The following is a 144,179-nucleotide window of genomic DNA, read 5'->3' as shown; positions in this document are numbered from 1 at the left end:
CTGTAAAATCTGATGTTTGTCCCAAAAATGTCCCACTTTGGCCATTTGAAAAGGTGGCAACCCTAGTTGATAGCAGAAGCTTTAGAATTTCAGTGGCATCTCATGCCTGTTCTATGTAATCAGCCAAAAATTGCATTTTGGACGATGAGACCAAGGATAGGGTGAATATCATGAAACTGTAACGATTTGTGCATGATCTATTTATATGTCATCCAGAATTTTTTCTATCACTTAGCTATGCGTCTTTTCATTGTTGAAGTTCCCAACTTGTTAATCTTTTGCTTCCTATTTATTTAGGTTACAATGTGACAACCATATGACTTATGCACAATCAAACCAGTGCAGTAGATTTTAATCTACTTTTTTGTAACAATGTAAATGTTTTTATAGACATATGCATCATGGCATGTGGTAGTTCAAGTGTTGTGATGCATTTTCCCTTGCCTTTTCTGTTATATATGCAAACATTTCATTAAGAAATAGCCACAGACACGTGTGTGTGTGTGTGTGTGTGTGTGTGTGTGTGTGTGTGTGTGTGTGTGTGTGTGTGTGTGCACTCACATATATATGTGTGTGTGTGTGTGTGTGTGTGTACACACACACACACACACACACACACACACATACGGGTGTGCCTAAAATGACTGAAACAGCATAAGATCAAAAGTAAAAGACTGACAGAAAAAGACTGAGAAAAATTGAACTTATACTAGTGAGCGGTTTAGGCCCTTTCCCCACTGTTGTGCGACCTTGGAGTTGGCTAGCCCCCCTTCAAAAGCATTGAAAAATGTGTTGTCAGATTTTTCACTGGTTTTGTATGTGCTTAGATTTTGTCACATTTTCAATTTTTGTGCAGAGGGGCAATGCTCCCTTCACTCTCACACTCCCTGCTAATTATATATACCAACTCTGAGGTCGCACAGCAGTGGAGAAAGGACATAAACACCTCCCTAGTATAAGTTCAGTTTTGTCAGTATTTTTGAATTTCAGTATTTTTCTGTCAGTCTTTTTACTGTTGATGTAACGTTTTTCAGTCATTTTAGGTACACCCCCCCACACATATCTCTCTCTCTCTCTCTTTATATATATATATATATATATATATATATATATATATATGTATATATATATATATATATATATATATATATATATATATATATATATATATATATATAGATATACTTTAACCCTTATTGACATCACTGTATGCATGGTGTAGGGATGCAGTCATAGACTTTAATGGACACATCCTTGTGAATACATGGTCATGACTCACTTAAAGTCTACAGCTACCCCCCCCCCCCCCCCCACAGTAGCCCTGTTTTGTTGTCACCAAGAGATATGATCGCCTAATGCCAGTGAAGGAAAAAAAACTATGAGCTCACAAATAATTTTATTAGGAAATGTCCAAGATACATTTTGAATGGTGGAAGGAGAAATGTGTTATGGTTCTGCAAGTGCCACATGCCATCATGCAAAATTTAAGTGACAAAACTGTACACAGTCACTTTACTTGGGAGCATATTTTGTTGTGAAATGCTTTGCTTTTATTTCCATGAGACACAGGTAAGATTAGAAGGCCTTACCCTTCCTGCAGTAGTGATCATTGTATCTGTCTCTCTTGGTGGCAGACAACTCTGTCTGTCTCTCTGTCTTTGTCTTTCTGTTTTCACCTGATTTTGAAGAAGTCTGTTTTTGAAGAGATTTGTACTGTTGTTACTGTCTGTTGACTCCCTGTTGCTATGCAGGGTGCAGGTGCTAGACTAAAATAATTCCTTAACCACTCTCTAATTAGCTAGCTTTCCTTTTCTCAGCTTTACCGTTTCCATCATTCAAGAAACTGATTCTGTCTATCTATCTGTTTATCTAGCTATCTACTTATCTCATATTCCATTGCTTCTTCAGAAGAATTATTTCTAGGATGTTTCAAGGGTTTTGGAAAGAATTCAGGAACATTGTCAGTAATGTCATCATGTTCCTCTAATTTCCCTGCATTATACTGATCTCTGTTCTGGTTCTCTGTACCATGCCACCATCTTCCTTAACTGGCTAAGAAAACGTTAAAGTCATGGACTTTATTTTATGAATACTTTAGTGTTTTTCTCCAGCAGTATACTTGATATTGTACACAGTTCCACTACATTTGTAGATTTACTGCAGTAGCAACCATCTATTTATGGATTTTTCCTAGCCATTTTTACTAAAGTTTTTCATACACACACATACACACACACACACACACACACACACACACACCAATGTTTGCAGACAGACAGATACTTGAGAAGAAGCTAGAAATGAGGAAAGAGTACAACTTGGCATTCCTAGACTTGGAGAAGGCATATGACAATGTCCAATGAAAGCTGATTTGGTAAGTTCTTGCAGTGGTTCTAAGCCCCGGAAACATTGATAGAATAAGTTGTGTACAAGGACCCACCTGTTGTCAGGTCCAAGACAGAATGCTCTGTCTCACTGAGAAACTTCTCAAAATAATATCTAAAATATTACCGCTGGGATAGCTTGCAGAATTACATCACTTGTCATCTGACTTCTAGTTCTCATTCAAACCCCCATTGCTAAAGCTGGCAGTATTTAGCATCTACCTGTAAAATACTCATACAAGGGCTTTTGCGGAAGTCAAAAAAAAATTGCATTATCTCATTCTTGCAAAGTAGAAATTAGTTCACCCCGAAGACAATACAGAAAGCTTCATAGTACAGACTTTGCGTCTCTAGCTGCATTGAAGCATCTTTATGGCTTATGACCTAGCCTATAAAATAATTTAATTTCAGATATTTTTCTAAAGTTTTGCTGGACTGAGGTTAATCCTCCAGTTTCTTCTGTTAAACAGATACATTTAAACTGTTACAATAGTGCATATACATTTCTGTTCTCTTCCAATAGGACACACTGTGGATACATTTTAAGCACAAGCACTTTACAAATAGCTTTTCAATGCAAACACCTGTACAGAGCAGTTTGATATACACATGCCATACAGTTCTAATACATTTGTAACAGAAGCATTTCATATAAATTAGTTGTATAGTCACAAAAGTCATATAATTATTTACAAAATTCCAGCTAGCTGTGTTGACAGTACCTCCTTTTGTCACAGAATGTATAATGTTCTTAAATATCTTAGGTTATTATATACTCATCCCAGATCAGACCTAGCACCTATTGCATTCCTGAACTTAAATGCTGCTAAACCTCTCTTTCTGACTAGGAGGGTAAGGCTTTTGATAATTTGGGAAAAAAGTGATTTTTTTTTCAGCATCGCTTGTTTTTTAGAATTCTCAGCTATCAAACTCATACAGTTATGGTTCAGCTCGCATGTTTTGAGAAAATAAGGAATGTTTCTGGCATCTGTTTCTTTTCTCTGGAATACACTTCCTTGTGTAAATGTTTGCTTCTGTATCTCAAGTGGCCAATCTATCTGGGAAACTTGCTTACGATTTTGCATTTTGCTTTTGCCACTGAAACTGTTTTAAGGAGGTTTGCTTGGATGCTTTCTCAAAACCTTCCAGAATAGGTTAATAATGAAGTTTTGAATTCTCCATTACACAGAGAGTTGATTTTTGGACCATCTGCTTCAGAGTTCCTAATAGAATGTGTTGAGAAAGGTATGGTGATTTGTTGTTTCTCTTAGTTTTTCAGCCATCCTTCTCCAAGTTGGTAAAGGGATTTAGTGCTCCCTCTATTACCTTTTTTAAGGTAAAATAAACAGCCCCAGCAAGCTGCTTGTAAGCAAATGTTTAAAAAGCTAAAGCAGGGAGTTTTCAAGTAGCAGAGGGACCCACCACCACACAGAACTAAAGACAGTCTAATAAGTCTGTATGACTGTTTACAAGACTCCTCCAAACTTGGCAAACCCTAAATCCATATAGGTTACTTTTCTCAGAGGGACTATCTTGCTCTTTTTTGAGGGATTCCCCCTCACTCACCTGACTTAACTCTTATTTTCCCTCCTAAGAAAATATGATCTTTCAGGGGGGTGTTAGAAATCCTCCTTACTCCCCTTTTAGGAGAAGGACTTTATTCAGTTTTACTTCTTATACCATGTTCTAAATTTTATTCCTTAATTTCCTTTTCAGTTTTTTTCTCCACCTTAGATTTTCAAAAGATGCATTTCATCACATTCCTTGATCCACATGTCAGAAATTTTTAATGGTTTTCTGAGTCTGTATGACATTATCATTTACTCTGCATTACCCTTTGGTCTATCTGCTGTTGTAAGGGCATATAAAAATTGCGTAGCTCCTTTGATAGCCTACTACAGACTGCATGGTGTTCAATTTTTTTTTATTGCTATTTAGATGACTAACTTTTTTTGTACAGTGTTTTTCATACTGTCAGCAATCCCTCAATGGGGGTAAGGAATTTCCTACACAGATGAGGATTACATAAGAATTTATGGATGTCCTGTCTGAGTAATTCTCTCGGGTTTATTTTCTTGGGGGTGTCTCTTTAGACACCTCATTTCCAAGAACTTTTCTTTCACAGGATAAAGTATTAGCCAGATTCAATAAAGCCCACATTGTCAGTTTACACCCTGTGCATGGCATGCTGTGCCACACACAAAGTAGCACACTGTTTTAGACTGTGGCATGCTAATTACAGCATAAGCAGCTGAATTGTATACTAATCAACCAATCCAAGATGGAGGAGCTATTCAACAAGCTATAAAGCAACTGTGTAGTGCTGGTTTTCTCTGGAAATTCCAAAGCCTATTGTAATACAGCTACTGAAAGAAGTCTACACAGAAACAATGTTAGGGGCTGCTGTTGCTTTAATTCATGTATATGTGCAACAGGGTGAAGTCTATACTGCTGCTGCTGCTAACAAACAAAGGCCAAGAAGGAGTAGGGTTTTCAGACCTCATTTAATTTATCACAATCTACATGACATGGAAATTGTAGAGGGCTACAGGGTGGCTAGAGGCACACTACAGGAACTCTGCAATCTCTGTCATCCTCAACTCCGAGCAAGGGCAAACCGAGGGGAACCCATCACAGTGGAGTCAAAGGTATGTGTAGCACTTAAAATATTAGCTACAGGTATCTTTCAGAGACCAACAGGGGATATGCTGGGGGTATCACGGGTATCAGCATCCAGGATCCTCCATCAGTTTCTGAATGCTATGCTCCAACATGTCAATGACTGCATATATTTTCCTCATACTCCTGAGAACTGATCCAGAAATATGCAGGAGTTCTACCCTGTAGCACACTACCTTGAAGCACTGGGTGTCACAGATTGCACACATATAGAAATTAAGACACCACCCGGGGAACAGGGAAGGGTCTACATAAATAGAAAGGGCTTCCACTCTATTAACTGCCAATTCGTGTGTAATGCCAAGGGAATCATCTTGAACATGTGTGCTGGCAACCCTGGCAGTTACTATTGGCACACCTCACAAGTGTATCAGATGTTCACTAGGGGGAATATCCCACAGGGTCATTTACTGGGGATGCAGGTTATGCACTGGAACAATGGCTGATGACACCTATCAGAAATGCATACACACCCACTGAAGAATGCCATAATAAGGCACATGCTGAAACCAGAAATATCATAGCGCATGTGTTTGGGCTGCTGAAGTTGTGGTTCCATGCCTAGATACATTTGGGGGAGCCCTGCAGTACAATCCACAGACATGTACTTAAATATTCACAGTATGTGCCTTGTTACACAACATCATCCTGATAAAACAGCTTCAGCAGGACCAACAAGGGGAAGGAGCATACATCCCACCTCCATTGCCAAGGTCACCACAGCCACATGCAGATGCAGAGTCAGAGAGGGAACGAGCAGCTGCTGTGGGTGTTGGCAGATGTAGGCATGCTCAATATGCCCTAATATTGGCTAAGAGACAATGCATTGCACACTCACTCACCACCTAAGGACCTAAAACCTTCCTCCTATGCATATACATATAGTAACATTGGTGCCAGGCAACTCTCACAACCTTTACCTACCCAAGTATTGGCTGTGTACTGTTTGCATCAGACAGAGTCAGCCCTGAATTAAAACAGCAGCTGGATTTACAAGATAAGTATTGAACCTGTCATGTATTGTGTAATAATGTGAATGAGTGGCATATCCTTGCATTTTGTTATTTGGTACTGTAACCAAGTAAAAGGTGGGAGATTTATACAGAAATTACTTTAACATGTGACACCAGAGACTTATTTGACTTATATGTGTCCATTATTAAGTAGCAGGCCTCGGGCATCAAAGATTCACGCAGTCATACCTCTCAAAAGTAGTGATGGTCACTGCATGTCCTCAGTATAGCACAATACGTTTGTAATGGAGACTTATTAAAGAGAGAAGTTAGAAAGTAATGATACACATTGCATTTTCAGATTTCACAACCCTCACAAGATGATTCACAGTAAAGTTGGAATATTTTAATGCTATCAAATATCTAAGTTTCTAAGACCAATTTCAGTCAAAGGTACAATTACCAGTTCAACATCAGAAATGCAGGTATACTAAGGACTAAGTCAGCTATGTACCCTGAGCATCAGACACAAAGCTTATGTATTCCTGAATCCAAAAGATACAAAACAGGGATATAGCACAGTTATCATCACTTGCACAGGATGTTGTGTGGGGGGCAGGATGTTTAGGCTGACACAAAAGTACGGTGAGTGTGTGTGTGTATGTGTGAGTAAGAAAGAGAAATGGACAGACATTTGGATAAACCACCAAATGACCAGTAAGATAAAATGAGTTTTAAACTGCATGGCTAAACCATGTAACTGTTGTGTGTCTGAAGGGGTCATCCAGGTGAAATTGGTGTGTGAGTGTTTGCATGAACATGGATGGCCACGGTGCTGCAGTGGTTAGTGTTGTTGCCTCACAGCAAGAGGTTCTCTGGTTCGATCCTTGGCTAGGGTGCCTTCTGTGTGGAGTCTGCATGTCCTCTCTGTGATCACATGGGTTTCCTCTGGGTTTTCCGGTTTCCTCCCACATCCCAAAGACATGCTATAGGTGGATTGGACACTCTAAATTGGCCTTAGGTGTGAGTGCGTGTATATGTGTGCCTTCTGTGGAAGGTTGGGTGCCAGGCTGGCAACTAGACACTGTAAAACTCTACTGCCAATCATAAGTGGATAGGTGATCCGCTGTGGCGACCCCTAACTGGGAAAAGCCGAAAGAAGAAGAAGTGTCTGCATGAACACAGCCAATATCTGTGCTAGCTCTACATCTTGGTATGTTGGACAGGTGTGAGCCATGCATGGTAGATGTGGCAGTTCATTGTAGTTGACTGTGACCATGATAACTGTCTCTGCCAGGAGTTGCACTGGCATGTCCATGCCCACGGTCATATGCACTGCTGCTACCTGAATGTGACTGATGTCTGCTGGATGAACTCCCTTCACAAGGATGCACAGGATCATGATCCCATGGTCTGACTATGTCTGGGTGTGGACAGCTCAACCACTGATGGAGCAGTTGAAGTATTGCCACTATGGGAACGTGATCAGCTATGGCCACATTGGCTAACAGCAGATGATGTGGCTGATCTATGCCCATGAGGATGCCATTCCCCTCCCAGCAGATGTTCCATCACAGACACTGCTTGTTCCATAACAGACACCCCTCATTCCAACATGTCATTCATCAGATCCATGAATCAACAACACAGTGGAGGGAGTCATGCATGTCAGCCTGTGCCACATCTATAACCCTAAGCATTTCTCTGTAGTTCTCTTGTTCGATTCTCAGCTAGTGTGCGGGGAGTGCCTTCTGTGTGGAGTCTGCATGTCCTCCCCATGGATCAAGTGGCATTCTGAAAGACATGCATGAATGGGCGTGCCTTCATTGAAGGTTGAGTGTCGAGCTGGCAACTCAGCAATGTGAAAATCTACTGCCAATCATTAGCAGACCGGAGTTCTGCTGTGGGGACCCCTAACCGGGAAAAACTGAAAGACAACAACAACAACCTATGGGAACATGCCAGTGCCTCCATGATGGCCCTAAACATACATTGAGTGGCACGGGAAGAGACACCTGGATCAGGTGGTGGATGGACAGTAGGACTCATTTGAGCACCCCTAACAACTCTCCTGTGTGGCACCTTGCCCACATTTTGGCTACAGCCAGAGGCAACAGGTACTAAAGCCGCAGTAACCACATTTCCCAGATAATTGCCTTGCCTTCCACCTGTCCAATATCTGAGGGGTCAATGGAATGGGTAGATGTAGATCTACTGGCTGTGTCCGATGGAATTGCAGGGATGGCTGTATGTAAACCTCAGTGTCAGACTCAACCTCTGCACCTCCCGACTGTGCCTGTGTTTGGCCACCACCATCATCAGAGTCTGCTGATGCACTGACATCAGGTGGTAGAAGTCCCACACTTCCACTGTCAGGATCACCTGTGATAACACAAAAACAAACACAGGAACAATTAATACCTAAATAACTATACTCCAATCTTTGCTAACAAAACAACAGTGATGCCACCATTAGACAGTACAGCAATACAACCAACAGTCTTGACATTAACATCACACACTAAAATATTTCTTTGAGTTGTTTATCAGTAATGACATAAAAAATGATTGGCTTACCATCTGCAGATGAGGGTATACTCTGCAAGCCAGATGGCCCTGAAAGAAGTTAAGCAAAAGGTAAGGACAACATAATCACAATTAATAGTAACACAGGGGATAATACTTTTACCCCTTTATATGTCAATTAACTATACTTTCAACAAGAATTTGGATGACAAATCCAACCTAAGCTAATCAATCAGAATCTGTTAACTGCAGCAGTTTTCAATCACCCACCCAAAAAACACATTTTTGTGAAACAGAAGTAACATATTGATTAAATTGTTTTACTATACAGCAGTATTCAACAACTGAGATATAAAAGCCTACCTGGAAGGTCTCCTGAGACATACTTGCTGTCCCTGAAGAAGTCACATGAATGTTGAGGACATGCTGTTCTGTACTTTCCTGGGAGCTGTCTGGATTCCTGACAGTGGAAAGGAACTCTTCATTTGGTGTTAGTGGTGGATCTATAGTGGGTCCCCCTCAGTCAGTACCCATCCGATCATGGCCCACTGCAGCTGCTCTCCTCCATGCAGATGTGATCATGTCAGTAGTCCTATGGCCCACCTGCTCATATGTCCTGCCGTGGCCACCTGCAGCATTAACTTGGTAGACAATTTGCCACCAAATTTGCATTCTGAGTTACACATCTCCCCATCCCCTTTCAAGCAGGAAGGCACCATGTCGCCTATAACTGTCGATGATAATCAGCATCAGTGAAGGGTGATCTTTGAGGATTGAGACCCCTGGATGGCATAGTCCTAGGTGTCCTAAAAGACAACAGAAGGATAATACACGTAAGTATCACATAACTACAAAATAACTGTTTCCAGGTAAAACAGAAAAGGTAACACCTCAGTATTAACCACTGGAAAAACATAAAACAGTCTAAAGATTTGAAATATGACCAACAGGCTGAATGCAAAAAAAAAAAAAAAAAAAACAGGGACATACATATCTTTGTTTGTGGCATAACAGAAATGCAGTTTTATCCCCCCATCCCCAAAAAAAGAAGAGGCAAATGACACATTTTGCGAACAAACCATCTTTAAAATGCTAAAAGTGCTATCAAGTGAACTGTCCCTGAAACATGTCTACAGATTTATCACAGAACATTCCATTTTAAGGTATTTCCAATCATGTATACATGTGAAATGTCTTGACAAGCATGCCTATGGCATCAGTACACTTCTAACTAATTCATACAGATAAAATCATAAAGGCCTTTGCTTCATATTGTTCTTAGTCACATTCCAGCATATTCAGTATGTTGCTGAATAAAGCAAGCATACCTTCTCACTTTCAGTAATTCTCTCTACAGATATAGCCTCTGTTCTGTGTTCTCCAAATAAACAAGTCTGCTCACCTTCAGTTTTCCTAGCTACACAGCTGCCTTTTTATATGGTGTAGAATCAGAGCTGTTAGCACTGTGAAGTTGCAAATTAGGTATAAACTGATTAGAATTGCTGAATCACAAATACTTGGGTCTGTGTATCTAATGTAAACATAGTGCAGAACTCCCTGAGTGTTTGTTTTTAATGGATTGCAACTGTGAATGATTACTGGGAGAAGGAAAACACAACAGCTTTACAGGCTGCCCTACATCCAGTGGGTGTGGCAGGTTAGACTTACAAAGTGTTAGATTTAAGGTTGGAAATGTAAGTAAGCAGCACACAGTTCACATGTTCTGTTTATTAACATCCAACCACCCTTTAATTTGTCGGCAACTGCATATGGCATTATTTCCATTTAATATCCTCACATATTTTAAGGCCATTGACATGAAATGGCTTACAGACTGCATGTCACAGATTACTGGCCAAATAAGAGAAGAATGGCCAACAAACACAGAGAGGTAAGACAAAGCTGTATATTTGAAAACAACAATCATAACTGGTTGTGGGATCACTTAATGCACTACATCCAAAAATAATAAATGTATAAATAACAGCTGTATGGTTTCATATTACTGTACATCATGTTGCAGTTGGTTATATGCAGAATGATTTCAGTTCCTTGCTGCAAAGCTGTTTTTGTGGCAAAGAGGGATAAGGCACCCTTCCGATGTTCTGATGGTTCATTGGAGTGAGAGTTCAAATCTAGATCTATGTATAAATGTCTCATGTGAATCAACATTTTCTAGTGTGCATGTCATAGATTGATTTTCCTCATTTCAACCATGTGTCCCCTTTTTCTTTTCTTCTTTTTTTTGGGGGGGGCAGTGTCTGTGCAATGTGGCCCCTAGTGCAATCACTGGAAATAGAGGAAATATCAGGTTTGACTTTGCTTGTCTTGCTTGCATGAAGAGCGGCAGTATGTAAACTGGACAACTAGACCACCCAGGAAGCAGACACAACACCTGTAGACAGAACCCAGACAGCCAATAATTGAAACCGGATACATTCCATTAAGTCTGTTGGGCACAGCACAAACCTGCTAAGAGGCAGTTAACACAGAGACCTTAAGAATGATTAGTAAATTATGGAATGTCATGTAACTAGATCTGTGGCAGCAGGTGTAAATGTAGGGCTGGAATACAGGTCATCCTGGGTTTTAGTACTGGGTGTGCAAGCTTTTCTCTTACTTTAGTGACAGTGCAGTTTATAGCACTCAACTGAAAAATAGACAAGTCTTATTTTAAAATTCTTGTGACAACAAGTGTAAGTGTAGGAGTGCCATGCACATGGTCCTGGGTTCTAATACAGGATATTCCATACACTTTTACTGTTGTTCCACTTCCAATTATATTCTCCTTATACCACTTTAGTGTAACTGATATGAATTATATGTATGAGGAACACCATTATTGTGTTTTCACATGTATGACTGTGGGTATACTGTGTAAAGTAAAGTAAAAGTAAAGTAAAATTTTATTGTCATTCAGACCATGCAACCACAAAGTCCACAGCTGAACGAAATTACGTTCCTTCAAGTTCATGGATACACAACACAGAACCATTGCCACAAGCATGTAAATGCATAAACAATACACACACACACACACACACACACACACACACACACACACACACACACACACACACACACACACACACACAAAACACAGAGTCCCAGCCAACTGAAGCTTCATGTCTATATCAGCAAATCCCAGTCCAGTTCCACCAATCCAACAAAAACAAACATCAAAAGTCCAGGTCAGCACACATCCAGCAGACAATCAGGTCTCCACCATCTGCCATCATCCGGGTCAATGATCACAGTCTCTGTCATCCTCCATGGTCTCAACCCACCATCCACTCTGACACCAACCTCATCTCTGCATCAGCAATGGGCCACTTTCCACCTTCACAATCAAATTGGATCCAGCACAACACCCTCCGACACCATCTGACACTTGGTCTGCACCATCTGCTCCACCCAGTGCACCTCTCCACTTGCAGGCCCAAACATCCATGACCAGACCAACCACTCCAAGCTATCCAAGCTAATCCCAAATGGTCCACTGATCCAACCAATCCACTGCCACCGACACCACTGACACCACGGCTGTTCCGCTATCTGGACTTGCATGAGCTTCACAATTGCCTAAGACACATACACAACTACCTCTCTATCCAATAACCTTGTCAGGTCACATACATACATTTGTAACAGCTCATACTGTCACCTGTATTTATGTATGATTCCTGACTATGTCTGAACAGCCCTTCTTCTGTGGCAAAGATGGAAAATTAATGCTGTGGAAGAAAATGTTCTGTCCCTTATGCCTAGGTTTGAATACCACAGCATAAAAATCTATTTTCTCAGTGTAGAATGGTAAAAAAGCAATGTGTCAGGTCATTACATTTATGCCTCCAGTGCACCTCTGCAAACCTAACTCACCCAATAGTTACCTTCCAATTTCCAATATTTATTTCCAGGCTACATCAGTAGCCACCCCTCAAACTAAGGTCAAGTGTCATGTTAACCTTCCAATTGCAATTATTTCATTCCTCACTGCTTGGGACTGCTGTTCTCCACTTAACATTGTGCAAACATGTTGCTTGGGTTTGCGTACTACCAGTAAATGTGATAACTATAATTAATGAGAAAGCATCAGTCTCCATTGCTCTATTTCTGCTGATAGACATGGCTGGTGTTAGTGGGTTTATGCCACAGAGATGGGGTGTCCAGGAGTCGAGGATATTTATTGGACACCTGGTAAAGCACCACACCCAACAGCTTCTGTAGGGGGACTATTCTGGCTCCCAGTACAAGTATGAGGTGTGAAATATTTTGACCCAGGATGTATCCGGTGCTACTGGTATCCCATGCACTGGAGTGCAATGTAGGCATCATTTTAATAACCTACACAGGAGAAAAAGGGATACTGTCAACCACTGGTTGGAGGAATTTGAGACTGTGAACATCCCACAGCTGTGTTAGTATGAAATTAAGGCAGTACTTGTAAGACTTAGAAAGTTTAATATAGGCAAGAGTGGTATGCATAATACTCTTCTGTTCTTTTCTGTTCTTTCTTCAGCTCGCAGGGAGTGTGAGTTCAATGCACAGACCCATGTTGCTCAATTGGAGAGACTGAGGGAAGCAAGTGGTATGTATGCAGCAGAAGAGAAGTGTTATTGTAGCATTTAAAGTTAAAGATAGCTTTTTTGTTATTTTATAGAGTTGTATCAAATTGAGCATGCATATCCCAACTGTAAAAACAAGTATGCATGCATTAGGCTGTAGCACAAACCAATTGTAAGAGTCCAGTATTAGACTGTAGTTGTTGTGGGTTCAAATACCACAATTCACAACTATACACTATTTCTTTTAATAATATTTACATTAAATTAAAAAGTCCATACCAGTGGCACAAATGTCCTGCTGTAAACTGTAATCTGTATAATTGGAACATGCATATATGCAATATATGCTCATTTCAAGGATTATTTTCTGCAATCTGTAGTATAGTGTGTACCTGTTAGGACATATTCTTAAATGTAATACTTCAGATAAAATAGTTGTATAATTCTATTAATGCATTGTATGTCACATATGATGGTGCTAATTTTATCTATTTTTCTTTCACCCCAACCCTTGCCTCTCTTTTTTATTTTCTATTATGCGTTGTCAAATATCTCCATGTCATCCATGTGTACCACTTCGCTAAATGCTCCACAGTACAGTGAGGTAGACCAGTCCCAGTGGATCAGCCTGTCCCTTCTCCAGCGATTCCAGCACAGATGCTCAGCACATCTGGGACCTAACCTGGCAGCACTGCCTCTGCTGCCCCTGCACTATCTGCACCCTGTGGTAGTCTTGCCCTGGAAGCTGGTGCAGTGGTACCATCCAGGAGCAGTGATGGAGGTGGTGATTTCATCACCCGCAGTTAGTTGCCAAGGATGGTTTGTAGGATCATGCGCTGCACCACTGGTGCACACCTACACCAGATGGAGAGGCTGCTGTCCCTCATATTCTGGAGGAGGAGGAGGAGACATCAAGCACTGCAGCCACCAGTGGAGTAAGGTGACAATGATGACAGTCCAGTGGGTGAGGACTCGATTCTCACTGTCTCCAAGCTTGACAGGTATGAGCCTGTGTTGTCCCATCCCTCACTCCAATCAGGGTATCCTCCAACCTTTTGTGTCCATCATCCTCCCTGTCTCTTGTGTTGTTTGTCTTGTATGTTTGCAATTGCTTCCTCACCTAACCAACTTATCTGACCCAGACATACTTCCATTCCCCAACATCTCTCTCTTACTGAAATAAAAAAAAAAAAAAGAATGGGCACCCGTATCACAAAAACAAAAGCAGTTGTCCCATACATAGCTCTCCATTTCACACATGTGTCTTCTTGACACACTTGATTTGGTCCAATTGGATATACAACATGATCGTGTTGTGGTCACCCCTCTTTGTGGAGGTGGCAGTCCAAATTCACTTAATATTCTGCACATATTTTCAGGTTACACTGTTAAAAAATGGATAGCTATAGTTCTTTCCTACCTCCCTCCTACACATTCCTTTACAGCATTAACCTTGTTCCTCCCCCATGCTTACTCTCCATTTCACCACTTTCCTATCTACCCCATTTTAACACCTTTAATCTGGTCAAAAAATAGAATCACAGACAACACACATAAGTAGCAAAAAAGCAATGGATCCTTTCACTTTTTTGGGCTCTATGTTTGTATAGAGGCGCGCATTGCATGCCAATGTACAGTGATAGTGAGTGGTGTCAAAATGCTGCAGTTACCTCCAAGCAATGCTGCCTAACCCCTCTGCGCTATGCTGACACACAACAGCACATGTACTATAAATACTTAATGCCTTGTTTATTTAAAAGTCTTTAACTCGTTCACTCCAGTGGAGCTTAGGAAGTTTGCATTGCAACTTCCAATGGGCGGAGCCTAAGCCTTTTGACAGAATCAAATTATGTCCTCACTTTAGTGGTTATGAAAGAAGTATAAATAGCAAACTCTTCAGCGCAAACTATTTTTATACTGGTAGTATTTTTTAGGTTCTAGGTCTTACACCAAATTTTATAAGTCACAGTAAACACAGTAGCTATTACATTTTTAGTATTTTGTAAGCAACTTACAACATCTCAGCAACCAATCAAGTTACATGCATACTGTCAGCAGCATTTTATTCATCTAGCTGAGAGCTTTCATATGAGGCTGAGTTCTGTCTGTGTTATTTGGTAGTTGAGATATTTAGAAAAATGTAAAAAATATATCTATATAAATTAATATCATAAAAACAACAGTTAATATCTATTTAGTTAACTAGACAGAGGTCAACTATTAATACAGTTGAGTTTGCCATTGTATAAGCTTTAAGATGAAATCTTTTAAAACCTTGTACATAACGTGGTTTTGAAATTGTTGATGCAAATATGAACAAGCAATATTTGATGCCTAAAGGTGACAGTAGCAGCTAACTGCAGATGCACCTGGAGGCATCACCTGGATGTAATGAGTTCAAAGTATTAGATACACCTGGATTTGAACCCAGTATCGTCTGAGCTCAAAATGAGATGTGTCAATACATTTACACCTGCTGCCACAAAGTCAGTTAAGCAGCAGGTGTGTTTCATAGACTTATTACTAAGTCTCATACTTTAGCAGTGCAGCTCGCCATTCTGCACCATTTAGCTATATGCAAACATGGATACTATTGGAAATATGTATCTCACATGTGCAAACACTTTGCCAACCTTTGCGCAAACCCACTGCTTGCTGCACTATGGAAAAGTAAATATTATTGTGTATTGCTGCTGCGTACTGTCCATTTCCTGTCTATGACATGAAATTACACGTAGAAACATAACAAACTGAAGGCTCTAACAATATGTCACATATTTACAACACAGCCATGTGTTGCCCCCCCGACCCCCACCCCACCCCCGGCACTACAACCCTGGTGTATCAGTACTTTTTCCACACACCTAACTACAGAAATTAATATCAACTATTGTGTGATATGCAATGCACATCAATCTGATAACATGCTGAACTAAAACTATTGACCCATAAACATAAAAAGCCTTATATACAAGGCAGGGGAATGAATCAGCATGACTCAACCAATTATGGTTTTGTCAAGGGTAGATCTTACTTTTAAAACTAGTAGACTTCTTTGATACTGACCACAAATACTGGATGAGGAATAACAGGACATATCACCTATGATGAGTTATCCTAGGCCTTTGACACTATCCCCATTTCAGGTATCATAGAGAAAATCTCTCATCGGGCAATTAAACCATACATTAATAGATGGATAGCAAAGTGGCTCACTGACAGAACACACACTGTCAAAGTTGGGGACTGCATATCCACCACTAGACCACTTACCATTGAAATACCACAAGGATCTGTGCTGGGCCCTCAACTGTTTAGAAACTATTTCTCTGAAGCTCAGGCAAAGGTAGTTGGCCTGTGGTTTACCAAGTTTGCAGATGACTGTCAACTGGATGCAGTCATACAGAGTCCCCCAGTGATGTTAACATATTACAGAAGGGGCTGACACAGACAAATTATTGGTGCCAAACTCATGGACTGAACCTTAAACCAAAAAATACCTCATTTTTCCTTTGGCAGTGAAGTATCCCTGCTAATTATGATATACATATCAGCCCTCTATGCTCCTCAAACACGGTGTTGCAAGACTTGGGAACACATGTTGCTAGCAATCTACACTTCAGTCACTATGCATCCATAGTGGTGAGACACATTCTACATTGAACACATCATAAATAAGGCCATCACATCCAAGATCAGGGAGGTCATAGCTGTGCTGTACTCTACCATTATCAGATTACTAATTGAGTACAATGCTCCCTTCTATCTGTACCTCACAGGACACATTCAGAAACTGGAGAAAACATAGAGGCTTGTGACCAGGAGAATCCAGGGCCTGCAAAACATGATATACTTGGAAAGACTGAAAGTCGTGTCACTGTGCTCAGTATCATGCAGACTGCTGAGAGATGACCTATGCCTGGCATACAGAGCAGTCTCAGACCATGCTCTACTGGAAATGCCAGACATCTGCAAATCAAATGGGACAAGGATAAAATGCTTAGGGATCTCCAGCTGCTGCATGCATCTGGTGAGGTACATGCAAAAGAATGCATTATACTCTGTTAGTGTTCTGATGAGGTTTGAGTACAGTGCTATCATACAGTCCTAAGATCTGAATATGATGGCGTGACTTAAGATGTTCACAACACAGGCTTTCAGTACCAATGTGGGCACTTGGTGGTCAAAGTTCAGAGTGCTATCTAAGCTATCTATGTATGGCTTTGTCACTAATCATTTGTCTGTGTTAGCTCCTGCTGTAGTATGTTATCATCATTGGTGGACTCAGTGATCGCATCCAATATGCAAGAATCAGCAAACTTGGTAAGCCAAAGGCCATATACTTTAGCCTGAACTGTTGAGAAATAGATTCCAAACAGTAAAGGGCCAAGCATAGATCCCAGGGATTTGCCAGTGGTGACAGCTCTACTGGTACAGGTTGAATCATCAACTTTCACAGTATGTGTTCTGTTGGTGAGCCAATTGGTTACCTGTCTAGTGATGTTAATCACCAGCTGGGTGAGTTTCTTAATGATACCCGAGTGGGGGATTGTGTTAAACTCTAGGCCAGATCAAGATAGGCAATATGCACTGTCTTACCTTCATCCATGCCTATCACACAGAATCAATGGACTGTGACAACATCAAAAATTGGCTATGGCAAGACTCAGCACATACACCTTGTTGATACGGTTGAATAAACACTTCAACATATCCTCCACATGGGCTATGTTCCTGTAGAAGGGTTTACATCAACATGCATCCATCTGAGTTGGTGGAGACAGCACCTGATGCATGCATGCATAGACATATCCTGACTCTCCTCAACTGTGAGGTAGACCAACATGTCATCATGGACATTTTCTAAATGGACACTAGTAATATCTTGGCTGTGTGCAACAGACCTGTGTGAGTTGTTAATGCTATATCATGTCTGTTACATCTGAGAGATGTTCTCAAATAGGTCATTGAGGGCATGCATGATGACAACACTATCATCCAGTGGAACCTGACCAGGCCAAGGTATTTGACACAAATACATAATGAAGTATTCAATCAACATTATCAGATGTGGCTATAAACAGCTATATCACCAAGTGAGTGTACCAGTGTATCACATTCATGGAATCTCACTATGTTGAAATGTGTGAAGTGACTTATATCTCAGGTCCAGTGATCAGGTCCATACATTGGGGCTGTCTGCTAGGCCCTTTCTTGCATATTATTTAAGTGATGGACATCACAGGTGACATACACAGCCTGTGTCCAAACAGCTGCCAGAAGAACTAAGGATTGTTCATAGGTTCATAGGTAGGTACTAGGCTATTGGCCCTAGGGCCTATATAAGCCTAGCCAAAAAGGTACCCTGGCTTTCACCACCCAAGAAAATTATTTTCCTGTGCCCCTGTCGAGCAGAGCCACAGAGGTGATCCCCAGGGTGAATTTCCCATTTCCCATCCAGTCATCAAGATTTTTCTTGAAGAGTGATAATGAGGAGGTTTGTTTGATATAGATAGGTAGTCTGTTCCAGAGTATGGGAAGTCCATGGGACAGGAATCTATCCCTCTAACATGTTCTGTTTATTGTGGTGACAAGGTTTAGGTCCCTAGAGCATGTAGCTCAGAGGGATTGGGATTTCTTTATGTGGAGCATGTCCAACAGCTCTGGGTTTAACATAGCTTTGTATGTTAGGCAGAGATCGCCTCTGAGTAGGCAATATGTGATGGAGTAAAGCTGGAGTTTTTTGAGATGGTCTGCGTAGGTCATCTGTTTGAGGCTGGTAATCCTCTTTGTGAGGTATTTCTACAGCCTTTCCAGTTGTTGTAGATGTCATGTGAGGTACATACCAAAAGGGGTGTTGTACTCTATAATGGGTCTAATGAGTGACGAGTAGTGGGGAACAATGACCTCTTTTTTCCTGGATGAGAAACCTGTTGTGATGAGGTGTGCCATGTAGAAGGATTTCCTGATTAGTGTGGCAATGTGATTATCAAAGGAGAGACTACTGTCCACCTGTGTCCCAAGGTCTCTTATCACACTTTCAGTGTTAAGTAGACTACCACCTATGTGGTAGCTCATAGGTACAGAGTTTTTACCAAAGGGGATGACAATGCATTTTTTGGCATTGAGCTTGAGGCCATGGCTTTGACACCGGGCATCTGTCTCAGTGAGGCCCTTTTGTAGGATGTCCACATCGTTAGGAGTTTTGATTATGGCTCCTAGTTTGCAGTCATTTGCTTACTTTGTTAGCCAAAGACCTTCTGTGTTAGCCTGTACTTCAGAAAAGTAGATACTAAACAGCAGAGGACCCAGGACTGAATCCTGTGGTACTCCACCTTTCACTGATCGGAAGTCAGATTTGGAGTCTGCTACTTTCACAGTGTGGGTTCTGTCAGTGAGCCAATTGGCAACCCATCTTGTGACATAGGGATTTATACCTAGTTTAGTGAGTTTATCTATAATTACAGAGTGGGGGATGGTGGCAAAAGCCTTGGCAAGATCTAGATAGGCTGTGTGAACCACCTTACCCACATCTACAGCTTTGGTGACTGCTTCAAAGAAGTATTTCAGGTTTAGGAGACATGATCTGCCTTTTACAAACCCGAACTGGGTGGGGTCTAGAGTTTGGAGATTACCAGTGTCATTGTTTATAAGTTCCATGATGATACATTCCATGGCCTTGCACACCAGGCTCATTAGGCTAATGGGGCAGTAGTTCCCGGGGTCCGTGGTGGCTCCCCTTTGTGGAGTGGGATAACCGTCGCTGTGCACCATTCAGCAGGCACAAAGCCTGAGGTGAGGCTATGACTGAGAAAGCAAAAAAAAAGGGGTCAGCACAAGAATAGGAGGAAATAGGCTACATTTATTAGTATAATTAAAATAAAGAACAAATAGGCATACCGGTTTCGGCAAAACAAAATGCCTTCATCAGTGCATTGGAATACTTCAGCTCTACACACATTTATATATTTAATTAATTAATTAACCTGTTGCATTCCAATTGGACCATCCCAAAAATTCAATTATGTTCATTTAAACCAGGCTTAAACAAAGCTCCAAGCTTGGCAATCCATCCTGATTCCTTCCTGTTTAAAATGGAGTGCCAGCCTGCTTTGTTGACTCTATCTCCCTGGATTTTGTCTATAATTGTAAAATTAAATTTGGCAGTGGAATGGGTTAGTGTATGTTTGTACAATGCATTATGAATACATTTGGTCCTAATATCACTGAGATGTTCACTTATTCTGTGTTTTACAGGTAGTGATGTTTACCCTACGTCGAACACAGACCAAAAACAAGTGGCCAAGTAGATAACCCAGTCACTGCCACAATTAGCAAAATACCTAATGTCAAAAATCTGTGAGGTGTTGCTGCTTGTGAATTCAGTAGTTTTATTTATATAAATAGAAAAACTGCAGCGGCCTCAGGGATAGCTCCCCACTAACTTGTCCCCAAACAAGGTAATCTGTTCAGCAGGTATAGGATGTGGATGTTTGTAATGAGTAAAATATGAATTTATCGTATGGCCTCGTCTATAGGAAAAAAGGCATCTTGAGGGTAGTATTTCGGCTAAATGTTTATTGGTTAATAGAATGTCCCAATGGTTCTGAATGATGTTCCTAAATTGGGAGGTGTTACTGCCAAATGTGGTAACCAATGGGATATCATGTACATTAGCCGTGCCCTTTCCCTTGTCCCTATGATTATAGGTTAACAATGTGTTCCTGCCCTGTTCTGTGGCAAAGGAGCTGGCCTTATCGATATATTGTTGTTGATAACCCCTATTCAAGAATCTATGAGTGAGGTCCTGTTGGCTGTTGCTATAGGCTTCCTCCGAAGAACATATACATTTGTTATGCAGAAATTGAGACTTGGGGATGTTCTGGATGATGTGTCGAGGGTGGTGGCTCGAAGCATGTAATAAACTGTTAAATTGGGGGAATTTCCTATACACTTGAGTATGAAGTGTATGATCAGACTGACGGGTAATGAGTACATCCAAAAAAGTGATTTGCTTATAATCATGGTTGAGTGTAAAATGTATCCCCCATTTGTTCTCATTAAGGTATTCAACAAATTCCATCAAATAACTGACATCCCCCCTCCACACCATCCAGCAATCATCCAGATATATTCTCCAGATGTCCATATTGTCCAGAAATAAATTATGACTGGCATCATAGATCAAATGTGCCTCAAAGTAGCCCATAAAGAGGTCCACATAAATGGGAGCAAAGGATGCTCCCATAGCAGTGCCTCTTAGCTGCCAAAAGTAGGTCCCATGAAAATAGAAAACATTTTTCGTGAGGACATTTTCCACTAGACAGACTAGGAAAGTATTGAAGCCCGGTTTATATATTTGTGCTTGATCTAACCAATATTGGATTGCCTCCAGTCCATCCCAATGTGGAATATTAGTATAAAGGGCTGTGACATCTAATCTACATAGGATCCAACCTGATTCCAATTGTGTATCTTGGTTGATGTTCGAAAATTGTGTTGTGTCTTTGATTCTGGATCTGACCAGTGGAAGAAGAGGTTTGAGATATTCTGTAAAAAAAGCAGATAAGGGTCCCGTCAAGGATCCCTGACCCAAAACAATGGGTCTGCCAGGTGGTTTGGTAGCATGTTTATGTATTTTTGGAAGTAGGTATAGATATTGTGACTTCGGCTCCTGCACTGTCAATTCCTTTTTTGTTTCTCAAATCAATAATCCCTTCCTCCACCGCCAAGTCCAGAAAAGCATCTATTTCTTTTTTGAACCTGAAAGTAGGGTCTAGAGGCATTTTCATATAAAACATGTTGTTAGACAACTGTGTCAAGGCTTCAGTTTCATACATTTCCCAGTCCATGATAACAACTGCACCTCCTTTATCAGCCGGTAATATGACCAGTTCGTGCTTCCTGCTAAGTTTCTGTAGGACCTCATGTTCTAGTTTGGTTAAATTATGTTTAATACCAGCATGTGGATTCATATTGAAATGTAATTCTTTCAAAATGCATTCTCTGAACACAGAAACATGTCTGTCCATAGGTGGAATGAAAGTGGATTTCTTATTTATTTTTATTTATTTGCTGTTGGTTAACCAGGATAGTCCATTGGGCCAAGTGAACCCTTTTTCAATGGAGTCCTGGGGAGAAAAGCTCTATCAAAGATTACATGTTACAGAGATTTACAATTAAATATCATACAAGACATAAGAAGGTACAGAGGTTATAATCAGTAAAGTTAAACAACAAAATATAAAAAATAGCAAAATAGAAACAAAATTATATCATAAGAAAACCATTTTTTAGAAGGATAAGGAAGTGAGTAGATAGATGCAGAAGGCTTTCAGGATGATAAGTATTATTAAGAAATTGATTACTAGCTGTAATAGAGAAAGTGAGAGGTGGAAGACTGTAGACAGTGGAGAATGGTTATGTGGGGTGGGAGCAGGAGCATTCCGATGTGGATGTTAGGTAGGAGTGGAGTGATTTTTTAAAGGTAGGAAGGCTAGTGATGGTACGAATGGAGGAAGGGAGGGAGTTCCATAGGCGTGCTAGGGAAAAGGACAGGAGGTTTTGTCCTGGGGGGTGAAGGGGTCTGTAGACTTCTATTAGGTTTTGATTAGTAGATCTGAGAAGTCTTTGGGTGTGGTGAATTTTAAAGGTAGTGGACAGGGAGGGACAGAGGGATGGTTGAAAAATGAGTTTGTGTGCATATATGAGCTGAGTATAGGAGAGGTAGTTGGGAAGTTCAAGCCAATTTAGTTTGTGGAGTGGTGCACAGTGATGTGTTGAAGATTAATTGCTAGTGGCGAATTTGGCTATTTTATTGTAACAGGTAGATAGTTTTGTTTTGAGAGATGATTGTAGATTAGTTAAAAAAGGGGCACCATATAGAAGGGAGGGTAAGAGAAATGTGGTAGAGAGAGTGAGTTTGGTAGCTGATGAGAGGAATCGCTTGTGTCGGTAGAGCAGGCCGAGTTTTTAGTGTTTTTTTTAATGTTTAGTAGTAGATGGGACTCGAATTTAAGCTTATCATCGATTTGAACTCCTAGTAGTTTGGTTTCAGATACCAGTTCAAGTGGAGTATTATTTTGACTGGTGATGGAGAATAGTTGTCGATCCAGTGTGTTGGTTTTAGTGGGGTTAAATATCATTAGTTTTGATTTAGCTGCATTAAGTGCAAGATGGTTATCTTTCATCCACTGTTCTGTGGTGGAGAAGGCATCTTGAGTCAGCTTTAGGAGAGTTGGAATGGAAGAGGAAGCACAGATGATTGCTGAATCATCTGCGTATTGGATGATGTTAGCATGTGGGATAGAGTGATAGTAATCATTTATGAAGATATTAAAGAGGAGGGGTACTAATATGGAACCTTGTGGGACACCTGTGGGGGTGTTTAGGAAAGAGGAGATGGCTTTTTTCCACTTGACAGCTTGTTGCTCGTTTGAGAGATAGCTGGTGAACCAATTGAGAGTTGAAGGTGATAGGCTTAGCTTTGAGAGTTTAGTGAGTAGTAGGTTATGGGAGATAGTGTCAAACACCTTGGAGAGATCAAGTAGGATGGTAGATACAGTGAGACCAGAACCTCTAGCTTTATTCAGTTTCAAGGAATTGAAACAAAATTCAGTGGATCTTTGAGATTGATCCGAGTCTGAAAAAAAATATTTTAAGATTAAGATTTCTACAAAATGCATCAATGTCATCCACATAATTAAGTTCAGCAACAGAAAAGGAAAGGATAAAATTCAGTCCTTTATTTAATAATTTTATTTCTGTCTCAGACAAAGGATGGGAGGAAATGTTGTGTACATTGTTGACATCTATTGTTTCAAAGTTCTCTTCAGTAAGTGTTGTATGCTTGTTACTTCTGCTATGTTTCCTACCCCCTGATGTTTTTTGGTCCTAAAGGGTCCATACTGGGCCTTCTTTTCACTACTGGGGACTCCTCCAAGGAGATAGGGTCAAAATCTGTTGCTGAAAACGAATCCTCACCAGATGTTCCCTCCTCATTGGGTCCTCTGTGTTTAAGTATGGACCTAGGTCTCTTTCTCCTATTAGTCCCCTTATTGGCCATTCCCTGAAATCTTACACTTTTGTTAAGACCAAATGGTCTGCCTCGGTCATAATCAAGTGTATCTCTGTGAAATTTCTGAGTCTTCCTCCTTACCAATTGTCCCTCTAATTGGGAAAGTTCTTTGGCCAAAGCCTGTAAATATGTGTTGAAAAAGGGTTCACCCTCACAAGCCTTTACTTCTTCACAGATTTTAGTTATTTCATCTATGTTTGAATCAATAGTTCTCTCATAATATGTGATCAAAGTATCCACAAAAAGCATGGGTGCTGTGTGTCGGGCCACGGCCCAATCCTGTGTTAATTCCTCATCTATTTGTCCTACCAAAGGTTGTAAATGGATGCGTAGGCCCCTATGTGTAATATCCTTTAATTTATATGCTTTGAATAGTTTTAAATGCCATATATTGGACCTAAGTGTTTTCATCCCTTTGGTTAGTATCTGAAATTTTCTACTACATAGATTTTCCGGGTCATCCTTCTCCAACCTATCATTCCCTAAATCCAATGGTTTTGGTCCAAAAGCAGATAGATTTTCATTGTCTGCTGAAAGACCTTCCAACAATGTAGATAAATCCATCCTAATAGAATAATACTGAAAATCCCCAAGGGACAGTAGAAAATATAAAATTATCAAAATGCTGATAGAGCTATGTCCAATTGCTATCAAACACACTCCATTAAATCCTGCCCTGCAATCCAAATCCTCATAAGTTCAGTAAAATATGTAAAGAAAAGGCCCAGAATGTAGTGAAGCAGAGAAAATGTATGTCAAGGTATATAACTATCTTATATACATCCTATATCCAATACCATTGCTGTACAACCAACAGTATACCTTAATATTGAAGTAAGAGTAACAATGGAATATGATACACTTCAAGTAAGCTATAGCTCCGGTTAATACCATGTAGGGCCAAAAGACTGGTCGACCTTCATCTTAGCCAGCTCTAGAAGATGTTTACTGAAATTGTATATATATATATATATATATATATATATATATATATATATATATATATGCCTTGTGGCTTGAACCTAGACCAAAACCCTAACTGAGTCAGAAGTAGACCTCCGTCTCCCCACAAATCCAGTTAGTTAATGGTACTGATATCCTGACACAGCAATCTGTATAAACTTCCTGAAGCACATAGTACAAAATCCAATAGTGTATCAATCAATTCCGCTTATACCTGAAAATTTTCATACTTAAATAAAGATGTCAAGCAATGGAATTTGAAATGGATGTTCCCCACAAAGGCATACGAGGAGAAGATATCACAATTTAAACAATCTGCTGCAATAGGTCCCTGACCTCAAAATTATTTAAATAGATTGTTTTATCACTTATATGTTAAATACTTATGCCATGAAAAAGAAATAAGCTCATCTAAATATTGTAGTTGAAATCACAATATAAACAACATATGTCCCCACATTTTAGCAAGAACAAATGACCCAAAAAATGAACTGTGTATACAATATCTAATCAGGCTTTTACAGTATCCTCAAATGCATGACATACTATAAAGCCTGCATATGCTTATGTGGAATAATAGTTGTCGGAGCCACCTTTTATAACAATCATACCATATTATGATTGATCATTGATGAAAAGTTCAATAGAGACGCTAATCCCTGGTGTATTAAGCAAACATCCCAAATTATCAAGATGTTATGATAAAAAATATTCAGAAGATGGACCCAGTTATTGATATAGAGAAAAAGATAAATACATCACATATGCATAGTTGGAAATAAAGTCTGTCCATCCTTTCGTATACAGAATCTGTTTGCTGCTAAAGTCTGCAATAAAATCCTTAGTTGCGAATACGCCAGTCCTGCCCTGTACTTTAATATGTTTGAAAAAAGCTTGGCCGTGAATATATAACAGTACCTTGTATTGGGCCTGCTGCAGTTGAATGTCCAAATGTGAAAAACACACAAACGACACCCAGATTGATGTAAAAACTCAAGCTACTTTGTATTAGTAGGCCACAAGTCCAAAAATAGTGTATGGCAAAAAACCCGCCATTTACGTGTTCACTGCACACCCTTGCAAATATAACAGTACCTGATATTGAACTCCATGACAGTGACCATGCAAAAATAAATCCACAAGCTTATAAATCAGTCATATAGGTATAAATCCATAAGTTCCTTGATCTAAATATGTCAGAAAAGTGTTACGTTATACTCAGGGCCAAAAGTTATCTGTCCATTGATTCCACTCCAAAAAAAAAGAACCAAATAAGAGTAAACAAGAAATATCCAGGACCTGGTAGGGTGTGTAAGAGCTTGATGTAACTACAAAATTGTCATGATGCCAATATTAGTGCCTGCCTCCTACGAGAAGTCCCCAGCGCGAAAAGAAGCCAGATATGAATGTCCCAAAACCACGCACGTAGGACAAGGTGCACGGACCAAACCAAAATATCAAGAAAGCAAAAAAAGGGGCCAGCACCAGAATAGGAGGAAATAGGCTACATTTATTAGTATAATTAAAATAAAGAACAAATAGGCATACCGGTTTCGGCAAAACAAAATGCCTTTATCAGTGCATTGGAATACATCAGCTCTACACACATTTATATATTTAATTAATTAACCTGTTGCATTCCAATTGGTCCATCCCAAAAATTCAGTTATGTTCATTTAAATCAGGCTTAAACAAAGCTCCAAGTTTGACAATCCATCCTGATTAATTCCTGTTTAAAATGGAGTGCCAGCCTGCTTTGTTGGCTCTATGTCACTGGATTTTGTCTATAACTGTAAAATTAAATTTGGCAGTGGAATGGGTTAGTGTATGTTTGTACAATGCATTATGAATATATTTGGTCCTAATATCACTGGGATGTTCACTTATTCTGTGTCTTACAGGTCATGATGATTGCCCTACAAAGAACACAGAGCAAAAACAAGTGGCCAGGTAGATAACCCAGTCACTGCCACAATTAGCAAAATACCTAATGTCAAAAATCTGTGAGGTGTTGCTGCTTGTGAATTCAGTAGTTTTATTTATATAAATAGAAAAACTGCAGTGGCCACAGGGCTAGCTCCCCACTAACTTGTCCCCAAACAAGGTAGTCTGTTCAGCAGGTATAGGATGTGGATGTTTGTAATGAGTAAAATATGAATTTATCGTATGGCCTCATCGATAGGAAAAAAAGCATCTTGAGGGTACTATTTCGGCTAAATGTTTATTGGTTAATAGAATGTCCCAACGGCTCTGAATGATGTTCCTAAATTGGGAGTTGTTACTGCCAAATGTGGTAACCAATGGGATATCATGTACATTAGCCATGCCCTTTCCCTTGTCCCTATGATTATAGGTTAACAATGTGTCCCTGCCCTGTTCTGTGGCAAAGGAGCTGGCCTTATCGATATATTGTTGCTGATAACCCCTATTCAAGAATCTATGAGTGAGGTCCTGTTGGCTGTTGCTATAGGCTTCCTCCGAAGAACATATACATTTGTTATGCAGAAATTGAGACTTGGGGATGTTCTGGATGATGTGTCGAGGGTGGTGGCTCGAAGCATGTAATAAACTGTTAAATTGGGGGAATTTCCTATACACTTGAGTATGAAGTGTATGATCAGACTGACGGGTAATGAGTACATCCAAAAAAGTGATTTGCTTATAATCATGGTTGAGTGTAAAATGTATCCCCCATTTGTTCTCATTAAGGTATTCAACAAATTCCATCAAATAACTGACATCCCCCCTCCACACCATCCAGCAATCATCCAGATATAGTCTCCAGATGTCCATATTGTCCAGAAATAAATTATGACTGGCATCATAGATCAAATGTGCCTCAAAGTAGCCCATAAAGAGGTGCACATAAATGGGAGTAAAGGATGCTCCCATAGCAGTGCCTCTTAGCTGCCAAAAGTAGGTCCCATGAAAATAGAAAACATTTTTCGTGAGGGTGTTTTCCACTAGACAGACTAGGAAAGTATTGAAGCCCGGTTTATATATTTGTGCTTGATCTAACCAATATTGGATTGCCTCCAGTCCAGCCCAATGTGGAATATTAGTATAAAGGGCTGTGACATCTAAACTACATAGGATCCAACCTGATTCCAATTGTGTATCTTGGTTGATGTTCAAAAATTGTGTTGTGTCTTTGATTCTGGATCTGACCAGTGGAAGAAGAGGTTTGAGATATTCTGTAAAAAAAGCAGATAAGGGTCCCGTCAAGGATCCCTGACCCAAAACAATGGGTCTGCCAGGTGGTTTGGTAGCATGTTTATGTATTTTTGGAAGTAGGTATAGTATTGTGACTTCGGCTCCTGCACTGTCAATTCCTTTTTTGTTTCTCAAATCAATAATCCCTTCCTCGACTGCCAAGTCCAGAAAAGCATCTATTTCTTTTTTGAACCTGAAAGTAGGGTCCAGAGGCATTTTCATATAAAACATGTTGCTAGACAACTGTGTCAAGGCTTCAGTTTCATACATTTCCCAGTCCATGATAACAACTGCACCTCCTTTATCAGCCGGTAATATGACCAGTTCGTGCTTCCTGCTAAGTTTCTGTAGGACCTCACGTTCTAGTTTGGTTAAATTATGTTTAATACCAGCATGTGGATTCACATTGAAATGTAATTCTTTCAAAATGCATTCTCTGAACACAGAAACATGTCTGTCCATAGGTGGAATGAAAGTGGATTTCTTATTTATTTTTATTTATTTGCTATTGGTTAACCAGGATAGTCCATTGGGCCAAGTGAGCCCTTTTTCAATGGAGTCCTGGGGAGAAAAGCTCCATCAAAGATTACATGTTACAGAGATTTACAATTACATATCATACAAGACATAACAGGGTACAGAGGTTATAATTAGTAAAGTTAAACAACAAAATATAAAAAATAGCAAAATAGAAACAAAATTATATCATAAGAAAACCATTTTTTTTATTTAGAAGGATAAGGAAGTGAGTAGATAGATGCAGAAGGCTTTCAGGATGATAAGTATTATTAAGAAATTGATTACTAGCTGTAATAGAGAAAGTGAGAGGTGGAAGAATGTAGAGAGTGGAGAATGATTATGTGGGGTGGGAGCAGGAGCATTCCCATGTGGATGTTAGGTAGGAGTGGAGTGATTTTTTAAAGGTAGGGAGGCTAGTGATGGTACGAATGGAGGAAGGGAGGGAGTTCCATAGGTGTGCTAGGGAAAAGGAGAGGAGGTTATGTCCTGGGGGGCGAAGGGGTCTGTAGACTTCTATTAGGTTTTGATTAGTAGATCTGAGAAGTCTTTGGGTGTGGTGAATTTTAAAGGTAGTGGACAGGGAGGGACAGAGGGATGGTTGAAAAATGAGTTTGTGTGCATATGTGAGCTGAGTATAGGAGAGGTAGTTGGGAAGTTCAAGCCAATTTAGTTTGTGGAGTGGTGCACAGTGATGTGTTGAAGATTTATTGCTAGTGGCGAATTTGGCTATTTTATTGTAACAGGTAGATAGTTTTGTTTTGAGAGATGATTGTAGATTAGTTAAAAGAGGGGCACCATATAGAAGGGAGGGTAAGAGAAATGTGGTAGACAGAGTGAGTTTGGTAGCTGATGAGAGGAATCGCTTGTGTCGCTAGAGCAGGCCTAGTTTTTGGTGTTTTTTTTAATTTTTAGTAGTAGATGGGACTCGAATTTAAGCTTATCATCGATTTGAACTCCTAGTAGTTTGGTTTCAGATACCAGTTCAAGTGGAGTATTATTTTGACTGGTGATGGAGAAAAGTTGTCGATCCAATGTGTTGGTTTTGGAGGGGGTAAATATCAATAGTTTTGATTTAGCTGCATTAAGTGCAAGATGATTATCTTTTATCCACTGTTCTGTGGTGGAGAAGGCATCTTGAGTCAGCTTTAGGAGAGTTGGAATGGAAGAGGAAGCACAGATGATTGTTGAATCATCTGCGTATTGGATGATGTTAGCATGTGGGATAGAGTGATAGTAATCATTTATGAAGATATTAAAGAGGAGGGGTCCTAATATGGAACCTTGTGGGACACCTGTGGGGGTGTTTAGGAAAGAGGAGATGGCTTTTTTCCAATTGACAGCTTGTTGCCTGTTTGAGAGATAGCTGGTGAACCAATTGAGAGTTGAAGGTGATAGGTTTAGCTTTGAGAGTTTAGTGAGTAGTAGGTTATGGGAGACAGTGTCAAACGCCTTGGAGAGATCAAGTAGGATGGTAGATACAGTGAGACCAGAACCTCTAGCTTTATTCACAGTTTCAAGGAATTGAAACGAAATTCAGTGGATCTTTGAGATTGATCCGAGTCTGAAAAAAATATTTTAAGATTAAGATTTCCACAAAATGCATCAATGTCATCCACACAATTATGTTCAGCAACAGAAAAGGAAAGGACAAAATTCAATCCTTTATTTATTAATTTTATTTCTGTCTCAGACAAAGGATGGGAGGAAATGTTGTGTACATTGTTGACATCTATTGTGTCAAAGTTCTCTTCAGTAAGTGTTGTATGCTTGTTACTTCTGCAATGTTTCCTACCCCCCCCCCTGATGTTTTTTTATCCTAAAGGGTCCATACTGGGCCTTCTTTTCACTACTGGGGACTACCCCAAGGAGATAGGGTCAAAATCTGTTGCTGAAAACGAATCCTCACCAGATGTTCCCTCCTCATTGGGTCCTCTGTGTTTAAGTATGGACCTAGGTCTCTTTCTCCAATTAGTCCCCTTATTGGCCATTCTCTGAAATCTTACACTTTTGTTAAGACCAAATGGTCTGCCTCGGTCATAATCAAGTGTATCTCTGTGAAATTTCTGAGTCTTCCTCTTTACTAATTGTCCCTCTAATTGGGAAAGTTCTTTGGCCAAAGCCTGTAAATATGTGTTGAAAAAGGGGTCACCCTCACAAGCCTTTACTTCTTCACAGATTTTAGTTACTTCATCTATGTTTGAATCAATAGTTCTCTCATAATATGTGATCAAAGTATCCATAAAAAGCATGGATGCTGTGTGTTGGGCCACTGCCCAATCCTGTGTTAATTCCTCATCTATTTGTCCTACCAAAGGTTGTAAATGGACGCGTAGGCCCCTATGTGTAATATCCTTTAATTTATATGCTTTGAATAGTTTTAAATGCCATATATTGGACCTAAGTGTTTTCATCCCTTTGGTTAGTATCTGAAATTGTCTACTACATAGATTTTCCGGGTCATCCTTCTCCAACCTATCATTCCCTAAATCCAATGGTTTTGGTCCAAAAGCAAATAGATTTTCACTGTCTGCTGAAAGACCTTCCAACAATGTAGATAAATCCATCCTAACAGAATAATACTGAAAATCCCCAGGGGACAGTAGAAAATATAAAATTATCAAAATGCTGATAGAGCTATGTCCAATTGCTATCAAACACACTCCATTGAATCCTGCCCTGCAATCCAAATCCTCATAAGTCCAGTAAAATATGTAAAGAAATGGCCCAGAATATAGTGAAGCAGAGAAAATGTATGTCAAGGTATATAACTATCTTATATACACCCTATATCCAATACCATTGCTGTACAACCAACAGTATACCTTAATATTGAAGTAAGAGTAACAATGGAATATGATACACTTCATGTAAGCTATAGCTCCGGTTAATACCATGTAGGGCCAAAAGACTGGTCGACCTTCGTCTCAGCCAGCTCTATAAGATGTTGCCCATACTAAAATTGTATATATATATATATATATATATATGCCTCGTGGCTTGAACCTAGACCAAAGCCCTAACTGAGTCAGAAGTAGACCTCCGTCTCCCCACAGATCCAGTTAGTTAATGGTACTGATATCGTGACACAGCAATCTGTATAAGAAACTTCCTGAAGCACATAGTACAAAATCCAATAGTGTATCAATCTATTCCGCTTATACCTGAAAATTTTCATACATAAATAAAGATGTCAAGCAATGGAATTTGAAATGGATGTTCCCCACAAAGGCATACGAGGAGTACATATCAAAATTTAAACAATCTGCTGCAATAAATCCCTGACCTCAAAATTATTTAAATAGATTGTTTTATCACTTATATGTTAAACACTTATGCCATGAAAAAGAAATAAGCTCATCTAAATACTGTAGTTGAAATCACAATATAAACAACATGTGTCCCCACATATTAGCAAGAACAAATAACCCAAAAAATGAACTGTGTATACAATATCTAATCGGGTTTTTATATTATCCTCAAATGCATGACATACTATAAAGCCTGCATATGCTTATGTGGAATAATAGTTGTCGGAGCCACCTTTTATAACAATCATACCATATTATGATTGATCATTGATGAAAAGTTCAATAGAGACACTAATCCCTGGTGTATTAAGCAAACATCCCAAATTATCAAGATGTTATGATAAAAAATATTCAGAAGATGGACCCAGTTATTGATATAGAGAAAAAGATAACTACATCACATATGCATAGTTGGAAATAACAAAGTCTGTCCATCCTTTCGTATACAGAATCTGTTTGCTGCTAAAGTCTAAGTCCGGACTGGAATAAAATCCTTAGTTGCGAATACGCCAGTCCTGCCCTAAACTTTAATATGTTCGAAAAAAGCTTGGCCATGACTATATAACAGTACCTTGTATTGGGCCTGCTGCAGTTGAATGTCCAAATGTGAAAAACACACAAACAACACCCAGATTGATGTAAAAACTCAAACCACTTTGTATTAGTAGGCCACAAGTCCAAAAATAGTGTATGGCAAAAAACACGCCCTCTACGTGTTCACTGCACACCCTTGCAAATATAATAGTACCTGATATGGAACTCCATGACAGTGACCATGCAAAAATAAATCCACAAGCTTATAAATCAGTCATATAGGTATAAATCCATAAGTTCCTTGATCTAAATATGCCAGAAAAGTGTTATGTTATACTCAGGGAAAAAAGTTATCTGTCCATTGATTCCACTCCAAAAAAAACGAACCAAGTAAGAGTAAACGACAAATATCCAGGACCTGGTAGGGTGTGTAAGAGCTTGATGTAACTACAAAATTGTCATTATGCCAATATTAGTGCCTGCCTCCTATGAGAAGTCCCCAGCGTGAAAAGAAGCCAGATATGAATGTCCCAAAACCACGCACGTAGGACAAGGTGCATGGACCAAACCAAAATATCAAGAAAGCAAAAAAAGGGGCCAGCACCAGAATAGGAGGAACTAGGCTACATTTATTAGTATAATTAAAATAAAGAACAAATAGGCATACCGGTTTCGGCAAAACAAAATGCCTTCATCAGTCCATTGGAATACATCAGCTCTACACACATTTATATATTTAATTAATTAACCTGTTGCATTCCAATTGTTCCTTCCTAAAAATTCAATTATGTTCATTTAAATCAGGCTTAAACAAAGCTCCAAGCTTGACAATCCATCCTGATTAATTCCTGTTTAAAATGGAGTGCCAGCCTGCTTTGTTGGCTCTATGTCAGTGGAATGGGTTAGTGTATGATTGTACAATGCATTATGAATACGTTTGGTCCTAATATCACTGAGATGTTCACTTATTCTGTGTTTTACAGGTCGTGATGTTTGCCCTACGTAGAACGCAAAGCAAAAACAAGTGGCCAGGTAGATAACCCAGTCACTGCCACAATTAGCAAAATACCTAATGTCAAAAATCTGTGAGGTGTTGCTGCTTGTGAATTCAGCAGTTTTCTTTATATAAATACAAAAACTGCAGTGTCCACAGGGATAGCTCCCCACTAACTTATCCCCAAACAAGGTATTCTGTTTTGCAGGTATAGGATGTGGATGTTTGTAATGCCACTTGTTTTTGCTCTGCATTCTATGTAGGGCAAACATCACGACCTGTAAGACACAGAATAAGTGAACATCTCAGTGATATTAGGACCAAACATATTCATAATGCATCGTACAAACATACACTAACCCATTCCACTGCCAAATTTAATTTTACAATATAAACAAAATCCAGGGACATAGAGCCAACAAATCAGGCTGGCACTCCATTTTAAACAGGAAGGAATCAGGATGGATTGTCAAGCTTGGAGCTTTGTTTAAGCCTGGTTTAAATGAACTAATTGAATTTTTGGAATGGACCAATTGGAATGCAACTGGTTAATTAATTAATTAATTATATAAATGTGTGTAGAGCTGATGTATTCCAATGCACTGATGAAAGAATTTTGCTTTGCTGAAACCGGTATGCCTATTTGTTCTTTATTTTAATGATACTAATAAATGTAGCCTATTTCCTCGTATTCTGGTGCTGGCCCCTTTTTTTTCTTTCTTGATATTTTTGGTTTGGTCCATGCACCTTGTCCTACGTGCGTGTTTTTTGGGACATTCCTATGAGGCTATGACTGAACATGGTGCTTAGGTGGGGTTCCAGTTTATTCTGTAGTTCGTGTAGAATGCAGCCTGGGATGTTGTCAGGTCCCATGGATGCTGTGTTCGTGGCTTTGGAGAGTGCGGTTTTTACCTGTGCAGCCATGATTACAGGACGTTTGCATTCTTCCGGTATAAAGATGGCCCCTTTAGGGGGTGAGAGGGAGGTAAAGTTAGCACTGAACCTATCTGCCAGGATGTTGGCAATATCAGTTGTTTCTGTATATTTAGTGCTATTGTGCTGTTACTCAGAGCAGATCTGAGTGTTGCTATTGAGATTCTTGACATAGCTATAGAATGCTTTGTGGTTGTCTTTAGAATCAGTGACGATTTTTTTTTCATAACTAGTTTTGGAGGATTTTATGAGGGATATTAGCTTCTTACTGAGGCTGACCAGGGAGTTCCTCCAATCATAGGAGTTTACTCTTTTTTGCAACAGTTTATTTCTTTTGTTGTAGAGTTTGTTTATGGCAGGGGACCACCGGATTGGCTTCCTTTTTTGGAGGATAGCATCTTGGTTCTGTTAGGGATAGCATGATCCATGCACTTGCGTAAGTGCTTATAAAGTGCATTTGTGTAGTATTCAGCAGTTGTACCTCTATTGTCTGTCTGCATGGGTGTCGTGAAGTTTGCCACTTCTGTCTTAAGAAGTGTGAAGTTGGCTTTGGAGAATTTTTTTACAGTGGTTTCCCTAATGAGAGGTGGGGCCAGGATGTGGATGTCTAGGGTGATTAGCTTGTGGTCGGATCTGACCAATGAGGAGTTGATCTCTGGTGTGGAAAATCGGTCGCCCATGTTGGTAATGACCAGGTCTAGGATATTGCTGCCCCTGGTGGGGGTGTGGATAAGTTGATTCAAGGTGTTGGAATTTATGAATTCCAGAAAATGTTGATCAAAAGGGTTAGTACATGAGTAGTTTTCCCAGTTAATGGTGGGGTAGTTGAAATCACCCATTATTAGGGTGTTGGATTATACCCTATTATTTTCCAGTGTATCAAGAAATGAGGAGTGGGAATCCTGGGGCATGGTGGGGGATCTGTAGCAAGTTACAATTTGGATTGTGGTCTTGCCCAAAGTTAGTTGCACTTGGATAATCTCGGATGCATTATGCTGAGCAACTAGCCCGGAGGTATGGATATCCTTAATGAATATGGACACACCTCTGCCTTTAGTGTTTCAGTCCAGGTTAGGTGCTCAAAAGGTGTGGTATGAATTATAGCCTGGTAATGCAGGGGTACTGTCTGGATCTTTGAACCAGGTCTCTGTCACTGCACAGATGTTGATGTTCTCCATTTTAAGGAGTGCCTTGAGTGAATGCATTTTGAGATTTAGACTTCTAGCATTGAGCAGAATTACTCTCAGATTTTGCTTGCTTGTACCTGTTACAGTGGTGAATTTGCATTTGAATCTTGCCTAAAAAAGGCACTATAGGGGTGGCAAGAGCCTTAGCCAGTATCCGGAATCCCAAGGGGGACAGGTGCAGGCCATCTCTGGCAAAGCATCATGGTCTGTCGATCATGTCATCCCAGGAAGAAAGATACTGGATTATCTTTGAATGACACCAGAAGCTTAGCCAGTTATTGAAGTCAATCATTTTGTCCTTGTACTGTGGTATCATTCTGGGTGATGGCAGGATGCTACTCAGGGCTAGGGTCATACCTGCCTGGGCTACAAGATCGGAGAGCTCCTCCATGTCTCTTTTCATGTAGTCCAGGGAGGTACGTCTCAGGTCATTCACACCAACATGGACAATGACAAAGTTATCTTTGTACTTGTTGTGGAGTGACCTGAGTGCGTGCATTATGTGGTGGATCCTGGCACCCAACAGGCAGCTGACAGTAACTTTCTTCTTGTTTAGCCTGATGAGTGGAACATCAGTGTGCCTGACTATAGAGTCACCTATGAGTAGAGCGTTGGGCAATCATTGACTCCAACTATGATATTAGTATAATACAGACAGTGTCAACATATATCAAAGACTGCTGCCATAGACATGACAACACCTGCAGTGACAAGAAAACAATGCACTCTTCTTCATGTACCTCCCTACACATCTTCCAGTGAAGTGTATCTGAAGTGCACCATCTTTGTCACATTGAGCTGTCACATACCTTATTGACCATACCTAGGTATTTTGTTTGTGGCATAAACATGACTGTCTGATGGTGTGGAACACCCATCAAGTTGTTTCGTCAGATGTATGTGTGCTACCTGTTCTGGTGATGCACACACTACATACACAGGTGTTTGACAATATTAATGGCATGGATATCATTCATGACCATGTGGATTGTGCGCTCTCTCTCTCTCTCCATATATATATGGTGGTATTATTCTGATATTATCCATGATTGTGGTTGGTTCTTTTAATGTTGTCCATGAGCCTTTACCTGTGTCCCACTTGCTGGAGACCTCTGCTGAGATTATACTCATACTCAGGCAAATCAGTTTGCACAGCTTCACAATAGGCAACCTACCTCAGTTGTATGTCAGATCCCTGATAGATGTCCTCTGCTTTATTCATGTAACTATACTTATCTTACACAGACATCCTCCCCATTGTTATGTCACCTTGTGTGACAGTCACATAATACACATTTTCACTATGCAGTCCCTACTGTATCATATAGATATGTGATTGGTGTTGCTGCTACAACCATCTTCCATTGACATGCCCTCACCTGCTATACATTAGGTTGTTTCCCCTGTCCTCTTTCTCTGTGTTCATTCCTACAATTCATCTGTGTGTTCCATATACACACTTCCACTGAGTGTTTATTTTACATGGCAGTCCATGTACCATTACAGATAATTTACACAGCTTCAGTACAGAATGACAGGAATGGGATATCACAATACTCTGCACTGTAGATACACTGTCCTGTACTGTGTTTGGACTATATACTTAGCATTCATACCTCAACTGTCCAGATTTTCAGAGAATGTCCAGATGTGTTCCTTATCAAATTTGTGGCTTTCTGCCATATCACCGGGATGATCTCAGGACTGATGTTACTCAATATTACATACATTTGAGTTTCATACTTCAAATCCTTCAGAACATGTGGCTTAACACAAACCCCTGGTTATTCAAGCACATTTCTGTAGGGAAAATATGTCAAATACGTCCCTATTTCTGGGTCATTGTCTCCCCATTATGCTGGCCTTTGTCCAGATGTGTTGCACTAAGAGACTGAGCGCTATCTGTGAAGCCCTTGTGATCATTGTGGCATTCCATGCAAAACCGCAGACCATTAGTGTTCTGATTTAAACAGGTGTGCTATTCATGTTCGCTCATGTTCGCTTACATGGTTTCCTGGCTGGCAACACTGTTGCCAGCATTGAAACCTTGCTTAAATGAAGTATGCTGCATGAATATGCATTGTGCATTGGTGCTCGCCTCACACCACCTTACATCCCCTCGCACACATGTAAACTCAGTGTAGGCTTTGTGCAAAGCCTACACAGAGTCTACTGAATCCCAGACTATATATTTTCTAGATCTATTCTTGAGCAAGGGAATTCCTCAAGATTCTGGGTCTCATGGCATCTATAACTCTCATGTTACCTGTTGCAAGATTCCACCTAACAAAAAGTCTTTGGTACCGAGAGTCATTGCATAGTTCTTTTTGTTAAAAAAAAGCATCCCCATGCAGTCTGTAACTCTGTTAACTTTTTAGGTGAATTTGTCTGACACAGCTCTGAACTGTCAATGATCTGTTTACTGTAGTCAAAAGCACAGGGTTTGAATCCTTCCACCTCTGTTTGCCTAGTGTGTGACTTTGAGCAAATTACTTAAGACAGTGTTATTGTGCACCCTTGAAAATGAGCACTCTATCCAGTGTTTTTACCAGGTTAATATTTAAATAAAAGAAGATAATATTTCAAAGTTGTCTCTTTTTTGACCTTTGCCTCCTCCCCATTATTTTTGGCTTTGTGTAGAATTCCTGAGCAAAAAGCAAAAAAAGTTTAGATATATGTTGGTCTGTTTCTTGTAAAATATGTGGCTCTCTAGAAAATTGTAGTGGATTTCAATCAATAAATAATGACAGATGCGAGTTTCATACTTTGCATCCTTCAGGAAATGCTTGCTAACACAAAGTTTGTTATTCAAGCACCTTTCTATGTATATGAGAGAAATATTTTGGGTCTTGTCATGGATTCTTGAGCTAAAAAGTTGTGTAGACCTGGTGGTTATGGTGGTTTGCACTGTAAGGTTTTCACATCAGCAACAAACTGAAATATACTTGTCAGTCATTATGTGCAAGTTCATTCATTTAATTGTAAGCAATCATCTGAGTATATGCAATCATACAATAGTCATACAAAGAGTTACAAGTGATGTTCACATCTGTGTGTGTGTGTGTGTGTGTGTGTGTGTGTGTGTGTGTGTGTGTGTGTGTGTGTGTGTGTGTGTGTACATACTTGGTTCCTGCATTACAGAGTACTTATAGTATAAAGAAAGGAATTGGTTGTAGTAACACATGAGCCATGTTCATTGGGTGCAATTAATGTTTCCTTGTTTTGTTGACTGTTGCAGCATGCTTGGTATTTGGCTGTGAATAAACTGGACAGCATGAAGTCTATAAGTTTAATGTTAATATTTGGACTATGAATGCATTTTTAATTCAGCTTTTTTTTTTGCACGAATGATCATGTGAAATGTACTGTGATTAGCTGCAGTAGTTTGTCTGGCATTTATTACAGATGGGTAAGGCACCAAGCTGTTAATGAGCTGCTTCCTGCAGTGCAGATTTTGAATATATTGGCTTTAATTTATGTATTGTGTGACTCTAACCAAGTCACTTCACCAGACAGTGCACCTGTACCCAGTGGGCTGTCCCAAGCTGTTAGCAAATGCATTCCAGGTTTGTCTTTTGAATTCCTAAGCCATTCACATAAACAGTGGTTTCACTATGTATCACAACATGTCTCTGGTAGCTTAATGAGTTGCCAGATGGGTTTTCAATAAATGTGAGTTTCAAGGGAGGAAAAGTTTACTGTTGCTCATGCAAAGGCTATTTTCAGTGTGAGAGTATTTTGTTTTTGTTCGGCAAACACATCAGTGTCTTTGCAGTAAAACTTACGTTTTAAATTAAATCTAAGTCTCTGTGATCATTGTAAAAGTAAAGAAGATAATGCACTAGTTTAAACAATGTTTTATGATAAACGGAGAGAGACAGCCAAGAAATGGGATATTGGTATGACTGGGGTGACTGCTCCATTACCATCTCTAGGGTCCCATTTGACCATGGTCAAGCTCTGTTGGCAGGACTGGTCAGAAGCCATAACAGGCTAGTATTTCTATTTGTTCTACATTGTGACAGGAGGTGTTGTACATTTTGATAAATAAAGAAGAGCAATCAAAATGGCACTCCTGCGCGAAAGGCAAATGCACGGCTCAAAAAAGCAATATAAAGTCCCAGTAAAGAAAGAGCCAGCATACTGTGTACAGAATCACTTTAATTAAAACAAAATCATCAGACCGGTTAAGGACGGAATAATGTCACAGCCTTCCTCAGTGCAAAAAGAAAAAAATGAAATTTAATTAAACAATAAATACATTCATCTCAAGGATGATTGGTCCATCTTAGAATTGTTTATTCAAACCAAGAGGGAACAACCCTCCCAGTTTCACAATCCACTTTTTCTCTTTATTATTTAAGATGGAGTGCCATCCAATTTTATTGGATTTATTGCCCTTTACAATGTCAATAATCAGAAATGAAAACCTGGCAGTAGGATGTATCAAATGGTGTTTGTAAAGTGCATTGGAAGGTTTTTTATTTTTTATATTACTAATGTGTTCCGAAATTCTTATTCTGAATGGGCGGGAAGTCTGACCAATGTAGAAGGAACCACAGGTACATGTAGCTTGATATACTAACCAATCAGTACTACAATTGGTAAAAAAATTGATTTCATAAACTGAAGAACTGTTATGACTGGAGAACTGTTTGGATTTTACCACCTTGTCACAGTGGATACAATGTCCACATGGATGACAGCCAACTAATGGATCCCCCATAATGGTAGTTTGTATGTATTGAAAAGTTGATAGATGGACCCATGTTTGTAATGATTAAAGCAGGAAGCAAGGTTTTTACCTTTCCGGTATGAAAATTGACATCTTTCAGGTATAATTTGAGATAGCTTATCATCGTATTGTAAAATGTTCCAATGTCTCTTGACACTTTCAATAAAATTCACTGTGTTCCTGGCATATGTTGTAACCAGCCTTATGGGTTGCATTGTTGTAACATTATGATCCTTGTACCTCAAGAATTCTTCCCTATTGGTTGAATTAACCAAATTACTTGCCTGCAACACATAACTCATACCATAACCCCTGGCTTTGAATCTGCTGATAAGATCCTTCCTATGATTCTAAAATGAAGAATCATCTGAACAAATTCGTTTGGTTCTAATAAATTGTGATTTGGGGATGTTACGGGCTATATGTGGAGGATGAAAACTGGACGCGTGGAGGATGGTATTATATTGGGGATATTTTCTAAATACTTCAGTGCCCAGCATGTGATCTGATAATCTGTTTATAGTCACATCCAAAAATGTAATACTACTAAGATCATAATGAATGGTAAATTGCAATCCCCAAGGGTTCTTATTTAGGTAGGATATGAATTCATGTAGCATATCAACCTCTCCTGTCCATACCATCCAGCAATCGTCTAGAAAGCGTCTCCAAATATCAATGTATTCTAAGTAAATATTATTCCCATGATCATAAATAAGCTGTGTTTCAACAAAAGCCATAAACAAATCAGCATAAATGGGGGCAAAAGAACATGTCCTGCTAGCTGTACCAAAAAAAGAATTGAAGTCAGAGTCATATAGATTGGCCACCTCCAGCCAATATGTAAGTGCCTCCAAACCGGATTCATGTGGAATGTTAGTATATAAAGCGCACACATCAAGTGTGCACATCAACCAATCCGGTTCTAATTGACTGTCTGAAATGATTTGCAGGAAGTTGGTAGTGTCCTGTAATCGAGACCGAACTAGATGGAGGAGGGGCTTTAGATGTTTAGTCAGGTAAAGAGATAATGGTTCTGTAATGTAACCTTTACCTGAAACAATTGGTCTACCGGGTGGATGTATGGGATTTCTGTGAATTTTTGGCAAAAAATAGATATATTGGTTGGCCGGGTCCTGAATCATCAGTTGATGCATAATATCATTGGTTATAATTGCTTCATCCCTGGCCTGAACCAAAAATTCATCAATTGATTTTTTGAAACGATGAATAGGATTGATAGGCATCTCAAAATAATATCTACCATCAGATAACTGCCTTTTAGCTTCCTGATCATAATCTTTCCAATTTAACACAACCACAGATCCACCTTTGTCAGCTGAAATGATGACAATATTCTTGTTATTTTGTAGTTCCAGAATAGCTTGTTTTTCCACAAGAGTTACATTATTTGATTTATACTGTATCTCTGACCTAGAGAAATGCAGATCTTTGAGAACGCTATTCTGGAACTGATGTACCAAAGGGTGCATAGGTGGAGTAAAAGATGATTTATGATATACAAACTTATCCATACCATCATTATCATCATTGCCAAAAAACAGTCTTAAGTTTAATGTTCTACAAAAAGACAATAAATCCTGAGCAAACATTTCTTCAGACACCATGAATCCCGGAATAAAAGTCAAGCCTTTATTAAGCACAGATAAATGGGCTGGAGATAGTACAAAATCAGATAAATTTAAAACATTCTTATTATGATCTTCCACTAATTCTGTATGGCCATTTTCAACAAACTCTGAATATTGTCTATGCCTCCTGTGTTTACGTCCCCCCCGCTGGTACCTGGGCCTAAAGGGACAGATAATGTTGTCCTTTTTGGTGATGGTGAACTTGGTACTGATTGAAATTTTTTATCTGTACAAGAAGAAATGTCCTCAGTCGAGGACCCGGTGTCATGACCAGATTTTCTCAATATAGAGTGTGGTCTCTCTCTCTTTGAAGTCTTGGACAATGAAGGTGTGAATCTCACATGCTTGGAATTATTTGAAAAAGGATTACACTGCTGGTAATCACCCTGATCCCTCTTAAATTTCTTAATTTTTCTGCTTTTAAGTTGTTGTTCCAGATTATTTAGATCTGTGGCTACTTTGTTAAGGTGTTTGTTAAAATAGGGTTCACCTTCAAAGGGTTTCATATCATTCACCGTTCTGGTCACCACATCAATTTCTTTATCAATAACTCGATCATAGTATTTAGAAAGAGTTTCCACAAAGGACATACTGGCTTGCTGCTGTATTTGGGACCACTGATCACTAAGCTCCGAATCCACTGTCCCCACATGAGGTTGTATACGTACTCTCAGGCCCTGAGGGGTTATGCCTTTGGCAATATATACCTTAAACAATTTGGAATGCCAAATATTGGCTCTGAGAGTATGAAGCTGTTTAGACAAACCTTCAAAAGCTAAAATACAAGCAGATTCAGAATTGGGTGCATCGTCGATAATATTATTAATTTGAGAGGAAGATCCAAGCCCAAATGCCCGAAGATCTTCCCTATCAGCTGATAACCCTGTTATCAAACTTGAAAGATCCATGTCTAGATCTATGTTTGTTCAAATATGTATCAGTTAGGTAAATCCCAAGATTAATAACTGACAATGATAGCCACAACAACTATGCCAGCAAGAAAAAATAAAAATATTATATTTTGTTTAATGATAGTAGGAGGAACAATAACAGCCCAAAATATATATAAAAAGGAGAATGAACATATCATTCAAAACCAAGCCAATTGTTCATAGGTTCATAGGTTCATAGGTTCATACTAGGCTATCTGCCCAAGGGCATTTATAAGCCTAGCCCATAGTTTTGTGGCTTACGCCACCCCTTTAGTTTGGAGAAACTATGCCCATTATTTTGCTGTGCCTCTGTCGAGCAGTGACACTGAGGTAACCCCTGGGGTGTATCTGCGATCTCCCATCCATTGGTCAAGATTCCTCTTGAACAAGGCCAGCGAGGTGCTCTGCCTCACATAAACCGGGATTTTGTTCCACAGCATAGGGAGTCTTTGGGTGATGAATCTATCCCTCCAGCACGTCCTATTAATAACCGTGTCGAGGTTTAAGTCTCCCGCCCTTGTGGCTCTGAGGGATCTAGATTTTTTCAGATGAAGCATGTTCATCAAATCTGGGTTTGACATGGCCTTGTATGTCAGGCATAGGTCACCTCTGAGCAAGCGGTAAGCAACTGAATATAACTGGAGTTCTTTCAGTCGGGCAGCATAAGACAGATTTTTGAGACCCTTTATCCTTTTGGTGAGGAACTTTTGTGGCCTCTCCAGCTGCTGCAAGTGTCGGGTCAGATACATTCCGAATGGGGCATTGTACTCGATCATTGGTCTGATGAGTGATGAGTATAGGGAGACTATGACTTCCCTTGATCTAGATGTGAATCCCTTCATGATAAGGTGGGCAATGTAGAAGGTCTTCCTAACTACTTTAGCAATATGAGTGTCGAATGAAAGGCTACTGTCAACCTGGGTTCCCAGGTCCCTAATAACTTCTTCTGTGTTCAGGGATTGCCACCTATATGGTAGCTAGGGGTAACCTTATTTTTCCCGAAGGGTATGACTATGCATTTCTTGGCATTTAACTTTAGGCCATGGCTCTGGCACCAGTTATCCGTTTCTGTGAGACCCTTCTGAAGGATATCTGTGTCGGATGTGTTTTCAACTACGGCCCAGTTTGCAGTCATCTGCAAACTTTGTCAGCCATAACCCTCCTGTGTTTGCTTGTACTTCAGAAAAGTAGATGCCAAACAAGAGTGGGCCCAGGACTGAGCCCTGTGGGACACCACTTGTGACAGGCTTTGAGTCTGACATGGCGCCAGCAACTCTGACCCTGTGGGTTCTGTCACTCAGCCAGTTTGCAACCCATCTTGTAATGTATGGGTTTACATTTAAGTTGATGAGTTTTTCAATGATACCCGAGTGAGGTATTGTATCAAAAGCCTTCGCCAGGTCTAGGTAGGCTGTATGGACTGCCTTTTCCTCGTCAATGGCCTTGGTGACTGTTTCGAAAAAGTCAACCAAGTTTAGAAGGCATGATCTGCCTTTGACAAAGCCAAACTGGGTTGGATCCAAAGTCTGCAAGTTCCCTATGTCTTTATTTATGAGATCCATTATGATCCTCTCCATGGCTTTGCAGATAAGGCTTGTCAAGCTAATGGGACAGTAATTTCCAGGGTCGGTGGAGGCACCGCCTTTGTGGAGTGGGACCACAGTCGCTGTGCGCCACTCCCTGGGTACGTATCCGGAGGTGAGACTAAGATTAAACAGCTGTCCTAACTGTGGGTTTAATTCCTCGTTGAGTTCATGGAGCACACAGCCGGAGACACCATCAGGTCCCATGTTCTTTGCCTTGGAGAGAGCAATTCTCACCTGGGCGTTAGAGATGTTTGGGGGGCTACAATCATTTGGTATAGATATCTCTCCTTTAGGGGGGGAGGGGGGGAGAAGTTTACACTGAACCTTTCAGCCAGTATGTTGGCAATGTCTGTAGGATCAGTAATCTTCACATCATTTTGAACTAATTCTGAGCATATCTGGGAGTTTCCTCCTAGGTTTCTGACATAGCTAAAGAATGCCTTATGGTTGTCTTTAGAGTCCTTAGCTATTTTTGTTCTCAAAATTAGCTTTGGATGATTTTGTGAGAGCTCTTAGCTTTTTACTTATAGTGATCAACGGTGTCTTACCTTTTAAGGATTTTGTTCTATCTTGTAGTAGCTTTCTCCTTTTGTTGTAGAGTTTGTTTATGGCTGGGGTCCACCAGACTGGACGCTTGCCTTTGGTACAGAGTGTCTTTGTTTTGCTTGGGATTGCCTGATCTATGCAGCCCTGCAGGTGCTGGTAGAAGACATTTGTAAGTGATTCAGCGGTTTGAGTAATGTTAACCGCCGGCTCAGGGGCCTTAAAGGAGACCACACTAGTCTTTAGAAGTGTGAAGTCGGCTTTCGAGAAGTTCTTTACTGTGGTCTTTTTCATTTCGGGTGGGGGCGGGATGAGGACCTCCAGCAAGATTAGTTTGTGATCAGATCTCACCAGTGAGGGGTATACTTCCGGCGTTGAACATTGTGCTCCCATGTTCGTGATGATGAGATCAAGTATGTTTTCTCCTCTTGTGGGGATGGTGACTAGTTGTTCCATGGCATTTGAGTTTATGAATTCCAGGAACTTTTGGGCTAGAGTTGTAGTACTGATTGATTAGTATATCAAGCTACATGTACCTGTGGTTCCTTCTACATTGGTCAGACTTCCCAACCATTCAGAATAAGAATTTCGGAACACATTAGTAATATAAAAAATAAAAAACCTTCCAATGCACTTTACAAACACCATTTGATACATCCTACTGCCAGGTTTTCATTTCTGATTATTGACATTGTAAAGGGCAATAAATCCAATGAAATTGGATGGCACTCCATCTTAAATAATAAAGAGAAAAAGTGGATTGTGAAACTGGGTGGGTTGTTCCCTCCTGGTTTGAATGAACAATTCTAAGATGGACCAATCAGCCTTGAGATGAATGTATTTATTGTTTAATTCAATTTCATTTTTTTCTTTTTGCACTGAGGAAGGCTGTGACATTATTCCGGCCGAAACCGGTCTGATGATTTTGTTTTAATTAAAGTGATTCTGTACACAGTATGCTGGCTCTTTCTTTACTGGGACTAAATAAAGAAGAAATCACACCGCTACTCCACAGCTGTTCCAAGTATGAAGTATTTTATTAAAAATATTAAAAGTGCTTTTAAAGCATTCCCAAGTGCTTGGTTAACCACCAAACAGTCCCACTTCTTCTCAGTAAGCACGTTATTGCGTTTAAGCACAAATGTTCATCTTGCAATAAGGCTACTAAAAACAGCTGTTGCCATAAAAATCTTTAAATGTGTATAAAACACGCCTTAATACTTGCAACAAAAGCAAATTATTGTTCAGATAAAGTGCAGGGTTCAATAAATGGAGCCAAATGAGCTTACAATTTCTGTCGATGCTCCAAGTTCGCTCACAATACGAAATGTTTAAAAAGACGCTAGCGTTCCCTTGTTCTGTTAAACACTAGACTGAAACTTTACAGATGTTAGCCAGACTGCATTTCAAACATATAGTAAGAAACAATTCTCAAGCACAAAGTACTCAGCAGCAAATGGTTTAACAAGTTCTCCTTCAGTAAATGGTTTAACAAGTTCTCCTTCAGTTCGATTATAGGTATAACATCCCAAATAAACATATGATAAGCGCTTTCGGAAAATCCTTCATCAGATCATACTGAACAGGGACACCATTGCTTGTATTTATACCAAAGCTTTATCCAATAAAATTCAAAGTAACAGACAACACCTTCTTTTCTTTTCTTCATCCAGTTAGCTTCATAGTTCAGTGACACACCTACCCCTCATCCAATGGTAGGTCTCATTGCCTTAAGCATTGGTTTAAGTGGAATAATTGCATTCAAGTCAGGAGCTCGATCAGCTCGTAAATTAACTATCCATTCAGTTTCACAAACTTCCGTTTAATTAACAATATCTCCTCTTTTAATGTTGCCAGATATCTTCTCAATTACTTTAAAAGCAAAACTATGGCTAGGAAATTTTGATATGTGTATCGCCAAAGCGTTATGAATGTCTCCTCTTCTGATGTCTCCTAGATGTTTTAGTATTCTCTTCCTAAAATTTGGTTGGTTTTTCCAACATAAAAGGAAGGACATTCTGTGCAGGTAGCCAAATAAACAACATTTTTAGTGGCACATGTAGCCTTGCAGTTGAAGATGAAATCTCTATTCATTCCCGGACATCTAAAGGTGTTATTGCTATCAATATGCCCACAGGCAGAGCAATTGCCACATTGAAAAGTTCCTTTCCTTCCTGTTAGAGTAGGCATTTGGAAGCCATCTTTCGTACACAGGAGACGTTTAATGTTTTTCTTGTTTTTATAACTAAATTGCGGTTTGTCTCCTACTATGGAACGCAATCTAGAGTCCTGGATAAGAATGGGCCAAAATTTGCTAATAATCTCTCTGACTTGTCTATTGTCTGTACTATAAGTAACACACAACCCTGTCTAGGGTGAATTTTGTTTCTTTTTCTCAAATGCTGCTTGGTTTCATCTCTTTCTCATACTAGATTCACATGTGTTCATTTCAACATCTCTCCTTGAGTATCCTCATACTCGTAAACAGTCCTGTAGGTTAGTCACCTCTTGCTGAATTACAGATTCCTGCATGCATCTCTTATTAATTCTCATAACTTCATTCTTCATAACATTATTTGTAACATGTCTTGGGTGCATACTACTTTTATGAAGGTAATGATTCCTCCAAGTAGGTTTTCTATATAATGTTGTTTCTATTGTTCCCCCTTGATTCAATTTTACATTCAAATCTAAAAAATTCACTGAGCCACATGATATTTGGCCAGTGAACTTCAGAAATGATGATGTCCCATTCAAGCATTGTTGAAATAACAGAAAGTGGGCTTCATTCCCTTTCCATAAAATAAAGAGGTCGTCTACAAAACGGCCATAAAATTTCACATTCTGTAACCAAGGAATAAACTTACTTAGAATATACTTACATTCCCACTCTGAGAGGACAATGTTTGCGTAACTGTTGGCACATGGTGTGCCCGTCCCAACTCTCCATCGTTGCCAATAAATAGAATTTCCATAGTGAAGCAGATTTGTATTCAATATAATTTCCAAAAGGGAACATATTAAATTCACATCCATACTATCCCTTCTTTCTTTTACAATAATCTTCCTCACTGCCTCCACTCCAATATAATTGGGTATTGATGTCCATGGTAGCCAGTAACGGATAGTCTCTCTCTGTTAGAACGTCTATGGAATGTGTTAACTTTTCCAAAAAGTTATCTGTATCTCTAAGGACACTGGGAATTTTCAATAAAACTTCTTTGAGATTTTTCTCTATGAAAAGTGACATAGATTCTGTCAGCCACCCTTGCCCTGATACTATGGGGCATAAAGGTGGATTTAAAGAATCTTTATGTACCTTAGGTAGTCCACTTATAGAGGGAACAGTTGGATGATCTACCTTTAAAAAATGATACTGTTCATTTGTTATACTACCTTCTATAAGCATTGAGTATAATATATCCTGGGTCTTATTAATCATCCTCTCTAGGCTTAGAACGTCAATTTCCTGATATGTCACTAGATCCTTTAACATATCCCTCATTTTCATTCTATACCATTCAGATGAAAGGACTACAATAGCTCCTCCTTTATCTGCTGGTTTTATCACAATCTCATCATTATGTTGTAGATCTATTAGAGCTTGTCTTTCCTGAGATGTTAAGTTGTGGTAATGATGAACATCCTTGCTCATTCTTAATTGCTCTACTGCATCTATACACATGCGAGAAAATAATTCCACGCTGGAAGGTTTGTAGGTACAAAAGTGCTAGGTTTTCTGAGTTTCAAAGTCTTTTGTTCTTTATTCCCAAAAATACTTTTTAAAGTTACGTTCCGTGTAAAATATCTTATATCTAAAGCAAATTCACTCAAATCAGACTTTATAGAGGGAATGAAAGTTAGACCTCTCTCTAATAGACTTATTTCATTCTTCTTCAAAGAATATGTTGAGAGATTAATAACTAATGAACTCTTATTTAGTTCATTGTTTTCTTCCGTTTTCTGCCCTGACTCATTGCCCGCGGGTTCCTGTAAAAGGTCTGCTTCAGGAAAACTGGCAGATGCTGATTCAATGGTATATGATTCACCCCTTTCTTAGGAAGGGTGCCTATAGCCATAGATTTGTTAGTTACCTCCAACGGAATGCCTATTTCAATGTGCTCATCTCCTTGTTCTAATGGAGTGTCAATACAAGTATTTGACCCTTCTAAAATTGTTGCAGTAGTCCCTTCTATGGGATCTAATTGTATAGGTATAGCTCGTAAATCTTCTTGAGGTATACATTCATTAGTGCTTATTAGCTGTCATCCCCTATTATTTCCTCCTAAGGCATTCTTTTTGTCATTTCTCTTCGGGAGATGTGAATCATTCCGTCTTTCCTCTCTGGGCCATTCAAAAATCCGTCCGTGCCTGAAATCCATGATATCTCTGGATAATTTTTTGATTTTTTGTTCTTTTATTCTTGTCTCATATATATTCAAGTTGAATTGCAAAGTCTCTAATTTCGCCAACTGAGAGTCAGTTAGATCTAACTTCTCTAACTCAGCCTGTTTCTCTTGGATCAAACTCGTGATCCTATGCTCTTCAGGTTTGGTAGCCTTATTGCAAGATGAACATTTGTGCTTAAACGCAATAACGTGCTTACTGTGAAGAGGTGGGACTGTTTGGTGGTTAACCAAGCACTTGGGAATGCTTTAAAACTACTTTTAATATTTTTAATAAAATACTTCATACTTGGAGCAGCTGTGGAGTAGCGGTGTGATTTCTTCTTTATTTGAATATTTTTGCTCACTGCTACCTTGTCAGCGAGCAGTACATCTTAATAGTACTATGTGTTGCACATTTTGGGGATGGAAATGTGAAAACTATGCCTCCTGAATTAAGATTGTTTAGTTTGTTGAAATCTATGCCATTCCAGATCAATACAAAATGGTTTGCTGTAATTTCCACTTGCTGTTAAATTACAAGAGTGTTTCCCATTTACTCAGCTTGTTTACTGGGCAATAAATAATACAAATAAATAAATATAGCACATTGGATCGAAGAAGAGGGAAAACTTGCCTGGACAGAAAGTTTACTCTTCTCCATCATTGAATGGCAACACTGTAGCCCCACCTCTACATCTCATGCCCATTTTATTCATGGGCCAACTGCTCGTGGTGTCACTAGTACCATTAGTGTCATTGGTAGCAGCTTCTCTTGGCATCACTAGTAGCACTAGTATCACTGGTAGCAGCTGCTTTTGGTATCACTAATATCATTAGTATCACTGGTAGCAGCTGCTCTTGGTATCACTAGTAACATTAGTATCACTGGTAGCAGTTGCTCTTGGTATCACTAGTACCATTAGTATCACTAGTAGCAGTTGGTCTTGGTGTCACTAGTACCATTAGTATCACTGGTAGTAGCTGCTCTTGGTATCACTAGTATCATTAGTATCACTGGTAGTAGCTGCTCTTAGTATCACTAGTATCATTAGTATCACTGGTAGCAGATGCTCTTGGTATCACTAGTATCATTAGTATCACTGGTAGCAAATGCTCTTGGTATCACTAGTATCATTAGTATCACTGGTAGAAGATGCTCTTGATATCACTAGTACCATTAGTCTCACTGGTAGTAGCTGCTCTTGGTATCACTAGTAACATTAGTATCACTGGTAGCAGTTGCTCTTGGCATCACTAGTACCATTAGTATCACTAGTAGCAGTTGGTCTTGGTGTCACTAGTACCATTAGTATCACTGGTAGCAACTGCTTTTGGTATCACTAGTATCATTAGTATCACTGGTAGCAGATGCTCTTGGTATCACTAGTATCATTAGTATCACTGGTAGAAAATGCTCTTGATATCACTAGTATCATTAGTATCACTGGTAGAAGATGCTCTTGGTATCATTAGTATCATTAGTATCACTGGTAGCAGCTGCTCCTGTTATCACTAGTATCATTAGTATCACTGGTAGCAGTTGCTCTTTTTATCACTAGTACCACTAGTATCACTAGTAGCAGTTGCTCTTGGTGTCACTAGTACCATTAGTATCACTAGTAGTAGCTGCTCTTGGTATCACTAGTATCATTAGTATCACTGGTAGCAGATGCTCGTGGTATCATTAGTATCATTAGTATCACTGGTAGCAGATGCTCTTGGTATCACTAGTATCATTAGTATCACTGGTAGCAGATGCTCTTGATATCACTAGTATCATTAGTATCACTGGTAGAAGATGCTCTTGGTATCACTAGTATCATTAGTATCACTGGTAGCAGATGCTCTTGATATCACTAGTATCATTAGTATCACTGGTAGAAGATGCTCTTGGTATCATTAGTATCACTGGTAGCAGCTGCTCCTGGTATCACTAGTATCATTAGTATCACTTGTAGCAGATGCTCTTGTATCACTAGTATCATTAGTATCACAGGTAGTAGTCATGTATCACTGTGTGCAGCTCATAACTCTCTACTCTCCCATATGTGTCAGAAAATAGCAACCTTTAAGCTAAAATATCACAGTGCCATAAATTTCTGACTGCTTTAAGTTATGACCCCAAAGGTTCCTAACTAAAAAGATCACAGGCTTAAAAGGCGAGCTACCAGAAAAGTCTGTAAGCACTTCCCCTTTATTCAGTGTCATATGGACTCCTTAGGAACAATCTGTGCCTTGCTTTTTGGGTAATTAATGCCACTTTGGTGTGTTTCTGAATCACTTTGTTGTGTCTCTGAGTAGTGCTTTTTCACAACCCACACACTTTGCTGCACTTAATGACTATGAATACCATGCACGGTCTCAAAACTTACTTTCCAGGGAAGACATCTGTATAAATGACTTGGGGCAGATCTTAGACCTCAAAGTAAGAAGTGTTACATTTTTTATCCAGTTGTTATGAGTGAGATTCGAACTGTTTCTGAAATGTTCCAGGAGTTTCTAAATCTCTGCCTTATTGGAACTGTCATTAGCAATGTCTTTGGCAGGAGTAAAGCAAAGAAATGTGAACTTTTTTATAGTCATCTGTTTTGTCTGATGCTTGATTAAACTTAGGATGATCTCCAGTTTAATGTTTTGCTTGCTTGCCCCTTGTCTTAATAATAAACAATGGCAAGGCAAGCTAGCTGGTGTCAGAGTAAATATATTTATTAGCCTGATGAGATAGTACACCAGAATACTCACCTGCTGTGCAGAGAAACGTGAGCTGTAACCAAAGCTTGCATCATATTTTAATGTGTAGAGCCCAGAGAGACCCTTGAGCTGACTGGGGAGTGATTTATAGGAAATGGTTTGACTTACTGCTGATTTATAACACTCTCTAAATGGCAATGATTTATAGTGTGTTAGGGATCTGTTGAGAATGGGACGAAAATATCAGGGAATGTTTTTTATCACACTGAATATTGCCTTATCTTGCTGAAAGTTTTTAGAAATTTGGAGACAGTATATTGGAATCTCTGAAAAAGCTACAACCATCTTATGCTGTCAGGAAATGCTTGAGAACTGCATTACATGTGTTTTCTTGGGAATATGTGAAAAATAATAGAAAGGCCCTACATAACAGAACAAAAGTTATTTAGGCACATTTCTGTGGTTGTTCTGTGATGACATTGCATCTGAGGAAGGTGAAATGAATATACTAGGCTACAGATTTTTTTTTTGGTGGCTGCCTCTGCATTTGTGTATTTGTTTGCTTGCTGCCTTTGCAATGTTGGGTGGGCAGTGTCCATTTAGAAAGAGAACAAGAGTTCAAACTTTCTCAGTACATATGCAATGGGACCCAAGCTGCCAGATAAAATGAAACACAATATAGGAAAAAATTAAAATGATGCATATATAATATATAATGAAAAATGATATTTTGCTGTGCATCATGCTTATATCATGTATACTAAATAATGCAATATATAATGTAAACTATGAATGACCTTTTGTGGCATACCATACTTATAATGTGCATATTAAAGGCATACAATTTTGTCAGCTTATAAATACATATAATGTAGCCTGCTTTTATAATACAGTGATATGCAGGCAATTAATAGAAGTTGTGTCAATGCATATATGTTGTATTGAACATGATGAAGACTCTAAAAGGTATATTGTAGTAAACCATGTTCATGTGATGTAAAATATGCAAGCTAACAACAGTTTAATCATTTCAAGTAAATATCAGCATAAAATATAGAAAACCTAGACAAGATAAAAAGGTGCATCAAGGAAACCTGTTATACTCATGGGACATGGAGAGGTCTTTAAATGTCTGCTTTACAAACAAATGTAAATCTTACCTGAAAGTGTAGTCCTCTTAAGAGTAATATAAAGGTTATCTTGGATTTTGGCAAAGATATGTTTGGAGATATTATCATCAAGTTTGGAACTAAATTTGGCAATTGTGAGTAAGGTTTGGTTCAAGGGTCTGAGTTCCCGATTTAGTTTACATCAGAGTACTAAAATTTCTATGTCTCAGGAAGGATCTGTAAGAGTAAATAATTTGTGATCATTATCAAAATAAGATGAACCCTGGACTGTACAATGGCCCATATGAACTTTTACACTGCCATACTGTGGAGTATTGATGGTTTGCAAATGCTGCCATTTTTGAATATGTTGTAGCTATTTTAGAGAGGATATGCTTGTTCAAATTTCCCATTGCATTTTGTATTAAGACCAGAACAAACATGACAAATTATATACAACATTTGTATTCAGCAGAGGTTGCAGCAGAGAAAGGAACCACTGCAGGTACTAGAAGGTTATTTGTTGCCATAGATGCAGTCCATTATATCAATAGCACATTCATCAGGTATAACTTCTTCTTTCAGCTTTTCCCGGTTAGGGGTCACCACAGCAGATCACCTGTCTGCTCACGATTGGCAGTAGAGTTTTACAGTGTCGAGTTGCCAGCCCAGCACCCAACATTCCACAGAAGGCACACACATGCACATAGAAATGCCTAGGGCCAATTTAGATTTCCAATCCACCTAAAGCGTGTCTTTGGGATGTGGGAGGAAACAGGAGCACCCGGAGGAAACTCATGCGACCACAGGGAGGACATGCAGACTCTGCACAGAAGGCACCCCAGCTGAGGATTGAACCAGAGAACCTCTTGCTGTGAGGCAGCAACACTAACTGCTGCACCACCATGGCCACCCACATTCATCAGGTAGAACAACTCATTGAATTTGGTCCCTTTCTCCAAAGTGGTGTGATTCTTGAATTGGTATATTTAAGGAAACTGATACAAGAGAAAAAAAAAACACATGGAGAAAATGATACAACCATCCACCAGAAAATACTTGGAATTGTAACACTTTGAAGGCAGCAATTTTGAAAAGTTGTGTTCCCTGATACAATTGTTCTCAATATAAGGGACCTTCACCATTGTCAGAAAGCATTATTATTAGGGGCTACTGTGCTGGAAAGACTCTTAAAAGACATGCTTCATTAGATCACTATTATATTTCAGTATATCTACACATTAATATATTAAAAGGGGTCACCTAAAGTGGAGAATATATCATGCAAAATGCATAAAATTGCAGTCAGAAGATTGTGAATAGGTAATTGTCCAAAATTAATGCTTGAAATAGTGGTTCAGCCATCTGTATCTCCATTGTAGAGGGCTATACCCCCCTCCTGACACCACCTGATGCTTACTATAATCACCTTCTCGCTCACTATTTATAAGAGAAAAGGTACACTTAGTTTTTACAAGAGAACAAAAGTATCTATGTATTTAATTTGTTCATCAAATTTGAAGAAAAATACAATTGTTCAATAGACAGTATTCAAATATGTCTGTTTTGAGAACTTGTTTCAAAAGCAGAAATAATTCTCTACTTAAAATCATACTTGCCAATTAAAATTTTAACCCAGAACTACTACTTTTCAGATGAAAGAAAAGTGAAGGAGGGTAGAGAAACAAGTGAATTTTGTGAGTGCTTAGAGATGTTTTTTATTGTTCCATGCTGGTAATCACAAGAGCTTCATCACCTCTGCATTGTCTGATGTTTTTTAATTTTTAACAATTTCTTTGAATCTCCTGAATCTATAAGACACATGTTTTGCAGTCTATACTATTTAAAACCTCATTGATAATGAGACATATGCCCAAAGTTAAGAGTTTATTTATCAGATTGTCAAAAGCCTCATATTTCATACCTGGCGTTAGTGACAACTGATAATAAAACTTAATAGGATATCACTCAAAATCTTGTTTCGTAATATAACAATTTGGTGACTTAATGATAAAGTATTTTACTCAAGATAATGAAAATAGGAACCTGATACACAACTTTTTTCCTGAAAGTTCAGTCAATCATGCTCCACACCAAGCAGTAAAGTAACATTTTGCACAAAAGTAACTGCTTGGGTATAAAATCTACCCTACTTTTTACAACATTGCACATACATTACATTTCTTTGAATGTTTGTCAAAATACTGTAAACCAACAAACAAGTTACAGATTTTCAGTTATGAGACAATGCAGGCTTCTGTCAATACTGCTTTTTTTAAGAAATACTTTCTCAAAACTGGGTGAACTGTTGAATTAAATCTACTTATCATAAACAATGAAGTGCACCCTAAACTAGTAAAACAGTCTAACACCAAGAAAGTATTTTTCTTTACACATGAAATGATGAAATGAGAAGTTAATAGCTACATTATAATAAATAGTTCAGCTGCTCCACTTCTAATGAACTTGAAAAAACAATAAATCCAACAAATGCATTGTAAAGGTAGAACAACATAGTATATATTTTTTCTCTCTTTAGAAGTCCCACAGTGACAAACTTAACTTTTTTCCTTCACAGCTGACCAACAAAATGAAAAGAGATATATAAAGTCACTGAAGTCAATCAAAGATGAATTCCAAGTCACACCTCCAGACAAAGGAGGGAGCAAATGCCATGTAAGGTGCACAATGAACTGTCAGTGAAAGGAATGTTTCTATCTATCCCTTTTCCCTCACATTTACCTCATCCCTAACTTAACATTTTAAAAGTTTATTTGTTGGCAGGCTGGCATTTGTTTCAGAGTGTATTTATCTTGAATGCTGTCACATTCAGTACATAACTAAATCGAAGCAAGCCAGAAATCCGGAGGAATTTTCCATGTTGATAGATCTACAGAGATTGCACTGGAATCCTGCAAACTCCTGAAATCTGACAAATTCCCAGGTTTATGCTCATCACTAAAGAATATGGAACTGACACAGAAAAATGCATCTCTTGATGCTGCCACACATTTTTCTTTTGCTGTGCTAACTGTGACGAAAGGAGATACTGCTAGCACAGATAGCTGGAATTTTGTAAATAATTGTATGTCATTTGTGACTATCAAACTGATTTATACAAGATGCTTGTGTTACAAATGTATTAGAAATGTATGTCATGTGTATATGAAACTGATTTGTACGGACATTTGTGTTGAAAAGGTATTTGGAAAATGTTTGTGTTTGAACTGTATCCGCAGTGTGCCATACTGGGGAGAACAGAAATGCACATGCACTATTGTAAATGTTTAAATGTATATGTCTTAACAGAGGAAACTGGAAATCAGGACGTTAACTTTAGTCCAGCAAACTTTAAAATATATGTGAAATTAAATCACTTTATAGCCTAGGCTATAAAGATGGTATCTCATTATTTTCAGTGCAGCCAGAGACACAAAGTCTGTACTAGGAAGCTTTCTGTATTGTCTTTGGAGTGAACTAATTACTGCTTTGGAACTGTGGAGGCATGAAATGGTTTTATGACTTCCAGCACCTGCCACAGATCTGTGCAAAAGCCCTTGTGTGTGTGTTTTTCCAGGTAAGTGCTATCTATGTCCTGCCAGCTTCCAGCAATGGGGGTTTGCATGGGAACTAGATACCAGAAAACCAGAAGTGATGTAATTCTGCAAGCTATCCCAGAGGTAATATTTTTGATATTATTTTGAGAAGTCTCTTAGTGAGACAGAGCATTCTGTATTCTGTCTTGGGCCTAACAACAAGAAGGACCATTCATCACATAATCTGCCTTGCTCTATTAAGCAATTAGAGAATAGTGATTCTCTTAGATTCGGTCAGGAATATAGTGAAGTCTAGTTCAGATAGTGTTTTTTTTTTTATTTGTCTGAGCTTCTCCTTCACTGTTATTTTAAATATTTCCTGTGGTTTGAACTCTGATGTCACTGTGAATATATACTTAATATTTCTTTTATTATTTATTATTAAATATATTTAAACCTTTCATTGTGGGTGATCTTTGCAGAGATGTTTAAGTTTTGAGAGTACTTGCATATTTATTTGGTGACTCTGTGTGGGCCATTCCTAATAACCTTGCTCTTGGTCAGACTACCATTTGTATTAATATAAATTTCACAGAGTATATTGGGTACCCTTGTAAGGGCCTTAAAATAACTCATGAGGGGTTCAGGTGGCAGTGATAACTACCTTACAGTCCGGACAAAAGGGGAAAGAGCTAGTAAATTGGTGCCAGCCTTTCCCAGGTGTTTATGTGTGTGTGTCTGCAAATCAAATCTCAAAGAGCATGTGTGTCAGCTACTTGGGCAGGGACATGAAGCACTGGTTGGACAGAGAGAGTGTTGGAGGACTTGGCTTGGGGTCCTGGCTAAGGACTCAACTCTATAGCTGTGCCAGTGGGGAGTCTTATTGGGGCTCTGGAGAAAGAGAGAAGAACCAGCAATGGACTGACTGTACTCCCTGTGTGGTATTAAGGGAAATTGTGATTGATTGTACTTGATGCAGACAGCTGCATCTGGAGATACTGTGTGTGTGTGTGTGTGTGTGTGTGTGTGTGTGTGTGTGTGTGTGTGTGTGTGTGTGTGTGTGTGTGTGTGTGTACCTGTTATCCTCCCAGTGAACCTCCCCCACTGGTGCTAGTGGTGAGGATTGAGGCTCCTTGATTAGTGGCCCAGAGTTGGAGGGTTGTCACATATTGGTTGGCAGTGGTAGGATATCCACATCACAAATTGGTTGGCAGTGGTGGGATCACCACATTACATACTGGTGAACAGTGGTGTGGATATTGAACTTCTGTAACCTGTAAGCAGTGGTCACTAAAGAAGGTGTTTGTACTCTCAAGCAGCCACACGGTAGACATTGAGAGTTTCATATTACAATAGTTTTATTTAATTTTTGTTAGCTTAGTCAGGGAGAGCAGGCAAGGATGTCAGTGGAGGATTATGGCAAACTGACAAGGAGCCAGTTGGCTGAGATGTGCCAAGCCAGAGGACTGGTGTATGCCAACCTGACTAAAGGGGAAATCATTGGAGCCTTAATCACAGCTACATCACAGACCAGCAACCAGGAAGACAGCCAGACTGGACCTGGGAATGTACAGCTCTCAGAAAAGGAACAGTTCACCTTTTCCTCAGATGACTTAAAAATCCATCTGGTGTTAAAGAGACTTGAACCGGAGGACAAATGTTTGGAACTAGAATCAGCAGAGAGACTGCAGCATTTGGAGGCTGAAGAAAAGGAGAAACAGATGGAACTAGAATCAGCAGAGCAAATGTGGCATTTAGAGGCTGAAGAAAAGGAGAGCCTGAGATGTCTGGAGACCAGAGAAAATGAGAAGCAGAGGCAACATGAAAAGTAAATTCTGACTCTTTGCCAGGATCATGGGGGTAATGGGGAAGGGAGTAACCAAACCCCAGATGCAATAAAAGTCAGTAAATTTCTTCCACAATTTACAGAGGGAGATAATTTTGATAGTTTTATTTATATGTTTGAAAGGGTATGTAAACAATATAATGTTGACCAAGGGTAACAGGTCACCCATTTTAAAGGGCTGGCAGACCTTTTGTTGAGGGAAGAAGCCCTTAGCAATTTGCCTGAGGACATGAGAGTCTGTTTGGCAGATAGGGAATGCAATACCACGGATGAGCCAGAGAAAAGTGGATCTCCACTAAGCAAGCAGGGCATCACTGCACAAGAAAGGGATACCCAGTGCTGAACTCGGATATAAGGAAACCCATGGTGGGCAGCCTAAAGCACCCCAACAGAGTCCATCAGTAAAAGGGAAAGCCACTAGTTCAGGTACAAGGCCAGGATTAAGGATTAAATATTTGAAATATAACCAGTGGGGCCATGTATCATATAGATGTCCACTGAGGCAAGGTGGGAACAAAAAGTAGAGGAGCCAGCAAGTGGGAATAACAGAATAACAGTGGTAAGTTGTGTGGAGACAACAAGGGTACCAAACTACCATGAGAGGTTATGTCCTATCTTAGCAGATGGGAAACAGGCCATTGCTAAGAGAGACACAGCCTCTGACCTAACCATTGTGAATCCTGCAATGACTAAAGAGAAGAGCTACTTGCTTGGGCAGTCTACTTCAGTCAGAGCTTTAGGTGGGACCCCATTCCAAATACCACTGGCCAAGGTTCACCTTGAGTGGGAGGGTGGAAAAGGAAGCAAGCAAGTAGGTGTGTTTGAGAGTATCCCTACAGATGCCCTGATATGGAATGATTTTGATAATGCAGTACCTTGTATGCATGCAGAGTCATGCAGTCAGGCTTGGAGACAGGCATGTGGGTCTGGTAGAAATATGTGCAGCTATGATCTCTGCTTATGCTTTGGAAATTTACAGGGAAGCATTCAATTTCTGCTAATGTCAGGGAAAATAATAATAGATGTTTCACTTCTACTAATGTCATGAGATTTAAACAAAGAGTTATTGATTTTCTGCTTATGCTATGAGAAAATACACAGTTGCAGAAGCTATTGATAATGAAGACAAAGGCTGTTTGAAAATATGAACTGCAATCAGCATTTACTTGTACCTAAGCTAGAAAAGTACCTTGAAATGTAACATATGTATTAGAGCTGCACAATTGAAGAATAGAAAGCTTGTAGTGGGCTAAAAATACAGTCCCCAAGGTCAGGTTGTTTTTCTCAAATGTTTTTCATAAATCCAGTCATGTCAGCAGGAAATCCAAGTAACATTTTCTATGTAACACATAGTGAGTTTCAAATATGAATATGTCAGCAGGAAATCTAGGTAACTTTTTCTATAGAACAATACAGAAATCTGTGTCTAACTACGTCAACCATAGAAAAGTAACATTTCATAGAACTGTATAAAAGATGCATACTGCCTACTAGTAATTGGGCAAAATCCTGTATTTGCATGTTTTTGTCTCCTTGCTGCAAGTAATAAAAGGTGCCATACCTGAACCTTACGTGAATTGATCTTTGAAGTTTTTTCCTTTGACAGATTGGCCCTTCGGACCGGAACCCTCACTTCGCCTCGGATCAGACGGGCCAGGTGGTTGAAACTGTATGGGGAAGAAACCAAATTGGTTCTTCTTATTTGAAAAGCCCTTCAACTGAATTGTTGTGCAAAAGAGGCCAGCCACTTTCTGATCTGCGACTGAAGGACGGGTCTCCAAATTGGTGATCAATCACGTGGGCTCAGGTAAGGTGAATCTACTTTTTTCTGTTTTAAATCAGGGACTAGATTTGTATTGTTTTTGTTAAGACTGTATTTTACAAGTCAGGGACAGAAAAGATTACTGTCTTGTCACAGATCAGGAGAAACAGAATAGGTAGGCAGTCATTCTGAAGAGACTATAACAAAATCCGTGGTACCACGTTAAAAATAAGAGAAGTTACATAACGATCAAAAAGGGTAGGACAAAATGGGTAATAATTGCACAAAAAGACCCCAAAATCCGCCGTTAACCGAAGACGTAAAATACATGCAGTCGCAGCGCGCCGACAATATTAAATACTATTCGAAATGGGTTAATAACTATGAATTTGACGGTAAATTAGAAAAATCCTCGCTTATCAAACTTATCAAACAGCTCAAAACTGATTCCAAAGGTCGGGTAAAAAGGCAATGCAAATTAGAAATTCCTCAGGCACACAGGTGGATTGAGGAAGTAAACTGTAGGGAACAAAAGAACAACAATTCAAAAACAATGTATTTAGATAAGGAGGACAATAACTTAGTAATAGCATCAGCCCCTCCGCCTCCCTTACAAGAATATGAAGTAAGTGAACAGGTTAGTCCACCCCCACGATATCCTGTTGTCACTGAAAATAGAGACATTGCAAAAGAAAAAACATTTATTAGAGATCCCATCGGGACCAGGTCTCGAACACGGGCAGGTAACTCAAATCAAGGCATCGAGTTATATAAAATGATTAAGAGTTCACGATCTATGAGTGAAGAAGAAATATGCCCACTCATAGAGGTACCTAATCCTCAGGCAGGACAAGATGGTCAGGACCCAACTATTTTAGTGTATAGACCCTGGACTCCGGAAGATATCCGGAAAGCCACTGAGGGAATTCCCCATGCAAAAGTTAATTTTAGAAAGTTTTCAGAAGATTTACAAGGAATGAGGCTAAGCTATAATTTAAATGGAGAAGTGGTAGAAAATGTAGTTAGACAAATTATGGGGCCAGATTGGCACATGATTAGTGGCAACTGGAATCCCCATGACGCTGCACACAGACCCCTCCCACATAGCAGCGCAGAACTAGACAACAGAGTAAAAGGTCTTGCAGACCGCATCACTGAGAAATGGAAGCCTAGGGCAGACTGGACTTGCATTAATCAATGCATCCAACAAGAAAGTGAAACGGTTGACCGATATTATGCCAGATTATTGGAATGTTTTAATAACTACTGTGGAATGCAGGTTCCTGAAGATCAAACACAAGATTCCCCATATGAACAGCAGTTAAAGAATGCATTTTTAAAAGGCAGTATTGCACCCATAAGCAGTTTTATTACAAAACACATGACAGATCATCGTACAAGCAGGTTACAGTCATTACTTGAATATGCTAGGCATGCCGAAAGGCATTTCAATAGCAAAAAGAAAAAGAAAGCCCAAGTATTTTCTGTAGAAGATGGAGCAGAAGTTTATGTAGTACAGACTGGGAAAAAGGGCAAGAAAAATGCGCAGGGAAACAAACCATCTGATCAGCGATCTGAGGACTTTGAAGGGCTTAAGAAAAGGGGAGAATGTTTCAAATGCGGTAAAAAGGGACACTTGGCAAGGGATTGCAAGAAAAACAAGAAGGCAACCATGGAAGACAAGGAGGGTGAGGGCTGACTATATGGTAGTCAGGAATCACTAGAAGGGGATAGCGGAGAAAGGACAAATGAAAATGTGATAGAGGGAGTAGAGGATGTGACAGAAGAGATAGAGAAAGTGAAAGTGCAGGAAGTTACTGACAGTGAAAAAAATTAAATATTAGACCTAGCTTTATTGAGCTCGGAGCTCTATTTAGCGAACACAAAACCAGAAATTACACTCTTGGTAGAAGGGAGGGAGGTTAAATTCTTGTGTGACTCAGGGGCATCACGAACTCTGATACATCCCTCCAAACTGCCAGAAAACTCAGAGTCACCTGATTACATACTAGTAAAAGCAGCTAATGGACAGCTGTACCGGGAGCCCCTCTCCCGTAACATTTCAATAACTGATTCTGTTACAGGATTGACTCAGAAAAGCAAAATTGTTGTTTCTGCAAAATGCCCAGTAAACCTCTTGGGCAGAGACCTTATGCAGCTATTTGGTATACCAGTAGTCCCAACCATGCAGGGTATGGAAGCACAGTGACAAATTGATACCTCTGCAGTGCAATTGGAGGGTGAAATGTTTTATTGGTACAGCCAGGACTTGGTTCGGACTGGTCCAGGGACTGTGACCGAAGAATTAATGAATGTAGCCATCAGCAAGTTCCCCTCCCTTGACATTGATAAGCAACACCTGTTGCACTGTACCCTGTATTATTGTAACACACCAGGACCTGATAAGGAATATAAGCAAGAGTTGTTTAAAGATCATGTAAACAGATTGATATTACGTAATCTGTACTGGGACAGAGAAGGGAACAGTGTAGCCAGCTGTTCATTGCCCCAGGAATTCTTTGCACTCTATGAATCTAATCGATTACCACATGTTAGCTTAACTAAGGACAAAAACATAGAATGGGCAGACCTAGGAGAAAAAGTCACGGGATGGGAAAAACAGACAGAACTAGAACTGTCAGAACAGGGAATACAAATACAGAAGCTGAATTGGATAACTCAGACCCACACAGCCGTACACTTGCAGTTTAGCAAGGACAGCTGATTAGCACTCCTATTAAAGGAGGAAGAGAATGCCTTACAGAATATACCAGAAACTCTCTGGTCAACAGGAAAGTCAGATGTAGGACTTATTCGTACTGCGGGACCAGTTACTATCATGCCAAAGTCAGCATTTAGACCACAGAAAAGACAGTATCCCTTAAGAAAAGATGCAGAGGCAGGAATTAAACCTTTTATAGCAGCTTTACTTAAGGAAGGGGTACTGGTAGAATCTCCCGATTCACCATGTAACACACCCTTATTTCCTGTTATAAAAGCAAATGGAGAATGGCGTATGGTCCAGAATTTACAAGCTGTAAATGATGCAGTAATACCAAGGGCACCTATGGTGCCAGACCCACACACCCTGTTGAATGATTTAAAACCTCAACAGAAGTATTTTTCTGTGGTAGACATTAGCAATGCGTTCTTTTTGATACCGATATACCCTGACAGCCAGTATTGGTTTGCATTCACATTTCAGGGGAAGAGGTATACATATATGTGACTACCACAGGGATATTGTGAAAGTCCAACAATATTCTCACAAGAAATGGCAAGCAACTTGTCGGGATTTACCCCACCAAGAGGCAGTCAGATTTTACTTTATGTTTATGACATCCTGCTGGCGGACCCCACCCAGCAAGATTGCAAAGAAGATACCATAGCGCTATTATGATTTTTAGCCGCTGAAGGACATAAGGTAAACAAAAATTAACTGTAGCTTTGGAAAAAACAAGTGAAATACCTAGGATATGTAATATCCAAAGAGCGTAGAACATTAGATGAGGACAGAAAAGTAGCAATTTTGCAAGCACCAAAACCCACTACCAAGAAGGAAATGCTGTCCTTCCTGGGTACAACTAATTTTTGCCGGAGCTGGATTCCAAACTATGTCTGGGAATCTGCACCTCTGACCTGATATATAAAAAGCCTATGGCAGCACAGGATTTGTTACAATGGACACCGGAGGCAGAATCTGCTTTCTGCAAACTGAAACAATTAATAGCGTCCTCATTAGTTCTGGGATTACCAAACTACCATAAACGTTTTTTTCCAAACTGTAGATTGTAAGCAAGATTATATGACATCAGTATTAACACAACAGCATGGGGACAAGCAACACCCCAATGCTTATTATTCATCACAACTAGACCCAGTGGCACAGTCTTTACCTCACTGTGTACAAGCAGTAGTTGCAGCTGCAATGGCAGTACAGGCTTTGGCTTCAGTAGTTTTATTCCACCCCCTCACTTTGAGAGTGCCTCATGCAGTCATGATTATTTTACTGCAAGAGAAGGTAGCATATCTTTTCCCTGCTAGGCATCTTTCCTGTATGACTATATTGTTGAGCCAACCTCACATGACAATTGAACGATGCACGACTTTGAACCCTTCTACCTTGCTCCCAATCCCTGCAGACGGCACACCACACCACTGCCTGCAGGTGATTGAGCAAAAGACACTACCTAGAAAAGATCTCACGGATGTCCCCTTGGATGATGCCGAGGTGACATACTAAGTGGATGGTTCGTGCAAAAGGGGTCCTGCAGGACAGAACCTAGTAGGTTATGCAGTAGTTTCTGACACCGAGATTATAGAAGCAAAACCTTTACCACACAACTTATCTGCGCAGGCAGCAGAATTGATTGCCTTGACACGGGCATGTACCTTAGCAAAGGGTAAAAGTGTAAACATTTTTACTGACAGCCAGTACGCTTTTTCTACTGTACATGTTTTTGCGCAACAGTGGAAAAACCGAGGAATGATAACATCTACTGGCAAACCTATCAGTCATGCACAGTTTATTTTAGTTCTTTTAGAATCGATTCAGTTACCTCAGAAAGTAGCTATTTGTAAATGCACAGCTCATACCAAGCAACAAGATAGGATTTCAAAAGGTAATGCGAGAGCTGATACAGCTGCAAAACAAGCAGCTTCAGAAGTATTTCTTTTAAATGAGGAACTACAACCCTCTGAGATTTTAGACTTAGAAATGTTAAAGACAATGCAGACACTCACTACGCAAGCTGAAAAACAAAGATGGGTAAAATGAGGAGCAATGCTCGAAAAGGGGCTGTACATCTCTAAAGAAGGGAAACCGATACTACCATCTAATTTGTTTAGATATGCAGCTTTGTTGAGCCATGGGCAATGCCATGTCTCAACAGGGGGATGGTACAGCTGGTGAACCGAGTGTTCACAACATATGGATTTACAAACTACTCTGAAAAATTTTGTTTGATGTGCCAAATTTGTAACAAACATCATGCACAAGGGGCATTAAAGCCCAAGCAAGGGAGTTTCCCTACACCACCATATCCGTTTCATACTATCTGTATGGATTTCATAGAATTGAACAAATGTGAAAATAAGAAGTATTGTCTTGTCATTGTAGATATGTTATCCAGATGGGTGGAAGCCTTTCCAACCAAAAATCCAGACGCAGCCACAGTAGCGAAAGTTCTTCTCAAAGAAATCATCCCTAGATTCGGCATTCTGGAAAGGATCTACAGTGACAATGGTACACACTTTGTAAACCAAACCATACAACAGTTAAGTAAGCATTTTAGTATTTCTTTAAAAAATCATTGTGCATACCATCCGCAATCTGCAGGGCTAGTTGAGAGGCATAATGGAATATTAAAGAATAAATTAAGAAAAGTAATAGCAGAAACAGAAAAGAATTGGGTGTACTGTCTGCCCCTGGCACTATTGAGCATGAGAACTGTTCTGACTGCAAAAGGATTGACTCTTTTTGAAAAACTATTTGGAAGGGCTTATTATATACCCCAGTGGAAACCTCTCATGCCCGCAGACCAGGAAGCTGACTGTACACTAGCTGAATATATGAGAAATTTGTTGAATTCTAAACATCTGTTGCAGTCAAATTCTGTTTCAGATAAAGAACAAATCGAAACATCGGAAGTGGCAGTGATCCCTGGGGACTGGATTTGGGTGAAAACCATTAAGAAAAGAAATTGGATGTCACCAAGGTGGGAAGGTCCATACCAGGTGCTTCTTTCAACACCCACTGCAGTCAAAATCGCAGAGCAAGCTTCGTAGATCCACCTGACGCACTGCAAACTAGTTAAGAACTTTGAACTGGACAAAAATCTTACCTCTCCATCAGGGCCCTCAGCACAAAGTCTGGCTACAAACGGGGGGTCAGATCAATAGGACTGATCCGTCTCAACCCCAGTGAAGAAACCATCGGTGCTGGAGGTCCTATTAGGGCAGAGAGTAAGATCACATGTCAAAAGCAAAAATGATAGAATCCAGAGAAATACAAATAAAACTACTCAAAAGAGTTGGAGAAAATAGGAATGCAGAACAACCATTTCCTCAGAAGTATTGCATAATCATCCTGTTAACTGCACTAGTTACAATAATCTTTTTTTTGTGACCATTCCTTTTCCCAGCTACACAAACTGAACTGAATAAACGTGAAGAGTTGCGCGTAAAGTGGCACCAAAACTTCAATACTTACCAGGCAATTAAATATGTGTATGCTGAGACCTTCAATGTTTCGAATTGCTAGATTTGCACGGCTTTGCCAACAGCATACGGGGGGGGGGGGTTATTGTTAACTTCAGTCCCCCTAGGAGTCAACGAGACCTGGGAAAACTTGATTCATGATACATCAACTATTACATCACAAGATAAAATAGCATTGCACATGTCTGTTCAACAAAAGGGAACTGTGTGTTTTTACAAAAATGATACAGTTCAGGTAGGTTGGAACAATTGCAATGTGACTGTTCCTTATAGATGCTACACTAAAGCTAATAACACAGGTTCTTATTGTAATACAAACTAGGATTCATTTTTTGAATTGATGCACAAAACACTTGAGGAAGTAAAACATGATTCTGTCTCTACAAACAACTGTCTAAAATTGACAGAAAAATGTTTCACGCAGGACAAATGTATATTCATAATAAAGTTACTACTAAAGTAGAAGACTGTTATTTTGTATGTGGTAGAAAAGCAAACAAGTGGTTACCTGAGAATTGGTCCGGCAGTTGTTTTTTGGACTACCTGGTTCCGGCCATACGACACACAGCAGTCTTACCTCGAGGAAAAATTCGAAATGTTCAAGAAACCATCAAGAAGCCTGTCAATCCAGTGGGGCAAATTGATGCATGCTGGAAAAATCATCATGCTGTGGGTGATAGACTGACACACATGGACTTGAGTGATACCGTTATATCGCGGGCATGCATATTACCAGCATATGGAGCAGTAAAATCGATCTGGGAGCTGAGAAAACTGTCTAAACTTCTCGAAGTAATGAGCAATGCAACCTTTTCCACTCTAGAATTGGTGACTGATGAACTGAATGCCATAAGAACTGTAGTGCTTCAAAACCACATGGCTCTCGACTTCACCTTAGCGGTGAGAGGAGGTACTTGCACTTTAATCCAGGAGGAGTGCTGTTTGTATATTCCTGACCACAAACACGAGATAGACAATCACCTTGAGGTAATTCAGCAAGTGTCAGCTATGACTAAACCAGGACCAAATCCATTGACGGACTTTTTCCAGAGATTGTTTGGGGGGTGGGGCAGTATCCTAATGCACATCCTGATTGCCATCTGTGTAGGAATGGTCCTACTGGGGGTATGTGTTTTCTGCTGCATCCCCTGCATGAAAAGACTGATTAAAGACTTTATAGACATGTCAGTTTCAGAAACCTTATATCAAGGTGCTGAACTTGAAGAACTGTTGAAAAATTGAAAATACTTTCATAAGTTTAAACTGAATGACTCTCTTAACTGCAAATCCTGAGTAGGAAGAGGTTAGGGGAAGAAAAATTGTTTATTCTTATTTTGAAAGTAGAATAAAAGTATTAAAAAGGGGGAAATGTTAGAAAAATATGTATTAGTAATATGCTTAGTGCATTCAAGGTTTAAAAAGGGTTAAGACATTTATTCTATTTCACATTGCATAAATCTGCACGAACTGCAGAAGCATTCCAATCCTGTTATGTCATGAAATATGCATAGCTATGATCTCTGCTTATGCTTTGGAAATTTACAGGGAAGCATTCAATTTCTGCTAATGTCAGGGAAAATAATAATAATAGATGTTTCACTTCTACTAATGTCATGAGATTTAAACAAAGAGTTATTGATTTTCTGCTTATGCTATGAGAAAATACACAGCTGCAGAAGCTAATGATAATGAAGACAAAGGCTGTTTGAATATATGAACTGCAATCAACATTTACTTGTACCTAAGCTATAAAAGTACCTTGAAATGTAACATATGTATTAGTGCTGCACAATTGAAGAATAGAAAGCTTGTAGTGGGCTAAAAATACAGCCCCCAAGGTCAGGTTGTTTTTCTCAAATGTTTTTCATAAATCCAGTCATGTCAGCAGGAAATCCAAGTAACATTTTCTATGTAACACATAGTGAGTTTCAAATCTGAACATGTCAGCAGGAAATCTAGGTAACATTTTCTATAGAACAATACAGAAAGTTGTGTCTAACTACGTCAACCATAGAAAAGTAACATTTCATAGAACTGAATAAAAGAAGCATACTGCCTACTAGTAATTGGGCAAAATCCTGTATTTGCATGTTTTTGTCTCCTTGCTGCAAGTAATAAAGGGTGCCATTCCTGAACCTTACATGAATTGGTCTTTGAAGTTTTTTCCTTTGACAATTATGCAGAACTCTTATTGGCCTGGGATTGCAAGGGATGTAACAGGGTACTGCAGGACCTGTGAGCATTGCCAAAAAGTAGGCAAGTCAGGAGACCAGGTCAAAGCTCCTTTGGTGCCTTTGCCTGTGACTGAGGAGCCATTTCAGAGGGTAGCTATGGATATTGTGGGTCCTCTGAGTATCGCAAGGTCCACAGGGATGAAGTATATCCTAGTGGTAGTAGATTATGCTACCAGATACTCTGAAGTGGTGGCGCTGTCCTCCACTGAAGCAGAAAAGGTGGCAAATGCTTTTCTAGAGATTTTCAGCAGGGTAGGGTTCCCAAAAGAAATACTGACTGACAGAGGTGCCAATTTCATGTCAGACCTGCTGGCTTGTCTGTGGAAGCACTATGGGCTGAAGTACCTAAAGACTACCCCCTACCACCTCCAGACTATTGGTCTGGTGGAGAGGTTAAACTGTACACTGAAGACCATGTTTTGGGCATTTGGAGATCAGTTTAAGAGGGAGTGAGACAAATATTTGCCCCATCTGTTTTTGCTTACAGAGAAGTACTCCAGGAATCCACAGGATTCTTATCTTTTGAGTTGCTATATGGGCATAGGGTGAGGGGACCTCAAATTTGATAGATGATAAGTGGGCATATGAGTGTGAAACCCACAAGGAGTCTCTTGTGGCATATGTTCTAAACCTCAGGACAAGGCTCAGGGAACTCATGGGCTTGGCCCAAGAGAATCTGGCAGAAGACCAACCGCAGACAAAGGTCTGATATGACAGGAATGCTCAAGCCAGAGAGTATGCTGTGGGGCAGCATGTTATGGTTCCCATCCCTGTCAGACACAATAAACTGTAGGCAGCTTGGGAGGGTCAGTGATGTTAACTACATGGTAGAACTGTTGGGCAGGAGGCAGGGGCATAAACTGTACCATGTGGACACCATGAAACCTTACCATGATAGGGAGGCTCTGGTGCTAAGTATTTGCAGTAAAAGGTAGTAGGAGTTTGAGGGGGATCTATGGCTACAGCAAGCCAGCTAGCAAAATCCTAAATTACTATGGTGGAGCCTAGGGTTGCAGGCATATGATATGACAGTGCAGCACTATATTGGGGTCAGCAATACCAAGGCAGCTGGGATCTCAAGATAAGGTATGGGATAATATATTCCCAGATAAGCTCATTCCTCTAAAGCAGTGTTTCTCAAGGAGCAGTTGAAAAACTAGCTTGAGTCTTCCAAGGGGGGAGAGGTGTGATGAAAGTAGGTACTGCCAGCACAGCTAGCTGGAATTTTATAAAACATTATTTGTCATTTCTGAAGATCAACATTATTTATACAAGATTCTTGTGTTACAAATGTATTAGAACTGTATGTCATGTGTATATCAAACTGATTTTTACAAACATTTGTGTTGAAAAGGTATTTGTAAAGTGCTTTTGTCTGAAATGTATCCACAATGTGCCCTACTGGAGAGAACAGAAATGTACATGCACTATTGTTACTGTTTAAGTGTATATGTTTTAACAGAGGAAACTGGAACTCAGGAGATTAACCTCAGTCCAGGAAACATCAAAATATAAATGAAATTAAATCACGTTATAGGCTAGGCCATAAAGATGCTATCTTCCAGGTTTCAATGCAGCCAGAGACACAAAGTCTGTACTAGGAAGCTTTCTGTATTGTCTTTGGGGTGAACTAATTACTACTCTGAAAGTATGGAGGTATGCAATTGTTTTATGACTTCCAGCGCCTGCCACACATCTGAGCAAAAGCCCTTGTGTGTGTATTTTTACAGGTAGGTGCTGAGTCCTACCAGCTTCCAGCAATGGGGGGTTGTATGAGAACTAGAAGTCAGATGACAAGAAGTGATGTCATTCTGCAAGCTATCCCAGAGGTAATATTTTAGATATTATTCTGAGAAGTCTCTTAGTGAGACACAGCATTCTATATTCTGTCTTGGGCCTGACAACAAGAAGGACCATTCACCACATCATCTGCCTTGCTCTATTAAGTAAGTACGGAGTAGCGATTCTCTTAAATTCAGTCAGGAATATAATGAATCTTAGTTTAGATATTGTTTTTCTTTATTTGCCTGAGCCTCTCCTTCAAATGTTATTTTAAATATTTCTTGTGATTTGAACTCTGATGTCATTGTGAATATGTACTTAGTATTTTCTTGTTATTTTATTATTTATTATTAGATGGATTTAAACCTTTCATTATGGTTCATCTTTGTAGAGATATTTAAGTTTTGAGAGTACTTGCATATTTATTTGGTGACCCTGTGTGGGCCACTCCTAATATCCTTTCTCTTGGTCAAGCTACCATTTCTCTTAATATTAATTTCACTCAATATATTGGGTACCCTTGTAAGGGCCTTAAAGTAGCTCACTAAGGGTTCTGGTGACAGTGATGACTACCTTATAGTCGGGGCAAAAGTATTCTGTGGGGAAGCTGGTAAACCTGTTTTAGTCTTTCCCAGGTGTGTGTGTGTGTGTGTGTGTGTGTGTGTGTGTGTGTGTGTGTGTGTGTGTGTGTGTGTGTGTGGGCAAATCAGTTCTCAAAGAGTGTGTGTGTCAGCTACTTGGGCAGGAACATGAGGCACTGGTTGGAGAGAGAGAGAGAGAGAGTTGGAGGACTTGGCTTGGAACCCTGGCTAAGGACTCAACTCTATAGCTGTGCCAGTGGGGAGTCTTATTGGGAATCTGGAGAAAGAGAGAGGAACTAGCCCCAGACTTACTGTGTTCCCTGTGTGCTCTTAAGGGAAATTGTGCTTGATTGTGCTTGATGCAGAGATCTGCATCTGGAGATACTGAGTGTGTGTACCTGTTATCTTTCCAGTGAACCTCCCCCATTGGTGCCAGTGGTGAGGATTGAGGCTCCCTGATTATTGGCCCAGAGGAAGAGAGTTGTCACACCAACCATCAGCTGATAATATAAACTGAATTGTTCTTTAATGTGCTATTTTATGTGTCCACTCTCCAATTTCTGCTCTCCTTGTCCAGCTTAACCTTACTAGATCTAAGGATCCACCAACAAACACTGATGGAACTGATGGGTTAGAAAAAGTAGAGCAGAGATAATACCAATGCCATCCTACAGAAGTGATGCGTTTTCATTAAATGCCCTGCCCACAGTATTCTGAGTCTATTTAGTAGGCTGGGTATGACAATAAGGAGTGGCCCTGAGGACAGGACTGCCTCAAGCCCTGGGGCAACCACATCTCCTCAGCCATCCCATGTGCTTATCCTGGTGATTTTTCCAAACCAGGATTTGGACAATGACCCTCCCCTAGAATAGGCACACCCCTCCTCCCTGCTGACTGTGTCAGAATCCCAAACAACTAATCAGTCTTTGGTTGCCTGGACCATAGCCAGGGCTTTATACCTCTGTACCAACCGGCTGCTGACATTGCACATTTTAGCATGAAGTATTTCCACTTTCATGTATGCCTGATTATAGAATACTGGAAACGATTTTCTCATTACATTTACTATAAACTGAATTGTCTTTTAATGTGCTATTAATTTCTGCACTCTAAGATATAATCAGTGCCATTCAAGGGCACAGTCTGATGTAACCAATCAACTCTCATACTGTACTTGAAGGCTTTAGGGCCTAATTTCCAAGCAGCTATTTGTGAATTTGGAGTGCATGACTTACTAAAATTTGGCAAACTTAGGCAACATTTGGGGCTATACCCTTGAGTCTCTGTGGAATGTCTGCGGCAAAGTCATGCAGAGCAACTAGAAAGAAGAGTAGATGCTTTTTTGTTGACGGCAGACTGATTTATAGAACAGTTGATACATAAGTGTTTTGGAAGGAAGCCAGATTAGAGGAAAAATGTAAGTATGATCACAAGAAATAGAGATCAGTGTACCCATTCTGTAATTATTCTGCTGCAAAAATACTCAATGGAGTGGGCACCCCAGCAACAAAAAAAGAGCAAGAGAGCCGTATAACAGTCATCATTGAGCATGTCAGAAAGCAGTGCAGAGTGCTGTTTAGTACAAGGAAGTGCAGGAAAAGGTTTAGCAGGAGATGACAGGCAGCCGTCATTCATCAGCATCTACTGGTGAGACCCTGAATGATACACATTCTCTGCAAACAGGTAGACAGGGAGTGGCATTTGTCCAACAGTGAATAACAAAAACAATGAACAGTTTATATTGAAGCCTTTTGAAGACCAAAGTTAATGTCTAGCCTTGAAGGAATGATATTATTTATACTAACTTTTAAGAACCTCATTGAAAACAGCAGAATCCAAGTGTTACTTCATTTATGAAAATGAACAAGAGGACACAGTCTGAAGGCAGATTAAAAAAAAAAAGATAAACAAAAAGCATTTTTTTTCTGGATCTGTTAAAATATGAATGTTAACTATGACATATTCTTGTTAAAACTAATTTCAACATTTTTGCAAATTTTATTCTAAGTTGTAGATACAAGCTATTTCATGTGTTTAAATCATAGGATCATAGGAGATTACTAGTTTAATGGCTCTGGGGCCCTTACAAGCCTAGCCAAGAGTTTATCCCCAGAAAAGAAACCACAATCAGCACCTGTCACCCTTGTCAGTGAGGGACACAGGTGGAACCCTTGGGACAAATTTGTGGTTGCCTATCCACTCATCAAGATTGCACTTGAAGAGGGTCAGTGACATACTTTGCTTGACGTGCATGGGGAGTCTATTCCAGAGATGGAGCAACCTCTGGGAGACAAACCTATCTCTCTAGCAGGTTTTGTTAATGTCACATATTAGATTTAAGCCTTTTGATTGGGTACTACGTGAGGAGTTAGACTTACAGATATGGAGCATCTCTAGTAGAGCAGGGTCTGAGATTGCCTTGTAGGCGAGACACACGTTACCTCTGAGCAATCTGTATGATACAGAGTAGAGTGATAGTGATTTGAGCCTGTCCAGATAGGACAGGTGTTGGAGGCCATGGATTCTCTTTGTGAGGTATTTCTGTGGCCTTTCCAGTTGGTGCAGCTAATGATTCCTGGTGTCATTCTTAAAGCATTTTGTATGTGAAAAAAAAAATTGAGATGTAGTATCTGTTTGCAGGTATAAAGCATGTATGCAAAGTACAGGGTCCCCTTTTACAAACTTTTAAAAATATATGTTAAGGTTTCATTAAAATACAGACCACGCCATCCACTTACTACTGAAAAGGGAGTTCCTACATCAACAACCCGTATTAACACTGCCTTTTCTTCAAATAAATGTGCAGAAGAATATCTGCTTTGATCTGTAACCATTGTGACATAAACAGCCAACCTCCTAAAAGTTTTCACAGTCTGTGATATGCACTACAAGCTACAACAGTATGCATACTGAGCTTTGCAAATCAGTGCAGTGGCAACTGAATCAGTTTTTTATGAATTCATTGCATTTTAGGACACTTTCCATAGGCTCTCTGCTAACAAATGTGCAGGCCATAAATGTCATACAGTGTGTTATCAAAAAGAAAAGAAAACAATGTCTTGGCAGCAAAACCTGCAGGAATGGGTTATCTGCATTTTGTATTACATAAAAGTCATATCTATGAATAAGACATACTCCTAGTTCATGAATGTTTGGCAACCAAACCGTGAAGGTCACAGTCAAGAGTGCATGAATGGGAATTTTTGGGTGTACCAACTGATGCTCTAAAGAAAGAATATAGCGCATAGTACATAAAAGTTTGAACTGCTCTTTTCAGAATGATGGATGCATTTCAATAGAGTTTAAGGAAGACAACTTTAAGGGATAGTTTGTGTAAGAAATTCCTTCAGAAATAGTTCAAGGTGCTAGATAAGTGCTCAATAAAAGAGAATGAAATATACTGCTGAGGTAAATTAAGATCATTGTAATCATACCCCATTTGGTATCCTAACACTTATAAAAAATGTATTTATTTATTTTACATTTGTTTACCAGGAAACTCCAAGTGGGCATGGATCCCGTTTTCAGCGGAGGCCCGGGGAGAAAAGCTCCACAAAGATTAGTACAGCAGACACAGCAAATACAATACACATGTTAATAAAGTACAGTACAGAGTCAAAAAGTTAATAAGGTACAGTTTCAAGGCCAAGAAAGGAGCAAAAAGTAAATATACTATAAGGAGTACAGAGTGGTATAATAAACAGTACAGTTGAAAGGACATTTTGTTTGGTCATTTGGTTACATTCATCAGTGGTTAGTACAGTAAACACACATTGATTAAGACTATAAAAAGGAGTTGTTGTAAGCTGTCATAAAAGGTTAAACTATGATATGATCCAATTAGGTGAAGATACCTAGGGTCAGAACAATTACAACTTGTAAAAAATGTCTCCTCTTTTTGTTAATATTGTGCCTGTTATCAGTTTGTATCATGTCTTTCTTTTTATTAGAATCTTAAATAGCAATAGCCATGGTGGTGCAGCGGTAGCATTGTCACCTCACAGGAAGAGGTTCTCCTGTTCAATTCTCGGCTGGAGCGCCTTCTGTGTGGAGTCTGCATGTCCTCCCTGTGGTCAAGTGGCATTCGAAAGACATGCGTGAATGGGTGTACCTTCATTGAAGGTTGGGCACTGAGCTGGCATCTTGGCACTGTGAAAGTCTTCTGCCAATCATTAGCGGACTGGAGTTCTGCTGTGGCGACCCCTAACTGGGAAAAGCCAAAGGAACAAGAAGAATCTTAAATAGCAATGCAGTTCAGTGGGTCTCCTTTGCATTTTAAATTAATTAGTTGTTTTTGTTCTGCTGACTAAAATTACTTGTAAACTTTTCAGTGTACAATATGGTTTTAAAATGATTTTATTTGTAAACTTTTGCTCCCAGAATAGGTTGTAGCTGAAAAAGGGTCCTTGGACCAATTTACATACTTAGTTAATAAATAAATAAAATAAAATAAAGGCCTGTTTCATGAAAACTGGTGAAGAAGGGTGACAGTGGGAAGTGAGAGGTAGTTTTTGGAAGTGTAATAATGAGTGAGGCCTACAATGACAGATCAGAGCTAAGGATTAGGATATTCATAATGATGGGATTCAGGATCGTAGGAAACAAGAATGAAACTATCTGAGACGAAAGGCAAGTGTGACAGATCTAGATAAAGTAGGGGGTCAGTGTCCATTGTATCGAGCAAGACAAATAAGACCAGATGAGTAAAATCAGTAATTCTTGTACTCAGCTAAGATTTGAAATGCTATCTGTCTAGAATTTAATATTTTGTCCCCCCTACAGCAGAATTAAAAGTGTCACAATTTTGACTTCTTCCTTAAAAGCTCTGATTTTTTTTTTAGCAGAGATGTACTATCTCTTTTTGGAAGAGGGATATTTTACACGACTTCTTCTGATTTCATCCAGTTCATAAGAATGACACATTTTGTAGTTTGTAACAGTGCCAGGTAGCTCTAATAGTCCATGCCCTTTAAAGGCTATGGCATACAGCATAATTCTGTTTTTACCAGAACCTTTTCACCTCTGCATGGATCACATTCACATAAGAAAGGAAACGTCAGCTGTCAAAGCCTGAAAATATTTAGATTTATGAATGATTTCTGAAGCCAGCCATTGATTGATTACTATAAGTGTCACTGAAAGAAATATATACCATGTGGTTGCTAGAAAAAAATTCGCAAACAGTTGCAAAATCAACAAATAATAAATGGTTTGCTTTACAGAATATCTCACATATACTGCATCCCGTTCACGTAGCTGATGTATCAGGTTCTCACATTGTATTATTCATTGCTTAATTTATAATATTTTATTACATTTATTTTATAAACCCAATGAGTGTATAGATCAGTAATTGTTGTCAGATATAACCTTAATGGCTGAACTGCAGTTTGGAAAAAATGTGCACAAATATAAACGTATTACATAATAAAAATAATACAGAGATTATAAGACTAATGTTATATAATAAAATATGTCATTATATACATTTAATTAACAGTAGTGCAAACATGGCATGACTGAGTGTTTTTCTATCTGAGAAATTTACTTTTGCATGCATTTATTGCAGTACTTATTACATGTTCCAGTTGGGCTGATCATCTGTGGCAGTGTAGTGTCCCCTATTAACCTTAATAGTAATGGGGGACTGGTAAGAATGTCCAGCAAGGTTACAGAGTGACACCAGTTCCCCAGGCTACTGTTGAGATGAGGTTCATGTGAGGTGAGAAGGTCAGAGAGCAAACATAGGTACATCTGCAAGGTATTGACTGTGGTGCTGCAGAAGAATACCTGTGCCCACCCCCAGAGGTGGCGATGCTTACTGAATCCTGCCACATGCCTAGTTCAGAAACTGTTCTGAGTTGCTGTAATCAGTATGGTGTCCAAAAGTGGCCCACGTATACCAGTATATCATCCCCAGTCCTCCTTCTGGAGAGAAAGGTGATCAGGAAAAGCATTCTTCTCTGTCATCACAGGAGCTGCAGTAAGTGCCCCAGCCACTAAGTGGACCGGGGAAGTGAACCTGGGTCACTTTAGTTGTAGTCAGAGTTTGTCCCTCTGTGTCAACATATCTGATATGCTAAGGGAATGAAGTTGCAGCTGTTCCAAATGTTGCGCTCAGTCTGTTGTCAACACTTCCTGCAACTGTAACATAACATGTTCCTTTTGTGGTGAAAACATAGTATGTCCCTGCATTAATATAGGTCCAACCTGGATGAGGTTGTGGGGTAAATAGTCTAAGTACCTCTTTCTTTCTTTCTCTCAAAGGGGCCTAAGCTGGAATGCCATCCACAAAGAGTAATGCTAGCAAAAGAAACAGAAACATGTAAGATTTCTCAAACTAGAATATGTAATTGTAAAATATATAACTGCACACAGTCCTCATCTTGATTCCAAACTGCTTAGTTTGGCTTATTTTGAATAAACTGAAGTTGTGCCTTATCTATTTCTTTTTTTCCTTGTAAAGCATTAAGTTAGTTGGAGCTTTTCTGTTTGAAGAATTTCCAAACTGCAGTCTGTTATGTGTAAACATCCTTATCTATTTTTCCAGGCAGATGAGCTGTCTTTGCATACTAATTTTGGATTTCAAACAGACATTTTGCTTCATGGTTAAATTGTGAATAGAATAATTATGTGCTAAGCACACTATACTGAGAAGAAGAGAAGATATGTGTAGCTTTCGGTTTCATTATTCCCTTGGGAAGAAGACTACTCTGCCTCATAAATGCTGTCTTTCTAAATAATTAGTACATTGTTTTTCATTGCTACAGTAAGTACTGTACATTAAAAACTTAATTTACTTTATGGTAATCTCACACATGCCATGACTGTGCCTGTAAATTGTTTATAAGCTGTAGTGGTAGACACATTTGTAAAAAAAAAATGTGTTATCTTTTCTTGCATTGAACACTGTAATCTAGATATTCTGGAAATAACTTTTATCAAGAATCTGGATTTGTCCATGATGTGCGAAAAGCATTTTATCATTATTCTATAGAAATGGTTATTCATCCAGACTTCTTTTAATTATAAAATTGTCTCCAATTGACAACAGACTTGGTACAAGATCCACTGATTGTAATGTTAATCGGGTCACCAATAGAAAACTGATATCCACAGAACTCAAACCAGAATGCCTGACCACAAAATGGGTTCCTAGGTAGCAGCAATACCAAAGATTCTACTTTTTTCTGATATCATCATAAGATATCCTAATATCCTGTGTACACTGCACATTTCTGCACCTTTCTTATTTCTGCAATGGCATAATTTGGTGCGTCTGACTTCTGAAATTAGCCTGCTTCCAGATGTTTACCATATTCTGTCCTTGTTGTATGTTAAGAAGATTTTCTTTTGAGTTAAACAGTGGTATTTGGTTTTGTTCTTTTGTTATGGGTTTTTACTCTCAATTTTTAACTTAATCTAAAAACATGACTGCAAGAAGATGGAAGCAAGTAACTGATGTACAATATATTAATATTTTTCTGCATTTTCAAATTGTTTACAGTGTTATGTTTTTGCTTGTTTTATTTTTTGCTTGATTTACTTAAGTTAATGTAATTGATGTTCACTTTTTTGTTATACAACTAAGCCTGAACTTTCATATGCTTTCTTTCATTGTCATGCTACTATGTTAACAGTTTTTGTTTGCTGAGCTTTGTTAGGGTATGTATTTTAGGTCATGTTGGATAATAAATCAATAAGTGTTACAACTTACATGAAATACATTTTTCTGAGTTTTGTTTGAGTGTGTATTTTAGGTTATATTGGATAAAAAAATCTATAGCAACCACAACTTACATGATATCTGGAACAAAAATAAAAAAAAAAACATGGAAAAATTGCAGTTTGGATCAGCTTCTTTATTCAGAATGTTAAAACACCAGTAAATGCACATTTTGTAAAGACATCTTTAAAGTTAATATGGTAATTTAAACCCAGAGGCACAGAAGAATATAATAAATATAATATAATATAATCATATTTCAACATGAGTCCTTATCGTTTTAATTGTTATTCTAATTATTGCTTTGTGTCGCATAACTATGGTCATATGATTAGTTGTGGAATATTTAAATGTATTTACTTTCAACTCAGACCAGTCTGATGAAGTCTCTTTTCAAAGAATGAAGGCACTTATTTATGTTTTGAATAAAGTAAGTATCCCATGATCAACAAAAATGGGTAGAGGGTTTGGGCACCTAGTGAGGATGCCCTTTGGCATATGAGGCAAAGGCTACTATCAGGAGGCCTTGGGACAGACCCAGGATTTGCAAGAATACCTTGGGGCAGACCCAGGATATGTAGGAATGCATTAGGGATGGACTGGAAACTTGCTGGGTAAAGAATAATCTGACCAAGCAATTTGCTGCTATGTTTTTTTTAGCCTTCTTCTCCACAGTACTTCATTGAAATGGGGCTTCAAGCCAGTTGATCCTCCCAGATATATACAAACAAGCAAACTAAAACAAAAACAAGCAAGCAAACTTACATAAATAAATGCATATACACACACACACACAGATATATATTCTATATATATATATATATATATATATATATATATATATATATATAAAACTCTTGTCTAAATCTGTTTTAGTCGGTTAGGTTTGTTGAAAGTTCCACTAATAAGTACTGATATAATTTTGTTGAAACTTTATGTTCAGCAAGAGCCTGTTTGTATTGAAAAGGGGGTTGTCTACTAAGTTTTCCTTACTGTAGGAATTAACACTTATGACTTTTGACTTGAACACAGCAGCAAAAATAAAGCGGGAGAACAAACCCAGGAATGCAGGTTAGGACTGAGTACATTGTACCTCACCACAGTCTCCTTACATGCACAAGAATCAGGTGTCTTCTGTCACCTCACCTTAATAAAGCTGGCCACATCCTTCCACATAGCCTTTATTTACTGGGGCTACATTTGAGCATCTATTCTTAACAGTAGGTGTCTCCCAGGTCAGTCTTTGTGTCCTACACATCGGACCCTGGTGGTCTGTTTTTTGCGGCCTCCAGGCTCATGCATGGCTTGGTGCATGGTTGCACTACCAGTGCTTGCTTTTTGTGCTAGGATAGTGCCAAGACTTTTTCACACAGGAAGGGAGGGTTTTTTGTGCAATTTACATGGGTATGGCCAGTGTTTAAGCTGCTAGATGGCCATTGTTTGGAGGGTGGATATTGAGAAGTTGAGTCGCTATTGTTTTATCTGAGGTCAACTGTGTCACTCAATGTATCAAAAGAATGACCTCTAGCGGATATTAAGAGACACTTTAGCTCATTACCCTAAATAACATGGGGGAGAAGCCACAGTGGTACAGCGGTAGCGTTGTTGCCTCACAGCAAGTGGTTCTCCTGTTCAATTCACATCTGGAGTGCCTTCTGTGTGGAGTCTGCATGTCCTCCCCATGATCGAGTGTCCTCCGAAAGACATGCGTGAATGGGCGTGCCTTCCCTGAAGGTTGGGTGTCGGGCTGGCAACCCGGCACCATAAAAAATCCACTGCCGATCAATAGCGGACCGGAGTTCCGCTGTGGCGACCCCTAACCGGGAAAAGCCGAAAAGACAAACAACAGCCCTGAATAACATGGGGTGATATGAACCCTAAAATATTTAATCTTGTGAGCCTGAGAGAGTAAATCTCTGAAGATTAACTGATTTACAAAACATTTGGCAGACTCAATGAATCTTCATCAAGTTTGAAACTGTCCACAAAGACCCCCCCCAGAAAACATGTACGCACTTAGCAGAAAAAATGTATTTGCCATTTTGGCATTTACCTCTCCCAAATCAATCTATGATTTTTAATCCAGACACTTTTGTAATCTAGACTGTAATAGGCTTATCCATATGGTCCTTAACTGCTGTGTCCTTGATCCAATTGCTCCCAGCTCTAATGTTATTTTTCCTTGTGCATTTACTAGAAACTTCTTCAACAGCTCTTCTATTGTACTTTTTCAATTACTCATTAGATAAGCACTTGTTGATGGATAGTAACAAACTGACCTCTTCTTCTGTGTACCCAGACCAAATGCTTACTGCTTTTGCTCTTTGCAATCATTTAGACATGCATACGTGATACCAAAATGCATGCTTTCATCTGTGCAGACCTGCAAGTTTAGAAAAGTATGCATCCATTGTTTTTAGCAACACATACAGCATTTTCAAATGGGCTGCAAAAAGGTGTTTTGACAATTTTTAGATGAATCATCCATTAATGCCCTAAAGACTCATTGTTTAATGTTCATTACAGACTGGGCAAAATTTACATCAACAAACATTCTCCAGCAGGGTATTAATGTAGATGTAATGCCCACTGAAAAACGAATCCACCACTTCACTGCAGCATATCAAGCTGCCATGGAACTCTGGCAGGAAAAGCCTAATGGCTGCCATTATTGGACACTCACTAAGCAGCACTTCTGCTGTTTAGTAAGTGTAAAATGCTAAAAAAAAAAAAGAAAATTAAAAGAAAAGTGTGTGTATGTGTGTTTATGTGTGTGTGTGTGTGTGTGTGTGTGTGTGTGTGTGTGTGTGTGTGTGTGTGTGTGTGTGTAAGTGTATGCGTGCAAGTGAGTGAAAGCTAGATCGATCGAGACGTTATTTTACACTGGCTAATCATCACTTTTGCTGTTTAATGAGTGCAAAGTAATAAAGAAAATAAATTAAAATAAAAAAGATCATATGTGTGTGTGTGTGTGTGTGTGTGTGTGTGTGTGTGTGTGTGTGTGTGTGTGTGTGTGTGTGTGTGTCTGTGAGTGAAAGTCTATTCCTGTATGAAAGCAGAAGAGACAGCGTGAGTGAGAGACAAACAGAGTGAAGAGTGAGAGCGATCCCGAGAAGCAGCAGCAGTTAAGAGGTCTGCATACCTCTGAACTATACAGATTTCTTCAGAATGTCCAGATTTTTGCCTCATATTTTGGTATGGTCCTCATAAAATTTTGGTTTTGTGGTAAATTGCTGACAAAGCATTGAGAATTGAAGTCAGAAAATAATGACAAGCATTTGAATTTCAGACTTCATTCCCTTCAGAAAATGCATGCTAATGCAAAACTTCTTATTTTATCAACTTTCTGTTTTATAAAAGCAATATTTAAAAATCAGTCCCTGTTTTGGGCCTTTGTTCCCCCATTATTTATGGCTTTGTTCAGATTTTTTGTTATAAAAGGTTGAGAGGCATGTTCTCGACCTTTTACCACAAAATATGTTTTTATATATTTTTGATGTAAATTGCTTCCTCCAGCACCATTAACATATACTACAGCAAGTTTGAAACATTAGGCAGAGGAACTATTTACATCAAAAATATATAAAAAATAATTGTTTGTTTGTGTCTTTCGGCTTTTTCCCGGTTAGGGGTCGCCACAGCGGAACTCCGGTCCGCTAATGATTAGCAGTAGAGTTTTACGTGCTGGCTTGCCGGGCCTAATGCACAACTTTCAACGTAGGAACGCCCATTCACGCATGTCGCCAAACAGAAGACGCTCTAACTGATGATCGAACGGGCAACGTCTAACTGTGAGGCGACAGCGCTACCGCAGCACCACCACCGCAGTTATATTACTTTTTTTTAAGTACTGTATTATTTTTTATATATCAAAAATATATATAAAAAATAATACAGTACTTAAAAAAAGTAAGTAAAACACAACATTTTTACAGATAGCCCATTCTCCAAGCACAATAATGCCCTCCAGGGTGTGTGTTAATGTGTAATTAATCCCCTTGCAGGGGTGTAGAGACCCTCCGCCTGTGGTGTCAGGCCTCCTAACATCCTTGGGCAGGTGCTAATTATACATTAACACACACCCTTTCAGGCAGTATTGCTTGTATATTCCTTGCTGAGCTCACAATCCCAAATGAATAAGTAAAGAGTATGTGAACAGAGTGTAGCAGGGCTGAATGTTAGTAACCCAAAATGTTTGCTGAGCACCTTATTTAAATAAGTACTGAATCTGCTGATTGAGTAGCCATGGTAACTGATTAGAGATCGTAGTTCTTACATAAAAAGTCCTACACTTGCTTATTTTCTTAGAACTACCAATATGGAATGATCAGCTGGGCTTATGGGTATGAAATGGGTGAGGGTGAATTATCAATATAAGATCAGTGTCTTTAGTACTACTTTGAGGCTCTTTTACAACCCCCCCCCCCCAGGCAGTCAGTACTAAACTAAGTATAAATTTAATGACTAGAGATTTATATATTAGTCAATGTATTTTTGTCCTGCATTTCTTTTATTGAGAATGCATAGTATAGTAATTCCAAACTCACTAAATTACCTCGAGGATGTCTCTTATTCAACAATAGGCCTAATCAGTGAAATATATATGTGGAACAAAACTGTCACAATAATAGTAATTAGTGAACTATATATATGGCCAAGAAAATGGTGTCTGATTTTGATGATATAGTATGGCAGATCAAGCTCGTTATTTGAAAAAGCTTTTTCATTAGCATGCTGGACATGGGTGTTAAATAATAAATCCTTTGACATAATGCCAACATCTTTATATAATAATCAATAGAGGCCAAAATATTGTAATTTATAGTGTATGGATACTGTAGGGTACTTTTACCAAAATGAATTACAAGACACATTTCAGTGTTGAACTCTGGACTTTTACCATTTGTCTAACTTGTTAGGTAATTCATCTGAGAATGAAAACTCCACTGACAAATTATGGAAATAACTGGTAAAGCAATCTCAGTATTATCATCAAACTTTATTATAAAGGGCAGGGGTATCAGACATATTGCTTTCAAGCTGGATTTGCTTCACAGAAGGTGTTTGCTCAGCCTGTTACTACTGAAATTTAAAGAGATGACATTTACAGGGCATAAATAAATATTCTATTTTTAGACGACAGTGACAAAAATGCTGTCTTACCCATGGGAACAATGCAATGATGTGTTTGACGGGAGGCATCCACTTCTTGATTTCTAGACATTAGCTTTATTTTTGAATATTTTTTACTCAGTACAGGAATTCTAAATGCCATTAGCTTCACTGGGAAAGCAACTAAACTTCCCATTATAACAGTCCTTACCTACCCTTTTTATCGTCAGCTTTTGCAAATAACTTTACATTTGCAAAGATAGCTTTTCAAGTAACATCTCTACAGGCATTCCTGCACTGAAAAAAATTACAGCTTTACAGTTTATGAGCTACACAATGCAATAAAAGCAGACAAGAAGGGCTCTGTTTATTGAGCTCTGAAGCACAGATTTTTGTTTTTCTTGAAAAGACAAATGTTTCATTTGGTATATCAGAGCTTACATGTTAGTTTGGAACCCTAACTTCCTTTTATAGTCTGTGAGATTGTTTCTTATTTCCTTCTGAATTTGTTTTCATCTGCTGTTCCTTTTATTCTGACCTTACCACTTGACATACTTCAAAACTTGCACACCATTGGTTTCAACAGGAAAGCAGCACTAAAGGTTATGTGCTGTGAGAAAGGTAGCATGAGTTTATTACAGGGTTGTAGTTTGTGCACTTTATGCCTATAAAAAGCCCATGTCATTAATTACATTATTTTTCAGTGATACATCATGATTTCAGAGTTGCCTGTGTGGGCATAAATCACCCTCATGGCTGCCTGAATGATGGCTCCATCTAGACAACTGTTCTCAGGTGAAATCCCTGGGGACGCAAATGAATGAGTCGAGTCCCATTTGGAGGAGACTCGATGGTTGGCAGACATAGGAACAAAGCCATGTACTTAGGACTTGTTGTGGCTTTGAGAGCAGTTTGTGTGGTAGAAAATGTAAGTTTAACAATATCACCCCCATCCCCCAATCTAAGGATCTCTCCTTATTGAGCTACGTGGACTTCTAAAGTAATTCCACCACTGACTTTCTTCAACTGGCTGCTCTACATCATTCCTTTCAGTTTGAAACTGTTGAATGTGGATGCGCTATGTTTACTAAATTTAGGATTTTCATGTATTGCAAACATTAAAATGAATAGGTTCTGCCTGTATATTTTATAACAATCTGTTTTGATCTTCATTTAATGTTTTCACATGAAATGTTCAGAGGTAGTATGTCTGTAATCTCAGATAAGACAGAACGAGAACAAACAAAAAATTATCATTGTCTTTATTGTTCAATATTTGAGTCTAAGGAAGTTTTGGTACAGGAATATAAAAGAGAAAAACAGTTAAATGGTTTCTAGTTAGGAAGTGACTTGTGTGGGACAGAGCACCAAGGAAAACACATCTACTGTACTAAAATCACAATATTATGTATTGACTAAGAATCTCATGAAAGACCATGGGTGAGCCCAGCTGAACTCTGTGGTCTTGCCATATAAACCAAGTTACCATATTGCTTGCCTACCTGTTTCTTAAACATTTGTTATGAGAAAGAAATGGATAGACAGCAAACCACTCAGAGGCTTTAGCAATGCAGTATGTCTGTTTACAAATCATAACTGTTTTGAATCTTCTCTTTACAAAGCATTATGTCACGGGAGATTTTTTGTAAGATTTTTTTCTGGGGTTCTTGGCCCCATGCTTGCTTTCCAACAGTCCTCATCCTGATGGAATATGACTCCTTCATTCCCTTACATAAATAATGAACCTGAGATCCATGTGACAACTGTCCAAAGGGGGCTATCATTCAGGCAGCCATGAGGGTGCTTTATGTTTTCATTCATTTCCCAAGAATAAGGATATTTGTAATGGCCTAACCCTACTTCTGGATGGTAGACATGTGATCTATATCATTACAGAAGTCCACATTGCCTTCTCGGTGTGAGAGCAAACCTGCACTTTCATTTTGAAGACTATCCCCAGATAGTGCCTTAGTGAGCCTAATACTCTCCCCTAGGCTGTGCATTTGTGGAAGTGGATGGCTGGGTCCACCCCACCTTCCCCCAGGATAGGCATGCCCATCTTCACCTGCCAGTTTCATCAGATGTACATGCCACTGATCAAACTTGGTTCACCTGGGCCATTATCTAGGGATTTACCTCACTATGTCCCAAAACTGACCTTTTGGTAAGATGTTTTGGTACAGTTATTGCCCACACAGGTTTAAAGCCTTTCGTGATTATACTTTGTATGATGACTAGTATTATATACCATAGGAAAGACTGACAAAATGTGTAATTTCATGTAATGTCCAGAACAGAAATGTGTGCTGTCTCTACAGGCATCTGTACACAGTCTTAAGATGCCATTATTTTAGGACCAGTCCAGCCAACAAAATGCAATAAATAACATCCACATTGTTATAAATTAAATGAATGTAGACTTTTTTTTATTTCAGAATGAGTATATTTTTCTTGGGGGTGAGATCACTGACATAGAACCATGCAGTAAAACACATTATTATAGCAACGATAGGTGGACAGATAGCTTTTAATAACTTACAATAGCTATGAATAGTGCCTTCCCATTCTTGCAGTCATTGCCTATATTATTGTCTGTATAATGTGCAAAACTGCCCCATCCCCATTAGTTACCATAAGCCCTGCCTGGTCCACTGTATAAAATATGTTTGACACCCCTGATTTACGGAGGGTAGTTAAGTCATAAGTAGTTAAAAATTGGTCCCCAAAATTGAATCCTGTGTGATTCATACCTCTCAGCTGTACAGATTTTTGCCTCATATTATCAGTCTGCCCTCATAAAATTTATGATTTCCTGCCGAAAACCTGATGATTGAAGTCACTAAATAATAACATACATTTGAGTTTCAGACTTCATATCCTTTAGAAAAATGCACACTGATACAAAATGTGTTATTTTATCAACTTTCTAAGTTTTATAAGACCAGTGTTTAAAATCTGTTCCTAATTTTGGGCCTTTGTCTTCCAATTATTTTTGGCTTTGTCCAGATTTCTTGTTCTTAGAGGTTGAGAGGGGTCTACTTCATAACATTGAAATTTCATAATATTGAATTTAATAACACTAAGACTAAAACATCTAAACCCCAAAGCATTGAAAACTCAGAACATTGAAAGTGTGCTTCATAACATTGAAAACTACAATGCATATGTAAACAACATCCTCTCCACCTATAACAACACCTAACTGACAAACACACTTTCTACTACATTTCTGCAGGGGGGCAAGCCCCCCTGCACCCCCTATGTGGGGGATCTGCCCCCCACCCCCCGTAAATTAAATATTCCAACTCCAAGATCACACTACAATAGAAAAAAGTTAATTTTCTAACCTCACTGTATCACAATCACCATACACTAAAGTTAGGAAATTAACTTTTTTCCACTGTAGTGTGATCTTGGAGTTGGTATATTTAATTTAGGGGGGTGAGGGGCAGCCCCCCCGGGCTTGCCCCCCCCTGCAGAAACATAGTAGGAAATGTGTTTGTTACTTAGGTGTTGTTGTAGGTGAGGTGATATTATTTACTTGTGCAATGTAGTTTTCAATGTTATGAAGCACACTTTCGGGTTCAGGCACCTAGGCAGCAAGACATTTCCCTGTGGTACATTTGACTGGGGACACATGGCTGAAGTGACAGTTAGCTGCAGAGAAATATGTCTGTTTGCAAATTTCCTGTGGGCAAAGAGAAGAATGTGTTGCCATGCCCACAATTTCAAGAACCAAAGTCACAGGTAGGAAAACAATGTCCATGGTCCCCAAGGGAACATGACACAGCAGGCAATATTGCAGGCATCAGCAGCAGGCTGGCCAGAGGGTATGTCAGTGTCAGTACAAATGCAGTGCACAATGGGCAGTATCTTTACAATCGGTGTGTGTGGACCATTACTCCCTTTACATTTTCCTGGGAACATTACCTAAAATGCATACTGGAGCATAAATGTGACTACAGTAGCCTGCAGGATTTCCTCCATGTTGCAGCACTCTTCTGCATGTTGTAGTTACATAAGTATGTACTCTACACTGAGCACAACACACATTACGTCTTCTGCCTCCATGCATTTGGTTATTAAAGCTGTGAGCATGGCAGTATATGCTTCTCTTTGCCCACAGGGAATTTGCAAACAGCCATATTTCTCTGCAGCTGACTGTCACTTCAGCCATGTGTCCCCAATCAAATGTACCACAGTGAAATGTCTCGCTGCCTAGGTGCCTGAACCCAATTAAAAGTCAATCCATACATTATTAAGTGTCTCATCGTTTGGGTCTCAAGCCCTGTCTTTGCATTCAGAGTCAAAGGATATGTGTCACTTCCTAATTCAATCTTATGAGAACATAACAACAAAAATTCAAAACACTGAAAAACCAAAACATTGAAAACTCAGAACATTGAAAGTGTGGGTTCAGGCACCTAGGCAGCGAGACATTTCACTGTGGTACATTTGATTGGGGACACATGGCTGAAGTGACAGTCAGCTGCAGAGAAATATGGCTGTTTGCAAATTCCCTGTGGGCAAAGAGAAGCATATACTGCCATGCTCACAGCTTTAATAACCAAATGCATGGAGGCAGAAGACGTAATGTGTGTTGTGCTCAGTGTAGAGTACATACTTATGTAACTACAACATGCAGAAGAGTGCTGCAACATGGAGGAAATCCTGCAGGCTACTGTAGTCACATTTATGCTCCAGTATGCATTTTAGGTAATGTTCCCAGGAAAATGTAAAGGGAGTAATGGTCCACACACACCGATTGTAAAGATACTGCCCATTGTGCACTGCATTTGTACTGACACTGACATACCCTCTGGCCAGCCTGCTGCTGATGCCTGCAATATTGCCTGCTGTGTCATGTTCCCTTGGGGACCATGGACATTGTTTTCCTACCTGTGACTTTGGTTCTTGAAATTGTGGGCATGGCAACACATTCTTCTCTTTGCCCACAGGAAATTTGCAAACAGACATATTTCTCTGCAGCTAACTGTCACTTCAGCCATGTGTCCCCAGTCAAATGTACCACAGAGAAATGTCTTGCTGCCTAGGTGCCTGAACCCTTTAATTGGGTTCAGGCTCCTAGGCAGCGAGACATTTCACTGTGGTACATTTGATTGGGGACACATGGCTGAAGTGACAGTCAGCTGCAGAGAAGTATGGCTGTTTGAAAATTCCCTGTGGGCAAAGAGAAGCATATACTGCCATGCTCACAGCTTTAATAACCAAATGCATGGAGGCAGAAGAAGTAATGTGTGTTGTGCTCAGTGTAGAGTACATACTTATGTAACTACAACATGCAGAAGAGTGCTACAACATGGAGGAAATCCTGCAGGCTACTGTAGTCACATTTATTCTCCAGTATGCATTTTAGGTAATGTTCCCAGGAAAATGTAAAGGGCGTAATGGTCCACACACACCGATTGTAAAGATACTGCCCATTGTGCACTGCATTTGTACTGACACTGACATACCCTCTGGCCAGCCTGCTGCTGATGCCTGCGATATTGCCTGCTGTGTCATGTTCCCTTGGGGACCATGGACATTGTTTTCCTACCTGTGACTTTGGTTCTTGAAATTGTGGGCATGGCAACACATTCTTCTCTTTGCCCACAGGAAATTTGCAAACAGCCATATTTCCCTGCAGCTAACTGTCACTTCAGCCATGTGTCCCCAGTCAAATGTACCACAGGGAAATGTCTTGCTGCCTAGGTGCCTGAACCCCTTTTAAGTTAGTAAACAGGTATTTGATCGATAGAAAATGGGGAAGAACAATTCGATATAATATATAGCAGTGACATTTGATCCTTGTACCTTACATGACCAATCTTAAAGGCACACTGTGATGAACAGAGAGGATAAAATACATTCCTGCTTAGCTCCAAATTCTAGGCAGTATCTCTGTTTTGTTACTACCCATCACCTTTTTAGAGCAACTCCAGAGATCAAAAGCACGACAAATGAGTAGAATGGTAGATGAACCACAGCTGTTTTGAAGCACTATGGTAAGATCCCCTGGTCCACACTGCTGAATGTCACTGACAGAGCATGTAGGACCAAGACAGTCTATAAATGACCTATAATTTTTTCCTGTGAGGAGATTAATGATCATTTTAACAAAGGTGGTCTCGATATTTTATCTGTTTGAAAAGCCAGCTGTTAAAGGCTCCATAAATTTGTGCGATGACAAATAAGAATAAAGTTGTTTTCAAATACTTCTGAATAACCTTCCCTAGAAATGAAAGGTTATATAAGAATAAAACAGTTTCCACTCATTTCCAGTCATTAAATAAATCATATTCATATATAAATGATTTCTTTGGCATAAACCCCAAAATTAAAAAAAACAGTTTAAGCATATTCATGCCAAAGAATAAGCCTGGAGAAATGCACCCCCACAAAAAAAGAGTTAAAAGTATGCTTCAGTTAATAACTTTCATATGTAGTATCAGCAACAAAATTTAGTACACTTAGAAAGGTAGATTCAAGAGTCCAGGCTCTCAGGTTAGAATGATGACAGTCCAGCCATGTCCTAGATAAAGAGAGTAACTGGTAATGGTAGAAGGGCAAAGTATTACAAATTGGAGACAGTAGAGTGTTTCTGGAACATGATCATTCACTAAACACCATGCAGAAGAGAAACACATTTAATCCAGCTGTTAGGGAATATTGAGAGGTAGGTGTGATATTCAAGCTTCTGTATCCAGCCTTCTTCAGAATATTTATTCATTGAGGATCAAAATTATTTTTGATGCATAAAAAACTAAGGAGGAAAAGAGGAAATATAAATGTTTGTTCAATAAAAAGAGAGCCATCAACGAGAAGGGGATTCTACTTCTCATTCTTCTGATAATAAAACTCATAGAGAAACTTTGCCAGTCAAATCTTTTTCCATGTTCCAAAGGAAAAAGCTTGAGAGACAGAAAAAAGCACAGGAGTTGATTAGAAAAATCAGGAGTACCTTGAACTTGAATCAGAGTCTGAGTTTTGGGGGATGGAGATGAACAGGAGGAAGACAGCAACACTAAAATTATTGAATAAATGTGGGACTATAAGGCACCAATAACATTTGTGAAATATGGCTGTACAAGAAAAATTGGAATAAATGGACTTTTTTTTTAATTTTGTTAAATTTGTGGGGGGACTGAAAAGCATTTGCCCTACTTTGTGTCAGTAATGCTTGGAAAGTCACTAAGGGGAAGGGAAGAAAAAAGGTAACTTAAGTAAAACAATGTTTGTTCTTAACAGTATTTGCATAAAACATTTCATGATATAAATTGCATGGTCAAGCATTTTAAATTATTGTTGTATGTGGTAAAGATACTAAAGTAAACAAGTACCCTTTTTCCTCATTTTTAGTTTTAAGAAATGCATGCATTACAATGTAAAAAGAGAAGAAAGGCTGGACAAAATCATGTTTAAGTTAATAGGCTGTAATCTTGAGTAGTTTAGGTGGGGAATGGGGTGTAAAAGTGCACAGACTGTATGTAGAGTTAATATGTCTTCTCTTACTTTTGCATAGGTGAATGTCTGGATTAAGGCCTTCAGCTTATTCTAATAACAAATTTTTAGTGTAAACAAGTAAATAAGAGAACGCTAAATGAATGAAAAGTTTTCCTTTGCAAATACATATTCAGTGTGAGTTAAGAAGCCTGCAGCTGAAGGAAGCTGTATATTTTGTTCTTATATTTTCATGGAGAAAAGCTGACTACAAGGGCAGGCAAAAAAAGCTAGAGCACTTTATAAGGCTAAATGTTATTTTTTTCTGAAAGGATACAGGCTGTATTTCACATCTGGGAGTGGAATAAAGACTTATCTTTATCAATAATATTTGTGAAATATGGCTGTACAAGAAAAAGTGGAAAAATGGACTTTTGTTGACTTTGATAGTTCCTACAGACAGCAATTAATGTGACATGTATCTTGGCATGGATAACCTTAAATTTAGGTTAGGTAATTCCAGTATGTGCACTGTCGATTTTGGAAAATTGTTCCTATCAAGAGTGTTAAACTTAATTATGTGAAGATGTACATAGTTTTGTGTGTTTGTTTTAAGTTAAGTCTTGTAAAATGTGACATAGATTCAAATGGAGATGATAAGAAACAACCGTATAAAAGATCCACCTGTGAACATTAATGCATGCATGTAACACAAAAGCTGGAAATATACATTTAAAATAGCTGTCATATGTAATAGGTAGGAATAATAGCTTCTTATAATAGCTACACTATCCATACTATTTTGGTATGTGAATGGTCTTATAGGTATAGACAAAAATGAAAGAGTATTGAATATTATTAAGAAATGCATAGTGCAAATAGTGATGCTACAAAAAACATGTTGGGAAAGAATTTGATAAAGAAAGGATTTCAAGATGGATATCCAGCAGAATATCAGGGACAAAAGAAAAGGGGAATACTTTACTAAGGGGTACTTATACTAATTGTTAAAAGATCTTCAATAGTGATAGAAGATGGAAATGATAACAATGGTAGATTTGTGATTGTAAGTGGCTTCTGGCAAGGGAAGATTGTTACACTGGCATTTATTTATATTCCACCTAAAACTGCTATTATGGGGCTTAAGAAAAGTTTTGGGGAAATCAGCTTTCAATACGGAATATTACATTTAGGAGGGGACTGGAATTTAATTTGCAACAATGAGAATGTGCCTGGGGGCTGTAGAAGGGAAAATATAACAAGAAAAGTGTAGATTTCTAAATAAATTTATGAAAATATTTGGTTATAGAAGCTGTGAATTCAGTAGTAGGAACATGGAGGGAGAATTTACAAATTATTTGCGAAAGTACAATAACGGGGTTAGACTAGACAGAAATTATATTTTATAGGAACACGTGCATTTAATTGGAAGATTTGATACACATCTAATAACTGTTTCAGATCGAGCACCAGTAACAACTAAGATAAAAATACAGGGTAATAAAATAAAAATGAAACAATGGTGCTTTCCCACCTAGTTGTTAATAAGAGAGAAATTTAAGGAATGGGTAATGGAAATTATTTGAGAGTTATTAGGGAAGATAGAAATTTCTTTAAAAGTTATAGCTAGTGAGTGGAAGAAAATAAAAGTGGAGTTTAAAAATATAATAGAAATAAAAGAAAAAGAGATATATTTAATAAGTAACAGGAATTATTTAGAGAAGCTGATAATGATTAAAGTAGTGCAGAATAAAAATAATTTCACAGAACAAGAAGAGGGGCAACTACAGAATGCTAAAAGGAAATAAAGGAGCAGCTGGATAATATGCATAAGTTTAGAAAAAATCATGTTAACCAACTGTTTTTGATAATAGCTACAGAACACAAAAACTTTTAGTACAGTGATTTTATGCAACAGAAAGTAGAAATGGTTGATGCCAAATGTAGGGAGCTTATAACAAGAAAAATAACCAGAGATCTTGTAGAGGTATTAGAGATATTAAGGAAATTATATGAAAATTTGTATAAAACAGAGAAATATGGAAATCCAGAAAGAGACCAAATTAAATATTTATGGAAGATTTAATGGAAGATTTAAGTTTGCCTAAGTTAGAGGTAGATGAGGCTCAGCAATTAACAATTGAGATGGAGGAGATGAGATAAAAACAGTGACATACAATCAGTCTAAAGGAAAGTCTCAAGGAATAGATGGTATTCCAGTGGAAGTTTGGAAGCAAGGAGGGAAGAAAGTGATAAAGTTCTAGAAGGTTTTGTTTAACAGTATTTTAAAAGGAGGGGAAGGATTGACATGTTGGAAGAAAGCAATGGTGGCTGTACTACCTAAAGATGGTAAAGACCTATCAGATCAAGCTTTATATGGCCTCATTTCAATTTTAAACCATGATTATACAGTGTTTATGTCTGTAATCGCAAAGGTGTGGCCAAATTTGATAGATATGGATCAATGTTGTTCTGTTGTGGAGAGGCAAACATTTGACAACATTAATAGAACAATGATGACCCAAAGGGAAGCAAAGTAAAAGAAAATACTACCATTGTTGATGGGTCTTGATGCAGAGAAAGTATACGACTGAGTAAGCTTGGATTTTATGAGTAGAACAATGGAAGTATTTGCATTCCGTGATAAAATAATAAAGTCAGTTAGGAGGATATATGAGGGATTGAAGGCAAAAACTTGAAGTGAGAGAATTCATCTCTGACAAGATGTGCCTGAACAGTGGAACCAGGCAGGAACATCCTCTTTCCCCTTTGTTATTTACTTTAAATTTAGAGCCATTGGCAAAGAAAATAAGGGACTCAGAAATTCAAGGATATAATTAACATGGTATGCAAGCAAATTTGACTTTATTTGCAGTTAGTTATTATTTTGTGCCTAATAATCCTGAAAAGGACATCTCAGTGCTGTGGAACATCTTAAGACAGTTTCAGGATATAACATTAAAGAAGATAAAACAATGGCTATAGGTCTAAACTATATACCCACATACAAATTGGTTCAGCAATACCCATATTTATGGAGACATAATAAAGTGAAGTAAATAGGAGTATGGATTAAAAAGGATTCTGTTATGACAGCTAAGGATACATGGGGAGAGACTAAACAAAAGATAATACAAAAACTGAGAAACTGGAAGCTCTTGTTTATGGATATGGATATCAAGATGCAAGCAGTGAAAATGTTTTTAGTCCCTTTAGTTTTATATACAGGTCAGGCATATTTTTATCAACCAGAGGAGAAGTTATGGGCAATAACTAATAAAAAGTTGTAGGAATTTGTCTGGGAGGAGAAGAGGGCAAGCGTCAAGTAGGATAAGTTGATCCTTGCAACAGAACAAGCTAGTTTAGGATTACCTAATTTGAAGGGATATTTTAGAGCTATACAGTTAAGGTTGATATACATAAAGCAAACAGAAAGCTATAAATCAAAATGGAAAGAGATGATGATGTAACAGGGGTAAAAGTCTAGAAATAAGGAGAGAGTGGGATTTTGGATGCAGATCCTTCAGGAGAATAACAACAGCCATGCAGAATATTATATTCATTAAGTAGCAGAAGCCCATACAAGAATGGAGAAATATTTTGCTGAATGGGATAACTGCAATTAGGGGTAAAGAGAACAGATAAGAGAGGGCTGGAATTTATTGGAGAAAACTGGCAAAGGAACCAAGGTACTGGGAGCAAATAACTAGAGAGGGGGATGTAACAGAATGGGACAAACCCAAGAAGCCATTTAGACTGTAGGCTAGAAACTACCTTCCCTACCAGGGATTGATATCAGAGTATAGGCAAACAGAAAGAGATAAGGGAATCCTAACTAAAAGACCTGCTGTGGTAGAGTTTTTAGTTGAATCTAGAACAGTAGTTGATGTTAAACAATGTATAATTAGTAGGGCATATAAAATTTTGCATAATAAAAAAGATTGGGATAGAAAAACTGGATAAACAATTTACAAGGGAACAATGGGAAGACATCTGATTGGCTCCCTAGTATGCAACAAAGTCTAGAAGGTTTAGGATTTTTGCTTGGAAGTGTTTGCATAGGTATTTTATACCACAAGCAGACTCCAAATAATTTTTCCTCAAGTCAATGGCAAATGTTGGAGGCATGATGGGGAAGAAAGAGGTAACTGAAAACATATGCTGTAGGAGTATAATGAGTTGAAGACTTTAAAAATTCCCTACAGAGTACTCTGTCAGAAATATTGGATGAAGAAATTGATATAGCTAAGGAAATATTTCTTTTGAGCTGGGATACACAACCTGAACTGCTTAGACGTAAGGCTTTGCTAAGTTTAATTCTGGTGGCGGCCAAATAAGCAATTACTAGAAAATGGAACTCAAGGTCTAAACCAACTGTGTCTGTAGTATTGACTATTGTAACAGAGATAAAAGAATACAAAGTGGGATCTTTTGAAAAAGTAAGGAGAAATTACATAGAAATAAATGGAAATTGTGGGAACAATACGTGCAAATAGTATTCAGGAGGAGGAGTAAGGTTTAAAGAAAGGCAGGAATTGATCAATTTATGTAATACTGGACTGATGATAGTTATAAAAAAGAACATATGTGATATCTAATTTATCTGGATACATATTAATATGGTTTGTTTTGTTTTATGTTAATGTATGTTTGCTTATGCCTTAAGTGATATTTTAATAAAAGTGTTAAAACATACTAGGCAAAGGTTCATGGGATCATAAAATGCTTAGCCATACACATATTTAAGTAGATAAACTTAAAAGTTCAATACTATGGTGAGACAGCACATCTCAGCAGAGGTTAGGTGCAACCAGTATGAATATATCCATTAACTGTTGTATAAAGATGTAGTAAGGAAGATCTGCCTGAGGGCATCTTTTTCTCACGTTGTTCTCATATAACTGTACATCTTATATTTACAGGGAAGCACTATCTTAAGCTGTCTGCAGGGATGTTTTAGGACTCATGGAAAAAGAACAGCTGATTACCAGGCTACTTCTATCACATAGAAACACACTTATTTTCTTTATGTACAGGATGAAACTGCTATGATACATCTTACTTATTTACATCAGAAGTAGATCCGTCAGCAGCTATTACATTCTAAAAACAATAGAGTCACTTGGGTTTGACTCCTATAGGCAATTTGTCAACAATAACTAAAAGCATTGAAATTCAGGAGAATACAAACCTTAAAAGCAAATAGGTAAATATTTATACATTTTACAACTGCCAAATTCTCATACAGCTCCACTGTGGGAGGGGTATACTTTCCTTATTAATATATTCTCATGCTGATGTCACATAACCTTGTACTAAAGAATACATGCTTTTTTGTGCAAGCTCAGATATTTTTTCTTCCTCCAAGATATATGATGCCTGATTTAGAATATATTAGAAAGGGTACTGATGCAGTGGGGCTTGTCTTAATGACAGTTTCTAACAAATGATTTTCAGTCATTTGCTTGTGTATAATGCTACTGTCTTCTGGCATTCTAGCTAATTGAGGATCAGGAGAAACAATCGTTTGTATCCTCATGGCATCATCATGGCAACCATTTATCATGTCAGCCTTAACACTCTTGTTTGAGTATCTCTCTTGTGAATTCTTTCATTCAAGGTCTAAGCTATAAATCAGAAGGAATCACAAAGAGCAAACAGTTAGGCAAGCAAATCAAAACACTAAGGTCAAACATTTGGCATCACAAATTGTTCAAGGCTTATCAGAACCAAAAAATATCCCCTAGGGGGTTAAGGTAAAAAATTCAACCATTGGTTGGAATACCAGATGATATTTTACTTAAAGATTGGCAGCTAGCACAGCAGGAGGCAGCCATGTCATTTGTGAATATATTGGCATCTTTTTACGAAAGAACTGTTCAGACCAATATTTTGGAAGTTGAAAAGACATGTAATGATCTTAAAAAATTTGAAGAACAGGCCAGTTTCAAAGGTGGCCTGAGCAAATTATCTAAGGAACTGTTGACTCTTGAAAATAATCTTAAAACTAAAAAACGTCATAAATTCTCAAGAGACAGGGAGGATTATGATAGAGGAAGACAGTTTGAGTCAAACAGGGGGGTAAGGTTTGCCCAGGGTACTAAGAATTCGACTTATGTGCGTAAAAAGAGGCCTAGGTCTATTTTAAAAAAGGCAGGCTTCAGTAACACTACTTCTGGTGAGGAGTCCTCAACAACAGACACAGAATCCTTTGGTACTGGTGACTCACCAAATGTTAAGAGGGGACGAACATCAGATGACCCTGTAGGGGTAGAAAACATAGGTGAGGCAGAAAACACAAGGGTAAAAAGTTTGGAAGATCTGTCCATGTCAATAGTGAAATAGATTTACCTTGTACTAATGTGCTCAACATCTCAAAGTATGTTTTATCACAAGATGAATATACATTGCTCAATAAAGGTCTTGGATTCATTCCTGGCTTTTTTATTGATGAGAGTTTTCTAGTATCAGATACTATTGCATTCTATAGAAAGATTAACCTGAATTTATTTTTCAGACAACAGGATCATTCTGATCCTCCTCAAAGATCTTCTGAATTTCGGTTTCATAAATCAACATTTAATCCTGCAATGGACAAACATGTGGCTATTTTTCAACAGGCAGTTATCAAATATTTACATTTTCATTTGAGATCAGATTACAATATCAAGCATAATTTATCCAAATCTGAACAACTTGCCCTAACACATCTTAAGAATAATACTGATATAGTCATTCTCTCTGCTGATAAGGGGGGTGCAGTTGTAGTCATGGATGCCGATTATTATTGGGATGAAGGAAATAGACAGCTGTCTAACCATCATCATTACATGAAAATGAGTACCGACCCTACACCTAACTTCAAAAGGGAAATATATGACTTTTTACAGGAGGCTGTGGAGGCTGGCATTATTTCTGATAAGATTAAATCACATTTGATGGTCAAAGATCCAGCTAAACAATATCTATATTTACTACCGAAAATCCACAAATCTCTACATAAACCACCAGGCAGACCTATTGTGTCTGGGATTGGATCACTTACAGAACCACTTTCTGTTTTTTTAACTGAAAAACTGAAACCCCTTCTATCTTTAATTAGAGCCAGACTTCATGACACTACTGAATTTTTGCAAATTGTCTCTGAATCAGAATTGGAGCCAGATTGGCTAATGTGTACCTTAGATGTTAAGTCTCTATATACTAGTATTCCACACTGGGCAGGATTAGCAGCTTTGGATTTTTGGTTAAACAAAGCTAATATTTATTCCCCAGGATTTAATACATTACTTATTTGCATGGCTGAACACATCCTTACCAAGAATGTCTTTTACTTCAAACAAGATTGCTATTGGCAAATACAGGGTACAGCAATGGGTGCCTCATTTGCACCCATTTATGCTGACCTTTATATGGGTTATGTGGAGGAACACATCATCTATGATGAGTTGCACAATGTATACATACCAGAGATTGATATCTGGAGAAGATATTTGGACGACTGTTGGCTAGTGTGGAAAGGTGGCAGTGATTATCTTCAAGAATTTGTTGAACATCTTAATGGAAACATTTGGGGTACAGAATTTACGGTGGACTATCATCATAATGAAATACATTTCTTGGATGTCTTTTTACAGCGCCAACCAGACAATACACTAAAAACTTCTGTATATCGAAAATTTCCCGAATTTAACACCTTGCTCCATGCCAACAGTCTACATCCAAAACATAAAATTAATAACATTCCTAAATCACAGTTTTTGCGGCTCAAAAGGATATGCTCCTCTGAGCAAGATTTAAAACAACATCATGATGACTTAGCCAATAGGTTTCTCACTAGAGGATATTCCAGACATACTATTAGTTCTGCCATGCAATGGAGCAAAAACCAATCTAGGGATTCACTACTGGAATATAAAGAACATCAAAAACAGACAAATCAAGAAACTTGCAGATTTGTTACAACCTATGGTAGAAATACTAAACATCTTCTTAATATTATAGATAAACATTGGAACATACTGAAGTCTCATTCCCTCTTAGAGGACTATTTGGGGGAGCAATGCTCATTTTCATACAGAAAGGGGAAAACACTGGGATCTCATTTTTCACATTATAAGAAAATCAACTCTAGGGATGAAACTTTATCCCAAAGGACATTAACAGGTGAGAAACTAGTTGGAATATACCCTTGTGGTCATTGAAGCTTTTGTGGCTACATATTTAAAACAAAAACTTTTACTAGTAAAAACACTGGTCATTTATATGATATTGTTTTTTTTGGTAACTGTAGTTCGGATTGGATTATCTATCTTGCAACATGCACATGTCAATCTTTTTATGTTGGACAGACATCCAGACAGTTCAGAATTAGAATATCTGAACACCTGGGGGATATCAGAAATGGTAGGATTATAAATGCTTTATACAGACACACTAGGAATCATCCCACTGCCAAGTTTTCATTTACTATCATTGATAACATTATAGGCAACCGTGCTTTCAAAACTGGATGGCATGATATTCTGAATAACAAAGAGAAAAGATGGATAGTGAAATTAGGGAGTTTGTTTTCCCCTGGACTTAATGACAAATTATCATAATTCAAACATTGTTCCTTTTTGACTTTAATATTGATGTTAGAATATGTATATTTTCAAAGCACATGCATTTTGAATTGTATTACATTATGTATACCAATATTTATTTTTATTTTTTATGTTTATTTTTGTAACAATTACATTTTCTTCTTGAGACAGGAAATTATGTCTTTCTACTTCCGGTTATAAAGGTATTTATAGCAGAACCTTCTCATTCTATGTGTAACAATCTACTGATGAAAGCCATGTGCTGAAACCGGTCTAGAATTTCAGCTTAAATAAAGTTACTATTACTTAATTCATTCTTGGTGCAACCATTTATCATGTCAGCCTTAACACTCTTGTTTGAGTATCTCTCTTGTGAATTCTTTCATTCAAGGTCTAAGCTATAAATCAGAAGGAATCACAAAGAGCAAACATTAATTTGCTGGAGCAAACAACAACATTATGAGATATTACATGATTCAGGACAGGGTACATACATACTCACTTTACTGAAAGCTAACAATTTGAAATGACTAAATAGTCTTTCCTTATTTTAACCATTACATAGTTGATAATGTTATGTATAAAGGTATAAAAAGACGTAGCCCTACAATGTCCATGAAGGGTGAAAGTTGGAAAAAGGACTATTCCATTTTTTTTCAGAATGTTAAATTTTAGAGATGTGATATAATGTGCCATCTGGATCTGCAGTGCTGATGTTACCTGACTTGAGAAAACAGAGCACCTGATACTGCTTTAATAGCTGTAAGTCACATAAAAGCCAAAGTTTTTGAATGGATTTCAAGATGGCAATCCCAGAAATGTGTCCAAGGTTGCATTATTGTTCTAAAGTGATTGCCTATTAACCAGAAAATATTTGAATGTTGAATATCTGGAAAGCATGCCCATCTGTTCTAGATCTCGGAGAACATCTCCCTGAAAGAAATCAACTCACCACTGCCAGATATCTGATGAAAATACAGGCAAATATTGAAAAGAAAAAGTGCAAAGATGAACTACTGAATGCAGTCAGCAAGGGGATGGAGGGAAAAAGTATGTAAAGGAAATAAACCTGATATGCAGTAATGTACCCTGCATTATCTGAACAGATGGGTTGTTTCTTTAATGCTTTAGTCTTGCTGCAAATTAAACGTAGGTTGGAGACTCTCAGGCAGTATAACAGAAGGAATAAAGAGCAGATAAATCTCTTCATTTGTTGAATAGTGCTAGCCTGCAGTTTTCACTGATTTCTGCAACTAATGTCTATCAAATATAGAAAACTATTTTTTTTTTGTTTTGGATATTAGATACACACTGGACCTTTTCCTGATATTAGCCTACAAGTTCAAAATCAGAACAAAGAGAAAAAATGCAGTACTCTGCTGCTTGTGACTATCTCACTCAAGTGTTTCAAAAAAAGAGAGACAGTATTCCCAAACATTCTCAGAAAGAGCAAATAGACTCTATAGGCACTGGCAATATTTGATGAATGGGATTCTTGCTATCAGAAGTACTTAGTTGCTTTTATCGATTCCTACTGTTATTTCCATTGATATGGAGTGCAATTAAGTTCATTTGTTTATTTTCTTTCTTTCTTTTTTTCAACCCTGGCTTTCCATCTTTGTTGATTTTTTTTGCAGTTCAAAGTAGTTATTAATTTACTAGTAACTCACTTTTTAACACCTTTATGGAGTTAAAACCCAAGACATAGGCAAACATACATACATATATATATATATATATATATATATATATATATATATATATATATATAAGCAAACAAGCCATATTAACATGTTTCTAGTTAAAACACTGTATGTTTTTTGTGTAACTATCATCGATCCAAGATTACATAAATTGTCAATTTCTGCCTTCCCTTAAATCTCACTCTTCCTCCAAAACATTATTCTGCACATAGTGTTCCCACAATTTCCATTTTTTATGTAATCCATAAACAAGTGCATTATGTTTTTCAGTTTTTGTAGAACCCTTTGTTTAGTCTCTTATTACAAACCCTTAGCTGTCATAACAGAAGCCTTTTCAATCCATACTTCTAACTACTGCATTTTATTGTGTTCCCATAAATATAGGTATTACTGAAACAATTCATGTCTGGGTACATAATTTATGGCTATAGCATTCCTTTCATCTTCATTAATTTTACACCTTGAAAAAACTTCAAGCTGTTTCAAAATTTTCCATAGCACTGCCGTGTGTTTTTCTGGATTTATCATGTACAAAATAATATCACCTGTAAATAAAGCCAGTTTTATTGATTACCATACCAAATTTATCCTTGAATTTCTGAGTCTCTTATTTTCTATGCCACTGACTGTAAATGTAAAGCAAATAACAAAGGGAATCAAGAACGCACTGCCTAGTTCCTCTGTTCAGGCACAACTTGTCAGAGAGGAACCCTCCCAGTTTAATTCTTGCCTCTGATCCCTCATATATCCTCCTAATTAATCTTATTACTGTATGAGAGGAAGCTGGATTTTTATGAGTAGGGTAAATTAAGTATTCTTTGTCAAATGCTTTCTCTGCATCAAAATCCACCAATAACAGCAGTATTTTCTTAATATTCTGCTAACCCCTGAATCATCATTGTTCAATTAATGTTGTGAAATATTTGCTTCCCCTCCACAAAACCATATGAATTCATGTCTATCAATTTTGACAATGCCTTTAGAATTATTTCAGCCAGTATGGACATAAACACTTTGTAATCATGATAGTAGAGGAATTAGCTCAAATGGCAGAGCACTCGCCTTGCATGTGAGAGGTAGAGGGATCGATGACTCATTCTCCAACTTTCAGGGGGACAGGAAAATTATTTTCTTGAGTGGTGAAAGCCAAGGTATCTTTTTGGCTAGGCTTATGTAGGCTCTAGGGCCAATAGCCTAGTACCTACCTATGAACCTATTTAAAATTGATATGGGTGTATAAGAAGCTTAGTATTATGGGTCTCTACTGTCTTTAAGCATTACAGCCACCACAGTTTTCTTCCAAGATGTTGATGCTTCCCCTCCTTTTCAAATACTGTTAAACAAAATTTTCTAGATCTTTATCACTTTCTTCCATCCTAACTCCCAAACTTCCAAAAGAATGACATCTGTTTCTGGAGACTTTCCTGTAGATTAATTATACATCACCATTTTTATCTCATCTCCTCCTATATTAGCTATAAATTGTTGAGCCTCATCTTCCTCTAACCTTGACATACTTAAGTTTTCCATAAATATGTTCATGTGTACTATTTCTTTATTTTCATATTTCTCTACTTTGTACAAATTTTCATAACATTTTCAAAATATCTCTAATAACTACAGGATCTCTGGTTAATTTTCTTGTTATAGGTTCCCTAAGTTTGGCGACAACTGTTTCTACTTTTTGTTGCCAAAGTAATTGTTCTAAAGGTTTTTGTGTTCTGAAGTTATCAGAAACAGTTGCTTAACAACAATCTTTCTAAACTCATGCCTATTATCCAGCTGCTCCCTTATTTCATTTTTAGCATGCTGTAGTTGCCCCTCTTCTTGTTCTGTGAAATTCTGCTTATTCTGCAATACTTTAACCTTTTTCATCCCCTCTAAGTAATTACTGTTACTTTTAACCATATCTGTTTTTTTTTATTTCTGCTCTGTTTTTAAACTCCACTTTCATTTCATCCCACACACTAGCTATAACTTCTAAAGAAATTTCTATCTTCTTTAATAACTCTCAAATAATTTCCACTACCCATTCCATAAATGCATCTCTTTTTACAAGTAGGTAGGGAAGCACCATTGTCTCATTTTTACTTAATTACCCTGCATTTGTATCTTAGTTGTTATTGGTCCATGATCTGAAATAGTTATTGGATATGTCTTGAAAATTTAAATTAAATGCAAATGTTCCAGAGAAATATAATTTCTGTCCAGTCTAGCCTAGTTATTGTACTTTGGGGAATAATTTGTAAATTATCTCCAAGTTCCTATTACTGAATTCACAGCTTCTATACCAAATATTTTCATAACTTTCTTCAGAAATCTACACTATTTAATTATATTTTCCCTTTTAGGTCACCCAGATATAACCTTTCAAACTAATTTCCAGTACTCACCTATAAGAAATTTCCACTGCTGTAAGCTTTTTATATTTCCCATAATTTTTTTAACATCCATAATAGCAGTTTTTAGTGGAATTTAAATACCTGGCAGTGTAATTTTTTTCATTTGTCAGTAATCCCTTACTACCACAAATCTTTTATTATTATCTTTTTTCCTCTATCACTATTGGAGCCCCTCTAACATTTAATATAATTACTTATAACTACTTTGTCCCTGATATTCTGCAGAATATCCACCCTGTAAACCTTTCTTTATCAAATTCACATGCTCATTTCTCTCAAAATGGGTTTTCTGCAGCATTACTGTTTGCAGTCTGCATTTCTTAATATAATTCATTACTCTTACCTTTTTGTCTATAACTGTAAGACCATTTAAGTTCCAAAATAATATGGATAGCATAGCATAGCCATTATAATAAGACATTATTGTTACCATTTATTATGCATGACAGCCTTTTTGAATATGTGTATATAATGTTTGTGTTACATGCACATACTAATGTTTGGTAAGTTAATCTTTTATAGAGTTATTTTTTGCCATCTCCATTTGAACCTATGTCATGCTTTTCAAGACTTTTTGTTTTAATGAGAGAATGTATTCCTGTAGTGTTATCTTTTCTCTAGCCAGCTAATTTTGTTTTATCAGTCCTTCAAGTCCTTTTCAGGGCTAAGTGGTATTATTTTTTTTTTTTACTTAAAGCAACTTTTCTGTTTGGTGAGAGTGTGTGTGTGTGTGTGTGTGTGTGTGTGTGTGTGTGTGTGTGTGTGTGTGTACTTGATGACTTCTAATTGGCTCCTCTCTTGTCCTTAAAAGGAAATACAAGCATATGTGAGTGAGCGGATGAGGATCATGGCAATGCAAAGACACAAACACACATTTTTGTGTTGTTGCATGTTAAGGTTGTTGGCTTATTAGTAATGGATGAAATGAACAAGTTTTGTTTGTTGAATTTACTACATGGAGGATTTTTGACTAAATGTGAGGTATGTGAAATATTTAATAATAAACTGGATGGTTGGCATTTGGAGAATTTAATATGTAAAAGATGTGAAGAACTGAAGAATTAGTATAATTTTGGATTAAGTAAATACATGCTTGAAGTGGGGACTCAAGCTTGAACTTGGAATAAGTATTAATATATTCCCAGATGTTAAATTAAAAATATATATATATAAAGAGACCCAAACACTGACAGTTGGTTTTGTTAGTTTAGTTAACAAGGATGATCATACAAATGACCCAGATGAGACAGTTTATAATGAGATTAATGATCTGACTCAGAATATAGCCAAGGAATTTAATGTTGAATGAATGTGAATCAAATCAGTGTGTTTATGAGTTTGATGGTACTACAGTGTCTGACAATGGCTGTGTTGGGATAAAGAAATGTCTTACTGACATGGAAGAAAATCTTGAAGAATTTGAATTTGTAAGAAAAAAAGGAGTAGGGCTTTTTGGAGACTCATCAGTGGTGTTGGATGCTGAGTGTCATGATCAAGAAAATTAAAACCAATTTAAAAAAATCATGGTAATAGACATATAGTAATTATTGGTGACTCAAGGTTAAGAAATATTAGAAATCAGTTTTCTGGAAAAATAAGGAAAAAGTTACAGTGACATGTTTGATAGGTTGCAAGGTGTATGATTTTTTTCTTCTTTTTAAAAAAATGTGTTCAGCCTGGGGAACCTATATGGTAAGGTTATTATAGTAGCAGGGGTTAAAGATGTGAAAAAAAGTAATGAATTGTTGTTTGAAGGATATATTAGGGCTGTAATAGATAGCATTAAGTAGGTAAAAGTAATTTAACCTTGTTTTTTTTGTGATGTCATTCTAGCCTTTAAGTTTGGACAGGTCCTCACCAAGGTAGATAGAGGATTTACCAATAGCCTAAAAAAAATTCTTGAATCTTCAGTTGACATGATTACTTTATGGGAAGAAATGGTTTATAACAGCAGATATTATGGAATTGAAAGTTTCATCTGAGTTTTATTGGCAATAGATTTCTTTTTAAAAATTGTGTAATATAGTCAATACATTTTTTAGAGAAAGTCATAAGACAGGCTATATAGGATATGCAGACTGAGAGTTAAAGACATTTTCTGTAATATAAAATTTCTTTCTTTGGGTGTGCTTCAAGGATCAGTGTTTGGTCCCATATTATTTGGGATTTTTACAGCATCATTACCAAATCACAATGGTTTGTGGCTAGATAAATATAACAATGTTATAAAAGTTAGTCTGGTTGTTACAACATTCAATGATCATAGGACGCTACAAAGATATTTAAATGATTTGTTTATATGGGCTACCAGCAATGAAATGGAATGTAATCTGAAAAGACATGTATTATTCCTTTTGGGAAGAATAATATATGTTATCCATATGCTTTGAATAATTTAATTAAAAGCATAGATAGCTCTAAGGACTTGGGTATTCTTATTGATTCAAGATTCAGTTTTGAGTTACAATTAACAGAGGTAATAAGAAGATGCTATTACAAAATGTGCAAACTGGTCAGTGTGATATTTAGTAAGGATAAGAATGTTTTGTAGCCATTGTTTAAGGCAATAATAAGACCTAGTACTGAATATGGTGAATCTGTGTGCTCATTTAGTTAAGTTCAAGTTTAATATCTTGAGAGGATACAGTGGTATTTTACTGACCATCTAAGAGGTTTAAGGGGTATCAGTTACAAGTGTTGGTTAAAATTTTTATTTTCAGTTAAATACAGATTATTTAGGGGAATTTAATTGTAATTCACAGATGTTTTATTTCTGAAAGTTATGGTGCTAGTATGGATGTTGTTAAAATGCAACACTCTGTAGATACAAGAATAATAATCTCTTGTCTGATGCTGTAAATTGTAACTCCAGTCTAAAGCAAAACAGTTTAGATTTCAGAGATAGGGGGTTAGTGAAAGTCCCTTATTATAAAAAATTGAGTATGAAGTCTATCTCTTATTTTAAGGAAGGTTTGGATACATTAGTGGGTAATAGATCTTTTGATCATAGACTGTTTGGAGGCAAATTCATTGAAGGCCTTAATTAGCCCTGAATTCAAATTGTGTAATATTGTAAAACCCTCAAACAAAAAGCTAAACACATTTTTAGAACTCTCCCATAAATTATTACCTTAGATCAAACACACAAAACTATGTATATCTTCAAAAAATGAAGTCTAACTCTCTTGATAGAAACAATTACCCCAAATCAGCAGGTGCACAAACAGGTATTACCTAACCTAAAATTAAGGTTATCCATGCTAAAGTGCATGTTACAGCCTGTTCTCCCACTTAAACTGATTGTAGTCTGTTCCTTTGTTATCTCCGTTCCCCTCCCAAATATGAAAAACAGCTTGTATTCCTTCAGCAAATATTACTTCTAGCCTTAAGTAAAAGTGCACTGGCTATCTTTAAGGAAAACTAAATTATACACAGTGTTCTATTACATGCATTGGTGTAATAAGGCTGCCAAGGAAGCTACTATCTCTTATTCACTTTTAATAATTTCAAACCTTGTCTTCTCTGATCTGCTTGCCCTTGTATCTTTGAATTTTGCATTTCCCTAAGCAAACAATGCTCAGAACTCTCAAGATTAATGGCTTACACCTGCAGATGGCTAATTTCCATGTAAGTATAAGAAGAGAGTGTACAACTGCCTTTAACTGCAGACTCCTTTAACCTACTAAACATTTGTTAAAGGAACAAAAATGCAAATATCATTGCATATGCAAGAAACTTAACATTTCTCATGACATTCATCCTTTTGGCTAATTTTTTAGTCTGCTTGTTTTTTAGATTAAGCCAAGGGCATTAATCCAGGCATTCACCTATGCAAAAATAAGAAAAAGCATCTCAACGGTACATATAATCAGTGGACTTTTACACCCCACCCCCATACCAACAGTCCAACATTACAGCACATTAACTTAAACTTTTTTGTTCAGTCTTTCTTCTTTTTTTTACATTATAATGTCCATATTTCTTAAAACTTAAAGCTAAAAAAGTACTTGTTTACTTGAATATCTTTATCACCTACAACAATCACTGACAAGAATCGTCACTCCCACCTTTAAGATACCACAGACTATAAACTACACAAATCTGTTCTACCATATAACATGCTTTTTGTATCATTAAATGTTTATATAAATAAATATTGTTTTACTTACAGTTTTTTTTTCCTTTTAGTGTCCTTCTAAACATCAATGACATAGGGTAGGGTATATGCCTTACAGTCCCCCACAAGTTTAACAAAGTCAACAAAAGTCCAATTTTTTCCATCCACTGTTTTATACAAAGCCATATTTCACAAATGTTATTGATGCTTTATAATCTCACATTTATTCACTAAGTTCAGTGTTGCTAGTCTTCTTCCTGTTCATTTTCACCTCCCAACACCAGACTCTGTTTATATTTAAGGTACTCCTGGTTCTTCTAGTCAACTCCTGGGCTTTTTTTCTATTTTGCAAGCATTTTATTTTGGAACACTGGAAAATGTTTCACTGGCAAAGTCTCTCTATGTGCTTTATTGTGTGAAGAATGAGAAGCATAGTCTCCTTCTGTTTGATGACTCACTTTTTGTTGGATAGACTTTTCTATTTCCTTATTAGCTTTTCTGTATCAAAAATGCCTTTAATCCTGCAGGAAAAAATATTCTGAAGACAGTAGGATACAGCAGCTTGAATCTTACACCTGCCTCTCAACATTCACTGATTGCTGGTGATAAATTATTATTTTCTACCAATGTACAGTGAATAATCATTTTCCACAAGTACTCTGCTGTCTCCAAATTTTAATACTTTGCCCTTATGCCACAGTTTTGTCAGAATCAACTCTTTCTGCTAGTATAACCTTATCTTTACTAATACAGGTCTTGGCTGCTTTCTCATGGCCAAGTTTGAAACATACATGCAGAACGCCCTTTCAATTAACAAATCTTGTTGTGAAATGCCAGTCCAGTTGCTTATTTTTGCTTTCATAAAATTAATACAGACTGTTCCTTCCAGTTTCTCTGGTACAGTGAAAATTTCCGGTTTTCTCTGTGTGCTCTGTCTTCTAACTCTACCATTTTTGAAACAACTGTTGAGAAGTCCCATACTCAGCCAGCCTTTTCTTCATTTCATCCTCTGATTTTTACATTTTTATTAGTTTATCTGAATAGCTAGTTGTGTCTTCTGTTTTTCCAACATTATGTTATTTGAGTTGATATACTCCTTCAGTGTTTCAATTATTTTACTCAGTTCTGAATCCATTTGATTTATTTTTTCCTCAATATTACTGGAAGCCATCTCTTGTACCAAAGCTGGATCTTGAACTGCTTTTTGCTGAACAGCTGCAGGATTCTATTAATGTTTTCTCTTCACCTTTTCTAGTTGATTTTCTTTCAGGTTCTGTAAATTTCTTCTTTACTGGCATCCAGACAGTGTATTCACTAGCTGGTAACTGAATTTTACTCAAGCTGACATAATTGATGGCACTTATTTCTCATTTTCTTTTTTTTTTCACACTGGGAGAGCTAAAAGTAAGCTGTTGATCAGAGTGCAGCCATCTTGGAAGTCCAACTCTTGCCTAGTATTTATATGTTTCTAAGATACTACTATACATTTCCCATATTCTTTGACTTTCATCAGGTTTATGTCATGCTTCATATAGATTAAGTAAGATTATTTCCTTTTCTATTTTAGCAAATTTTGCTGTTGTTGCATATGTTGCTGAGAGCGAAACAATAAGTAAAATCCCCCTGACACCACTAACACCAGATGTTGGCAGTTCCAAGAGATGTAACAGCATTTCCCCTGACCCCCCCCTACCTAGGGTCAAACAAAAAAACTTCTCCAAAGCTGATTACAACCTCCTGGGGGATGGTATAAACAGCTTCACAGTTGCCTCCCCCCTCTGTTGGAACTGGCACCAATGTCCAAATCTACACCAAAGTACTATACAAGCACTTATGTAGATGCATAGAATCCGGAATACCTGACAGGACAAAATCATCCTCCACAAGGAAGAGTAAACCTGTCTGGTGGACATCTGCAGTTAATAAACTATATAACAAAAGGAGAAAATTGCTGTCCAGGACCAAAAAGGAGCAGCTACCCAATTGGAAGCAATCTCTCCTTAGTCTGAACAAGCAAATAAGAGCACTCTTAATCTCTCAGCTAGGCATCAATCCATATGCTATCAGATGGGTAGCAAACTGGCTCACTAATAAAACCCACCTAATCAAAATAGGAGAAGTCACCTCAAACAGTAGACCCATAATGAGTGACGTACCCCAGGGATTGGTCTTGGGGCCTCTGTTAATCAGAATATACTTCTCTGAGGTATATACCAAAACCAGTGGGCTATGGCTGACCAAGTTTGCAGAAGACTGCAAGCTGGACATGTCGTCAATTCCCCGAGTGATGCGGACATCCTCCAAGAGGGTCTCATCCAAAGAAATGACTGGTGCCAGAAACATGGCCTCAAGCTAAATGCCAAAAAATGCATCATCATCCCCTTTGGGGAGAGTGACATCCCCACATATTATCACATTAATAACAGCATCCTAAGCACGCAATCAGTCATGAGGGATTTGAGCACCCAGGTTGATAACAACTTGATGTTTGACCACCATGTTGCTTCTGTTGTACTGAAAACTTTCTACATGAGCCACGTCATAAGTAAGGGTATCACTTCCAGGGACAAGGAGGTCATAACATCCCTGTATTCTTCCCTTATAAGGTCAATTATTGAGTGCAATGACTCCTTCGGCATGTACCTCGCAAAGCACATGCAGCAGTTGGAGAGATCACAGAGGAGCCTCACCAGAAGAATCCAGGGCCTCAAACATCTACCCTACACAGATAGGCTAAAAGTCCTGTCCCTCTACTCAGTTTCATACAGACTCCTCAGAGGTGACCTCTGTCTGTCATACAAAGCAATCTCAGACCCCACCTTGATGGGACTGCTGCATATCCACAAGTCAAGCTCCGCTCAAGTAACCCACACGTGCGACCTCAACCTGGTCTGTGACATCAATAGGACTTGGAGGACAGATTTGAGTCCCAGAGACTCTCCCATCTGTGGAATAGACTCCCTCTCCACATCAAGCAGAGTACCTCATTATCCCTTTTCAAGTGCAACCTGGATAACTGGATGGGAAACAGAAAATACACCCCTGGGATTCCACCTGTGTCCCTGCTGGACAGGGGCTTTGGGTGCTGACTTGTCTAAACATGGGCTAAAGTCTTGGCTAGGCTTATAAGGGCCTCAGAGCCAATAGCCTAGTAACTTCCTATGATCCTATGATAAAAAGTGCTCCGGACAACATGGTAAGGACAGTTTTATTTAATAAACATCGAACAACATAGTGTAAATCAATATAAAATAGCACTTTCACATTGAATGTTTCATCAGGTTATTTCTATGTGAGAGCACTAATTTACATTGATTTGCACTATCTGTGTTGGTATGATACTTATTAAATAAAAACTTCCTTACTGTGGGGAGTGGAGTGCTTTTTATTTGCTGTAATTCTTTTGTGGGTGCACCATTCTGCACTCGGAATGCTGCTGTTCTAGATTTTGAATTCAAAGAGATGAACACCTTATCTGTTTTGGACTGCACAGCAATTTTGTTTTGTATTTGTGGATTCATATGACATAGCAGTGATATGATATAAAAACAAGACAAAATGTATTCTAAATACAAGATATAAGTGGAAAATAAAGCTTAATATTGGCATGTCAACCAAAAGTCAGAAAGAAGCTGAATGATAAAAAACAATTTCAGTCAAATACTTTTACAGTCATTATTAACCTCTATTTCCTATTTGCAATGTGTATTTTAGCCTGTTTTTTCCATAGGCCACACGCTGAACAGTACCAGTATTTTTTGTGTTATCATATAATTTCAAAGGTATCTTAGAACAAGACAGAACTGTTGGTGTGCGGCTCATCTGACCTCACTGCACTTAAGTTGTATTATAGGGTGCTTAGCAGCTCAAGTTCAAAAGACTCTTGCCTTGTTTCACTGTCAAACCTACACTACTTCTGCATAAAGGTAATACATCTCTGTCATGTTTGCATATGATGCAGCTGTTGATTTGAGAGGTTCAGGGCATGTGTCTAGAGATGATTCCTTGAAGCAATCCACCCAACTACTTAACAAATGTATAAATAAAATGTCTATAAAGTTGCATAACCAGACTTACTCCACCTTTTCTAAAGAGTATTGTATACTTGAAGCCTGTTAAATATCGCACTCTAAGTATGGGAGCTAAACTATTTTTGTGAAAAGCTTGCACCGACTTGTTATAAACTATTTACATTCTATGAGATTTAATTCATGCTGCTTTCTTTTGAGGGAAAACAATATGCATATTACCTCAGCTTTTAGAATGTTTGAACTACCTATTCCCATTCATGATAAATCTTATGTAACAAGCTCACTGTCCAAATGTCCTCATGCAGATAAAACTATTTGAACAAGGATAAAACCGGGAAGAATGGCTTGTTCCTGCCACCTACTGATTCAGTTTTACAATTAACAATTAATAAGCTTTTGAGCCTGGGCTTTGCCATTCTAAGAAAGAAATGTTATCACTGTACATTTTGCTGCCAATGTTATAGCTACAACCCCCTCATACTATCACTGACTTAAAATATTTCTCAGGAAAACAAAATTTTAATAATTTTTCTAAGTCAAAGTGTTAAATGCATCATTACTCTTCCAGGGTGGGTAAACAGTCTTAGTCTCAGAAAAGGTAAAGCATTACATAGAAGTAAAATAAATTCAATCAGCCAATCTGCAGCTGAGTCTATCTGTTGATTAATGTGCTAATAAATAAAACTCAGCCATTGGTATTATTACCATTATACAACTGATTTATTTTAAAAAGAAGTACCTTACCTTATTTAAAATAATTGAAGCATAATGAATCACTTTCTGCTACTTATATCTGTGTACTTAAATGATAAAGCAGAGGTGTCTGTGTCATTCCACTGAGCATTTGCAAATCCTTTATATTTATTGATGTATATGTAATTTATTGACAAATATACTTGCTGCCAGTTGCAGAATATGTATGTTGGTTCCTAGGTAGTTTTTAAACCACACAGCCCAGACAAACATGTGTTTTATAGGATAATGTATAAATGTATGTTCTTTAGGCTTCATCTTTTCTTGTTTACTACACTCTTTTAAATTATACTTGTTTAATAAAACAAAAGTTGTTTGAGTGTTTTCAGCAGGAAATGAAACAGAATTTACTAGCCAATAATAACAAATCTATCTAGTGCAGAACACATTAATCATAAAAGATCACCTGAACTGCTGTCATTATAATTGACTAATGTCCATACTCGTCAGTGCCAGCTACTTTACTGAATGGGTATACCTCAGATGTCTGATTAAAAAAAATGATAATAATGGCCAATTATAGTGACTATGAGGACACACTGCATAAGCAGCATAATTAGTAGTTATACTCTTAGAAGAATTTAAATTCAACAAAATCGGCTCCCCTTCCCCTCAAAGGGTTCAGACCTGGAGGATGGTTATATTAGATAGGGGGCTGTGGGGACACAGTCCTCCATAAGAAGACAGATTTGACAAGATCCTTTTAGAAATAGGGAGCCATTCATAAAGACAAAATCTGCAAACAAGATATGGATATTTTATCTTTATGAATGGCTCCCTAATGATAAAGTATGCAAACAAGTTATGCCTGACAGTTACAAGTAACCAGTGCTAAAATGGCCACAGTAAAGTATTCCAATTTGGTTTACACAAATGGGCACTAGTCCTGCAAATCCAGAGTTACAACTTTTTAACTTGGTCATGACAGTAGGGTCAATCATTTTCATCCAAACAATTATAGACACATTCTTAACTTTGTACTCCTCAGATGATGAATTGTGGTAAGTAAAATAAAGTATAATGTTTCAAAGAAAACAGCAGTGACAGTGATGTATTCCATATTACTTCACACAAAGGCACAAATTATATTGACCATTTAAACTGAACAAATGACAAAAAGGAAAGTTACTTTCACCCTTAAGCAATCCCACTCCCATCCAGCAGTTATAGCTCCTTTTTTGACTGTGTACATCTCAGACCTCTGATAAAATAATAGCCACAGTAATGTATAATAACTTTGTTTCAAATGGTTACCACAATAAAGAATTCCAACTAGCATTACATTGCCTCACAGCAAGAGGTTTTCCCATTCGATTCTCAGCTAGTGTGTGGAGAGTGCCTTCTGTGTGGAGTCTGCATGTCCTCCCTGTGGTCGAGTGGCATTCTGAAAGACATGTGTGAATGGGCGTGCCTTCATTGAAGGTTGGGCGTCGAGCTGGCAACTCGGCACCGTAAAAATATACTGCCAATCATTAGCGGACCGGAGTTCCGCTGTGGCGACCCCTAACTGGGAGAAACTGAAAGACAACAACATTACAAATCACATTATCCCTGGGAAGCCAGAATAACAAGCAAAGAAAAGCAGTCAGTCATTTTCATGAATAGATAATCCCTATTTACAGAAATTATTTTATATGTACCTCTCAGATGCCCAACTTTGATAAAATAAAAAAAGAAAAAGAAAATAAATTAAGATAAAATAAGTGTCGCAAGAGTCACAATAATGTACTTCAATTATGTTTCACAGAAATCATACACTTATTCACCAGCCAGAAAGCATAGCATCTTTAGCCTGACAAAGCTATCCATTGCCCAAATCTGGCTGCATGCCAGGATTAAAGAATAACATTATTCTACAACTGGCCATTGATGGTCTTTTTACTGGTGTCATCCACTTTACTGTTTAATATATTTCTAGCTCTCTGTTACTTGCCATTCCTCAAATCAGATAGACTGTGAGACAAAGAAGAGCAGAAAGCCCACAAATCAACTGGACAAGTATACTGCACCCACCCCATATTAGCAGCTACTGCTGTCTTGATTTGGGACACAAAGGACCATTTATTCATTTATTTATTTTTTTAAAAATAAAGAAACACTTTCTTTTCCTTAAATAAGTAAGTAGACAAATGTCAGAAAAGCACCTCTAGCTGAATGGTGTTGCCCTATCTTCATAGCTTCATAGGTAGGTATTAGGCTATCTACCCCAGGGCATTTACAACTCGTCTCAAGGCACCCTGTTGTATGCTTTCTCTAAGTCTACCAAAACACAATGCAACTCCTTCTGACATTCTCTCTGTACTTCTCCATCAACACTCTCAGAGCAAACATCGCATCTGTAGTGCTCTTTCCTGGCATGAAACCATACTGCTGATCAATAATCATCACGTCCCTTCTTAACCTAGCTTCCACTACTCTTTCCCATAACTTCATGCTGTGACTGATCAATTTAATCCCTCTGTAGTTGCTACAGCTCTGCACATCACCCGTATTCTTAAAAATTGGTACCAAAACACTTTTTCTCCATTCCTCAGGCATCCTCTCACTTTCCAAGATTTCATTAACCAATCTGGTTAAAAACTCTACTACCATTTCACCTAAACACCTCCATGCTTCCACAGGTATGTCATCTGGGCCAACAGCCTTTCCATTCTTCATTCTCTTTATAGCTATCCTTACTTCCTCCTTGCTAATCCATTGTACTTCATGATTCACTATCCCTACATCATCCAACCTTCTCTCCCTCTCATTCTCTTCATTCATCAACCCCTCAAAGTACTCTTTCCATCTCCTCAACACACTCTCCTTGCTTGTGAGTATGTTTCCCTCATTATCCTTTATCACCTTTATCTGCTGCACATCTTTCCTAGCTCAGTCCCTCTGTCTAGCCAATTGGTACAGGTCCTTTTCTCCCTCCTTAGTGTCCAACCTTTCATACAACTCTTCATATGCCTTATCCTTAGCCTTTGCCACCTCTCTATTTGCCATGCACCTCATTTCCTTATACTCCTGTCTACTTTCTTCATCTCTCTGACAATCCCACTTCTTCTTTGCCAACTTCTTTGTCTCTATACTCTCCTGTACTCTCCCAGATATTTACAACTTACATAAAATGGAGGGACTAAAAGACTAGTAAAAATGTGTTTCAAAGTACAATTGTAATAATCAGTGGTGAGCGTATGGACTGTGCAATATTTACCCACTTAAAACTTCCATTAGAACTCTCTCAGCTTACCCTTTTCTGATCTAACTCTACCACTTGAGAGTAAATATTACACAGGCGTCATCCGCTCTCGTGGTTATAGCTTAAACAAGCAGTTCCCATGTCAAGATCTGATTACAGATGTGTACCAGCTTTCCAGCTCTGATTAGAAGGTAATAACTACTAGATCAGAGAGTAATAAATAATAAAAAAAAAAAAAAAATCCAGGAGGAATGTGTAGTAGCACAACTTTGGGATTCCTCAGCACATTCCTTAACCTTTTTAGTAAAGGTAAAAGGCTACAAAAATGATATTTTAGCCATATTAAAAATAAAGATAGATTAAAAGGAAAACACACTGATGTGGTTCTTCTTGTCTGTATAACTGTGGATTCTTTATTTCAAGTGATGAGTGCTTTTACCTTTTAAGAGAGCTTCCTCAGATCCAAGTTCAACCACATAGTTTCTATGTATTTGTACATTATTACAAATAATGAAATAAACCAGCAGAAAAGGAAAGAGAACACGAGGGGTGCTGATCTAATTAAGGACAGTGGTACTGGTCAGGAGATGCGCTGATGCCTGCTGCTGAAAGAGTGGCAGGTGACTGGCTAATGGACCTAAGTTAGTGATCATTGATAGGCAGAAAGAAGCTCTGACTGGCTCGGGTGTGGGAAAGGGGGGATCTACTTGAATGTAGTTTTACTGGATGGGAGTAAGCCTTGGAGCCAATGCACAGTTTCCTAAATAAGGCAAGTTTTAGAGTTTGAGGGTAGCTTGCTTTTACAAAGATAGTCCAAAAGAATGTTATTAGATTGGGAATATTGAGATTTTTTTTTAATCAATAAGTCCATGTCTCTGAAGCAAAAAAAAAAATGAATAAATGTAATAGCCCTCATAATATTTAGAAATGGTATATAATAAATAAAAGTAGAAGAATAAATATCAGGCAACATAGAAAGCTAAGAACCATAGTTATCTAAGGGAGGATTAAGCAAGCCATTTAGGGCTGAATTTTGCATCTTTAGAGTAGTGAACATTTGATGCAATATCACTAAGGGAAATAATGGTATAATATAAATTAAAACCAACTGAAAACTTTACAGCAAGTGACTGTGGATAACTGTAGGGCCAGGACCATGAAATTCAAGTTCTGTTATGTTTCTTGGAAGATGGTGACATGCTAAATAATTTAAAACCCGTTGTCCCATCCACTGGAAATCAGTCTGTCTACAAAAAACTGGAAACACTCTGTATGCAACTTCAAACTGATAGTGAAAGCTTTCACAAATAAAAATAAATGCACAGCCTCTAATGACTTAATAGTGGCACGTGTACCACAGACCATGCTTGTAGGGACAGAAAGCACATCATTATTAAAACAATAAAAAAATGTTCTCCTAAGACTACCAGTGGGAAAATGCCCCAACCCAGTCTGTATAAGAATACACTGTTTTCATGCATAGGGTGAAAACATTATATCTCATAAGCAATGTAAACAAATCACCAGGTGCCTCTTTTATACCTAAAGATACTTGGCCCACCTGGTCTGCCTACTCCCCTACCTATTGTGCATTTATGTTTAATTAACATTTTTCCTTTTCCCCTACTTTATTTTCTGAATGAATCTGTTTTGCTGCTTGCCCATAAAGCCATTATGACAAGTTAAAATATGTAACTGAGGTACAAATCAGCCACAAATATCATACTTAGATGTGTATTCAGAACTGGACCATATAAAAAAAGAAGTACAAACAGTCTAATTATAGACTTTATACAGTGATTGTCATTGATCAATACATAGAAAAACTATTAGAAAGGACTATGAATGCACTTATGTTATTAACAAGTGGAGATGCATGCTTTGATGAAAACTGGCCCATTCAATGCAGTCTCCCTGATCGCGACTCCCCATATGGAACAGTCCCTGAAAGTTTTTACATTTGTTTTCAGTACTTTGAGACTGTAGTAGTTGAGAAAACTACTACTACATTGTTTTACTTTTCTCTGTGATTGTGTCACCATGAAGTAAATGTATTTTGATAAGGGGTGTGGTGAGGTAAAACCTCCTATGTAGAGAGTTATAGGGGGGCTTGTTCACTTGGAAAATATTTTTTGTGGTATCACCTGCAGATTCAGTAGATGTGTTGCTTGTTAAGTGTATATAATCGACAACAGGAGCAGTGAGTTGTGTGCCAACGTTTCATATGATATTCTAGTAACAAGACATATAGATAATGTTGTCATTGCTGAAACATATATAGTGTTTAAGCTTGTTTAAAGTTGCCATGAGAATCAATTAGTTACAAAATTATTATACGTGTTCTGCTGTTAATGTGAGTCTTACAAAAGATGACTTCTGTACTGACTCTGTAGATGGCTTGAAGACAGACATCTGTATTTTTTTTCTCCATCTGATAGAAACCATGCTCATTTTTAACATTTACAAAAGTCTGTACAGGAACTCAAGGCAGATGCTAGAGGAACCCTAACTTTACAAAGGTTGAAAGTCACTGACCTACTATATTGCTAGCCTCTGCATCAAAGCTAAAGGTGGACTTTCTGCAGTAAATTTTGAAAGAAAAACTGGTAAGCTGAACTAGACTGACAACTCAACTTGGAGGGTCCACCATCTGCTGAAAACTGTCTCTTGAGGAAATATATGTAAAGAAATTGTTAGTGGCATCTAACTGGACCTTGTTTTTTGACATTCAGCAGGGCATTAAATACTATTAACCAAAAACTTTCATTAAAGAAGTTATCAAAGGCAATAATAAACCCATGGACTATGAGGTTGATAAGGGTCTCGGTATATGAAAGGACATGAAAGATAAAACTAGATGGCTACACAGGTTCTTGGAGCCACAGGGAATTTACTGTGTCTCAACTTCTTTTAAATAGAGTATTAATGGTGAGATGAAAGGAAATACTGCCAGCACAGCTATCTGGAATTGTGTAAGTAATTATACATCATTTGTGAATATCAACATGATTTCTATAAGATGCTTGTGTTACAAATGAATTAGAACTGTATGTCATGTGTATAGCAAACTGGTCTGTACAGACGTGTGTTTAAAAGGTATTTTATAAAGTGCTTGTGCTTAAAATGTAATCACAGTATGCCCTACTAGAAAAGAACAGAAATGTACATGCACTATTGTAGCTGTTTAAATGCATATATTTTAACAGTGGAAAATGGAATACAAGAGGTTAACTTCAGAGAAATAGCTGAAATTAAATTACTTTATGGCTGGGCTATAAAATATGGTATCTTTCAGTTTTCAATGCAGCTAGACACAGAGTCTGTGCTGAGAAGCTTTCTGTATTGTCTTCAGAGTGAGCTAATTACTAGTTTTGAAAACATGAAGGAATGTAATTTTTTTATGATTTTCAGCATCTGCCAAAGATCTGAGGTCTATGTATTTTCACAGGTAGATGTGAAATACTGCTAGCTTCCAGCAGTGGGGGTTTCACCTTGGACAGAGTCAGATACCAAGAAATTATGTAATTCTGAAAGCTATCCCATCAATAATATTTGAGATATTAATTTAAGAAGTATCTGAGTGAGACATAGCATTATGTATTCTGTCTTGGACCTGACAACAATAACACCCATTCACCACAACATCTGCCTTACTCCGATGAAGTAAGTTTCTAGGGAATAGTATAAATCTCTTAGATATAGTCAAGAATATAGTAAAGCTTAGTTTAGATATGTTTCTTTATTTATTTGAAATGTTGTTTGAAATATTTCCTCTGGTTTTGAAATCTAATGTCACTGTAAATATATATTTAGCATTGTCTTGTTCTTTTATTATACATTATTAACTATATTTAAACCTTTCATTGTGGTTGATCTGTATAGAGATGTCTAAGTTTTAAGTGTACTTGCATATTTACTTGGTGGCACTGTGTGGGACACTCCTAATAGCCTTACTCTTGGTCAAACTTCCATTTGTATTAATATTAATATTACATAGTAAGATTGGACACCCTTTGTTAAGGACCTTAAAGTAGCTGATAAGGAGTTGGCTGATGGCAATGATAACTACCTTATAGTCTGGGCAAAAGGGGGCATAGCTAGTAAACGTGTGCCAGTCTTTCCCAGGTGTGTGTGTGGGTGTGTGTGTGTGTGTTTGTGTGTCTGCATGTAAATCAAACTTCAAAGAAAGAGTGTGTGTGTGTGTGTGTGTGTGTGTGTGTGTGTGTGTGTGTGTGTGTGTGTGTGAGCTACCTGTGGAGGGACACAGAGGACTGTTTGGACAGAGAGAGTGCTGGAGGTCTTGGCTTGGCCACTCAGCTGAGATCTCAACTCTATAGCTGTGCCAGTGGGGAGTATTACTGGGTATCTGAAGAAAGAGGGAGAAACCAGCACCGGACTGACTGTGCTCTCTGTGTGCTCTTAAGGGAAATTGCACTTGATGCAGAAAGCTGCATCTGGAAATACTGTGTGTGTACCTGTCATCCTCCTAGTGTACATCTCCCAGTGTTGCCAGTGGTGAGGATTGAGGTTCCTTGATTACTAGTCCAGTGGAGGATCATCACAACTGGCATGAATCATTCAGACAAAATATGGTACATACCAAATTTACTGATGACATCAACAGGGAGCAGGTGTATCATTTGAGAATGAGTGTTATTATATGCAACATGTATTAGTATACTTATTTATATGGATTAGAAAGACAGAGGTGAACACACCATGAAAACTGTAACACTAATATTTTTTCACATATGCTCTAATTTGAGTTTCTTGTGGACAGTAAAGCTGTTTTACAGTGACATAGTTATTATTAGTTCAGCACGTACTAGCTCACCTTTTGTTAAGATTTGTGAAAAGCAGGATGGTCTCCACACTTATAGCTTTATTCCCTGATATTGTCAGACCAAGCCTAGGGTTTACTGCTAGTATCTGATATCCTGTTGAGGAAAAACTCCTACTTAAAATAGTAGAAGACACAGCATGATTAAGTAAAGATGTTTGGTTTCGCTGACTTGCATTATCAAGTTAGGCTAACAGATCTGTTTGTACTCAGTTAAAAAATAGTAAGAGGTGACAAATATTTGGTTTATAAAACTCTGATTAATGTCTTCTTTTACAGCTATACTGGACAGAATGCAGTTTAGCCAAATATTGTCATCATTAAGTGGTGATATCAAATTATACCAGATTCCAAAAAGACTAAAAGTAAGAAAGAGATAGTCCAGTGAAAGGGTTGATATGGTACAGTAAGTTTAGCAGAGGTCATTAGGGATGAAACAAACAATCATTATGAGATCTCTGGATGAGCACAAAAGTAATTGATTATAAGGAATATTGGGTTAATGGGCACAATGGAGCTGAGCTTTCTTTCTGCTTCTAAACATAGTAAAATGAAAAAAAATGGAAAATATATAAACTCTTTCTGAGTTATTAACTTGGCATCATGAATAAATACCTGAAAGTGATTCCCTAATAGAAATAAGAGACCCAGAAAATTATGAATTATTACTTAAAAAAATAAACTGACATTTAAATGCAGAAACAGTGAATTATTACAGCAGTTCCACAGGTAGCTCACTCAACTTTGCTACAGAAAGATCAGAAGGCTGTGGGTTCTGTTCTTACATCATTTACTTGGATTAATTTTCCAATACTGACACTTCAGGGTAGCATAAAGGGGGTACTGCACTTTTGAGTGTGACATCCTTAGGATTAGATGTTAAACTAAGGCCATGCCTGCCTTAGTTGGTGGTAGTTCAGGTAGATGTAAAAGATTCTATTGCACTTTTTGGAAAAAAAGCTTTATTGTTTACATTTTTCACAACATTTACATTATTTATGTTATATAAAAATATTCACATTATTTATACTGTTTACAAAATGTCTCATCATACACACTATTTGCATTCTGTACAACCACAATTTCACACTTTTCTTTCTTCGTTTAACATAGTCCATTGTTGAAAGATCAAGAAAATAACACAAATAACCTTAATGCAAATTTCCTATTAAAAAGTAGCTTCTTGCACCCCATCCCGTTCTTCGTAACCACCTCCTTACTTTCTTCAACACATCTCCATCTTCTATATTTTTGTTATACAATAAGTCTCCACATCTCCTTTCCTATAGCATCTATAGAGCAATAAACAACATTTATCCCATTCTCTATTTTACTTTTGCTTGCCTTTCCATGCTTTCAGTATAGTACCACCTCTATATTTATTTTCGCAAATACATTTCACTTATAGTCATGTTTAAATATTTCCTCAAAATTTATGTTATTTATACAGTTCGATTCTCAGCTAAAGCGTCTTCTGTGTGGAGACATGCGTGAATGGGCGTACCTTCCTTGAAGGTTGTGCGGCAGGGCTGGCAACTCGGTACGTAAAAATCTACTGCCAATCATTAGCGGACCGGGGTTCCACTTTGGCGACCCCTAACCGGGAAAAGCCGAAAGACACAACAAGGGCAATGTTCTGTAGTTTCTTCTACATTACATAATTTACATTTCCTCCCTTCCAATACTTTATATTTAATTTCTGTTATGAAACCCCAATGCCTTGAACACTGACAAACTGAAAGGAAGAAAAAAAAGTTTGAAACAGAAAAACAAACAAACAAAAAAATACCGTTAAATGTTTTTTTTTTTTTTTTTTTTTTTTTTTGCAGGAGGACAAGCCCCCTGAACTCTTCAACTTGGGTGGTAAGGTAGCACTAATTCAAAGCAGGGAGAAATCTTCCAAAGCAAGCAAATTATTGCCAGCGCACAATTAGAAACTGCACCAGCAATGATTTCCTATAGAAAACAGTGTTCAGCATTATACCATTCATCTTTTGTTTTCTATGTGCTATTGTCACTTGAGCAGCTTCACCCTGAGTAACTGTATGAGGAGACTTATATTTTGTATTACGTTTTGAAGTAACTTATTCAGCAATAACCTCCACAAAAAAATTGCTTCATAAAATTTTTCCAATCTTATCTCTCTTTCACATATAGCTTTTTTTAACATCTTCCCTTAATTCTTTCCATTGCAATATTAAATAACAATCCCTCATTATTATTTTATGCCATTTATTTAATTTAATATTACATTTTCCAATCTGTGTTTTCTATAACTTTTATTCATATAGTCTTTCATTTCTGTCTTTTCTTTTTTCCTTTCTCTTTATTCCATATTGCCTTATACCTAAAGACACAGCAAGCACCTCAACACATTTTTTACCGTTCCCTGTCAAGCAGCAAATGGCCTGGAGAGGCCGCTCCAACAGCAGGGGGCCTCGCAAGAGGAAGGGTTCAGAAGAAAAGTATGGACAGACAAGAAAACAAAGGAACTAAATGATTTAGTCTGTAACTTATCAGACTTTTCATTGTCAGACTCTGATGTTACACTCCTTAACAAAGGACTTAATTTTATACCTTCCCAAACCAGCCAGCTAAATGAAGTTTTGATAGATCTTAGATTGTTTTGCCGCAATGTAGCATTAAAATTGTTTGTTAAGGATAAAGTTGTTGTACAAACAGATGCTCTTAAGGAGTTCTTTAAACGGAAAAGCAGTTTTACACCAGTTATTCCACACAATTTAGAATGTTTTTCTAAATTGTGTGAAAAAGATATCTATGAATATTTCACTAAGAGTCATAAAAGGTGTAATTATTTTAATTTAACTGAGAATGAAAAGAAATCTCTTAATCGACTAAAACGGGACCCAGCAATAACTATTAAACCCGCAGATAAGGGCGGGGCTGTGGTACTACTCAACACCATGGATTATGAAGCAACCATGACATCTATGCTTGCTGACAGCGACACATATTTATTAGTTTCTAAAGCTTTTGTTAGTAATATTGTTAAAAGAATACAGGCAGATTTGTATGACTTATTACTCTGTGGTCAAATCAGTTGTGAGACCTATGAGTATTTTGTGATTGAGTTTCCGGTGGTTCCGATCATCAAAGGTCTGCCCAAAATACACAAGAATATTACACCTGTACCGATGAGACCTATTGTAGCCAGTGAAAGGTGGTGTACTTACACCATCTCTTCTTTCTTAGAACGCCTGTTAAGACCCATGGTAGATGCAGTTCCTAATATACTTTCAGATTCATTTCAATTGATTCGGTTTCTGAAAGATTTCAGACTTGACAAAGATGTTTCCAACTATTTATTAGTAACTATGGATGTAGTTAATTTGTTCACATGTATACCAAACGAACTAGGACAGCAAGCCATAAATGAATTACTACTCACCAAGTCTCATTATAGTAATAATAGACAGATTTTGATTAACTATTTGCTTGAGATTGTACTTAATAACAACGTCTTTATGTTTAAAGATAAGTTTTACTTACAAAAGTGGGGGGTAGCCATGGGCACCCCCTGCGCAAATAGTTATGCAAACCTTGTTGTCTATGAATGGGAAAGTAAGTTCTTGTTTAACCATAGTCTATTCAGCAATGTCAAGCTTTATAGAAGGTTCGTAGATGACGTACTTTTTATCTGGGAAGGCAGCACAATTGACTGCATAAAATTCATAAAGGACATAGAAGTGACTAGTCCCTTTCTTAGGTTTACTATAGAAACTTCTGGTTCAGAGATTAACTTTTTGGACTTAACATTGAAGTTCAATAAAGAAAGGCAAATTAGTACTTCATTATATAGAAAACCCACTTGGAAGAACTCTCTATTAAAATTTGAAAGTATGCATCCTAGACACACTTTCCCAGGAATTGTTATCAGCCAACTTAATAGAGTATCCAGAATCTGTTCAAATGAAGCTGAGTTTTTGCACGAAGTCGCACAACTAGAACAGCTATTCAAGGAAAGAGGCTACAACAATAATCTCATTAGAGATTGCAAACAGCATGTATTAGGTAGCCCACTGAATACTCATACTTCTACTCATGGCACCCGTTTGTTCTTTCACTTTAATCATAATAATAAAAAGCAAGGTTACATAGAGAAGGTGTCATTCTTGTTGAAATATATGAGTGATGTATTTAACATTCAAAAAATAATCAAGAAGAACTGGAATGTATTAGTTATGGACCCACACACTATCAATACAGTTGGAATACAACCGAGTTTTAGCTACAGAAACTGTAGCAACCTTAAACACATTTTATGCATTGATAAATATGACATTACCATTAATGAGATTATTCCATCCAAGAAAGGGACTTTTTCATGTGGCCATTGCCACATGTGTCCACATATCTCGAAGAAACAAACTTTTGAGCATCCTCAAGGTTTATATACTTTTAAACCAAGCAGTCACTACAGTTGTGACAGCACCAATCTTGTATACCTTGCTACATGTGAATGCTGTCCTGCATTTTATGTAGGTCTCACTAAGAGGAGACTCAGAGATAGAGTATACAATCACCTTTACGACATCAGGAAGAAAAATGAACAGAACGCACTGGCAAAACATATTAATGAGTTTAGCTCACATTTTTTTACTTTTAAAATACTGCAAACATTTAGAGACAATGCCAGGGGTGGAGACAACACTAATCATTTAGCTTGCATGGAACTTAGATGGATACTTTTGTTAAAAGCACATGTCAACCCTGGAATAAATCAATTCGTCTCTATCAAACCCATACTGAATAATAGACCCTTGTGATCATTTTAATTTTAATTTCAATCTCATTTTATTTTATTTTATTTTATTTCATTAATGTTTTTTCATTTCAGATATGTTACTACAGTCACACATATCACTATGTGTTTCTGTTTATAGGTTTTGTTTCACTTAATCGTTCTTTTGTATTATATATAATTTTAAAAGATTTTTAAAAGATTTTTAGATTTATAGGCATCATATATATATATATATATATTTTTTAGATATCAACTTAAATACAATGGACTGATTCAGTTCATTGCATTAATTAACTGATTGACTCTTAGTATTACATAGCAGTGGCGTCTTTAACACTTCCCACATTCTATACTTTAATAATACATGTAGTATACGCTCATACATTCCATCAGTCAGCATACAGTTACGCCGTAATTTATCATATTGTGGATGCCTCTTGACAACTTTGTATCACGTCATTATTCAGGCCATTGGTGTACTAGAACCCATCCCCTGGGTTTTGTTCAGTCTGTGATTTTTAGCAGTCCAACTACTTTGCATTATAAATGATGAACTTTATAGTTTTCGCTAGCTTTGCTGTTTCACGATGTACATTAATTTCATCAATCCTTACAGCCCTCATTAAAGGTGTCTCAGATCGATTTTGTTTCTCAGCTTACACACATTGTTCAATCATGTGGATTCACTCTCTGTTTTAGTATGTTTTAGTATATATATAACTTTTAACAAAGTTTTCTATTATAGATCTTAAAACATTTAACTAAGGTAGTTCGCTATGTATTATGGTACACATCTATCCACGCAAGTTGCATTATTGATACGTGAAAAGGGGATCTTATTATTATTATTATTATTATTACAATTAAAAAGTTTTTTCTGTTGAGTCTAACAGTGTTACATAGATGCTCTTTTACAAGATTTCACGTACCAGATGTTTAGAAATATGTCATGTTTTGCAAGATGAAGTTTTACTAGATTTCGCATTTTGACCACTGAACAACATTTAGCTTGCCACATTTTTATATATAGAGATCTAAAGTGGCGTTCTGGCAACCATTGCAGATACGTTATTCTTGCGATGACTGAGACTAACTGAAATAATTTTGTGATGATTGAGACAAATTGTACTGTATTGCAGCATTCACTTGTATTAGTTTTGTTGCCTCGTGAATTTGTTGCCTTACGGCTTTTTGTTGATGTTTTGGTGCTATATTCTCCGTTACATATAAATATAGGAGCATTCTACACATTAAGAATGTCAGTAGCACTTTAAAAATTTTTGGTTAATTAATTAATTGATTGATTGACTCAGTTGAAATGCCCGCCAAAAATGTGTTTTACCCATATATAAAAAGTATGTGTTTTATTTGTAACTTGATCTGAAGAAGCATAGCTTGTCTATGCGAAAGCGCTCATTTTATCCTATAATAAATTTTGTCTTTTTGCTACAAGCGGAGGTATTTATTTATCTGTGGTGACTCCTTCTGTTTTTGGATATTGCCTTATATCTCGCAGTCAACATTTTCCCACCTTATTTTTCTCTGTTTTGTGAACTTTCTTTTATATTTCACTATGTCAGTTCTTGGTTAGGTAAATAGCTTCCATAGGCTGTCTGTTTGACCAGCAGGTTGTATGTTTGAAATCCCTAACCTAGACTATTCAGAACATCTGATAAAGTAGCCAAATGACTTTGGAAGTGATTTCAGAGAACAAAAATTATAGTTATGGATATTGTATGTTCTTGGAGAAAGGAAAGGTATTCTGAGCTGTTTTCATCTCTAATGGGTTCATAGATTAGTACTAGGCTAAATACCCTTGTGGGTCATTTCAAGCCTAGCCAATTACCCCATGTGAGAATCAAACCCTGTACCTTGTGTCTGTTAGGTAAACCTTTTAACCATTATGCCATCCTCCCACCCCAAAGTAAACAGCCTCTGCAAAGCTCAAACCCAAGACCTTGCACACCATACACAAAGTAATTTACCATTAAGCCATGCCAGATTTCATACCAAATATAATTAATAATCTCCCAGAGAACTATAAATAATTAACTGATAAGCTTGAAAAAAATAACATCAATTGAAACTAATATGTACTTCATCTTAATACTTTGAAAAAATATGCACAGAGCTGGGCATTATATCACAAGAATAAAGGGTATTTAATAGTTCTAAAAATCCCCTTAAATGTGGCAGATGAAAGCAAGGTTACTTTTCAATAAAGATGCGTAGCTGTGGCACACCAGTACAGCAGAATATCTAACCATCTAAACCAAAATGTATTCCATTAACAGAGTATTCTGTTGGCTTATATGAAAGAAGTCTATGGGCAGCTTAAAAAACAATGGTAATAAAGTGCTAAAATGGGCTGTCCAAAGTATTAACATAAAACTCAAATCTGTTGAAACTGACTTACAAAAAAAGAAAATGTTTCAAATTACAATGATTGGAACCAAGCTGTTGGCAAAGAAGATTAAGGCTATGAACTGCTCTAATGAGCTGCATCCTATGCTCCAGACTTCAGTTCCCTCAGCCTCTATTTGCCTACGTGTGTGACTCTGAGTAAGTCAGTTAATCAGACAGTGTTCTTGGGCTGAGTCTGGAAATGGTCCATATTGACCAGTGCTCTACCCTGTTAACAAATAAAATAATGTAACCTTAAGGATTATTCATAGCCGGCATTAGGCACCCACAGAACCACAGCCATGGGGAGTACCCAAGTATCACCCCACAATCAAGGGCCCCCATGTAGCACCCGTGGGTTTCTACATTTCTTCCATTTGGTCCAGGGCACATTGCAGACATCTGCATAGCTGCATGCTGTCATCGCACAATTGCAAACTTTTATTTGCAAAACAAAAAAAAAAAACTTGTCTGTAAGCTGCTCTCAGTCAGGTCCACTTCAGTAAAGTAAGGCACCTGATTGGGCAGAATAAGGGTTACAAGCAATAAATGACAACCAGATTACATTTCAATTACTGCTGTGATTGTTTTCTCCTGTAGTGACAATCAGCATGTTTCCATCCCAGGGCTTTTACTATTTAAAAAAACAAGCTTAGTCTCCTTGACTTGTCTTCATTGTAGAGACAGTTAGAATCATGCAGTTTCTAATGAGACTTTTTTTATACCGTATCTTCTGCAAGAAACTGAATGATTTAATAGCAGTTTCTTAGCAGCATAGGCAGGCTGGAATCTCATACTATTTTGTTTGTATGGCATTTAATTTATATACAAAATATCTGGTCGTTATGGTACAGACTGTAATACTCATTCCAATACAATATTAAGCAGAAGGAAGTACGTGAAGGTGGTAAATAATTAAAGCACTAACCAATAAACATGACTGGGAGAAGGAATACTTTGCATAAAGACAATGAGTGTATTTAAGACAGACAGAATAGAACATTCTTCCTGAGTGACTTTGTTCTGACAATCATTTTTAATAACAGCTATTCAAGCAATTCTTTATAGATAACTGTCATTTTTTTCATTAAAGAAAAAGCTACTTTAGTACATTTAATTTTATCTTCATCTGTCAATATCTCAAAATACTTTTAAGACTTCAAGTTTCATCTGCATAGAATTATATCATATTAAAAGCAGTGACATTTTATATACACACACACACACACACACACACACACACACACACACACACACACACACACACACACACACACAAAAACTAGGCAAAATATATATATATTGTACATACATATATCTCTCTGCATATATACACACATCTATATCTATATCTATTTCTATATATATCTATATCTATATCTATATCTATATCTATATCTATATCTATATCTATATCTATATCTCTGCTGTTCCAGTAAAATCCGACTCTCCTCAGCAGCTGTGGCTTAGGACAACATTCAGAAATCCACAGAAAGCAATTAAAGATACTTATAATGAACCACACTAGCTGTGCTGGATAGTAGCTGATCATGTGTGTAGTTCTAATTCAGGTATTCTGTGCCTCTGTCCTGTGTATGGGAGTCTGTGTGGATGTTCAGTCTTGCTGTAGTGCTGTCTTTATTATGTGTGTCGACATCATATGATCAAACTTTTAAAAGTTCGAAAATGTAAAAAAAAAATGAAATGAAGAAAAAACCTACCTGAACGGTTTAAGCAGGGAGGCAAGCCTCCCAACACCCCCACGTGGAGGGCTGTGCCCCCCACCCCAGGTCTTTAAATATATCAACTCCAAGATCACACTGCAGTGCAGAAAAGGGAAATCTTCCCATTCCGCACTGTACGGACATCTCCGTTGAAACTTTCAAACTTTTAAAAGTTCGGTCTTATGCTGTCTACCATATGACGTTCAAAATTTTTGACAAAGTGATATAGACTTGTGAAATCAACCCTCATTGATTTGCCACAATAATCCAGAAAACTATACATTTTGAAGAATAGGCTAAAAATGAGTCAAATCTGGGCATTCTGTGAAAATCTGGGCAGTTGAGGAGTATGCAATCAGTGTGTGTGTGTGCACCTGTGAATGATGCTGTGGTACAGGGGCTTATCAAAATGTAATATTGGTACTAAATGCTAGTCAGTGTGTGTACATTGGCACTTCGCTTCTTAATGATCAGAATATAGTAACCCTATAGTGATTGTTAAATGGTGCTAGACAATAGGCAAACTGTACATCAGTAACCTGATTGGAGAACGAGCATTCTCCAGCAGGGTATTAATGTACAAGTAATGTCCACTGAAAAATGAGTCCACCACTTCATGGCAGCATATCAAGCTGATGCGGAGTTCTGACTTCTAAAAAGCTAAAGCCTGCCATTACTTTTGCACTCGCTAAGCAGCGCTTTCACTGTTTAGCGAGTGTAAAAAAAAAAAACAGAAAGAAGTTTATGTATGTGTGTGTATATATATATGTGTGTTTATTTTTCTGTCTGTGTGTGGGAGTGAATGTGTGTATGAAATGAGAGGAGACTGTGTGTGTGTGTGTGTGTGTGTGTGTGTGTGTGTGTGTGTGTGTGTGTGTGTGTGTGTGTGTGTGTGTGTGTGTGTGAGAAAGAGAGAGAGAGAGAGCGGTTTTATGTGAGTGTGTGTATGAAGGCAGAAATTAATGTGTGTATGTGTGTGTGTGAGAGAGAGAGAGAGAGAGAGAGAGAGAGAGAGAGAGATCAAGATGCACTGAGAGCGGTCATGTGTGAGTGAATGTATGTACGAATGCAGAAGTGACTGTGTGTTTGAGAGAGATATCGAGAGAGTGACAGTGATCTTGTGTGCCTGGATGTATGAAAGCAGAGAAGACTGTGTGTGTGTGTGTGTGTGTGTGTGTGTGTGTGTGTGTGTGTGTGTGTGTGTGTGTGTGTGTGTGTGTGTGTGTGTGTGTGAGTGAGTGAGAGAGAGAGAGAGAGAGAGAGATCTATAGAGAGTGAGAGCAATCTTGAGTGAATATGTGTATGAAAGCAGAAGTGACTGTGTATGAAAGGGCGAGAATGTTCTGTCTGTAAAATTGTTGTGCTTTACTTAAGTATTTCTTTTTTAAGTACTCTATTTTTTTAATCTATTTTTTATGTAAAATGCTTCCTCCAACACCAATAACATACTACAGAAAGTTTGAATCAGTAGGTGGAGGAACTATTTTACATTAAAAATGTACAAAAAAAAATATAGTACTTAAAAATAAATACGCCAGTAAAACACAACTATTTTACAGAGAGCCCATTCTCTAAGCGCAATAATGCCCTCCAGGGTGTGTGTTAATGTGTAATTAACACCCTTCCAGGGGTCTGCGGCGTTAGGTATTCTTGCTTGCTTGGATGAGCTTGACAGGGAAGGGGGTGTGACAGCAATGTAGTCACACTTTATATTCTCCTGAGTGGGGCCCCCAAGTTGAAACTTGCTGGGGTCCCCAAAATGCTAGCACCGGCCCTGGGATTATTCAAAAAAAGAGCATTCCTTTAGGACACCAGAAAACACAAGTTGTATGACAGAAGGAATTAGTATAAATCAGGACAAGAACACTCTGCTGGCTTCATTGGTACTTCCAGAGGTAATACAATGTTAGAAAGCCATAACATCTCATTTAACTTTTTTCTACCTTCTTCAATGAAAACATCTATGTTTCCCATAGTAGTCCAACTTCTAATGATGCCAGAAATTAGGAGGCTAAGTTTTGATCAGATTTTAATAAAATAAAGGACAGAAAAGTAAGTTTAATGGTCAACAAAATTAAGATGGCAATTTCTATCCATGACAAAAATGCCATAGGATGGAAAAAGTACAGTTTAGTAGCCTGCACATTACATTAACAGTTTATTGCCTGATTTATTGATTGACACTTTTTGGGATTTATTTTGTCTCTACATAGAATTATACTTTTGGTACATATGCTTTTAACTTCTTGGCATTTAGTTAAAGCAAATGCTGAGATAATAGCAATCAGGCAATGTTTCTTAAAACTTATGTGTCTTCATGTAGCAGCATCATAAACTTCATCTGAATCACTATGCAAATGTCCTCTGCAGCATCATATGACTGAAGCTAATGAACAGTAAAAATGCTGCATCAATGAAAATAAATCAGTTATTATGAAGTCAATTTAAAAAATGCACATTTAAACTAATGTCATACTCTAAGCTTCAAAAAAAAAAAAATTCGAAATCTCAGACAACCTGGCTCCCACTCTATTTGGCTTGCCATTCCATGTTATTATAATCAGCTTATCTGTCATCACAATAAGTCTTTACCAATAGAAGCTAACTTTTTTGTAATTATGTTTCTGATTCTTAGGGACTTTTTTACAAGAAAGGAGAGAGTGGATCAGGAGACTGACTAATGGAATTGTACTGAAATGACAGTTCTGTGGTCATTGTACCATCTTTGGTGGTCCAGAAGTGACAGTTCTGTGGTCATTGTACCATCTGTGATGGTGCAGAAGTGACAGTTCTGTGGTTATTGCACCATCTGTGGTGGTGCAGAAGTGACAGTTTTGTGGTTATTGTACCATTTGTGGTGGTGCAGAAGTGACAGTTCTGTGATTATTGTACCATCTGTAGTGGTGCAGAAGTGACTGTTCTGTGGTTATTGTACTGTTTGTGGTGGTGCAGAAGTGACAGTTCTCTGGTTATTGTACCGTCTGTGGTGGTCATTCCAGAGCTGAGTTATAGGATGAAGTTGTTTGTTTACCAGTTAAGACTTTTTCTCCATTCATATCTAGGGTATGAGGTTTTGGTAGTGACTAGAATGATAGTTTGGCAGACTCGAGCAGTGGAAATCAAGTTCTCTTGTAGGGTTGCTGGACAAAGTCTATGTGACAGAATGAAGTAGAGGTCTTAATTGTCCCTGATGTTCAGAGACATACCTAATTTTTCCTAAATATTTTTCTCTGTCCCTAAAAAAAGGTTTTGTGTTAAAACAGTGAAAATTGCAATAATGTAACAGGACTACTAATTGTTGCAAGATATATTTTACCATCACATAATGCATGCTTAGAAAATCCTTTTATTTCAATAATTTTAAATAATATCAATCAATCAAATGTGTCTGATTATTTGCCTTTGGATTTGAATATTTTGGTCATGCTCCTGATTTTTGAGTAGAGAGATTGAGAACTAAGAGTAAAGAATTTGGAAATGAAGGAAGAAGATCATGGAGTAGAAGTGCAATAATGTAGTAATAATGCATCCCAGTTAGCTCCTATTTGAGGTGTAATAGGCACAGTCCTTTAGGATGAAACCCAATGGCATATCCAAGACATGCGACAGAGATTAAATTTCCTAGGACATTTTTGGAACATGTGGGGTTGTCACAGACCTGTTGATAAAAAGAAGTAAGGCCGATCCACCCTGCTTAGCTTGCTGTCTCCATGACCCTGAGCAGAGCAAGTGGTAGAGAAATTGGACGGAGGCATGAATGGACACCGTTTAACTATATAACAGCACTCAATATTATTATTTTCTACCTTTCCTTTGCAGCAAATCATTGTTTTTCATTTTCGGCTCATCTTTAAAAATGTTCTATGTTTAAAACAATAGCTTTAAGTCTATTTTATATTTATAGCACATGCTTAGTAACTACATTTATCTGCCATATGCTGATATGAAATCTTATTTTTTTCAGATTGTAAAAGCCTTGATTGCACAGAAGGTTAACTGTGAAAAATTAAGTCATAAAAGGAACACCGTTTACAAATGCTGTCTGTAAAGTCTTGTATGTGGATCACACTACTTATCTGCAGGTGTGAGCCTTTTATAGAGGCGAAGGGGACAGAAACTGACTAATGAATATGTTTCTGTCTGCCTTGTTTTATTGGTTTTCTGAAGCAGCCTTAGATCCCTTATTCTGGTATTTATGGAACTATCTCATTTATGAAGGTACAAGAGATCCTGAATTACTGAGTCACTAATTGCTTAGAAGGCAAAGTTTAGGACTCTTCTGATGAGCCTGTAATATACAGAAAAGAAGGATATGGAATGGTCATCCCAGAGTTTGAAGAGATAGGCAACAAAAAATGGATGGTCTGTGAAGGAAGGAGCAAACAGAAGTAAGAAACTAAAGGACAAATTAATAAATTCCCTTCTAATTTTAAATGATTTGTTTTATAAATTATAATATATTTGATTCTGGAAAGTCTCTATGCTGTAAGGTAATGTGAATCATTTTTATTATTAACTTTCTCTTTTCCTGTCTATATCTACTTCTTCTAATTACATATAGTACTAAGTATTTAAATAACGTTCTCTCCCTCTCTCTTTCCTTTCTTCCTATTCTTTTTTGTTACCAATGTTCCTTTTCTCTCTTTTCCCCATTATAAGTACTTTACATACTTTTCCCTTTTAAATAACTACAAATGATGTATGTCTTCTAATTCTTCAGTAATAGTATAATTTGACTTAATACCAAAGTGCATTTTTTTCTAGTGGGTCAGTGGTAACAAGGTGTTTCTGATAAGTGTTTCTAACTAAATGTTTTAGACTCTCTGTTTAGATACATTTAAACATTAATATAGTACATTATTTTTTTATAGATAGCTAAATATAAGTTTTATATATGTTATATATACACACACACACACTAGGTTCCTTTTTTTTCCCCTCTCTCTCTCTGGCCTGGTTAACTGGTGGGTAAATGAAATGTTATAATATGATTTCTGATTTGAGGCAGCTGTTGTTACTTCTAAATAGCTGTTTTTTTGAAAGGGTTAATTTTTTCATGTTGTTGATGTTTTGTGAGGAAAATGGTGGTCTGTGTGACTGTTCTTGTGGAGATTCATGTCATGCACTCACAAGGCAGTTTGAGTGGTTTTTTTTTTTTTTTTTTTTTTTTTTGCTTTCTGTAAACTCTAAAAGCTTCAAGATCCGAGTTGCTAGCCAAAAATGCTTTTTTCTTCAATAGAGACAACTTCTTTTGTGCATGAGCCTATTTGGATACTTTTTAATAAGTTTATGAAGCTGCAGCTTGAGGAAACAGCAGTGATGACATCATTTGACCTTTTGAACTTACTGAATGGTTGTACTTGAATTCTATTCTCTTGAAATTCTGTTATACATCACTAGATACTTTAAATGGTAAATAATTAGTCCTGATTTAACTCCTTTGAAAATGCCTATGTTCTCTTATAGATGCATACATTCTGCAGCTTCAATGACACTATTAGTAACTAAATGACATCAAGTGAACTAGGAGCTGCACTAGAAAACTCATTATGCATATTAACATCAGACATGTTATATAACTAAACATTTAGTAACTAAATAGAGGGTTGTGAGGCCCCCTTTTTTTCCTCTCTCTCCCCCTTTCCTGATGAAAGACGTCAACATAGATATTGTTAATACATATGAGTAATATGTGTATAATTGCAAAATATAATAGTTATGTTGTAATAAGTGTTTTATATATATATATATATATATATATATATATATATATATATATATATGTATTCAGCAGATCCTTACATGAAAAATATTAGATAGATGACTGACAAAATGGATAATTATCTGATGTTTCTTGAAAAGTCTTGGAAATAATGACAATCTTCTTAATATTCAGCTTCTAATGTTTAAACATACTTTGATCTGATGTGTATTTCTGGCATATCTATGTATTAGAGGTGTTATTATCACATGTGACATATTCATAAAGCTTCAGATATAATGGAGACTCTCATTCTAATGTATATTTCATGGATTCAGATTTCTTTAGTTGCTTTCATAATGCTTTTCTTTTTTGTTTTTATACTATACTCTAAGCAGAGATAAATCATTTCTGTCTTTTAGTATTGGAGAGGTAGTGGCTGGATGGCTTAGTTAAGTTTTTAATTAAACCAGAAACTTTATGTTTCGTGTAAGTGTTCATAAATAGTTTGGGGTTTTTGAAAGTAGTGCTTAATACACATTATGCATCCATGATAAGTAAGTTTTCAGTAGATTTCAAGTCAACACAGAAGAAAGGTATTTCAGTTAGTAATAACATACACATTATACACAAACAACGAGGCACAGTGCAAAATGAAACTAATAAACGAAAGAAACACTGTGAAGAGGACAAACGCACCGGACAGCCAAGAGATTCTGTAAAGTTTATTCCAAAGTAAAACGTTTGACAAATCACCACGTTTTTCGTCATAGACTGTAAGACTTCTTCAGACACTAACAAATTGCAATTAACATATATATATATATATATATATATATATATATGGGTCCCCTTGACTTCATCGACACACCGAAACACCGACGCTAAGAAGACGGAGTCGAGAAGACCGACGCGACAGATGATCGACAATGTGAAATCTCGACAGCCGAAACACCGACATGGGCAATGTGTGAGCGCGAGTCGGTAAGTGTGCGATAGTGAGGGATTTAGTGTAAGGGAGCGGACAGGTAAGTGTGTGCTAGTGAGGGATTTAGCGTTAGGGAGTGGACAGGTAAGTGTGCGATAGTGAGGGATTTAGCGTTAGGGAGCGGACAGGTAAGTGTGTGCTAGTGAGGGATTTAGCGTTAGGGAGTGGACAGGTAAGTGTGCGATAGTGAGGGATTTAGTGTTAGGGAGCAGACAGGTAAGTGTGAGCTAGTGAGGGATTTAGGGTTAGGGTGCGGGAAAGGTGAGTGTGTGGTAGTGACGGACTTTAGGTGTAGTGGCGGGTTAAGTGAGTTAGGGTTAGGGTGCGCGTAGGGTAAGTGTACGATAGTGACGGAATGTATGTTTAGTGGCGGGTTAAGTGAGTTAGGGTTAGGGTGCGGGTAGGGTAAGTGTGCGGTAGTGTCGGACCTTAGGGTTAGGGTTTGGGTTAGGGTTAGTGCATGTATAGTTGTGTGTAATGTGTAGTTTACGTTTTGTGTGTCGGTGTTTTGGGTGTCGGTGTTATGGTGTTCGGTTTTGTAAGTTGTCGGTTTTGTGCGTTTTCGGTGTTTTGGTGTCGTTGTTTTGAGTGTCGGGTTTGTGGCGTGTCGGTGTTGTGATAGGGATCCATATATATATATATATACTGACAAATCTTTCAAGCTAGCCAATAAAAGGCTATGCAAAGCAATCCTCATAAGTATTAATGAAATTCATTCGTAACTAAAAGCATGAAAATCTAAATGACTTATCAATAAATTCATGTACATCAATAAAACATATGTTTTAGTATATATTCAAGTGTGTGAATGCATTGTGAACATTTAATAGAAAAAATGTTAATGTCTTTGTGTTTTTAATTGCATGTAAAGCTTGTTGCCATGTATTATAGATAACTTTTCATTAATGCAACAATACACCCATCTAGTGGTAAAAATAATGTGTACAAATGAATTTCTCTTTTATAAAGAATAAGTGAGATAGATGTGAATTTAAATATAATGTATATATAATATATAGAATAAATAAATAAATAAAAAACCTTAGTTTGTCTTAATATTAATAACACCCTCAATAAAATGTATGTGTTTATATATATATGTCTATATAATATTAAATGCATAATGGATACAATAAATACAATGAATATAATAAAAAATAAATATATAGTTTATAAAATGTAAAAATATGTAAAAATGTACACATATGATATCCGTAAAGTCCTAACTAATATAAATAGATTTATGCACATATAAAATATTTGAATATGAAGGAAACATTGAAAATTATTAATGATAATATGTAAAACTGTATGTAAGAAATAAAAAATTGTGTATAAAAGCCCATATATATATATATATATATATATATATATATATATATATATAAAACACCTATATTTGATAAATGTTACAGTTTTGCTGCTCTCAACTTCAAAACTGGAGTGAGTGAGATGTTGTCATTCAAACCTGGGAATTTATTTGCCTCCAGGACAATTTGCCAGTATAATTCTCGGTATTCGATCTGGGTCTCCCACAGACCACCTCTCTCATCTTTCTGAATCTCTTCTGAAATGAAAAATGTATACTTTGCTAAGGGGCAGAAATCTGTGTTTTTATATAATGCATTAGATTCTTTCTTACTCTTGATGTCGTTCAAGTGTTCATAAACCCTCCTTTTTTAAATTCCTCTCCGTCTTCCCTATATAGAAAACTGAACAAATTTCACAAATTGCAATATACACTACTCCAAAGGAATTGCAATTGCAGTATGCTCTGCCTATAATCTCTCTTTCTCTTGCTTCAATCAAAGTGTTGTGTGAATTAGACATAAATGAACACTGTGAACACATTCCACAAGAATAGGTGCCCCCCACTTTTGTGCTTTTCTTTTTCACTTTGTATTGAGCTGTCAGCCAATCTTTAACATTACGTCCCCTCCTAAAAATAACATTGAAAGAATCTTTTGATTTGTTAAAATTAAGGTTACTGATGTTAAGGAATTTCTCCCATTCTCTATAGAACACTTGTTTGATAACGCCAGTATCACCATTAAAATCAGTAATAAAGGATTGGCTATATATTTTGTCCTTCCTGGAATCTGTAGGTTCAAGTGTCCTAAGATCATCACTGATAGGAGGATTGTAGTTCAATATGGGAGCGAACTTGATTTCTCTCCCTTTAGTAACTTCATCTCTGATACAGTTACAGAAGTCTAATGGGTAACCCCTATCCAAAAACATATCAACTAAAAATTCCATTTCATTGATAAAATCTTGATCATCTGATGTCATCCTCGAAATCCTAACCATTTGACACTTTACAATACTTCTTTTTTGATGTAAAGGGTGTCCACTTTTGAAATGTAGATATGAATTAGAAAAAGTTTTTTTCCTAAAAACTTTTGACTTAAAATTATCTCCATTTTTTTCTAGTGTTACATCAAGAAAATTAATACTATCGGTATCCATATCATGAGTGAATTTGAGAAAGTTGGTGGTATGATTAATGTAATTAATGAATTTGTTTAGCTTTTCTATACTATCTTTCCACAGTATAACAATGTCATCCAAAAACATTTATATAAACTCCAACAATCTTTGTATATACTGTTATAAATAAATTTTTCCTCCCATGTGTTTAAAACCATATTGGCATATATGGGAGCACATCTTGCTCCCATGGCTACACCACTTAATTGATGGAAATATTCTCCTTGAAAATATAACTAGTTGTATTTCAGAACCAGTTCCATCAAAGTTACACAAACATAAATTTCATCATCTTCTAATTCTAGAAAGGATCTTATGGCTTCTTCGAACCATTCTATTCCTATATTATGTGGTATTGAACCAAACAAATCTACCACATCAATAGCAACAAAAATTATCCGATTATTCGAAGTAATAATTTTCACTTTTTCTAAAAAATCCCATGAATCTTTCAAATATGAGATTCCCTTGAACATTAAATTTTTTAGTTTAATGTCAATATACCTTGCTAAAGGGGAAATAACAGAACCTTCTGCTGCTACAATGGGCCGTAAAGGAGGATCTTCTAAGTTCTTATGCACTTTAGGAATACCGAAAATAGACGGAATGTTTGGTTTATTGTTATGTAAGAACTCAAACATGTTGTATTCAATAAGCCCCTCTAGAAACAAATCATATAATGTTGTGTAAATTCTCTTATACCCAATATTAATTTCATTTTTAGAGACATTCCCATATTTTAACTCATCTAATAGTATATTGAACATTTTAACCTCGTAGGTGATAGAATTCATGAATACCACCCCTCCCCCTTTATCAGATGGGAGTATTGTTGCATTAATGAAAAGTTATCTATAATACATGGCAACAAGCTTTACATACAATTAAAAACACAAAAACATTAACATTTTCTATTAAATGTTCACAATGCATTCACACACTTGAATATATACTAAAACATATGTTTTATTAATGTACATGAATTTATTGATAATTCATTTAGATTTTCATGCTTTTAGTTACGAATGAATTTCATTAATATTTATGAGGATTGCATTGCATAGCCTTTTATTGGCTAGTTTGAAAGATTTGTCAGCATATATATATATGTTAATTGCAATTTGTTAGTGTCTGAAGAAGTCTTACAGTCTATGACGAAAAATGTGGTGATTGTTCAAACGTTTTACTTTGGAATAAACTTTACAGAATCTCTCGGCTGTCCGGTGCATTTGTCCTCTTCACAACATACACATTATAGTCAACAGCTTATAAATGTTTGCTATTAAATATTATTGGTTTGAACAATAATGTCAAAAGAGCTGGTTTGCTTAAATATATCAAAATGCATAAAGCCAAGATCATCTTTTTACAGGAAACCCATCTATTAAAAAAAGATCTACAAAAATACTCATTCAATGTCTGTACCATTCTGGCTGATTCATGTTTTAAGACTAAGAGAAGGGACACTCTTCTTCTATGGAAAAATACGTATATTATGCCAAGAATTATAGATACAATTTCAGATAAAGATGGGATGCTAAGCATGGTTATTTTGGAAATCAGTAGGAAGTATTATACTTTGATTAATACATACTGGATACAGGACTGAGTACTAAATATGTTGACAAATATCTGGACCTGATTACTTTAAATGCAAAAGGGGAAATTATAGCAACAGGTGATTTTAACTGCCTATTATCAGGCAATGATACTTCTAAAAATGGTAAAATAAAACTAACACCCCAAGCCAAGAAGTTAAATGACTTTACAAACCAGATGAACCTTAAAGATATACATGGTCTAAGAGAACATTATTCCTTATTCTATACTCATACTCGCAATTCATATTGGTTTGGTATGCAAACAAACATCGATAAGGTCTTTGGATCAAATAATATATACTCTAAAATAAGTGACCTATCTCTAATGACTTGTCCACTTTCGGACCATAATGCTATACACTTTACATTAACTACACATACAGATGATTTAAGATTTCACAGAGAATTCTTGCTTACATAACTAAGTTAAATGACTTTAGGGAATGGATAATGAAAGAAATAAACATGTTTATGGAAACAAAGGGTAATGGTGAAGTGACTGATACTATCCTATGGGACACCTTTAAAGTTTATATATATGGTAGAATACAATCTTGGTACCTTAAAAAAGGAGAGAGTGAGACAAAGAACTTTTAGACTTTCAAAAAAAAAATAGACAAAAGAAAAATGGACACAAAATCAAATAACAAAGCACATAACGAAATTACTAAGTTAAATCAAAAATACTTAGAAGTTCTGAATCATAAGGTAGCCATGAACCTGGAAAAATTGAAATTACAATCTTATGCTGTAATCATAAATATCTACATAAAATAGTGATAAGATCCAAAAAAATAAATAAATAAACCATCAAAATCATATTAATGAGATTAAATATAAAAGTAATGGTTCAGTTAAGAGTACATCTAACTTAATGGGCATATTAGAAGTGTTCAAAAACTACTATAAAGATATAAATAATAACACACCACGTTTGGAAACAGACAATGTAATAAATACTTTATTCAAGAAAATATAACTACTAAGGTGTCAATAACATATTAAATAAACAAATAATATTAACAGAAGTGAAAGAGCAAATCATCTGTCTTTCGGCTTTTCTCGGTTAGGGATTGCCACAGCAGAACTCCGGTCCACTAATGATTGATAGTGAATTTTTATGGTGTCGAGTTGCCAGCCCGGCACCTCACCTTCAAAGAAGGAACACACATGCATGCTAGCACCTACCTGCATGTCTTTAGATTCACAAAAAAATTAAAAGATAATAAACCTCCAGGACTGGATGGAATTATTCCTGAACTATATAAGATTTTTCCTGAATATATAATAAAGAAAATGATGAGTACTATGGTTAAGCAAAAATGTATAACACCCCCATTGTGGAAATAATCAATTATCTCCCCCATGTTAAAACAAGGTAAGGACCCCAAATCTTGTGATTCATATAGGCCAATTTCATTACTAAACACTGATTATAAAATTTTCATGACAATATTAGCTAATAGGATAAAGAAAATATTACCTAATCTAATACATAATGATCAGACAGGGTTCATTCTTCATAGAAAAGTGCAAGATAACATTATTAAATTACTATCATTAATAGACATAGCATGCAAATACAAAAAAACAACTATTATCAGCCTAGACATAGAAAAGGCTTTTGATTCTATTAGTTGGTCTTATCTACAAAGAATTCTGATTGGTTTTGAATTCTCCTCAGATTTTGTCAACTTATTAATGAAAATTTATATTGGAGCACAAGCTTATGTGAAAATCGGATCAAGTCTATCCTCACCACTATAAATCCTCAAGGGAACTAGACAATGTTGTTCTTTGTCACCATTGTTGTTTGCTGTTTCAATGGAACCTTTTTCTACATATATCAGAAACAAGCAAAATATAAAAGGCTTTCAAATTAGTAAGGACTATTGTCCTAAGATGAAGGTTTCTGCGGTGGTACGGCAGTAGCATTGTTACCTCACAGCAAGAGGTTCTCTCGTTCGATTCTCGGCTTGGTTTGGGAGTGCCTTCTGTGTGGAGTCTGCATGTCCTTCCCGCGGTTGGGTAGCATTTGAAAGACATGCGTGCGTAAATGGGCATTCCTTCGTTGAAGATTGGGTGTCGAGCTGGCACCTCGGTGTTTCGTAAAAGTCTACTGCCAATCATTAGCGGACCGGAGTTCCGCTGTGGCGACCCCTTACCGGGAAAAAGCCGAAAGACAAACAACATTGTCCTAAGATACAACTATTTGCTGATGATATGTTGTTAATGTTGGGTGATATTGATGGTTCTTTGCATGATGTTATAACTACCTTAAGCAAGCTGGAAAGAATTTCAGGCCTTAAATTTAATCATAATAAATCTAAAGCATTACTGATTAACAAAAAGATCAACAAAAAACTAAGAGAGAATAGCTTGTTTAATTGGGAGAATGATGTATTAGAATATATGGGTGTCAGTACAAAGAGTACATGTAAAGAGTCTGTTAAACTAAACTACAATAATTTAATAACCACCATTAGTGAACTAATCAAAAGATGGAATAAAATGTTCTTCACAATGGAGGATAGGCTCTCTTTAATTAAAATGATAATTTTACCTAAAATTTTGTTTTATATACAGTCATTGATACTACCCCCTCCCAATAAACTTATTTAAAAAAATTAGATTCCATGTAACTTACATTTTTATGGTTCCCCTTAAAACCTATATTGCATATAAATGGCACATTAGAGCTTGGAACAGTAAAGAGATAGCATTCCCTAGCTTAGATCTTTATTCCAAATCAGTTATAATTAATACAGTATTATATTGGATCACACCTACCTATATATCTTGCTGGAAAACAATACATGAGATTCCTATAACTGATGTCAGAACTATAGAAAATCAATTTAAGGAACAATATTGAATAAGTAGAGTTCATTAGCTTTTACGTGAGTTTTGTTTATTTAGTAAGAAGTTTGATCATTTTTCTTATGGCATTATTAAAATATTTAATAACTTTAAAAAAATAATTGATTGTAATTACAACATTAAACAATTGCTATTTTTTATATTCCCTATAGCATATTCCCTTGATTGCCTAGATTCTTTCAACATCAATGTGATGCAAAAATTAAAGGAAAATAAATGAAGTTTGGCAACAAACTAAGTTGTCCCAGAACAACTTCATGGGGGGGGGGTTAGGTTAATATTAGGGGGAGTTAAGTG

This window comes from Protopterus annectens, chromosome 3.part0 (assembly GCF_019279795.1).
Source record: "Protopterus annectens isolate FY-2018-M chromosome 3.part0, PAN1.0, whole genome shotgun sequence".
NCBI lineage: Eukaryota > Metazoa > Chordata > Ceratodontiformes > Protopteridae > Protopterus > Protopterus annectens.
The sequence above is the reverse complement of the archived record's forward strand: the minus strand, read 5'-3'. Positions refer to the sequence as shown.